The sequence below is a fragment of the Oncorhynchus masou genome, chromosome 9 (assembly GCF_036934945.1).
Source record: "Oncorhynchus masou masou isolate Uvic2021 chromosome 9, UVic_Omas_1.1, whole genome shotgun sequence".
NCBI classification, from domain to species: Eukaryota; Metazoa; Chordata; class Actinopteri; order Salmoniformes; family Salmonidae; genus Oncorhynchus; species Oncorhynchus masou.
In genome coordinates, this window is record NC_088220.1 from 18,080,705 (window position 1) to 18,224,446 (window position 143,742).

Sequence of the window (143,742 nt, forward strand, 5' to 3'; positions counted from 1 at the left end):
GTTAAGTTTCATGGATGAGAAATGGCACGGACGGACTGGAGTACTCAGAGCAAAACACTGCTGCTGGGTGAAAGACGAAGCATGAGAGTTGTGGTCTCCCTGTAATACATGTTGTATTGCTCTTAAAGAAGACATGACTCAACAAAGTTATCAACATTCATTGTATCTTGCTTCCCATGTGCCCCACAGCATTCTAGTCCTATACAAACAATATTATTCTTCCTCTAGCTCTTCTTCAAGGAGGCTGCCTTGTAATATTGTAGATTTCCCCCCAGTCTCTTCCTAATCATGGAATTTGATTTACTTTGTTGTAGCTGTAATCTTCTCTCAAGAAATTCCTTTTTTACTTCTCTAAAAAAAAGTGTATTGTTTGACAACTGTATCATAATCATGAATACTATTGAATATTTGTGGCTTTCTTTTATAGTCAATCAGGATTAAAGTTCATCTGCTAGCATGCAGCACTTTAGATTGTTTATTCATGTTCTGTATTTCTCCAACATGCCATGCAGACTTCTTTATAAGGAAAGAATATTGACTTAAGTTTTTGTGCTATTCTCATTTTTTCAGCATCCACAATTGTATTCGTGAAGGGTTACAATTACAGGCTACAATATACATTTTGTATTACACTTATACTGCTGAAATGTTTTTGTCCAACATAAGAAAGCAAGAAAAAAAAACATTTTGATGTTGTCCAGAAGGTGGCAGTATTCCTTTCTCCTTTTATGATTTGAATATTGTACCAGACATGTTATTTCGAAAGCTTCCAAATATGATTATTTTTTTTTTTTAACTTTTAAACTGCCAGATAAATATAAGATGCCTCGCAAATAGTGGTTGTTGATGGACGCATTGGGATTGGAGGAGTTTTGTTATGGTCAGTTAATAGGATGAAGAATGTCACAGATACCTGGATGTTGACCAGAGCAAGAAGGCCCTTCAGCACTACCCCGGTCAACCACGTCTTCTGGGTTCAACCGGCTAGATGTCTAAATGGTAGTCTGTGTTTAGTTCAACCTTGATCAGGCTATATATCGTTTGAAGTAAGTTTATTGTTGGCAATAAAAACGGAATACAGTCCGCTGCACAGAAAAGCAGGTTGAAAATGTATATATTTTTTGGAGCATTTCTATTTAAAACGGTACTGTTGATTTAGAATGGGCATGTTGATCAACATAGAATTGATCAATTGGGTAGCTGGAATGCTACGTTACAGGTGCATGGTTTGAAGAAACTGCTTGGTCATTTTTTTATATATATATTTTTTTATTTTACCTTTATTTAACCAGGCAAATCAGTTAAGAACAAATTCTTATTTTCATTGACGGCCTGGGAACAGTGGGTTAACTGCCTGTTCAGGGGTAAAACGACAGATTTGTACCTTGTCAGCTTGGGGGTTTGAGCTCGCAACCTTCCGGTTACTAGTCCAACGCTCTAACCACTAGGCTACCCTGCCGCCCCGACGTTGCCATTTTCCATATTCATAGTGATGGGAATATCATGCAGTGCCCCGCATTGCGTTTAGTCTAGTCTACATGATTTCATGGCGATGACAGATTCTATCCAAAATGGGCGGTGCATCAGGATTTCCCCTCATTTGATTCGTTATTCAGTCCTACAACCAGCTCCGCACGTCCTGCAGAGGTTTTGCGGAAGATCTACTGTACGTAGGTTGCTAGGTGGTCTGCTGTTAAAAAGGTGAAACTCATTTTAGGTGACAGAGACGAGCAAAAACAAAAATCTTGTCGGAGAAAAAGCGGCTCGTGATCTAAACGACGATACGGACATGGCGTCAAGCAGCCCCTGTGTTGTGGTAAGTCTTGCAACGCTGATTCAAATGGTTGTTCGTTCATATTGCGAACTCAGCATGACTGCTATTTAGTGTCAAAGAGGAATGGGTCGTAACTACTTTTTTTAGCGGAAATACGCGCCATTCGCCCCGTAAATGTACATTTTCCGAATTATTACGATGTCCTTTATGTGTTCCTTTTTAATGCTTCAAACTTGTCATCGCACGCTCACCTTAAATCACTCATGTTCATCTCAACAACAAAAATAGCTGTCTAGCTACATAACTAAACGCGGCCTGGGGCATCGCACGCGTGCTAACACACATGGCACATGTTATACTCACCATACTACTAATCTTGATTCATACAGTAGGACGAATATACGGATACATATTCAATTGACCAATAATAGCACTAGAGTAGTTTTCTGTAAAATACGAACAAAATGCAAGTTATATAATCTAACTTCGAAACGAATATATATGCATGCCATATATGTTATTGCTTGTCTCTCCAACCAATACATGTTTTTTGGTTCAGTCCTGTCACCCAGAATAGTTTATTTTTGGAAAACCACAGCCTACAGGCTTTTGGGGATTACTGCTGTACTGCAACCAGCATATGATGTCCTCATTTTACTGGTATGCATTTCACCATTATATTTCACAATATATTTCACCATATATTTACAGAAGTACAAGAAGATGTAAATTGCAGAAGAACACATTTAGCTTTTGTAGCCATTTCCAACAGAATAACACATTTGATTGCCTATGTCAGTATAGCATTTCATTTTACTATCAAACTTGTTATCGATTGATGACACAGACAACATGCTGAATGCAGCAGATTTTGCAGACATGGCTTGGAGAGTCAGTTAGTCTGTAGGAGAAATTGGAGAAACTGCAGTGTTACATTCACCCCTACTGCTGATAAGTTGGCCCTTGTTTAAAAGAGATAGGTAAGAGAGGGCCACTGCGGGGAGGAAAGCCTCACTCCATCTTTAGATAGGAATTATTGTATCATAACAACACACATTGCTTTCACAAGGTTACAAAGTACATTTCTCTACACTAGTACAAGCTTACATTCAGGTCAACTTATGATTCATAGCTTGGTTGTAATGTCGTCTTTTGAAGGGCTCTTTTTGATTTAGTAATGACTCGATTGCACATTTGTGACTATAGTGCTACATAGTACGATGTGATGTGCTGTTGGTGGAGCTATAAGACAGCTTGAGGGAACTGTTCTCCTGCTCTCCCACCAGCTGAGCCCAGTACAGCAGCACCTGTAGTAGACAGCAGGTGGGAGGAAGACTGCTGTAGGATCTGTAGTCCCCAGACAACTGCCTAGTACCTGCATGGCTCATTATCAGTCCTCATTTCTCTGCACGTGAACGTCATCTGTTCTGAGCCAAATCACATGAGTACATAGGAATATATTTCAGTTGGACTGGCATGGGAAGGAGAACACACAGTTGTCCCAGGTCAGAAAATGTGAGGACATGTCTCATAGGATTATCCACAGTCCATGTAGCTTCGGCCTACATGTAACTACATTGTTATAAGTAACCCTTTTATATGGTCATACAGAGTGTGTAAATGTCAGCCAGGGGCCAGGGCAGGCAAGAGACCCGTGATCACACCCCAATCCCAGGGCACCTCTGGGCCTGGTCTGGTGGCCACTCTGCTGTCACATGACTCTGATGAAGCTCTCTGTGCATCCCAAATGGCACCCTATTCCATATAAAAGTACTGCACTATATAGGGAATAGGGTGCCATTTGGGACACACATCCCACTCTCTGGATTCAAGTGCAGGGCTGTTGACCTCTCAGTAGGAAATTAGATTTGAAAACATATGGGGTATATCGCTTCCAGAATTAGTATGGCATCTCTGAAAAGAGGCAGTGTTTATATAAATTGAGATACTTCTTCGCAGAGTAATCTTGTATTAGTTCAAAGTCGATGCCAAGGACAAACAGTGGAGTCTTTAATAGAAGCTGGAGGGGTGTGTTAGATGACTGCATGATTGGAGTGGACTGATTCCTCCTTCCAAGAATTGGGGCTGGCAATGTGCGTTTTGCTCTCACCTGCCTCGGTCAATATTGAGTGGAGTCTGCAGCTGCAGCAGCAAGTGTGGCAGTGATTTGCTCTGCCAGAAGTCAGTTGCACCAGTGATACCAGACAGAGGGGAGGGTGCATTGTGATAGTTGTAAAGTGAACAACCTTTAGTGTCTTCACCTCTATTCCCACTGCCTCCCGTTTAGATAACACCCATGTGCTTTCTTTAACCCTTTCCCTGCTTCGTCATAGCAGTTCCACATCACAAGCATGGTATTGATCAGGTAGATTGTCAGCATGTGATCTGTGTTCCAGATCAGCGATGATGAGCAGGGATATGACCTGGACCTCTTCTGCATCCCAAAGCACTACGCTGATGACCTAGACCGGGTCTACATCCCACATGGACTCATCCTTGACAGGTAGGTTGTTACTAGCAGTGTGGTCTTAATAAATCCTCTACAGGATCGGTGGGTCCCCCGCGGGATGGTTGAGCTAATGTGATTAGCATGAGGTTGTAAGTAACAAGAACATTTCCCAGGATGTAGACATATCTGATATTGGCATATTGGCAGTCTTGACACCACAAAATTTTGAACATAAATGCAATGGTTCATTGGATCAATATAAAACTTTGCACATACACTGCTGCCACCTAGTGGCCAAAATCTAAATTGCGCCTTTGGCTGGAATAATACATTATGGCCTTAATCTTGCATTTCAAAGATGATGGTTGTTAGGTTCTTATTTTTCAGAGTAAATAACCCACGGACACTAGAGAAGCATTAACTAAGTTTAATTCTATCCCAAAGGTTCTGTACAGCTGTAATCAGACCGCAAAACGTTTCTCACATCACAGTTATATACATCCCACTTAAGACACTCCCCTTTCTGTCCAATCCTTACATTTTTTGGCTCTACAGGAAGCTAATAAAGAGGGTAACAGGATTCCGAACATTTATTACTCTCTTAAGAGAATCTGTCCTCACGTCCTGACCTCAACCCCTCTTTCATCTAATACACAGATGTCCATCTGTCTTTCCTCAGAGACATAAAACCCAGTCTCTTTCATTTCCTATCATTCATTTACTATCTCAATGATCAAAGTTTAGCCGATTCTAACAGTCCTTCCTCTTGAACAACAGCGTCCTAATGTTCACTTTACATAAACTTGGAAATTGCTTAAATGGACAAACAATAATAACATGAATAGAAAAAAACTAACATGATTATAAAACATGAATTAAACAAACATTCACCGCAAGGTGTACAAAATCAGAGACTTATGGCCTTCTGAACTATGGTCACACAACAAAATGCCATTCCAGCTGAATCTGCGGTCTCCTTCAATGGCAGATGGAGCAGGTTTTAGTTTCTCCACTTTCCCCTTCTGTTCCTAAGGGAGTGATAGCACAACTTGGAAAGCAAAAAAACCCAACGTAAAACATAACAGTATTAACAATGTGATAAGCTATGCATGTTTATATATGCATGAAAGCCAAAGTCTGAATTCCCACTCTCTCTTCACCTGACTCTATGCCTCCAGGATAATTTCCTGCTGGGTTCCACAAAAATGAAAGCTCTAAAAAGCTTCCTCATGCTTTCACCCAGTCTTCCCCTTCAGGCCCCAGGTTCTGAGAGGTGTTCCCAAGTCATGTCATTTTCACTTTGTTCCCCATCTTCTCCATTTCACCTGATAGGCACCAACACCTGATATGCAAGTGTCTATCCCTAATCCATGTTCCATCCTCTTGAGGTAACTCAGCACTGTATCTGCTTTCAAATCAATGCCTTCAACATTTTGTTCACAGTACCCCTCTATCCCCTCCTCTATCATATGATGCATTAACCCATAAAGCAGCTAAACCCCAATCCAACTTTGATGTTTATAGTAGTTCCCAGACCCAACCATCTGTATGTCTTACAGTGGAATCTAGTCTCTCTCTCGCTCCGCTTCCTGTGTCATGGTGTCTTCACTCACCCATTATGCAGTTGGATCTCAATTCACATGAAAACTATGCACCCCCCACGGAGAGACATGACGATCTTAACCACTGCAGGTACTGTACGGAGTAGAGGTCGACCGATTATGATTTTTTTCAATGCCGATACCGATTATTGGAGGACCAAAAAAGCCAATACCGATTTAAAAAAAAAATATAAAAAAATGTTAACAATGACAATTACAACAATACTGAATTAACACTTATTTTAACTTAATATAAAACCTCAAAAATCAATTTAGCCTCAAATAAATAATGAAACCTGTTCAATTTGGTTTAAATAATGCAAAAACAAAGTGTTGGAGAAGAAAGTAAAAGTGCAATATGTGCCATGTAAGAAAGCTAACATTTAATTTCCTTGCTCAGAACATGAGAACATATGAAAGTTGGTGGTTCCTTTTAACATGAGACTTCAATATTCCAAGGTAAGAGGTTTTAGGTTGTCATTAATATAGTATTTATAGGACTATTTCTCTCTATACCATTTGTATTTCATATACCTTTGACTATTGGATGTTCTTATAGGCACTATAGTATTGCCAGTGTAACAGTATAGCTTCCGTCCCCCTCCTCGACCCTACCTGGGCTCGAACCAGGAACACATTGACAACAGCCACACTCGAAGCATCGTTACCCATCGCTCCACAAAAGCCACTCCACAAAAGCTAAAAGCGAGTGACGTTTGAAACAGTATTAGCGCACACCCAGCTAACTAGCTAGCCATTTCACATTAGTTACACCAGCCATTAGGCTGATAGGCTTGAAGTCATAAACAGCGCTGCGCTTGCGAAGAGCTGCTGGCAGAACGCATGAAAGTGCTTTTTGAATGAATGATTACGGGCCTGCTGCTGCTCAGTCAGACTGCTCTATCAAATCAGACTTAATTATAACATAATAACACACAGAAATAAGAGCCGTTGGTCATTAATATGATCGAATCCGGAAACTATCATTTCGAAAACAAATAGTTTATTATTTCAGTGAAATACGGAACCGTTCTGTATTTTATCTAATGGGTGGCATCCCTAAGTCTAAATATTCTTGTTACATTGCACAACCTTCAATGTATGTCATAATTACGTAAAATTCTGGCAAATTAGTTTGCAATGAGCCAGGCAGCCCAAACTGTTGCATATACCCTGACTCTGCATGCAATGAACGCAAGAGAAATGACACAATTTCACCTGGTTAATATTGCCTGCTAAACTGGATTAGTAGTTATAACTAGTGATTGATTGTTTTTTATAAGATAAGTTTAATGCTAGCTAGCAATTTACCTTGGCTTCTACTGCATTCGCGTAATAGGCAGGCTACTCTTGGAGTGCAATGGTTAGAGCGTTGGACTAGTTTACTGTGCGGTTGCAAGATTGAAACCCCTGAGCTGACCAGGTGAAAATCTGTCGTTTTCCCCTGAACAAGGCAGTTAACCCACAGTTCCTAGACCGTCATTGAAAATAAGAATGTGTTCTTAACTGACTTGCCCATTTTAAATAAAAGGTATAAAAAAATAAAGTTTTTTTTTTTTTTTATTAATCGGAAATCGGCGCCCAAAAATACAGATTTCCGATTGTTATGAAAACTTGAAATCGGCCCTAATTAATCGGCCATTCCGATTAATCGGTCGACCTCTAGTATGGAGTAGTGTCTCTCAAACCAATGCTGTTTCAACACCCCGCCTGGTGTCTCTTAATGTACATTCAATCTCCAGAATTGAGCCCGTGCCCTTGGTTATATCGCTGCTTCCACCTGAGGATATGCACACTGCAACACATGGTTTATTTCCTGAGAACATACTTGATATTTGAATAACCGCATCCCCTGTCCTCCCATCGGACACCAGTTACCAGTAACCAATCCATGTGACATGAGTCATCATAAACTGATATCCCAACACTGCTACTAAAGTAACCATTGCTACTTCCAACATGGCCCATGACTATAGTCTCACAATACCCCTCATTTGCACAGTATTCCCATTCCATGCTATCAATATAGCATTCCACGCTTCTACTACTGCTCCTGTTACTGTCCCTATAGGGACTGCTGTGAGAATAGCTATTGCTTGGTATTTGTCTCCTGCTCTCCTATTGTCTTTGTGTTTTACTGATAAGTCTAGGACTGAACGTTTTAGATACCCCCGACCTGTTTCCCAGTTTATCCCTTGGTCTCTAGCCACCAACATCTCCACTGACCTCCTGTATTCTGCTACAGTTGGTACCTGCGGATAAAACATCCCTGTGCTCAAGTTAGGTACACATCTCTCATCCCAAGGCCGATCTACCCCCCACCCGTTTGTAAACACCTTTGTTAACGTGTAGACTCTGGGCCCCAACAGTTGATAAGTAGCCACCTTCTGACACTTACCATTTACTGTGGTTCGGTCCCAATCTACTGGGAGGTATGTCAAATGTTTACCATCTGTCAGAAATGGGGGCGTTCCAACCGTACAAAAACTCTTGAGTCACATGTCTCTTATCACAGCAAATGTTCCTTCTGGCGATGTGGCCTCTTGTATACAGGGATCTGTAGCTAGTCCTTCTGGCGGCGTGGCCTCCTGTATACAGGGATCAGTTGCTATTTTAAGTTGTATGCCTTCTCTGACAAACTCATTACTGAAAGTTGACAAAAGTGTCTGAAATGACCAACACTAGCTCTGCTACTTTCACCATGATCTGGGTATGTGTAACGTTCAATTAAATCCCCATATTGTGTACAGTTAGCTCTATCTCCTGTAACAATATTCAGTCTCTGGGAATGATACTTCTCTATCATTACATCTAACCCATAACACACGATACTTCTAATGCATTTTCTACAGTTATAAACCTACTAACACATTCTCACATCAGTTTGTCAATACACATCATTCCCTCCTCTGGAACAAAGAACACCCTCATGTTCCACCAAACCTAAAAACATATTGACTTGAAAAGAAAAGAGAAACGAAGTACATGTTTAATAACTTAGCACCACTCATTGATGCGATGTAACATTAAAAACTCTTTATACAGGGTAAAAAAAAAAGTAAAAAACCTTTAATGTTCGTCCCAAGCTATCATCCAGTCAGTCTCCCAAACAAACCACCTCCCCTCAAGATGACACTTAGAGATAAGTTTCTGGAGACTCTCGGCCACATAAATGTTAGCAGCGCATCCACCCCTCATCGTGCTTCAGCAATTCTCTCGCTGCATCCCAATCACAACTAAAACATTTTATAAATTATCCAACCCAAATGTAGAATGACTGACCTCAGTTCTTACTTGGAGTCCAGGGCTCAAATTCCAGTTTGCCAACTTAGCACAGATCATCCCATTTATAAACCACCTTTTATTGCCGGTCATAACTCTTCTCATTACAGCCCCCTCTTTTCCCTGTTTTCCTGTCATGGGTGGCCTGGTAAAGAAAGATCAGTATCTCAATGCATTTTCAGTTTAAATAGTTAGCAGGGCGTATACCCCCCTGTCCTTCACCCGGCACTTATCATTCTAACGTGTCTTCTTCAGATATCGTTTACAGTTCATTTCCCCAACAGCACATGTAACTTTTGCCTGTCACATTTCATGGCCCTTGATAATGTCCCGATGTTAATAACCAAGTAGATACTTCCGTTTCTCCCACCTGAGCTTGTGCTCACTCCACAAGCTCTCTCAGCACTCCAGCCCTGGTCTCACTCCACAAGCTCTCAGCACTCCAGCCCTGGTCTCACTCCACAAGCTCTCTCAGCACTCCAGCCCTGGTCTCACTCCACAAGCTCTCTCAGCACTCCAGCCCTGGTCTCACTCCACAAGCTCTCAGCACTCCAGCCCTGGTCTCACTCCACAAGCTCTCTCAGCACTCCAGCCCTGGTCTCACTCCACAAGCTCTCTCAGCACCCCAGCCCTGGTCTCACTCCACAAGCTCTCTCAGCACTCCAGCCCTGGTCTCACTCCACAAGCTCTCTCAGCACTCCAGCCCTGGTCTCACTCCACAAGCTCTCTCAGCACTCCAGCCCTGGTCTCACTCCACAAGCTCTCTCAGCACCCCGGCCCTGGTCTCACTCCACAAGCTCTCTCAGCACCCCAACCCTGGTCTCACTCCACAAGCTCTCTCAGCACCCCAACCCTGGTCTCACTCCACAAGCTCTCTCAGCACCCCGGCCCTGGCCTCACTCCAAAAGCTCAGCACCCCGGCCCTGGTCTCACTCCACAAGCTCTCTCAGCACTCCAGCCCTGGTCTCACTCCACAAGCTCTCTCAGCACTCCAGCCCTGGTCTCACTCCACAAGCTCTCTCAGCACCCCAGCCCTGGTCTCACTCCAAAGCTCTCTCAGCACTCCAGCCCTGGTCTCACTCCACAAGCTCTCTCAGCGCCCCTGGTCTCACTCCCAAGCTCTCTCAGCACCCCGGCCCTGGTCTCACTCCACAAGCTCTCTCAGCACCCCGGCCCTGGTCTCACTCCACAAGCTCTCTCAGCACCCCAACCCTGGTCTCACTCCACAAGCTCTCTCAGCACCCCAGCCCTGGTCTCACTCCACAAGCTCTCTCAGCACCCCGGCCCTGGTCTCACTCCACAAGCTCTCTCAGCACTCCAGCCCTGGTCTCACTCCACAAGCTCTCTCAGCACCCCGGCCCTGGTCTCACTCCACAAGCTCTCTCAGCACCCCAACCCTGGTCTCACTCCACAAGCTCTCTCAGCACCCCAACCCTGGTCTCACTCCACAAGCTCTCTCAGCACCCCGGCCCTGGCCTCACTCCAAAAGCTCTCAGCACCCCGGCCCTGGTCTCACTCCACAAGCTCTCTCAGCACTCCAGCCCTGGTCTCACTCCACAAGCTCTCTCAGCACTCCAGCCCTGGTCTCACTCCACAAGCTCTCTCAGCACCCCAGCCCTGGTCTCACTCCAAAAGCTCTCTCAGCACTCCAGCCCTGGTCTCACTCCACAAGCTCTCTCAGCGCCCTGGTCTCACTCCACAAGCTCTCTCAGCACCCCGGCCCTGGTCTCACTCCACAAGCTCTCTCAGCACCCCGGCCCTGGTCTCACTCCACAAGCTCTCTCAGCACCCCAACCCTGGTCTCATTTCTCAGCACCCCAGCCCTGGTCTCATCTCTCAGCACCCCGGCCCTGGTCTCAACAAGCTCTCTCAGCACTCCAGCCCTGGTCTCACTCCATCTTCCATGGTCTCATCCAAAGCTCTCAGCACCCCAACCCTGGTCTCACTCCACAAGCTCTCTCAGCACCCCAACCCTGGTCTCACTCCACAAGCTCTCTCAGCACCCCGGCCCTGGCCTCACTCCAAAAGCTTCAGCACCCCGGCCCTGGTCTCACTCCACAAGCTCTGTCAGCACTCCAGCCCTGGTCTCACTCCACAAGCTCTCTCAGCACTCCAGCCCTGGTCTCACTCCACAAGCTCTCTCAGCACCCCAGCCCTGGTCTCACTCCAAAAGCTCTCTCAGCACCCCAGCCCAGGTCTCACTCCACAAGCTCTCTCAGCGCCCTGGTCTCACTCCACAAGCTCTAGCACCCCGGCCCTGGTCTCACTCCACAAGCTCTCTCAGCACCCCGGCCCTGGTCTCAACAAGCTCTCTCAGCACCCCAACCCTGGTCTCACTCCACAAGCTCTCTCAGCACCCCAGCCCTGGTCTCACTCCACAAGCTCTCTCAGCACTCCGGCCCTGGCCTCACTCCAAAAGCTCTCTCAGCACCCCGGCCCTGGTCTCACTCCACAAGCTCTCTCAGCACCCCGGCCCTGGTCTCACTCCACAAGCTCTCTCAGCACCCCGGCCCTGGTCTCACTCCACAAGCTCTCTCAGCACCCCAACCCTGGTCTCACTCCACAAGCTCTCTCAGCACCCCAGCCCTGGTTTTGGCTCTGACTCAGATAGGAGTGGTAAAAGTCACTGTCTCTCATAGCACACCTTCGTCGCTCTTTCTTCAGCCGGTTAGGGAGGGTTTTGAGGTTCACACACACTGTCTACGGTCAAATTATTTCTACCATGCATTGAAACACGATCTGACCTCATCTTCCATGATAACCTCAAAAAAGCACAGATCATAACAACAGTTAAGTTCATTACATTTCTGTTTCAGGAAACTAGACAAACATTGACTCTCTGACGAATTATGACATTAAACTTTTCTTAATAACATCTCTACGACAAATGTCAAAAAGCATAACATAATGTTACTGCTGAAAAAAACATGTTCTAAGTTACCAGATCATGAAGATAGCAATACATATCACAGTCTATTTGAAGTTACTGTCATCCCTTATTAACATATATGTTCCTTTCTACATGCAGCCTGAACACAGTACCACTGTATAAGTACCCTAAAAACCAGGACCACTTTCTATATGCAGCCTGAACACAGTACCACTGTATAAGTACCCTAAAAACCAGGACCACTTTCTATATGCAGCCTGAACACAGTACCACTGTATAAGTACCCTAAAAACCAGGACCACTTTCTATATGCAGCCTGAACACAGTACCACTGTATAAGTACCCTAAAAACCAGGACCACTTTCTATATGCAGCCTGAACACAGTACCTCTGTATAAGTACCCTAAAAACCAGGACCTCAGGGAACTAGTCATTTACCCCTTTCAAATACGTGATCAAAAAAACACATGTTAAATCAAAAATAAACTATTTAGAATTACAACTCTTTATAACTCCCTACAAAAATAATAATAATCTCCTAAAGTAATGGTACAATTTGGATAGAGAATGGTGTTTCTCATGAATTTTATAATGAAACCCTCCTGTCTATTTAATTCCTAATGAAGTTGATCATTCTTCATTAGGAATTTTTTATATTCCGGGCTGTCGTCACCATTAAAATGTTTCCTCTCCCTTTCTTTCCCTGTCCTTCGGAAACCATTTAAATACCTATTCCAAACATTTCATCCTCCTGCAAACTCATTTTAACTGAATTGAAAAGACTCCTTCAAATAAATCCCACTCCACGGCGATAGTATCTCTCCGAGTCTAATGATTCATGGGTCTCCTTTTCCTCGTGATTCTCCATATCCATCATACCATATCAAAAAATGTAAAGTTCATTTTAGGTTTGGTACCCCTATGCTACCTACGCGTGACCCTTCCACCTTTTCGTCCATTCTAGAATCCCATTCCAGAATAAGACGACATCAAACGTAAATGTATTTAAAAATAAAACCACATAGAATGTCTAATGATTTAGACAAATCCTAAGGCCTTCTGCATTTGCAATGAGTGTTTGGTCATATAATTTAAGTGTTACCTTTAGAATCCATTCCCTTGGCATTTCGCCTAGAATCTTCAACCCAAAATACGTTTTCTTGTGGCAAATTTAGCCAATGTCTCGTCGTAAGGAATCCGCAAAATATATACATGTGGTTCCATAACACTTTCTCTCACCAAGGCAGCCGCCTCAGCCATTTTGTCTGCTTTACCATTACCTATGGCGATTTTATCTGTACGACTTGTATGAGCTTCACATTTCACCACTGCTAATTTACTGGTTAACTGACATTATTCTAATACATCTACCTCCAGACCATTTTTATTGGTGTTCCTGTCGCTGCTAACATGTCCCGTGGTGACCACAATGTACCCAAATCATGAATTTCTCCAAATGCTTACCACACACAGCGCACTCTACTCTATTCCCTTCTTTGTTCATGTAACTAGAGCCATCTGGATACTATACTTTTCCTGATTCCAATTCTGTCTCTTGCAAATCAGGCCTAGGTTTTGGAGTAATCTGAAGCGATTCACCCTCCCCAGGCAACGGCATTAACAACGCAGGATTCAAAGCACCAATCTTATGAAATTGTTAAATGGGGAAAATCTACGTTAACTACCATCTTGCACTAGTAACATGTTGTGCTTTGTCATACCAATGTGGTGCGGTCTCGCATGAGTTTCTTCGTCTTTTGACGCTAATAACAAATCCTTCACGTATTGTACCAACATAGAACATACAATTGACACCCTTTTAACGATTGTTTCAATGTAAAATGATACCACGTGGGACTCTTTGTAAATCCCATCGGTACTCTACTAAAAGTTAGGTAAAACGTGATCTAATACGTCTTCCATCACATAGAAACTGTAATCTCTATAAACCACTTGTCACGGTCGTCCTCCTCATCTGAAGAGGAGAGACGAGAAGGATCGGAGGACCAAAATGCGGCATGATATGTGTTCATGTTGAATGTTTTAATTAAAGAAAGAACTGAACACAGAAACACTATACAAAAAGCCAGTAAACAAAATAACAACCGTGAAGCTAATGCGAGCTGCACTGAAACAAGCCATCAACATAGACAATCACCCACAAACAAACAGTGCAACCCAGGCTACCTAAGTATGATTCTCAATCAGAGACAACTAATGGCACCTGCCTCTGATTGAGAACCATACTTGGCCGAAACACAGAAATCCCAAATCATAGAAAATCAAACATAGACTGCCCACCCAACTCACGCCCTGACCATACTAAATAAATACAAAACAAAGGAAATAAAGGTCAGAACGTGACACCACTTATTAATCGAACAGAAACTATAAGCCGCTAGGGGAAAGTTCCATTCTTATATACTTATAAGTATACTTATAAGGACTTATATAATTAAACTCAGGCTCTCCAGGTCCATATCCCATAATTAGTTCAGCCAACGATTCTCATCTCCCCAAAATGAGTGGAAACAGATCTAGGAACTAGCCTACCTTGTTTGTTGTGCCGGCTCCTGTTCCACTGATGTGGACTCTATGGTTTGATTACAAACCATGGTGAACCCTGCTCGCAACACCCTCTGTTAGGTTCTTATTTTTCAGAGTAAATAACCCACGGACACTAGAGAAGCTTTAACTGAGATGAATTCTATCCCAAAGGTTCTGTACAGCTGTAATCAGGCCGCAAAACGTTTCTCACATCACAGTTATATACATCCCACTTAAGACACTCCCCTTTCTCTCCAATCCTTACATTTTTTGGCTCTACAGGAAGCTAATAAAGAGGGTAACAGGATTCCGAACATTTATTACTCTCTTAAGAGAATCTGTCCTCACGTCCTGACCTCAACCCCTTTTTCATCTAATACACAGATGTCCATCTGTCTTTCCTCAGAGACATAAAACCCAGTCTCTTTCATTTCCTATCTCAATGATCAAAGTTTAGCCGATTCCAACATGGTACAAAAAAAAATCAAATACGCTTGTTTTTTTCTTTGTATTATCTTTTACCAGATCAAATGTGTTATATTCTCCTACATTAATTTCAAATTTCCACAAACTTCAAAGTGTTTATTTTCAAATGGTATCAAGAATATGCATATCCTTGCTTCAGGTCCAGATGTACAGCCCGTTAGATTTGGGTATGTCATTTTAGTCGAAATTGGGGGGGAAAAGGGGCAGATCCATAGATGTTGCAATGAAAGAACATGTCAACTAAGCTTCAATTGCAATACATATTCAAGCTGGTCATTTTTTAATGTTAATTATTTTACTACTATGTTAGTTGTTTTAATCATTCAGCCTATGTTACTTGTTTACACAAGGATTTAGATTTAGAGCCACAAACTTTTTTATAATCAAATGAATTAACTGATCACATCCACGTGAGGCTGGCAGTTCAGTTTAGTTGCGAAAGGGTTCTTCAGCTGTCCCCATAGGATAACTATTTTTGGTTCCAGGCAGAACTCTTCTAGGTTTCATGTAGAACCCTCTGTGTAAAGGGTTCTACCTGGAACCTAAAAGGGTTATTCCATTGAGACAGTTGAAGAACCCTTATAGTTTCTAGATAGCACCTTTTTTTCTAAGAGTGTAGCCCCTTATTCAAACAGACATAGGAAACAGGAACCAGTGCTGACTGACCACCCTCTCTCTCCGTGTCTACAGGACAGAGAGGCTAGCCAGGGAGATTATGAAGGACATGGGGGGGCACCATATCGTGGCCCTCTGCGTGCTCAAGGGGGGTTACAAGTTCTTTGCAGACCTGTTGGACTACATCAAGGCCCTAAACCGTAACAGCGACCGCTCCATTCCTATGACAGTGGACTTCATCCGCCTCAAGAGCTACTGCGTACGGCTCACTCTTCGCTCTATTCTTCAAATATGTGTCCCAAATGGCACCATATTCCCTTTTAAGTGCACACTCTGCAGGGGCCCTGGTCAAAAGTAGTCACAAGTAGTGCACTATAAAGGGAATAGGAGCCATTTGGAATGTAGTTCATGAGTTATTACTATTTTATTATAGATGTTAGAAGTATTTAGTTTTTATGTTATTGTTATTTAATTTATTTATTACAGGCATTGCCAAAAACGGCATAATGGAGAGAACATAATATTTTATTCAGTCCATTGGTTTCACAATTGCACCTAAGCTTTCATTTGACCTTTGAGCCAAATGTCAACATGCACTACCTTAATCTCTTGCACTACCTTAAACTTGTTTTGACTGACAATCAACTAGGCTTGTATCCACAATAAATGCTAACTTGGTAAATGCTTACTTGGTAAATACTAAGACTGGCTGCTATTAGTACTACATTTCCATTATTTCCATCTGGAAATGCTAGATACTAGAGATGTCAATAACAGCAGACCTGTCTGGACAAAGTCCCTATCCCTGTTCACCTGTTTATTACATGTCTACACAGAATGACCAATCTACAGGTGAAATCAAAGTCATTGGAGGGGATGACCTGTCTACACTGACAGGGAAGGTAAAGAAACCTTTTCAACTGACCTTTTCTATAGATCCGTCTGTCAAACATGGGATCATTCCTCAGTTATCTAGTTTAGCCTCCACTGTTTGCAGTCAGACAAATGTGTAACCTTCTTAAAGGGAAAATTCACCCATTTTTACATGTGGCCTTATTTTTACTCTTCCTGTGCTTGTAGTCACTCCCCCCAATTTTTTTTTTTTTTTTTTTTTTTGGGGGGGGGGGGTTTGTTTCTTTACAGAGAAAGTTGGTTGACACCTTTTGCTGAGTCATTAGTTGCCACAGACTACAATGCATTATGAAAATGGGTCTAAAGCATGTTAGAAATGCTCCAAAACAACTCATATTACATCAGAATCCCATGACTCAGCTAAATGTGTTTACCAATTTTCTCTTTAACGAAACAAAAATACAAACTTGAGGATCAACTATAAGCATAGAAAGTGAAAAATAAGTCCACGTGTAAAAAATATATATATATATATTTTTTTACTTTGACAAAAGTTTTGAAGGGGTTCTCATGCAGTCTAAAGTACAAGAAGGAATAACTATAATGGCTGCAGGGTTCAACAGGATACATCCCAGGTCACATTTCTAAATGGGTTCTGGAGTAGCTTTTATATTTGATATAGGCTAACAGTTACACTCTGTCGTCTCTGCCTCTTATTTTTAATTGTTGTGTTTTTACACAGAATGTCCTGATTGTGGAGGTATGTTATGACTACTTCTTCCTCATAGTTAAGTTTTAAACCTTTTGCTATGTCAGCATTATAGACATTTGGCAGTGACTCCCACTGTTTTGTCATATGTTTAGGACATTATTGACACAGGAAAGACCATGAAGACCTTGCTGCAACTTCTCAAACAGTACAACCCAAAAATGGTAAAAGTTGCAAGGTAAAGTAATCCCCAAGTCTCTATCTTACATAGCAGTGTTATAAAAAGTTAAATATTTGTCCATACATCTTTGATGTAAATGTAGAATCAAGCAAAGGTACCGTACAGTGCAACTTACTTCTGCTTACAGAGAAGTTATATGGAAACCTCCAACTGTCATGTTTTCCTTTGTATTTGAATTCTGTAACACCATCAGTCACATGACCAACTTCCTGGTTTGTGCTTTCAGTTTGTTGGTGAAGAGGACACCAAGGAGTGTTGGCTACACACCAGACTGTGAGTTCACTTCAACACTGCTAAATGGCTTCAGTGAATCATCTTAATCAATAGCCTGAGGCATTGTGCTGTCACACATACTATAATGAAGACCGATACAGGGCATCCAGAAAGTATTCAGACACCTTTTTTCACATTTTGTTACTTTACAGCCTTGTTTTAAAAGGGATTAAATACAAATGTAAAATGTTTCCTCAATCTACACACAATATCCCTTAATGACAAAGTCAAAACAGATTTTAGAAATGACCCTTTCCTATGAGACTAGAAATTGAGCTCTTGTGCACCCTGTTTCCATTGATCATCCTTGAGATGTTTCTACTACTTGATTGGAGTCCACCTGTGGTAAATTCTATTGATTGGATATGATTTGGAAAGGTACACAGCTGTCTATATAAGGTCCCACAGTTGACGGTGCATGTCAGCAAAAACCAAGCCATGAGGTCGAAGGAATTGTCTGAAGAGCTCTGAGACAGGATTGTGTCTGGGCACAGATCTGAGGAAGGGTACCAACATTTCTGTTGACCTTCTGCATTGAAGGTCCCCAAGAACACAGTGGCCTCCATCATTCTTAAATGGAAGAAGTTTGGAACCACCAAGACTCTTCCTAGAGCTGGCTGCCCGGCCAAACTGAACAATCGGGGAGAAGCGCCTTGGTCAGGGAGGTGACCAAGAACCCGATGGTCACTCTGACAGAGCTCCAGAGTTCCTCTGTAGACATCAGAGAACCTTCCAGAAGGACAATCATCTCTGCAGCACTTCACCAATCAGGCCTTTTTGGTCGAGGGGCCAGCCAAAGGAGTTTGCCAAAAGGCACCTCAAGGACTCTCAGACCATGAGAAACAAAATTCTCTGGTCTGATGAAACCAAGATTGAACTATTTGGCCTGATTGCCAAACGTCACATATGGAGGAAACCTGGCACCATCCCTACGGTGAAGCATTAGTGGTGACTGCATCATGCTGTGGGGATGTTTTTCAGTGGCAGGGACTGGGAGACTAGTCAGGCTCGAGGGAAATATGAACAGAGCAAAGTACAGCGAGATCCTTGATGAAAACCTGCTCAAGGTGGCTCAGGACCTCAGACTGGGGCCGAAGATTTACCATCCAGCAGGACAACGACCCTAGGCACACAGCCAACACAACGCAGGATGGGCTTCGGGACAAGTCTCTGAATGTCCTTGAGTGGCCAGCGAGAGCCCGGACTTGAACCCGATCAAACATCTCGAGTGACCTGAAAATAGCTGTGCAGCGACGCTCTCCATCCAACCTGACAGAGCTTTAGAGGGTCTGCAGAGAAGAATGGGAGAAACTCCCCAAATACAGGTGTGCCAAGCTTGTAGCGTCATACCCAAGAAGACTCAAGGCTATAATCACTGCCAAAGGTGCTTCAACAAAGTACTGAGTAAATGTGATATTTCTGTTTATTAAAAAAAAATTTTTTTTGCTAAAATGACCAAAAACCTGTTTTTGCTTTGTCATTATGGTATTGTGTGTAGATTTGAGGGTAAAAACAATTTAATCAATTTTAGAATAAGGCTGTAACATAACATGTAGAAAAAGTCAAGGAGTTTGAATACTTTCCGAATGCACTGTACCTAACCTTCTGATTAAATAGAGGTTCTAGGCCCATTTAAGGGAAATAGTCCAAGACATGTAAAAAAACAAAAAACAAGCCAAGTTTATTAAAGGAGTAGGTTTTAAGGTCAAACGACATACTAAGGGGGCAGAATGCACCCTTTCAGTTTGTTTTCCAACTCAGAGAAGTAGAACTACTTGGAAGCCTGTGCACTCAGACACCATAATGGGACAGAAACAACATTGTGATTACTATACAACTCTATGCTCTTTACTGAAAAAGACTAAAGGGTGCTTTTTATACCTTTCACATGTTCAACACCAAATTAGGGTCCCCCGAGAAACATGGACGAAAACTATAGTTCCACCTTGTCACACTTACTTCATTTGTTTATTTTCCAGTCATAGGATTTGAGGTTCCAGACAAATTTGTGGTGGGATATGCGCTAGACTACAACGAGTACTTCAGAGATTTAAATGTAAGTACTTTTTGAACAGATTTTCTCAGCTAGATAAACGATGTTGAGTAAAACGGTCTCATTGGTTCCTTTCTGTTTGTTTTCCAGCACATCTGTGTCATTAGTGAAACAGGGAAGGAAAAATACAAGGCCTGAAGAGGACAGCCCTTCCTCTAGTTGTCTATCATTCTTTTTTTTATGTTGCTTTAATTTGATATATCTGATTTATATATATTTTTGGTCAGGAAAATCAAATCAAGGGTGCAGCTCACTGGAAACTCTTGCTCACACACACACACACACACACACGTACGTACATGTTCTGCTCAGGGTCCCTGAGGTGTACACACACACTTACATTGCCCCTCAGATTTGCAAAGCCCCTCTCTCAACCTCCATGTGCTGTGCTGCACTCTAGAAACCACACACACTTTAAAGTGTCAAGATTGAACATTTCTGAGGTGTGACATTGCCTTGGACATATTGGTATGTGTGAGTCCATGTGCATGCTGTCATCGCTTTCAATAAATAGAACATTTGCTTGCCCTGTTAAAATGATCAATACCCAGAGTTTCTTTTTTTGTAGATTAGTAATTTATTGAGAAATATTCTGCTACGGTAGCAGGAATTAGAACAAACATTTAGTCATCATATTGTCAAAATTACTTCAGATTTAAATTATTTTCCATTTCACAAAACTTGATTTTAGCTTGACATTGATTTGAAAGTTTGTACGTCACTTGAAGACCAAATTCCTTTACTTATACATAATAGTTTCAGTGGTATGGACAAAGGAAGGAGCAGGTATCCTAATACATTACATATTTTTTTTCAACAAGTTTGCATAGTTTTCCCCCCAAAATGTAAGTGTTCTATCAGTAGTACAGTACTATAATATAAACTGCGAGTTTTGAACATGGTTCAATATTATGATCATTTATGCATATCTGCTTTTATAAATATGTATTTTAAGCTTCCATCTATTGTATGACAATGATTCATGCAATCACAATGTTTTTCTCTTTACCCTCCCAACCATTAAACTCTGCTCCATCCCCTCAGATGACTCCTGATTTCCCCCCAAAAGGTTTGCTTGTGGTACCAAATAATTAAGTTAAATATAAATGATTTTATTTAACTAGGCAAGTCAGTTAAGAACAAATTCTTATTTACAATGACCTACACTGGCCGAACCCGGACGACACTGGGCAATTGTGCGCTGCCCTGTAGGACTCCCAATCATAGCCGGTTGTGATACAGCCGTCACTGCTATCATAGAGGCGTTCTCCCCAATGTTGTCACTGGAAATCAACTGTCTTCTTCTGTGGAGTTGTGTCCGCAAAATCAAAACCTACAAGAGCAATATGTGCAGTGGTGGAAAAAGTCCCCAACTGTCATACGCGAGTCAAGATGCCTTCATAGAAATTTGAAAGTTACTCAGTAAAATACTACTTGAGTTAAAGTCTTAAAGTATTTGGTTTTAAATATACTTAAGTATCAAAAGTAAAAGTATGAAACATTTCTAATTCCTTTTATTAAGCAAATCCGAGAACAATCGTCTTGTTTTTTTAAATTTACGGATAGCCAGGGGCACACTCACTTACAAATACATTATTTTCTTAATGTAGTGAAGTAAAAGTTGTCAAAAATATAAATAGTTAAGTCGTTTCTTTGGGTATCTGTACTTAAGTAGTACTTTAAATAGTTTTTTTACTTAAGTACATTACACCACTGAAAGTCATCTAAACATGCTTTCACACTGGCAATGAAAATGTTCTTATAAATAGACAGTTCCACAGTTGAATTTTAAGAAAACATGTAATAATGGGTAATAAGTATCATGGGTTAGTTAAAAAGGGTAACTAATCATGGGTTAGTTAAAATGTTGATCCAGTATTAAATAATGCAGTTGTTCATTATAGTGTGAAACACAAAGCAGGCTGTTGTAGTAGGCAGGCCTGACTACAGCAGAACAGTAACACTGGATACCGGAATAAGGCCAACTCCAGTATTTACGTGCTGCTTCAGCCCAGCCAACAGTCTAGTCCTTTACTGCATTGGGGAGGTGTTGATCAAGTTTTCAATCATCAACATTGTGCTCTGTCCAGTACTGTAGTTCAAACAACTCAGCCAAGACACTATGCTCCAATACACTCAGAATAATACATTATTCAGACTCTTAATGTAATTAATGCCACTTAACTGATGCTTTTATCCAAAGCGACTTACAGTAGAGCGTGCATATATTTTCTTATGGGTGGCCCCAGTGGGAATCAATATGAGCCAACCCTGACTGGGGCCCACTGAACCACTGACTTCATTGTGAGATGAGAAGATAGACAGTGTCACGGTGCTGTAGCAGCAGCTCTTCATGGTCTGCATCTTTACTATCACTACAAACCATGACGTGCTGCTACGACAGCTGCCTGAAATATGGGCTCACTGGTTCAAAGGTAACTTTAACAAGATGAAGTGTACATAGTAAAATGTGTTGCATTAAATAGGAAGTTGGTTGGGATACCATCGAGGATCAACTGTTATGCAAAAGATATGGAAAGAGATTAATGTGATCTCCAGCCAGCTATTTTCACAGGAGATGACTTAACGTAGGCCCTGCTAGGTCAAGAGTACTCAAAGAAGCAAAATAATGTTTAGTAGTATGTATTGGAAGGCCTGTAAGTCTAGATATTTTTCATGAAAAATAAATGTATTCATCTCTGGTAAGAACAGTACATTTCCTGATATAAATGAATGGCGGTAAAAACATTGGGTAATAAAAAAGCATTGGGTATAGATAGCTCCTCCGGATGGACACGAGCAACAGCAGAGGCCCAGCCTCCTTTCCTTCTGCCTCCATAAGGTATGGTTAAAAAATTACATGTTTTCATCGATTGATCTAATAATGTGGCCATTTTGAGAAAATAAGGAAGGCAAGTATACATTATTAAAGTATTATTTGAAGTCCATTTGTCAAGGGCTCCTTACCTCCAGTAAATGCCTGTTGTTTACGTTTCCTAAACTCTAAACCTCCAGGGCACATAAAGGACTCCTTGACTTTGAATAGATTAAGTTGAGTTCGTGACAATTCCTGCCTTGTAAAAAAAAAAAGAGCAGTTAGACTACCCATATATGACAATGTTAAAATGCAGTACAAGAACAGCTGGCGAATATTGTGTCAAACTTTTAAATAATTGTTTAGAAAATGTGTATAATCTGAAAATAGCTTTTTAAAATTTGAATGAATAGTGAATTGAGCGTAAGCAACAACCGATGACGCATAACAGCAGCCTAGAACATGACGAAGCACACCCTTTGCAACATGTCCATTCTTATCACCCTTTTCTGTCAAAAGCAGTGGCCTGTGTCACAGTCATCCACTTGTACTAATACTGATTGATCATCACATACAATTGTAATAATAATATAGCTTTTTTAATCAATGTGGTTCTGCTTACTAGACTACATCTTTATGGCTTAAAGCAGTTCAACATGTGCACAAAATAGCCTATCCTTAAAAAGGCCCATCATTTCAACAAAATGTTATTGTTATGATAGGCTACTATTTATAATGTTAGGTAGGCTTATATGTGTTGTACTAATAGTCTATCAGCCTATTCAGATAATGTTTCCCCATCTTTTGAAAAAAAAAACGAACACATTTCGAAATGCAGTTATTTTCATGTTGTTGCAGGAATAGCATGCTCACTTTACGTGCATCGATGTAGCCAATTATCTTTTCAGCTAAAGTTTGTTATACGCAATAAAGTAGCCTAACCTTTTGCACGCTACGGGTAATTAAACAATGCCGTGTTCATCATAAACCAATCGATGCAGCGCCACTGACTTATGTCATGTGTGAAATAACGCATAATCAGCAAAAACCTCTACCTTATTATAAAGTCAGCGGCAATAATAAGACATTGCGCAAAATGGTGAAAGTCGTATATTACAAACTCAAAGTATATTTTAATCAATTAAGTTTATAGTAATTAAACCTCAGAATTTACTAAATTACTGAACGGGTTGAACAGATGTGAATATGAGAAAAATACACGAAAAATAATCCCCCAAAATATCCAAACTTACCTCCAACCCAATCGAAAATGGCGCCGAAACGTTAAAAAAAAAAGTCCTACATTTCATTGTATGCTCACCAGCAAGGCTGCAGTGACGGCTACATCATCCCCCATGGCGTAGTCGGGGGAGGAGAGCATTTCAGTCTGTCGTGGCACTTTTTTTAAATGTATTTTGTACGAAGAATAATGTTCAATAATAATGTTCATGATATCAAATAATTTTACTTTGCAGGAAAAATGTATAAGAGTCATGGAAGGCTATATCAATTCCCTGAAATAAAAAGCTATTATTTCTTTATGAATGAAGTACAGACAAATATAGCGCCACACCTACCTACAGAAACTATTTACTCCCCTACCACCACCACCAGCCTTGTGTAGGCCTAGTTTCAATCATTAGAATTAGTGGATCAACAAAACAGCACTTTTATTCACATACAAAATATGTGTTTGCGTTCAGCAATACATTTATTTTACTGGGCAAGTCAGTTAAGTTAATTCTTACTCTCAATGGCGACCTAGGAACAGCGGGTTAACTGCCTTGGTCAGGGGCAGAACGATCGATTTTTAGCTTGTCAGCTCAGGGATTCGATCTTGCAATTTTCCGGTTACTAGTCCAACGCTCTAAACGCTAGGCTACCTGCCGCTCCATTGACCCCGGTATATAGCGTCGTTATTTTGTGTTACTTTTCATTCTTTACTTTAGTATATTTGGTAAATAGTTTCTTAACTCTTGAACTGCATTGTTGATTAAGGGCATTTAAGTAAGCATTTCACGGTAAGGTCTACATACACTTGTTGTATATTTATCTGTGGTATACTTTTTTATATGGATATCACAAAGCAGTGTGTTTTATTATATATTTGGAATTATATTTTGAACCATGAAAAATGTTTCTAAAGGACTACCCAAGTCTCGCCTACCCTACCCTCAGATTTTAGCACTTTTTTGTTGTTGGTATCACCTGACCATAGTAATGGCCTTCTTGTCTCCTGGCCTAACAGCTAATGACCTAGTCTCTTGGTCCAACAGCTTGTGTCTGTTATTAAGAAGACAGGGCTGTAGTGGAGCAGGTTAAGAGCTTCAAGTTCCTTAGCGTCCACATCAAACGAATATGGTCCAAGCACACCAAGACAGTAGTGAAGAGTGCACGACAAAACCTATTCCACCTCAGGAGACTGAAAAGATTTGGCATGGGTCCTCAGATCCTCAAAAGGTTCTACAGCTGCATCATCGAGCGCATCACTGGTTGCATCACTGCCTGGTATGGCAACTGCTTGGCCTCCGACCGCAAGGCACTACAGAGGGTAGTGGGTACGGCCCAGTACATCACTGGGGCCAAGCTTTCTGCCATCCAGGACCTCTATGCCAGGCGGTGTCAGATTAAGGCCCTAAAAATTGTCATAGACTGTTCTCTGCTACCACATGGCAAGCGGTTACCAGAGTGCCAAGTCTAGGTCCAAGAGGCTTCTAAACAGCTTTTAACCCCAAGCCATAAGACTTCTGAACAGCTAATCAAATGACTACCCAGACTATTTGCATTGCCCCCCTCTTTTACGATGCTGCTACTCTGTTATTATCAATGCAAATTCACTTTAATAACTCTACCTACATTTGAAATCGGAAGTTTACATACACCTTAGCCAAATTGTAAAGAGGTACATGCTGGCGGCAGAGAAGTCAGGCGCAGGAGAGCGAAAACTGATTTACAACGGTGTCGTTTAATATCCATAACCCACCATCAACAGAACAATACAAATAAATCTGTCAAACAAAACCCAGTAATACCAGCATACCGTGCACAAGCACAACAAGAAAACAATTACGGTCAAGGACATAGGGGGAGAACAGAGGGTTAAATACACAGCATGTAATTGATGGAATTGGAACCAGGTGTGATGGAAGACAAGACAAAACCAATGAAATGTGGATCAGCGATGGCTAGAAGGTGAAAGCCGCCCGAACCAGGAGAGGGACCAACTTCGGCGGAAGTCGTGACAGTACTCCCCTTGATGCGCGGCTTCAGCAGCGCAGGGCGATCCGGACGAAGACGGTGGAACTCCTGCATCATTAAAAGGTCCAACACATCCTTGACTGGAACCCAGCACCTCTCCTCCGGTGTGAACACCGGGGCCTCACTGCGGTGGCAATCTGCATTCTCCTTTTGGCGCCTCACGGCCTGCTGAAGGTGAACACGGACAGCTTCCCATGTCGCATTTGCGTGCCTGAACCAGTCGTCCACCGCAGGAACCTCGGTCTGACTCTTATGCCAAGGCGCCAGAACCGGCTGGTACCCCAGTACGCAATGGAAGGGAGAGAGGTTAGTGGAGTGGCGATGCGAGTTCTGGGACATCTCGGCCCAGGGCACGAACTCCGCCCAGTCCCCCGGACAGTCCTGGCAATAAGACCGCAGAAACCTGCCCACATCCTGGTTCACTCTCCACCTGCCGATTACTCTCGGGGTGAAACCCTAAAGCAAGGCTGACCGAGACCCCTAAATGTTCCATGAACGCCTTCCAGACCCTAGATGTGAACTGGGGACACAGATCAGACACCATATCCTCAGGCACCCCGTAGTGCCGGAAGACGTGTGTAAACAAGGCCTCCGCAGTCTGTAGGGCTGTAGGGAGACCGGGCAGAGGTAGGAGACAACAGGACTTAGAGAAATGATCCACAACGACCAGGATCGCGGTGTTACCCTGTTACCCTACTTCCGGCGCCGACAGAGATGGCCACCTCGCTTCGCATTCCTAGGAAACTACGCAGTATTTTTTTTTTTTACGTGTTATTTCTTACATTGGTACCCCAGGTTAAGCTTAGGTTTTATTACATACAGTCAGGAGGAAATGCTGGATATAAGAGCAATGTCAACTCACCATCATTACGACCAGGAATACGACTTTCCCGAAGTGGATCCTCTGTTTTGCCCACCACCCAGGACAATGGATCGGACATGGCTCACTCGAGACACGCTATCGGAGTCGGTACAGCCAGCTGGTTTCTTTGCGCCGACAGAAACAAGCATCTTTCTGGTAAGAAGAGGGGTGGGGGAGGTATGCCTTATGTTTAACGAGACGTGGTGTGATCATAATAACATACAGGGACTCAAGTCCTTCTGTTCACCTGACTTAGAATTCCTCACAATCAAATGTCGACCGCATGATCTACCAAGAGAATTCTCTTCGATTATAATCATAGCCGCATATATTCCCCCCCAAGCAGACACATCGATGGCCCTGATCGAACTTTATTTGACTCTATGTAAACTGCTGCATTCATTGTAGCTGGGGATTTTAACAAGGCTAATCTGAAAACACAACTCCCTAAATTTTATCAATATATCGATTGTGCTACCAGGGCTGGTAAAACCCTAGATCATTGTTATTCTTACTCATATAAGGCCCTCCCCTGCCCTCCTTTTGGAAAAGCTGATCACGACTCCATTTTGTTGCCTATAGACCGAGACTAAAACAGGAAGCTTCCGCACTCAGGTCTGTCGCCACATCATAGTTTTGCTCCGCCGGGCTGAGCTTCTTTGAGAAGAAGGCACAGGGGCGGAGCTTCGGTGGCGTACCCGAGCGCTGAGAGAGCACCGCTCCTATCCTAGCCTCGGACACGTCCACCTCCACTATGAATGCCAAAGAGGGATCCGGATGGGCCAGCATGGGAGCTGAGGTAAACAGAGCCCTCAGGTGAAAAAAAGCCCTGTCCGCCTCAGCTGACCAATGCAAGCATACCGGGCCACCCTGCAGCAGTGATGTAATGGGAGCCGCTACCTGACCAAAACCCTGGATAAACCTCCTGTAGTAGTTGGCAAACCCTAAGAACCGCTGCACCTCCTTTACCGTGGTGGGAGTCGGCCAATCTCGCACGGCTGAAATGCGGTCACTCTCCATCTCTACCCCTGAAGTGGAAATGCGATGCCCTACGAAGGAGACTGACTGTTGGAAGAACAGGCATTTCTCAGCCTTGACGTACAGGTCATGCTCCAACAGGTGACCAAGCACCCTGCGCACCAGAGACACATGCTCGGCGCATGTAGCAGAGTATATCAAGATGTCATCAATACACAGCACTACATCCTGCCAGTGCAGGTCCCTGAAAATCTCCTCTACAAAGGCTTGGAAGACTGATGGCGCATTAATCAACCCGTACAGCATGACGAGGTACTCATAGTGCCCTGAGGTGGTACTGAAAGCCGTCTACCACTCGTCTCCCTCCTGGATACGCACCAGGTTCAAATCAAATTTATTTATATAGCCCTTCGTACATCAGCTGATATCTCAAAGTGCTGTACAGAAACCCAGCCTAAAACCCCAAACAGCAAGCAATGCAGGTGTAGAAGCACGGTGGTTAGGAAAAACTCCCTAGAAAGGCCAAAACCTAGGAAGAAACCTAGAGAGGAACCAGGCTATGTGGGGTGGCCAGTCCTCTTCTGGCTGTGCCGGGTAGAGATTATAACAGAACATGGACAAGATGTTCAAATGTTCATAAATGACCAGCATGGTCGAATAATAATAAGGCAGAACAGTTGAAACTGGAGCAGCAGCACGGCCAGGTGTACTGGGGACAGCAAGGAGTCTTGATGTCAGGTAGTCCTGGGGCATGGTCCTAGGGCTCAGGTCCTCCGAGAGAGAGAAAGAAAGAGAATTAGAGAGAGCATATGTGGGGTGGCCAGTCCTCTTCTGGCTGTGCCGGGTGGAGATTATAACAGAACATGGCCAAGATGTTCAAATGTTCATAAATGACCAGCATGGTCGAATAATAATAAGGCAGAACAGTGGAAACTGGAGCAGCAGCACGGCCAGGTGTACTGGGGACAGCAAGGAGTGTTGATGTCAGGTAGTCCTGGGGCATGGTCCTAGGGCTCAGGTCCTCTGAGAGAGAGAAAGAAAGAGAATTAGAGAGAGCATATGTGGGGTGGCCAGTCCTCTTCTGGCTGTGCCGGGTGGAGATTATAACAGAACATGGCCAAGATGTTCAAATGTTCATAAATGACCAGCATGGTCGAATAATAATAAGGCAGAACAGTGGAAACTGGAGCAGCAGCACGGCCAGGTGTACTGGGGACAGCAAGGAGTCTTGATGTCAGGTAGTCCTGGGGCATGGTCCTAGGGCTCAGGTCCTCCGAGAGAGAGAAAGAAAGAGAATTAGAGAGAGCATATGTGGGGTGGCCAGTCCTCTTCTGGCTGTGCCGGGTGGAGATTATAACAGAACATGGCCAAGATGTTCAAATGTTCATAAATGACCAGCATGGTCGAATAATAATAAGGCAGAACAGTGGAAACTGGAGGTTGTAAGCGCTCCTGAGATCTAGTTTGGTGAAGAAGTGCACCCCTTGCATTGACTCAATCGCTGTAGCTATGAGCGGTAGCGTGTAACTATACCTCACATTGATCTGATTCAGACCCCGATAGTCAATACACGGGCGCAGACCTCCCTCCTTCACAAAAAAGATTCGAGGAGGCAGGTGAAGTGGAGGACCGAATGTACCCCTGACGCAGGGATTCGGAGACATATGTTTCCATAACCTCCATCTCAGGCTGTGAGAGGGGATACACGTGACTCATGGGAAGTGCAGCGTCTACCTGGAGATCTATCGCACAATCGCCCCGTCGATGGGGTGGTAATTGAGTCGCCTTCTTTTTGGAGAAGGCGAGAGCCAAATCAGCATATTCAGGGGGAATGCGCACAGTGGAGACCTGGTCTGGACTCTCTACCATAGTAGCGCCAATGGAAACCCCTAAACACCTCCCCGAGCACTCTCGCAACCTCCACGTGAGAGCCCTCTGTGACCAAGTAACAGTGGGGTTATGACAAGCTAACCAGGGTAGGCCCAGCACCACGGGAAACGCAGGAGAGTCAATAAGGAAGAGACTACTTCTTTCCTTGTGACCCCCCTGCATCGACATTCCCAGAGGAGCAGTGACCTCCCTCATCTACCCTGACCCTAATGATCGACTATCTAAGGCGTGAAAGGGAAGGGCACAGCCACGGGATCAATGGGGATCCCTAAACTATGGGCTAACGCTCTATCAATGAAATTCCCAGCCGCGCCTGAATCGACGAGCGCCTTATGCTGGGAATGTGGGGAAAACTCAGGGAAAGTGATACACAAACATATGTACAACAGGGCTCTGGGTGACAATGGTGCCGGCTTACCTGGGGTAATGCCAGAGCACACTGCCTGCTGCCTCAATCCCCAGAGGAACCAACCTGGCACCGACCTCTGCGGCTACAGATGGTGCACGAGCTGGAACCACCAGACCCCGATCTGAACGTCCGCGGGTAGCCAGCAGGTTGTCCAGCCGAATGGACACGTCCACCAGCTGATCGAATGTGAGGGTGGTGTCTCTGCAGGCCAACTCCCGACGGACGTCCTCACACAGTCTGCAGCGGCAATGGTCGCTCAGCCAGGGTCCTAAACTCCAGGGTGAAGTCCTGGGCGCTCCACGTCTCCAGCCTCAGATGGAAGAGTTGTTTACCCGCCGCTCTACCCTCGGGCAGGTGGTCGAAGACTGCCCAGATACGGCGGATGAACTCCTCAAACTGGTCCAACGCTGCATCTCCCTGTCTCAACACGCCGTTGGCCCACTCCAGGGCTTTCCCGGTGAGGCACGAGACGAGGGCGTACACCCTCTCATGGCCCGACGGAGCCGGGTGGATGGTGGCCAGGTCCAATTGTAGAAGGAACCCCTGGCAGTTCGCAGCCTTCCTGTCAAATTCCTGGGGCAGGGAGCGACAAATCCCACTGGGACCAGGAGGAAGAGGGGCGCTCAGGTGAACCCCCGGTTGTGCTGGTGGAGGCGCTGGAAGAACTCCCTGTCTCTCCCAGCGGTCCATTGTCTGAACAATGCGGTCCATGGAGGTGCCAAGATGGTGGAGCATTGCTGCGTGCTCCCGGACGCGCTTCTCCATCCCTATACCCGGGGTACCTGCTCCTCCTGACTCCATAGTTTTGGTCTGCAATTCTGTAGTGAGGTGTGTACTGGTCGCAGAGAAGTCAGGCGCAGGAGAACGAAAACTGATTTACAATGATGTCGTTTAATATCTATAAACCACCGTCAACAGAACAATACAAATAAATAAATGGGTCAAACAAAACCCGGTAATACCAGCATACCGTGCACAAGAAAACAATTATGGACAAGAACATGGGTGGAGAACAGAGGGTTAAATACACAACATGTAATTGATGGAATTGGAACCAGGTGTGATGGAAGACAAGACAAAACCAAAGGAAAATGAAAAGTGGATCAGCAATGGCTTGGTGACTCCGACCAGCGAACGCTGACTGAACAAGGAGAGGGACCAACTTCGGCGGAAGTCTTGACACAAATACATTTAAACTCAGTTTTTCACAATTCCTGACATTTAATCCTAGTAAAAATTCCCTGTCTTAGGACAGTTAGGATCACCACGTTATTTTATGAATGTGAAATGTCAGAATAATAGTAGAGTTTTATTTATTTCATCACATTCCCAGTGGGTCAGAGGTTTGCATACACTAAATTAGTATTTGGTAGCATTGCCTTTAAATTGTTTAACTTGGTTCAAACGTTTTGGGTAGGCTTCCACAAGCTTCCCACAATAAGTTGGGTAAATTTTGGCCTAGTGGTTAGAGCATTGGACTAGTAACCGAAAGGTTGCAAGTTCAAATCCCCGAGCTGACAAGGTACAAAATCTGTCGTTCTGCCCCTGAACAGGCTGTTAACCCACTTCCTAGGCCGTCATTGAAAATAAGAATTTGTTCTTAACTGACTTGCCTAGTAAAAAAAGGTTAAAAATTTTTTTTAAAAACAACATTTACATTACATTACATTTAAGTCATTTAGCAGACGCTCTTATCCAGAGCGACTTACAAATTGGTGAATTCACCTTCTGACATCCAGTGGAACAGCCACTTTACAATAGTGCATCTAAATCATTAAGGGGGGGGTGAGAAGGATTACTTATCCTATCCTAGGTATTCCTTGAAGAGGTGGGGTTTCAGGTGTCTCCGGAAGGTGGTGATTGACTCCGCTGTCCTGGCGTCGTGAGGGAGTTTGTTCCACCATTGGGGGCCAGAGCAGCGAACAGTTTTGACTGGGCTGAGCGGGAACTGTACTTCCTCAATGGTAGGGAGGCGAGCAGGCCAGAGGTGGATGAACGCAGTGCCCTTGCTTGGGTGTAGGGCCTGATCAGAGCCTGGAGGTACTGCGGTGCCGTTCCCCTCACAGCTCCGTAGGCAAGCACCATGGTCTTGTAGCGGATGCGAGCTTCAACTGGAAGCCAGTGGAGAGAGCGGAGGAGCGGGGTGACGTGAGAGAACTTGGGAAGGTTGAACACCAGACGGGCTGCGGCGTTCTGGATGAGTTGTAGGGGTTTAATGGCACAGGCAGGGAGCCCAGCCAACAGCGAGTTGCAGTAATCCAGACGGGAGATGACAAGTGCCTGGATTAGGACCTGCGCCGCTTCCTGTGTGAGGCAGGGTCGTACTCTGCGGATGTTGTAGAGCATGAACCTACAGGAACGGGCCACCGCCATGATGTTGGTTGAGAACGACAGGGTGTTGTCCAGGATCACGCCAAGGTTCTTAGCGCTCTGGGAGGAGGACACAATGGAGTTGTCAACCGTGATGGCGAGATCATGGAACGGGCAGTCCTTCCCCGGGAGGAAGAGCAGCTCCGTCTTGCCGAGGTTCAGCTTGAGGTGGTGATCCGTCATCCACACTGATATGTCTGCCAGACATGCAGAGATGCGATTCGCCACCTGGTCATCAGAAGGGGGAAAGGAGAAGATTAATTGTGTGTCGTCTGCATAGCAATGATAGGAGAGACCATGTGAGGTTATGACAGAGCCAAGTGACTTGGTGTATAGCGAGAATAGGAGAGGGCCTAGAACAGAGCCCTGGGGGACACCAGTGGTGAGAGCGCGTGGCGAGGAGACAGATTCTCGCCACGCCACCTGGTAGGAGCGACCTGTCAGGTAGGACGCAATCCAAGCGTGGGCCGCGCCGGAGATGCCCAACTCGGAGAGGGTGGAGAGGAGGATCTGATGGTTCACAGTATCGAAGGCAGCCGATAGGTCTAGAAGGATGAGAGCAGAGGAGAGAGAGTTAGCTTTAGCAGTGCGGAGCGCCTCCGTGATACAGAGAAGAGCAGTCTCAGTTGAATGACTAGTCTTGAAACCTGACTGATTTGGATCAAGAAGGTCATTCTGAGAGAGATAGCGGGAGAGCTGGCCAAGGACGGCACGTTCAAGAGTTTTGGAGAGAAAAGAAAGAAGGGATACTGGTCTGTAGTTGTTGACATCGGAGGGATCGAGTGTAGGTTTTTTCAGAAGGGGTGCAACTCTCGCTCTCTTGAAGACGGAAGGGACGTAGCCAGCGGTCAGGGATGAGTTGATGAGCGAGGTGAGGTAAGGGAGAAGGTCTCCGGAAATGGTCTGGAGAAGAGAGGAGGGGATAGGGTCAAGCGGGCAGGTTGTTGGGCGGCCGGCCGTCACAAGAAGCGAGATTTCATCTGGAGAGAGAGGGGAGAAAGAGGTCAGAGCACAGGGTAGGGCAGTGTGAGCAGAACCAGCGGTGTCGTTTGACTTAGCAAACGACGTTTCTTCGAACGTGCTAAATGTGGCACACATTACATAGATCAAGTGTCTGGAGGGGTGACCCGTCATAACAATTGAGCAACACCGTAAATTCATATAAATAGAAAATTGGGCTGTTGGACTGTATGACGTCTGCAGGAAATAACTCACAATCGCTGCAACCATTGGCCAGTTGTCTGCTTTTCAAACGGGCACATTAAAGACTTTTTATTGGATCCTTCTGCAGTCGGTCAGACTGAAAGCACCAAAAGGGGCGGGAAATTTGGTACTAGTGGAGCGTTCTCGGCTGTTCCAGTAGCAGATTGATTAACAAAATTGGTCATCGACTACAGCAGCTAACGACACTTTTTCCAAAGTATTGTGAAGGGAAATGCTCGATATATGGCTGAGGGAGAACTATACAAGTTGTGTAGGTTGATAAACCTCTGAACATGGTAATGTAACTTTCAAACTAGCATAGCTTCATCATCACCATTTGACGTTACCGTTAACCAGTTGGTTTGATATCCCATTATCTTTCAGCTAACTCACGTTAAATAGCTTTTACCGTTCTATATACAAGCTGATAACGAGACGTCGTTATACAAACTACATAGTCCTTTTGGGTTGTATCGTTTCAATTGTCGATATGGATTCATTTGGCTGACGTTAACCTGTCCTTCTAAACAGTTGGCTACATTTCAGTTACTTACTCCTCGAGACTAGCTAATGTTAACTGGGAACCACTGTTTACACACACTTTGATATCGAAATCGTACCCACCCCCCGTAACAGGTTGATAATAATGTAACAGCTTGATAATAATGTAACAGCTTGAGACTGATATTACGGCTAGAGAAACGGTTATCTAGCGAAAATGCTCTCCTGACCTGCTACGAAAATCACTTTGTATCGAAGTGCGGTGAAGAGGGTTTCCCAAACTCTGTCGGTGTGGGGAAACGTTAGCTAAGGCATGGTTAACTCACTAGCTAGTCTAATTAGCAAGTGCCGTAGCTAGCAAGCAATTTGGCACTGTCTGTAGATAGCTAGGCTAACTAGCACAGGCCAGGGTTCTGTGTGAGCTCAGATTCGCTTGCTAGCTAGCAGCAACAAATACTAGAAGTTGCCTTAGCCAAAGATAACCGGAAGAATATTCACTTGCTGGAACTTAAACGAATAGAAAATTGCACGAGCCTAAACAAACATGAAACTTGTTGCTGTTTAACTCCACAGGTGGGCTATGTTTGCGCTATTCATGTCGGTGTTTTTCAGATCCATCAATCAGCATTGGAGTAGTTGCCTACATAGAACGTTGCTTTGCGTCACCATGTAGCTTCGCATTGGTAGCTTGGAACGTCGCAGGCGTTTCTGAAGACATCTTGAATCAGCTAAAAGAGGACACCAGGATGAGTAATCAAGAGAAGATGGAATTGGACCTCGAAATCCCATCTTCACTAGTTCAGAGTGATGGACAACTGAGACGTTCCAACAGTGCCCCAATGATAAATGGCCTAAGGTTTTTAGAAAATTTCTTCTCACTTGTATCAATCTGCACGTAACATACCTTCAGACTTACGATCTAGTCATCATTCAACTACCTCCTCTGCTGTGAGGCGTGTGGACAATTCAGTCATGCAACAGAAAACCAGCAGAGTTAACAAGGCCACCAGTCTCTCGAGATCAGGCTGAGTTGGTAGTATAATACTCTGGCACACAGCGCATTGTAGTCAATGTATATGTCCCAAATGGCATCCTATTTCCAATATAGTGCTCAACTTTTGACCAGAGCCCTATGGCACCCTATTCCTTACATTGCACTACTTTGGTCAAAAGTAGTGCACTATACAGGGTGCCATTTTGGACACCAACGTGGTGGTGTTAATGTGTCTGTCCTTTTCTAGTGAACATTCCCAGGTGTTCCAGAGTGAGATTCTATGCAGCAGGAGAAACAGCACCACTGTTGTCATCCGCCCTAATATAGTATGGAAATGAAGAGTATAATCAAAATAATATGCTTGTACTCTTACTTAGTAATATCTTATAGACTGGGTGATTCATTGAAGTCCATCTCGCAGGTCCCTTCATCGCCCATTCGCGTCCCCAGCACTAGGCTTCATCAGCTCAAACAGGCAAGTACGACTGCATTGCACGCTCATTAGCCCAAGCTATTATATTAGCTGCTCTGCATGTCAGCATGTCCCTTATCCATAGGGAGTGTATGTGACTGCAAAACATTCAGCCAGGGGCTACACTTAAAATGTATTATATTTCCTCGCTGTCAAAATGTGCAAAAAGGTCTTCTATCCATTGTTTTTGGAATTTGATGCTTTTAATGACTGATGACAAGCTGGACAGAGTGAAGAGACTAAATACATTTCTATTGTTTAGATTTGGTTTGTCATTTCAATGTCTAAATGGCACCCTATTCCCTACGTAGTGCACTATTTCAGAACTCATGGTCTCAGAGCAGTCTGATTTTGTAATATTCTCCAACAACTGTTGACTGGACTTTTCTGTCAGCCTGTTAGAACTGTAAGACACCATAATATCACTCACCAACCTCCTGTCTATGCTTCTTACAGGAGGAAGGTGTAGATTTGATGAACAGAGAGACTGCCCATGAACGGTAAGATGCATGCATTGAGGCTAGCTAGTTGGTGATCGAATTCAGTTTATTGGCCTTCAAGACATTAAGCTATTTATTTATGTACCACTCTGTCATATGATATTGTATACTTTGTCAAGAACTGGTTGATTGTCATTGGCTCAACCCTTTCAGGAAAAAAGGTTGTGGTTTGTTTAGATGCATTTCTTGTCTACCATAGGGAGGTTCAAGCAGCCATGCAGATGAGCCAGTCCTGGGAGGAGAGTCTGAGCCTGGTGAGAAATTATGATGCTCCCGTGGTAACAAGAAGATATCCTCATCCACAAACAGTAGGCATATGCACTCCACCATTTGAGGCTCTCACCACTTCAGCATTCATGTATTTAGGCAGAGCACTAGCATGTAAGATACGCTGTTCCAACCAATCTGATTCCACGCTCCAAGACTGCTTCCATCACGTGGACTGGGATATGTTTCGTATTGCGTTAAACAACATTGATGAATACGCTGATTCAGTGAGCGAGTTGAAGATACCGTTCCCATAGCAACGATTAAAACATTCCCAAACCAGAAACTGTGGATTGATGGCAGTATTTGTGTGAAACTGAAAGCGCGAACCACTGCTTTTAATCATGGCAAGGTGACTGGAAACATGACCGAATACAGTGTAGCTATTCCCTCCGCAAGGCAATCAAACAAGCTATGCGTCAGTATAGAGACAAAGTAGAGTCGCAATTTAACGGCTCAGACACGAGGTATGTGGCAGGGTCTACAGTCAATCACGGATTACAAAAAGAAAACCAGCCCAGTCACGGACCAGGGTGCCTTGCTCCCAGACAGACTAAATAACTTTTTTGCCCGCTTTGACATGGCCCGCAACCAAAACATGCAGACTCTCCTTCACTGCAGCCGAGGTGAGTAAAATATTTAAACGTGTTAACCCTGGCAAGGCTGCAGACCTGCATGTGCAGACCAGCTGGCTGGTGTGTTTACGGACATATTCAATCAATCCCTATCCCAGTCTGCTGTTCCCACATGCTTCAAGAGGGCCACCATTGTTCCTGTTCCCAAGAAAGCTAAGGTAACTGAGCGAAACGACTACCGCCCCGTAGCACTCACTTCCGTCATCATGAAGTGCTTTGAGACTAGTCAAGGACCATATCACCTCCACCCTACCTGACACTCTAGACTCACTCCAATTTGCTTACCGCCCAAATAGGTCCACAGACGATGCAATCTCAACCACACTGCACACTGCCCTAACCCATCTGGACAAGAGGAATACCTATGTGAGAATGCTGTTCATCGACTACAGCTCAGCATTCAACACCATAGTACCCTCCAAGCTCGTCATCAAGCTCGAGACCCTGGGTCTCGACCCCGCCCTGTGCAACTGGGTACTGGACTTCCTGACGGGCCGCCCCCAGGTGGTGAGGGTAGGTAACAACATCTCCACCCCGCTGATCCTCAACACTGGGGCCCCACAAGGGTGCGTTGGTCCACCCACACAGACAGCATCGTGAAGAAGACGCAGCAGCGCCTCTTCAACCTCAGGAGGCTGAAGAAATTCGGCTTGTCACCAAAAGCACTCACAAACTTCTACAGATGCACAATCGAGAGCATCCTGTCGGGCTTTATCACCGCCTGGTACGGCAACTGCTCCGCCCACAACCGTAAGGCTCTCCAGAGGGTAGTGAGGTCTGCACAACGCATCACCGGGGGCAAACTACCTGCCCTCCAGGACACCTACACCACCCGATGTCACAGGAAGGCCATAAAGATCATCAAGGACAACTGCCTGTTCACCCCGCTATCGTCCAGGAGGCGAGGTCAGTACAGGTGCATCAAAGCAGAGACTGAAAAACAGCTTCTATCTCAAGGCCATCAGACTGTTACAGCCACCACTAACATTGAGTGGCTGCTGCCAACACACTGACTCAACTCCAGCCACTTTAATAATGGGAATTGATGTAAAATATATCACTAGCCACTTTAAACAATGCTACTTAATATGTTTACATACCCTACATTATTTATCTCATATGTATACGTATATACTGTACTCGATACCATCTACTGCATCTTGCCTATGCCGCTTTGTACCATCACTCATTCATATATCTTTATGTACATATTCTTTATCCCTTTACACTTGTGTATAAGGTAGTGGTTTTGGGAATTGTTAGCAAGATTACTCGTTGGTTATTACTGCATTGTCGGAACTAGAAACACAAGCATTTCGCTACACTCGCATTAACATCTGCTAACCATGTATGTGACATAAAATTTGACTTGATACATTTGGCTTCATCCCAAATGGCATCCTATTGCCTACGTAGTTAACTACTTTTGACCAGAACCATATGGGCCCCGGTCAACTAAAGTAGTGCACTAAATTAAGAATAGTACTGTTTGTGATGCTGACTTTGAGTTTGTGCATTTTGTTTGATGGGCTACCTCCCCACTGTTGCCCTGGGCCAGTGAAAGCTCACCTCCTTGTAGGGGGTGTGACCAATAACATGCTACAGCCAATGTTCTCTGAAGAACAGAATCAGTTGGTAGTATAATACTCCTCCAACCACCATATAATCTGCATAAATGTAACAATTCGATCTTCCTTGTGCAATCCCCCCTCTCCCCACAGAGCGACAATGACTTAGAGAAATCTGCATTGTCGTCTCCAAAGCGGATCGACTTTATGCCCGTGTCCCCTGCCCCATCCCCTACTAGAGGGATAGGGAAAAAGGTATGTGCATCCACTGCAGCTCTAGTACTGATGCCTGGCAGATGGAACCAGAAATGGATCTCTGGCAGGGTCCTGGCTAATCATAATATTTTCCTCTCCAATGAGCAGCAGTGCTTCTCCCCTTCATTGCAAATCCTGGTGAGCAGCCATGGCCTATCCCCCAGCCCTATACCTAGCCCAACGCGACGCTTCAGGTGAGTGCTCTGACTAGGGCTAGCTCTTATCACTGACAACTGCATTTATAGTCATACACCACATTGTCATTACACTATTCATCAGTTTGATTAGTGAGTCACTGCTATAAATGTTGCCTGGTTGGCGGTCTTCTCCTTTCTCTAGCCGGCGGAGCCAAAGCCCCATTCACTGCATCAGGCCCAGCATCCTGGGTCCCATCAAACGTAAAGGTGGGTCAACCCTTATGTATTCTTTCACAGGTCAAAAGGCATTGTTAATGCCACATGCATATATGGAGTGTACAAAACATTAAGAACACCTGCTCCTTTTCTAGCTTTAATATTGTGGCTTTGATCAATGAAATTGCGCCCAACTCGGTATCAGGTAGGGATTCTTAATGTTTTGTATACTTGGTATGTCTCATGCAGGCATACAGTGCATTTGGAGAGTATTCCCTTTTTCCACCTATTGTGATGTTACAGCCTTCTAAAATTGATTTACAAATATTTTTTAAATCTACGCACAATACCCCATAAAGACTAACTGAAAACAAGTTTAGAATTGTTTTTTGCAAATGTAATAAAAAAATTGAATATTCAGACTAGAGGTCGACCAATTGTGATTTTTCAACGCCGATACCGATTTATTGGAGGACAAAAACAGCAGATTAATCAGCCTTTTTTTTTAAATAAAAATGTAATAATGACAATTTCAACAATACTGAATGAACACTTATTTTAACTTAATATAATACATCAATAAAATCAATTTAGCCTCAAATAAATAATGAAACATGTTCAATTTGGTTTAAATAATGCAAAAACAAAGTGTTGGAGAAGAAAGTAAAAGTGCAATGTAAGAAAGCTAACGTTTCAAGTTTCTTGCCCAGAACATGAGAACATATGAAAGTTGGTGGTTCCTTTTAACATGAGTCTTCAATATTCCCAGGTAAGAAGTTTTCGGGTTGTAGTTATTATAGGACTATTTCCCTCTACCATTTGTATTTCATTAACCTTTGACTATTGGATGTTCCTATAGGCACTTTAGTATTGCCAGTGTAACAGTATAGCTTCCGTCCCTCTCCTCGCTCCTCCCTGGGCTCGAACCAGCAACACAACCACAACAGCCACCATCGAAGCAGTGTTACCCATGCAGAGCAAGGGGAACAACTATTAGAAGGCTCAGAGCGAGTGACGTTTGAAATGCTATTAGCACGCGCTAACTAGCTAGCCATTTCACTTTGGTTACACCAGCCTCATCTTGGGAGTTGATAGGCTTGAAGTCATAAACGGCACAATGCTTGACTCACAACTAAGAGCTGCTGGCAAAACGCACGAAAGTGCTGTTTGAATGAATGTTTACGTGCCTGCTTCTGCCTACCACCGCTCAGTCAGATGCTTGTATGCTCAGTCAGATTATATGCAACTCAGGGCACGCAAGATAATATCTAGTAATATCATCAACCATGTGTAGTTAACTAGTGATTATGATTGTTTTTTTTAAAGATAAGTTTAATGCTAGCTAGCAATTTACCTTGGCTTACTGCATTCACGTAACAGGCAGTCTCCTTGTGGAGTGCAACGAGAGAGGCAGGTCGTTATTGCATTGGACTAGTTAACTGTAAGATTGCAAGATTGATCTCCCGAGCTGACATGGTGAAAATGTTGTTCTGCCCATGAACGAGGCTGCTAACCTATCATTCCTAGGCCGTCATTGAAAATAAGAATGTGTTCTTAACTGACTTGGTCGACCGATAATTCAGACCCTTTGCTATGAGACTGAAAATTGAGCTCCGGTGCATCCTGTTTCCATTGATCATCCTTGATGTTTCTACAACTTGATTGGAGTCCACCTGTGGTAAATTCTATTAATTGGACATGATTTGGAAAGGCACACACCTGTCCAAGGTCCCACAGTTGACGGTGCATGTCAACGCAAAAACCAAGCCATGAGGTCGAAGGAACTGTCCTTAGAGCTCCAAAACAGGATTGTCTCGTCACAGATCTGGGGAAGGGTACCAAAAACAACTCCGTAGCGTTGCAGTTCCCCAAGAACACAATGGCCTCCATCATTCTTAAATGGAAGAACTTTGGAACCACAGAGACTCTACCTAGAGCTGAGAACCTCCCCAAACACGGTTCTTTGGTCTGATCGAAACAAAGATTGAACTCTTTGGCCTGAATGCCAAGCGTCACGTCTGGAGGAAACCTTGCACCATCCCTATGGTGGTAGCAGCCTCGTGCTGTGGATGTTTTTCAGTGGCAGGGACTGGGAGACTAGTCAGGATCGAGGGAAAGATTAACGGAGCAAAGTACAGAGATCCTTGACGAAAACCAAGTCTTAGGTCTTGAGCATGTTAACGGTTCATCTTCCAACAGGACAACGATACCAAACACACAGCCAAGGTAACGCAGGAGTGGCTTTGGGACTGGTCTGACTGTCCTTGAGTGGTCCAGCCAGAGACCGGGATTGAACCTGATCGAACATCTCTGGAGAAACCTGAAGATAGCTGTGTAGCGACGTTCCCGAGCCAACCTGACAGAGCTTGAGAGGATCTGCAATGTTAGAAAGTCCAAAAATACAGGCTTGCCCAGCTTGAAGCTTCACACCGAAAAGATGAGGCTGTAATTGCTGCCGAAGGCGCTTCAAAAAAGTACTGAGCAAAGGGTCTCAATACTTATGTGAATGTGATGCCATTTCTAAACCTGTTTTTGCTTTATCATTATGGGGTATTGTATGTAGATTGGGGGGGGGGGGGACAATTGAATCAATTGTAGAATACGGCTGCAACTTAACAAAATGTGGAATAAGTCAAGGTCTGAATACCTTTCCGAATGCACTGTACATGCATACATCAACCCCTTTTAACTTTTGGAACTTAAGGTGAGTGGGCATTTCGTGAGTTGGTGTTATGTCCTATGGCTGTTAGGGCATCAACAGAGAACCGTCTTTGTCTTCTGTAGGTGAGATGATGGAGACTGAGAGCCAGCCAAAGAGGCTCTTCCAGGGGACCACCACAATTCTGTCCTCTGATGTACTTGTGCCCCAAGTCCAACTGCCAGACTTCACCTCTTGGTGAGTTACTCCTGCAAACTCATATTAGCTACCCCTGCAAACACATTTTACAACTGTTTAGCATTGGCTGCCAATGGTCTCTTGACAAGACTATTTGTTTCACAAGTTGAACAGTTTCAGTTCCCTCTCTGCCATTAGGCTAGACCTTGCACCTCCATATGATGAACATTATCACAATGTGCTTGCTCAAATGGGTATTTTCTTCTCGCCAGTCTCTCTCCGCCGGACGTGCTGGACGGCAGCCTTAGCAGTGTGGGTTCTTCCACTGGCTCGCCATCTAAGATGGAGGGCATCTCTGAGTCTCCTTCCTCCAGCAATTCTCCCTTCAACCCCCTCCAGGACCACTCTCCAAAATGAACAAGGGAACATGAGACTCTAAACAAGAGTGAAGGCATGAAAGCCACCTCAACTGTATGACCCCCCCCCCATCACTTTGCTTTAGCTAATGTGGGAATCCCTTCCCATGCTGTTTGCTTTTGCTAGGGGAGGAGAATCTTGGTGTTTGCATTGAAAGGAAACCAAAGCCCTGGCTGTGAGCTGTAGACACACCATGCTGTAGTAGACTAGTGCGACGCTATGAGAACAGTAGCTGGATATGGATCCTTTACATGGTGCTGCTTCGCCCACAGTAACCAGAACAGCCAAGTTGTCTACCCTGCATCACATCACTGTCAGCTTCCATCCCCTACTTCCTTTTCCAGCTTCACACTGGGGAGACTGAACACTGGATGGAGAAAGTTGCTCACTAAGTCAGTTTTCCTTATAGAAAACTAATTCTCCAGGCGTTTTTGGTGCACAAAACAGTCTGCAGGTCTTGTATGAATGAAAGGATATAACTTGTTGTTTTTGTAAGTGTGTATATAATTTTTCATGTCAAGTCATTAGTTGTATGTTTGATTGGCTGAGTGATGAATGCAGGCGCACAGGGCTTCAAAAGTGAACTGACAATTCTCTCGAGGGGATTGGAAATGTTCTTACTCCTTGTCATTATACGGAAATAACAGTTTTCAGTTTATATCCTCAAGTAGTCCCCAAGATGTGGGGTATCCTTCTGGTTAATTTTCTAAATTTGGCACTTAATCTGGCCCCCCTCCGGTATTAGTTAACTACAGTTGCCAGTGGTTTGGGTCATGTCTACCCATCCCTGCAGATTTTACTAGGAAGGGAAGTAAGCGGGGGGCACACACTGGGGTCTCTGAGTCCTACTTCCTGGATATATCTGTAGACCTGCAGGATGTGCAACAATTTAGTTTTTACTTCTGAAGCTTTTAGGAAAGTAATTGTGTTCTTGTTTGAAGCCACTTTGTAAATGTAACTGACTTTTTTTAGGCTACATTATTGCAGTTTATACTGAACATTAGAATAGCTCACCCTATTCTCAATACTCTGCAATTAAATCAATAGATTGGTTTAGGATGAGCACACTGGGGTAGAGGACAGAACATGGTGCCATTTCAAAAGGGATTCAGTGAGTGGGCTTATGTCGGTCTACTGTGGTCAACATTTGTCCGAAAAGCTTTGTGCAGAATGTCACTGGATTGGTATGTTATGAATAACATTTGCAATGAACATTCATAAGCAATACCAAAGAGTTATCAGAGGAACTGTGAAGGCACACTTCAGTTATACACTGATTCACAAATTTCATTTTAAGGCCGCTGTAAAACATTTGGGTTAAGTCATTTCAGTTCAACTCTTACATTTGATATTTTTCCCCTCGTTCAGGGTATGGTGTCTATACAAAGGGAGGGGGAGACTATGTACAAAAGTGATTATACATTTTCAATGATAAATGTAAATGAAACAGCGTTATGAATAGTGAATATCTTTTAAAGAAACTGCAAGCTGGTCGATCAGGTATGCTTGCACTGCTGTCAATGTAATTGGTTTAGGTTTAGCAATTGTGTTTTTTTTTGGGGGGGGGGGGTTATGTCCTGTTCATTTTTAAATTAGTCTGAATGTCTAGGGGCATGAGATCGGCAAAATAAATTAAGTGTATATGGGTGGGTCGTAGACTTAAGACTGCTTGCCAAAGTTTTGAACAAGGGTAAATAGTGTTATTTCCATTCAATGACTTCTGGTTGTTGGCAATGTTTAAATGTCTTGCAAATCTCTTTTTGGCCTTTTTGACACTTTTTCAGAACAGTGAAGTTTTTTTTCAATTGACCCTTTTTACCGGAGTCTGGCTGAGACCAAAGTCTCTTTTGCAGATGAGCCCTGTGTACACAAAGCAACGCAATCATAGAAAAACATTCAGTGAAAAGGCTTTATTTGGTATAAGTTGAGCAACAAAGAATCAGATAAATGTGATCTTATACAAATGTGTAAGCAAGGTTTGAAATTAAGTCAAACATCTGTTTGGGCTTCTTGGGGTCAATCTGCAATTTACGTTCTGGCCATCTGCTCAAGAAAAAATTGGCGCTCCCTGCCCTAGAGACACAGATTCATCAAATTTCAGAGTAAGGTGCGAGGGGGGAAAAAAAAAAAAAACTATCTGCAAGTTAACAATGACGTAAGGTACGGTGGAAGTCTATGCAAGGAGGGAGTTGTTGCTGCCCATTTCTTCATAATGTGTTTGGCCTTGTAGCCATGTCCCAAGCTTCCAGTCACTTGTGGACCCCTCATCACTGGCTCACTAGTGCTGAGTAGGTGAACTAATCAGACTAGTATAAAGAGATCGCCTTACTATCTTGTGCTGATTCAAGACTTTTTATTAGGCATTTGATGGAATAACATTGACATTGTACAGCAAGTAAACGGATGTCTTTCATAGGAAGAGGACATTTCCTTTGGTCACATTTTAAACCTTTTTGTTTTGTATATTGAGTCTGGAAAAGTAACACTTCCATTTAGATAAGTATCCACACATGCATGTAACTGCATTTAGTCAGATTCAGTCAATACTAGCTACAAACGAGTACATTGTTTTATTCTAAGCAGACAATATTAAGATGTGGTTACAGGTGAAGACCATAAGTTTAATGACAAAGCTGCAATATGTAACTTTTTAGATGACCTGACTAAATTCACATTGAAATGTGAGTTATAGCTCTCACTCACTGAAAGTCTGAAGTGGTAGATCTGTTCAATGTGCACTTTCTATGCTTCCCAGTAATTTTGTCTTAATTTAGGTTTTGTACACCAGCTTCAAACAACTGAAACAATATTTTGGGTTACTGAAAATATATTTCACAGCTGTTTTGATGGGAAAATGATTCTCTACACTAAACTTGGCTTGTTATGTCACAAACAAATTGGGCAAACTATTTGAATTTCAGCAACCAGGAAATGGCAGTGCGATTTCTACATATTGCACTTTTATGTACACGAAATCACAACTTTAAATTGCCCTAATGTGTAACAGCAAATCGCTAACTTAACAACTTCACCATTGTCTGTTACTTAATGGCCATGGAACTCCACACAGACACAGGATATGAAGTCAAACACTATTTAATGACCCACATGTTTTTATACAAATCCTTCCTACAACAGCCGCAGACCCACACAATGCCCTCCATCCAGAATGTTGTTTCTGTGCCCGCTGCATCAGAGGTCTCTTGCTTTGTTTCAGTCAGTATTATGTTTTTATTTCAAAACAATTAGATGTATGTTTTTGGGACAGAGGAAGGGGGAATTGACCGGATACCCCCTCCCCCTCAACACTACCCTTTCAAGCATGTAGTTGCCTTGGGTGAGTGAATGTTCTCTTCTCTTTTGTATCCTCTTCTCCTCGTTCTCTCTTTCCAGCCCCCATAGCACTTCATGTACGCAGGATAACCATTGTAAGAAGACCTGTAACATAGATAATCAATTCTCAGCAGGATTATGCTCCAGCAGTATCGCGCACACAGAATTAATAGAACAAGAGTAATCAATGCAAACCCCATAGTTTAGTTCAGTGTAGTGCTTTTGACCAGGGCTTAGGGGCCTCTAGTCAAAAGTAGTGCACTATATATGGAATGGGGTGTCATTTGGGACGTAGAAGACAAAGTGTGTGGGCTGAGTGACTCCCATGAAGTATTATCAATTCATATCCATTGAAATTGGTGATAGAATAAAACATAAAGAGCATGCAATTGTTCATCAATGGTTTGCTCTCTCCCCCTGGCTCACCTAGAACGTAAGCAGCTACAAGTTTCTTGGTAACACTTAAGTGGAGGTAGACAGGCACGGTGGATTCTTGCTCCCCCAGGGTGGGCAGCATGAGGGCAGCCATACACACCAACCCCAACAGCACCGTCAGCAGGCTTGGGCCCCCAGACTGAGAACGGCTCTCTGTACAACACACACACCATAACAATCCACTGCTCTCACTTGATCACTCCCATATTGTATTGGTGTCTGGCACCACCTAGTGTCAGGACAATATAATGACATGCAGTGCCTCCATTTCAGTTAGTTCACCTAAACAACAAATGTAGCCTGCATAATGTTGGCTAATATATTTGTGGTCTCAGGGTACATAACACACTTAATAGGTATTGATAGCTAAGTTTGGGCGAGATATCCCTGTTCAGCGGCGAGTCATAATCCTACCTGTCTGGAAGGTGGTCTGCTCAAAGAAGACGCTGTCTGCTAGCTGTTCCCTCATCTGTCGCTCCTCCTCCTGGGGCCGGGGGCTGGGGGGCTCCTGGGCAGCCGAGGGCCTCAGAGTGGCCGTCACTTCCTTCCGGCCCAGGGCCTTCCTCTGGCTCTGCTCAGACACCTGCAGCCGGAACTTATCAGACACCCCATAGTGACAGGCCCGCACATCTTTGTGTCGAATCACTCTGAGAACAGACAGACACACAGAGCAAAATACAAGGTGAACGATAAGAATATTTGACTGGAATGACTGCATTTTTTAAGCAGAAGCTTTGCTCCAATTAAATCATTCTCTATTATTGCTTGCTATTTCATAAGCTGCACTCAGGCTTGCAGGGGCACATCATGAATATCATGTCCTTCATTAATATGCCTTAAAGGTGGGTAACTGATGGTCCTAGTTACGACATGTAATAGTAAGCTTATTACTCACATGTCAACACAGCACTGTGGTTTGACGGCTCCGGTGGCATCCACCACGGTATACTTGTTGGGTGCTGTGCACAGCACTGCCCGAGAAAATAAACTGAATGAGTAGTGTATACTCTACAGTATCAATGTGGTTCTCTTGAATCCTTAATTCATGGCTAAAATGGTTCTTATATCAATACCTAGTTATCTTGAAACCCAATGTTTTATTTACCTTTGAACTTGAGGGCGAACTCATAGGGGTTGTAGAGGGTGAGAACCTGCTTGTGGGAGGTCTGCTCGTCCGCGTAGAAGACAAGCTCTGTGGGGAACACGAACACGGGAAGGCTTCCTTCCACTAGCTCAGGCTGTCCACTCTGCTGCTGCATTGGCTCCAGCTGAGCTCACTCCCCAGTCCCTTTCTCTCGTCCTATGTGTCTGGTAGGGCCCTCTCTCTGGAAGCTCTGCAGGTGTATCTGGCAGGGCCCTCTCTCTGGAAGCTCTGAAGAGGTGTCTGGCAGGGTCCTCTCTCTGGAAGCTCTGCAGGTGTGTCTGGCAGGGCCCTCGCTCTGGAAGCTCTGCAGGTGTATCTGGCAGGGCCCTCTCTCTGGAAGCTCTGCAGATGTGCCTGTCAGGGCCCTCTCTCTGGAAGCTCTGCAGGTTTGTAACCTCCCCTCACGTGCAGATGGCCCTTCCCACTCACCCTCAACTTCTTAGCAGGATAACGTAATGCTGCACCCTGGTAAACAACAACAGTCTCAGTGGTGAGACTTCATTCCAACCAAGTACACCACAGATTAATGACTAATTGTGTATAGTTATAAAGTAACATCAACACTATGAAATAACACATATGAAATCATGTAGTAACCAAAAAAACAAATCAAAATATGTTTTATATTTCAGACCCTTCAAAGTCGCCACCCTTTGCCTTGATGACAGCTATGCACACTCTTGGCATTCTATCAACCAGCTTCATGTGGAATGCTTTTCCAACAGTCTTTAAGGAGTTCCCACATATGCTCAGCACTTGTTGGCTGCTTTTCCTTCACTCTGTGGTCCAAGTCATCCCAAACCATCACAACTGGTTTGAGGTCGGGTGATTGTGGAGGCCAGGTCAACTGATGCAGCACTCCATCACTCTCCTTCTTGGTCAAATAACCCTTACACAGCCTGGAGGTGTGTTGGGTCATTGTCCTGTTGAAAAACAAAATGATAGTTCCACTAAGCGCAAACCAGATGGGATGGCATATAGCTGCAGAATGCTGTGGGAGCCATCCTGGTTAAGTGTGCCTTGAATTCTAAATAAATCACAGACAGTGTCACGAGCAAAGGACAGATTTCCACCGGTATAATGTCCATTTCTCGTGTTTCTTGGCCCAAGCAAGTCTCTTCTTCTTATTGGTGTCCTTTAGTAGTGGTTTCTTTGCAGCAATTCGACCATAAAGCCTTATTCACGCAGTTTCCTCTGAATAGTTGATGTTGAGATGTGCCTGTTACATGAACTCTGTAAAGTATTTATTTGGGCTGCAATCTAATGTGCAGTTAACTCTAATGAACTTATCCTCTGCAGCAGGAGGTAGCGCTGGGTCTTCCTTTTCTTTGGCGGACCTCATGAGAGCCAGTTTCATCACAGCGCTTGATGGTTTTTGCAACTGCACTTTAAACTTTCAAAGTTCTTGAAATGTTCTGCATTGACTGACCTTCATGTCTTAAAGTAATGATGGACTGTTGTTTCTCTTTGCTTATTTGAGATGTTCTTGCCATAATATGGACTTGGTCTTTTACCAAACAGGGCTATCTTCTGTATACCACCCCTAAAACCCCTATTATTTCGCCACTATGGCCTATTTATTGCCTTACCTCCCTAATCTTACTACATTTGCACACACTGTCTATAGACATTTCTATTGTGTTATTGACTGTACGTTTGTTTATCCCATGTGTAACTGTGTTGTTTGTGTCACATTGCTTTGCTTTATCTTGGCCAGATCGTAGGTTGTAAATGAGAAGGTGAAATACATTTTTTAATTAAAAATAATAATACCTTTATCACAACACAACTGATTGGCTCAAATGTATTAAGAAGGAAATAAATTCCACAAATGAACTTTTAACAGGGTACACTTGTTAATTGAAATATATTCCAGGTGACTACCTCATGAAGCTGGTTGAAGGAATGCCAAGAGTGTGCAAAGCTGTCATCAAGGCAAAGGGTGGCTACTTTGAAGAATCTCAAATATAAAATATTTTTTGATTTGTTTAACACTTTTTTTGGTTACTACAGGATTCCACATGTGTTATTTCATAGTTGTGATGTCTTCACTATTCAGCAATTTAGAAAATAGTAAAAATAAAGAAAAACCCTGGAATAAGTAGGTGTGTGCAAACTTTTGACTGGTACTGTATATGATGATGGTAAATATTTATAATCCATATTTCATCCCTTCATTAACTTTTCATGTGACATGATAAAGGAGACTGTATTAATTTAGAGTTGGAGCTTTTTCCATTGTACCAATGCCAGGACCTGTGTACAATACAATGGGATTGTCAAGATTAAAGCATTTGTGGTGTGGTCACAAATGTATTTTCATTTGATTTGAAATGGAAAGAACCTGTAAATATTGGTCAGTCTGTATGTAAATAGTATCTTAATAATAGCCTATCGATGGGGGTGGGTGATGGGGGTTGACACAGTAGCTTAAAATCTGCAGTAGGCCCATATAATTTATCTTTCAATAACATTGCTAGTTAAAGTCTGCCTCAACATGGCTAATCCGGTGAACATGTTTTGTTATCTTGGAGAATTTCAGAACTGGACGAAACCCATTCCTGTATGAAATTGTTTCGCAATAGTTTTGTGAACTTTGAATAACGCACCAGAGGACAAAATATAGACTAAGTGATTAATTAAATTGTTAACACTGAAAACTGTACTGTAGCTAGGCAGTTTTTGTTCCAAAATATGTTAGCTGAAAAGCAAAATTTTAAACGGTAATCTTAGCTAGTTCACTCGTTACTTTACAAATCCAAAGGTAACGTTACATACGACATTATACGATCTTGCTACATATCTGAGACTAAATATATTGCACCCCAGTCAATCCATGCAAGTGACGTGTTGCTGATTAATGCCAAATAATGTTTGGCTTGCTAACTAGTTACACGGATTTCATAACAATAACAAGCTAGTTAGCTATCAACATAACAAAGTGGTTAGGTAACTTAGCTAGCTGAGTGATTGGGGGGGGTGAACGCTTTCCAACTTGACTGTACACCAGATGTTTATATAGCTAACGTTACGTACACCATGATCTGCCAAATAACGTCGTTATCCATCAAAACAAAGACGCATTAACGTTAGCTAGCAAGCGAACCTCACTTGCAACCGTAGCTATTTTGGTGACAGGCTAGCTGACACAAGTAATGTCATTCCAAAAACGGCATCTGTATCTGAATAATTCATAGGAATTGTTCCAAATAGTAGTGTTTTACCTTATTGTCGTCAAATTGTGGGGGTATTGTTTTGCAGAGCCCACCCTGTTTTCTATCGTTCTTTTCTTTGTCAATACTGCAGGTCACGCTGTGAATTCTGGGATATCGGAGGGAGAAGGAATTCCGCCAGAGTATATTCATTACGTCATCAGTGTTCCTACGGTGACATTATAATATGGAGTATGGACACACTGTACTTACCTGCTGTTAAAGCCACTTTAAATAAAATGTGTCAACTGGGCAAGACTTGATTCCTTGTCAAGCACTATTTTTCATGATTGAGTTAGTTCATTGCATTCTTTTGTTGCATGCTGTCATGTGGCTGGACCACATGTTCTACTTAGAGCCTCAGAGCAGGCCTTGATTCAGTTAACTCTTGACAAAGTCTGAAAGCATACTCAGTACTGGTGCAATTATAATACGAATACTACAAATAATGGTATCTTAAAGTCATATATTATTTGCTTTAATAACAACCTTTATATATATATATATCTATATCTATATATATTGGTTATTACACTCTAGACCACTTGTGCAGTGCACAAATGATTCTGAACAGGTGACAGGCCCATGCACCTGTCAATGTGCCTGCATTGATATGTAAATGTTGATAAAATAATAGTTAGGCAAAATAATAAATAGTAGGCAAGTGGTAGCCTGGTAATACCACCTTTAACATGTTCTGCTCTACTGTATTATACACGTTTTATAGGCCAAGGTTGAAATCATTCAACATTTGTGTTCAACAATATAGAGTCAACAAATGTCAACAATTGAGACCTATTGAAACACCAGGCTTGCATAATGCATAAACTGTTCATAAACTCTGTAGCCCATAAAGCTATGTTTGTGTGTTGTGTCATCAGTGATTATTATGCAAGATTGCTCACTTCCTGTAACCGATAAAGGGATCTATCGTAAATCTGCATGTAAATGTACTGGCAGCTATCACAGCAGTTTATTTTACTGCCTGCTACGTTTAGGTTAAGGACAGCAAGTCGACAACCCTCCCTCTCCGTCATATTCTGCCAAGTACACTAGTCTCTAGTTAAGACAGTCACAAAGTCAAAATTGGCAACGACAAAATAAGCTTATTAGCAGTGTGGTAAGGTTAGGTAAATCGAATTGCAAGAAGATAAATGGTAAAAATGGGCGGGGTTTAGCCATAATTATGACTTTGTGGTTGTGTTAACTAGTGATGACCCAAACAGGCAGAGGGGCGGTCGTTGCATATGTCCCTGACCAAAAAAAACTAAAAGGTTTTGGTAAACAGTGTGGCTCCGACTGTCTTTAAAACGTGTTCTACAGAAATTACACAACGATTCCCAAGTAGCAGAAACATAAAATAAGGAGCCATGATGAGGCAGCAGCAGAACATTCACCTTTCGTGCAAGCACGCATTCGCACTGGAGCTTTTGCATTTTGCAATATGGCGCTTCGAGGTGCTGCTTGCACAGAGGAGATTTAACATGGAGGGGAAGGCACGATTATTATCAAAATCGTACGGTGATGCGACTCTCTCGCACCCTCCCCCACCAAGACAGCAAAACGGGAACGAGGGATGGGGGGTCGTCGTCCTTTATGTTCAACTATCCCATACCACTAATTAACACTCGCAAATTATGAGGTCATATTGCTTTTTTAGTATATGTTGTATGTATGTGGTCATTACAACGTTATACTATGCAGAATAGAGTGGCCATATCATCAATATTTGTATTAATGTATCTTCTTGCAACAGTACATGTATCCCCTCTCTGAATGATCCTCTGCTTAGCAGAACAAGAACCGAGAAACCATCTCGACCTCATTATTACATATTTATGCACGGCAGGGAGTGGCCACTGTGGTCAGGCTCAACCAATACAATCGCAGCGGTGAAAGGAAGGCGTTTCACTCTGTTCGGAAGATAACTTCTCTAACAGCGCTAACCCAGCAGTGCTTAGGAAAGACAGATAGAGTCAGGCAGCGGCAAGGGGTGGCTGTACGACCCTCTTTTGGGGGGGGTCTGATTATTACAAAAAAATATACACACATATATGCATGCCCCGGCCGCAAGATAGGTCATATGACGATAATAGGTATTTTAGAAAGCATATAACTATATATCTATACATTTAAGATGCCTATTTTACTTTTCCTGATAGACACGTCCGCTTCTATGAATCAGCGCACTTATTTGGGTACGACGTATCTGGACATTGCTAAAGGCGCGGTTGAGATCTTTATGAAGGTAAAGAATAATTTTACCCCAATTTTTTCAGCTTACTATTTGCCTTGATAGTGTTGAGGGTCCCTTTGACATATTCAGTCGAAATTAACATGTATTGTTTCGTTTTCTTTAACAGCTGCGTGCCCGAGACCCGGCTAGTAGAGGCGACAGGTACATGCTAGTTACATTCGATGATCCACCATACGGAGTTAAGGTAAATAAATACTGTTAAATTGTTTTATATGTGATTAAGGCGCGGATATTTTGCTGGCAGTGAGACTTTACTGTCCCTCTGGTTTGTAGCTGCGGGTTGGGCGGCCTCCCGGTGGCGAAAACGGCAAATTTTTGTAAAAAATATCCGCAGACCGGTGCAGCGCTGCCTCTGAACATGGCGGACATTTTGCTTTTGTGTTGGGAGAGCTCTCGGGCGCTGAGATGGAGGCGGAGAGATATATTATCTATCGTGACGTCTCTATTTCTGTGGGCTAACTCATCCTGGATTGGTCAACTGGCCTGCACCTCTTCACGAGTCCTCCTGTTGCCTTCGTTCTGTGGCTAAACTCTATGCACTCGCATTGGCCAATGTGGACTGGGCGACTCAAACTTATTTGATTTGACAAAACCTCCTTTATCATATAACATGATCATGTTCACACGACACTCAATATTTTCATTTAAATCTGGTAAGGTGCCCATTCTGTAGTTTACACTATCATAACTTCATAATGATCAAATGCCCTTATAAAGTGTCAACATCATAACCTCCCCCAGTCTGTATACACACCATCATCATTAAAATGGTTAATGTGAAGGTTAAAGGTTAGGATAGGGAGGTCTCAAGGATCAGGATAGAGATGACCATTTCCCAATGCCCCCACCCTCAGCCTTGCACTCGTAGTATAAACAGGTTCCCTTTTCTTATATAGAAATAAAACATCCTAACCCATGCCAATAATTAAGCAACAGGCAGAGGCAGCAGGTAGTAATGTTTACAAAATCAAATTTTATCAAATCAAATTTCATGTAATAATGTGGCATATGCACATAAGCACATATGACTCCTTATGGGTAGTTATAGAATGTTCTTTCTGCCACCACCGTGCAAGCAGTACCGGTGCACTAAGTCTGGGACCAACAGGACCCTGAACAGCTTCTACCCCCATAAGACTACTAAATAGTTAGTCAAAATAGTTGACCAATAGCTACCCGGACTATCTGCATTGACTCTTTTTGCACTAAATCTTTTTGACTCATCACATATGCTGCTGTTACTACTGTTTGTTATCTATCTTGTTGCCTAGTTACTTTATCCCTACCTATATGTACATATCTACCTAAATTACCTCGTACCCCTGCACATCGACTTGGCGCTGGTACCCCATGTATATAACCAAGTTATTGTTACTCATTGTGTATTTATTATTACTTTTTTTATTACATGTTTTACCCTTTCTATTATTTCTCAATTTTTTTCTCTCTGCAATTTGGGAACGGCCCGTAAATTAACATTTCACTGTTAGTTTACACATGTTGTTTATAAGGCATGTGACAAATACAATTGGATTTGTTTTGATATCCAATTCAAATCTGCCCCAAAGCAGGAAAAGATGGAGTAAAATATGTTCTCCATTTTAGTGTATGTGAGTGGCAGCTAACACCAACGCTCTCAAACATGGAAATAATATTTCAATGACAAGTTCTCTCAGTTTACAAAACAATTAGATGTGACTGTTCGAATTAACCCATATAAATCATGCAGTCACTGCAGCAGCTAGCTTTATCATTGGGATGTCAGTGTAACATTACACCAGACTTAGGAACATGAATAAGCAGTTGGGGCTAACTTTCTGTCAAGTATCTGACAGCATTTTTACATTTGAGTCTTTTAGCAGACACTCTTATCCAGAGTGACTTACAGTTAGTGCATTCATCTTATTAAGATAACCATGTATTAATCCTATATGAATTCACTGTCACATGTCTATTCATGCACTCTTGTTGGGGATGGGCACATATTTTGTATAATAGTCAAATGAGTAGTGCTGAAGTGCATTGCATGTAGCCTATGTTATAATGAATGTGTAAAGGCCAAGTGTATGAAACTGCATTGTTGCTTCTTTCATGTGCAACGTTGCCAATGTGCAGAAGGTGTGCCTGCATCAGTGTATGCTGCTGTAGTTTTATGGTTTGACAGTGACAGTACTGTAGAGTGGCTTATTCCCTGGCACTTCATTAGCTTTGTCTCTCTGGCAGGTGGCCAGACATCCTCCCAGGGCTTTTCTACACCCCCCTCCCTCCAATGCATACACATATCGCCTCCTCCTTCACCAGGTCTTCTTCCTCTCCATCCAAGGATAGGTGGTGGTTCATTAGCTATTCCATTTCACATTCCTTGGTGTCAGAGCTTGTTCAGTTTCTGTTTCTGTATTAAATGACCAGATAGGCCTATAAAGCTTCATTGTCTTCAGAATTTTCCTTGAGGGCATTTTTCCTGATTTGTTGCATATTAATGGATTATTATCAAGGGACTTTTGATGAAACTATTCAAAAGCAGAAGTGCTAAGCGTTCTGGGAAATAACTAGCTAACTGCATGTCTACTGACTTTTTTTCTAGGCACTTTGGAGAGAAAGCTCCTCCCTGTGTTAGGTTTTGACAACCAGACAAACAGATTTTGCCCAACAATAACCCAGCCTGTAATGTCTTGCCTACATTGCCTGGTGCGAGATGGAATCTGACTACTGAACTTCTGCACTTCAACTGAGCAGTGTGGCTGTTTAGCCCTGTTTTATTATTCATAAGCTATTCAGCCACCAATAAGAGAGGAGTTCCATGGAGACGCTGCTGGATAAAGACAATGCTGTCTTTTCCTCCTCCCCCTGAGTTCACTTGTTGTCCCGTTCCTGGACAGTCGAGAGGAGGTCATTCTTCTCTTCCTCTTCCTCCTCCTGCCCCAGCTCTGACATTACTTTTCTCACTTGGATTTTTTTTCTCTTTCACACTCCTTTCCTCTCTAGCATGACATGTTATTAGGCAGGAGATGTGTACTGTGTGTACGCTATGCATGCTGAAGCAGTTCATCCACGTTCTGTCATAAAGAGCACATGTTCAACTTCATAAAAAAACGTGACAGGGTTGACCGTAAAAGGGTTGACAATTTCATCTTAAATCAGCTATAAATCCCCTTGTTACAGGAGGAATGGAGTCTTGTTGTCTTGTTGTGTTCAACAAGTAGTGGCAATTGAGTTCATTGTTAAAACATTTCTAGCCTGTCTATCTATGGGTAACAGGGTTGACGTGTTATACTCGACTCATTCACTTTTCCATCACAAAATGGCCAAAAAAAGTACCTGCTTTTACACTATGATTTGACTATTAGATGTTCAATGTTTCTTTTGAAAAAACATTTTGCAAAAGGAATAGTTTCACCACATTAAAACGAGAGTTCACTTCATGTAATAGGACAGACGCAAATTAATCACTAATCACATGAAATAGATATAATGTTCAGGAAAGACTTTGTCAAAGCAACAAGATAACTAGGGCTTTATAATGATAGTGAAAACCTTTGGAAATGTTAGGGTTAAGTGGGTTACAATTTTCCTGGAAGTCACAGAAGGTGCATGGGGGGACATGTCAATATGCTGAATTTTGGCATTTTAGCAAGTCGTTATTCATATTTAAAAAATCTGATTAATTGAATTATCCATGTGGTCTATATTACAGGCCACTTCATTTAATATAACAGGCTTTTAAAATTAAATAACAAAGGGATGCAAAAGGCAGTCTTTTCGTGAAATGACTCCAAATGTTTAACATTGTGTTATAATAATTCAGGCTTGTGTTTACACAAACCTGACCGGTACATCCAGGGCTGTCATTCACATACCTGACCGGTACATCCAGGGCTGTCATTCACATGCCTGACCGGTACATCCAGGGCTGTCAGTCACATACCTGACCGGTACATCCAGGGCTGTCATTCACATGCCTGACCGGTACATCCAAGGCTGTCATTCACATACCTGACCGGTACATCCAAGGCTGTCATTCACATACCTGACCGGTACATCCAGGGCTGTCATTCACATACCTGACCGGTACATCCAAGGCTGTCATTCACATACCTGACCGGTACATCCAAGGCTGTCAGTCACATACCTGACCGGTACATCCTAGGCTGTCATTCACATACCTGACCGGTACATCCAAGGCTGTCATTCACATACCTGACCGGTACATCCAAGGCTGTCATTCACATACCTGACCGGTACATCCAAGGCTGTCATTCACATACCTGACCGGTACATCCAAGGCTGTCATTCACATGCCTGACCGGTACATCCAAGGCTGTCATTCACATACCTGACCGGTACATCCAAGGCTGTCATTCACATACCTGACCGGTACATCCAAGGCTGTCATTCACATACCTGACCGGTACATCCAAGGCTGTCATTCACATACCTGACCGGTACATCCAAGGCTGTCATTCACATACCTGACCGGTACATCCAAGGCTGTCATTCACATACCTGACCGGTACATCCAAGGCTGTCATTCACATACCTGACCGGTACATCCAAGGCTGTCATTCACATACCTGACCGGTACATCCAAGGCTGTCATTCACATACCTGACCGGTACATCCAAGGCTGTCATTCACATACCTGACCGGTACATCCAAGGCTGTCATTCACATACCTGACCGGTACATCCAAGGCTGTCATTCACATACCTGACCGGTACATCCAGGGCTGTCAGTCACATACCTGACCGGTACATCCAGGGCTGTCAGTCACATACCTGACCGGTACATCCAAGGCTGTCATTCACATACCTGACCGGTACATCCAGGGCTGTCATTCACATACCTGACCGGTACATCCAGGGCTGTCAGTCACATACCTGACCGGTACATCCAAGGCTGTCATTCACATGCCTGACCGGTATATCCAAGGCTGTCAGTCACATACCTGACCGGTACATCCAAGGCTGTCAGTCACATACCTGACCGGTACATCCAAGGCTGTCAGTCACATACCTGACCGGTACATCCAATCACATACCTGACCGGTACATCCAAGGCTGTCAGTCACATACCTGACCGGTACATCCAGGGCTGTCAGTCACATGCCTGACCAGTACATCCAGGGCTGTCAGTCACATACCTGACCGGTACATCCAGGGCTGTCATTCACATGCCTGACCGGTACATCCAGGGCTGTCATTCACATGCCTGACCAGTACATCCAGGGCTGTCAGTCACATAACTGACCGGTACATCCAAGGCTGTCAGTCACATACCTGACCGGTACATCCAAGGCTGTCAGTCACATACCTGACCGGTACATCCAGGGCTGTCAGTCACATACCTGACCGGTACATCCAAGGCTGTCAGTCACATACCTGACCGGTACATCCAGGGCTGTCATTCACATACCTGACCGGTACATCCAAGGCTGTCAGTCACATACCTGACCGGTACATCCAGGGCTGTCATTCACATACCTGACCGGTACATCCAGGGCTGTCATTCACATACCTGACCGGTACATCCAAGGCTGTCAGTCACATACCTGACCGGTACATCCAAGGCTGTCAGTCACATACCTGAGCGGTACATCCAGGGCTGTCATTCACATACCTGACCGGTACATCCAGGGCTGTCATTCACATACCTGACCGGTACATCCAAGGCTGTCAGTCACATACCTGACCGGTACATCCAAGGCTGTCAGTCACATACCTGACCGGTACATCCAGGGCTGTCATTCACATGCCTGACCGGTACATCCAGGGCTGTCAGTCACATACCTGACCGGTACATCCAAGGCTGTCAGTCACATACCTGACCGGTACATCCAGGGCTGTCATTCACATACCTGACCGGTACATCCAGGGCTGTCATTCACATACCTGACCAGTACATCCAGGGCTGTCATTCACATGCCTGACCAGTACATCCAGGGCTGTCAGTCACATACCTGACCGGTACATCCAGGTCTGAAATTCACATGCCTGACCGGTACATCCAGGGCTGTCATTCACATACCTGACCGGTACATCCAGGGCTGTCATTCACATACCTGACCATTACATCCAGAGCTGTCATTCATATACCTGACCGGTACATCCAGGGCTGTCATTCACATACCTGACCGGTACATCCAGGGCTGTCATTCACATACCTGACCAGTACATCCAGGGCTGTCAGTCACATACCTGACCAGTACATCCAGGGCTGTCATTCACATACCTGACCGGTACATCCAGGGCTGTCATTCACATACCTGACCAGTACATCCAGGGCTGTCAGTCACATACCTGACCAGTACATCCAGGGCTGTCATTCACATACCTGACCGGTACATCCAGGGCTGTCATTCACATACCTGACCATTACATCCAGGGCTGTCATTCACATACCTGACCGGTACATCCAGGGCTGTCAGTCACATGCCTGACCGGTACATCCAGGGCTGTCAGTCACATACCTGACCGGTACATCCAGGGCTGTCAGTCACATACCTGACCGGTACATCCAGGGCTGTCATTCACATACCTGACCGGTACATCCAGGGCTGTCAGTCACATACCTGACCGGTACATCCAGGGCTGTCAGTCACATACCTGACCGTACATCCAGGGCTGTCATTCACATACCTGACCGGTACATCCAGGGCTGTCAGTCACATACCTGACCGGCATCCAGGGCTGTCATTCACATACCTGACCGGTACATCCAGGACTGTCATTCACATACCTGACCGGTACATCCAAGGCTGTCAGTCACATACCTGACCGGTACATCCAAGGCTGTCAGTCACATACCTGACCGGTACATCCAGGGCTGTCATTCACATGCCTGACCGGTACATCCAGGGCTGTCAGTCACATACCTGACCGGTACATCCAAGGCTGTCAGTCACATACCTGACCGGTACATCCAGGGCTGTCATTCACATACCTGACCGGTACATCCAGGGCTGTCATTCACATACCTGACCAGTACATCCAGGGCTGTCATTCACATGCCTGACCAGTACATCCAGGGCTGTCAGTCACATACCTGACCGGTACATCCAGGTCTGAAATTCACATGCCTGACCGGTACATCCAGGGCTGTCAGTCACATACCTGACCGGTACATCCAAGGCTGTCAGTCACATACCTGACCGGTACATCCAGGGCTGTCATTCACATACCTGACCGGTACATCCAGGGCTGTCATTCACATACCTGACCAGTACATCCAGGGCTGTCATTCACATGCCTGACCAGTACATCCAGGGCTGTCAGTCACATACCTGACCGGTACATCCAGGTCTGAAATTCACATGCCTGACCGGTACATCCAGGGCTGTCATTCACATACCTGACCGGTACATCCAGGGCTGTCATTCACATGCCTGACCAGTACATCCAGGGCTGTCAGTCACATACCTGACCGGTACATCCAGGGCTGTCATTCACATGCCTGACCAGTACATCCAGGGCTGTCAGTCACATACCTGACCGGTACATCCAGGGCTGTCATTCACATACCTGACCGGTACATCCAGGGCTGTCATTCACATGCCTGACCAGTACATCCAGGGCTGTCAGTCACATACCTGACCGGTACATCCAGGGCTGTCATTCACATGCCTGACCGGTACATCCAGAGCTGTCATTCATATACCTGACCGGTACATCCAGGGCTGTCATTCACATACCTGACCGGTACATCCAGGGCTGTCATTCACATACCTGACCAGTACATCCAGGGCTGTCAGTCACATACCTGACCAGTACATCCAGGGCTGTCATTCACATGCCTGACCGGTACATCCAGGGCTGTCATTCACATACCTGACCGGTACATCCAGGGCTGTCATTCACATGCCTGACCAGTACATCCAGGGCTGTCAGTCACATACCTGACCGGTACATCCAGGGCTGTCATTCACATGCCTGACCAGTACATCCAGGGCTGTCAGTCACATACCTGACCGGTACATCCAGGGCTGTCATTCACATACCTGACCGGTACATCCAGGGCTGTCATTCACATGCCTGACCAGTACATCCAGGGCTGTCAGTCACATACCTGACCGGGGGCTGTCATTCACATGCCTGACCGGTACATCCAGAGCTGTCATTCATATACCTGACCGGTACATCCAGGGCTGTCATTCACATACCTGACCGGTACATCCAGGGCTGTCATTCACATACCTGACCAGTACATCCAGGGCTGTCAGTCACATACCTGACCAGTACATCCAGGGCTGTCATTCACATACCTGACCGGTACATCCAGGGCTGTCATTCACATACCTGACCAGTACATCCAGGGCTGTCAGTCACATACCTGACCAGTACATCCAGGGCTGTCATTCACATACCTGACTGGTACATCCAGGGCTGTCATTCACATACCTGACCATTACATCCAGGGCTGTCATTCACATACCTGACCGGTACATCCAGGGCTGTCAGTCACATGCCTGACCGGTACATCCAGGGCTGTCAGTCACATACCTGACCGGTACATCCAGGGCTGTCAGTCACATACCTGACCGGTACATCCAGGGCTGTCATTCACATACCTGACCGGTACATCCAGGGCTGTCAGTCACATACCTGACCGATACATCCAGGGCTGTCAGTCACATACCTGACCGGTACATCCAGGGCTGTCATTCACATACCTGACCGGTACATCCAGGGCTGTCAGTCACATACCTGACCGGTACATCCAGGGCTGTCATTCACATACCTGACCGGTACATCCAGGGCTGTCATTCACATACCTGACCGGTACATCCAGGGCTGTCAGTCACATACCTGACCGGTACATCCAGGGCTGTCATTCACATACCTGACCGGTACATCCAGGGCTGTCATTCACATACCTGACCATTACATCCAGGGCTGTCATTCACATACCTGACCGGTACATCCAGGGCTGTCAGTCACATACCTGACCGGTACATCCAGGGCTGTCATTCAGTAATACAATGTGCATATAAGGAAGACTTCTGCCCTCTTTTTATGGGATTCTGGTTTAGGGCCACACATCCTAATAGTCATTCCTTGATGCTGTCTACTAAGGACTTTACTCCCACTGGGGCCTGTAGCGGGGCCTGTAGCGGGGTCTGTAGCGAGGTCTGTAGCGGGGTCTGTAGCGGTCTCTGTAGCGGGGTCTGTAGCGCGGTCTCTGTAGCAGGGTCTGTAGCAGGGTCTGTAGCGGTCTCTGTAGCAGGGTCTGTAGCGAGGTCTGTAGCGGGGCCTGTAGCGGGGTCTGTAGCGGGGGTCTGTAGCGAGGTCTGTAGGGGGCCTGTAGCGGGGCCTGTAGCGAGGTCGGGGGGCCTGTAGCGGGGTCTGTAGCGGGGCCTGTAGCGGGGCCTGTAGCGGGGCCTGTAGCGAGGTCTGTAGCGGGGCCTGTAGCGGGGCCTGTAGCGAGGTCTGTAGCGGGGCCTGTAGCGGGGCCTGTAGCGAGGTCTGTAGCGGGGCCTGTAGCGGGGTCTGTAGCGGGGCCTGTAGCGGGGTCTGTAGCGGGGCCTGTAGCGGGGCCTGTAGCGGGGCCTGTAGCGGGGTCTCCTGTAGCGGGTCTGTAGCGGGGCCTGTAGCAGGGTCTGTAGCGAGGTCTGTAGCGGGGTCTGTAGCGGGTCTGTAGCGGGGCCTGTAGCGGGGCCTGTAGCGGGTCTGTAGCGTAGGGGGCTGTAGCGGGGTCTGTAGCGAGGGGGCCTGTAGCGGGGTCTGTAGCGGGTCTGTAGCGGGGTCTGTAGCAGGGTCTGTAGCGAGGTCTGTAGCGGGGCCTGTAGCGGGGCCTGTAGCGGGGGGTCTGTAGCGGTCTCTGTAGCGGGGCCTGTAGGGCCTGTAGCGAGGTCTGTAGGGGGCCTGTCTGTAGCGAGGTCTGTAGGTCTGTAGCGGGGTCTGTAGCGGTGCCTGTAGCGGTCTCTGTAGCGGGTCTGTAGCGGGGCCTGTAGCGAGGTCTGTAGCGGGGCCTGTAGCGGTCTCTGTAGCGAGGTCTGTAGCGGGGCCTGGGGTCTCGGTCTCTGTAGCGGGTCTGTAGCGAGGTCTGTAGCGGGGCCTGTAGCGTAGCGGGGCCTGTAGCGGTCTGTAGCGGGGCCTGTCTGTAGCGGTCTGTAGCGGGGCCTGTAGGTCTGTAGCGGTCTGTGAGCGGGTCTGTAGCGAGGTCTGGTCTCTGTAGCAGGGTCTGTAGCGGGGTCTGTAGCGGGGCCTGTAGCAAGGTCTGTAGCGAGGCCTGTAGCGGGGCCTGTAGCGGGGTCTGTAGCGAGGTCTGTAGCGAGGTCTGTAGCGAGGTCTGTAGCGGGGCCTGTAGCGGGGCCTGTAGCGAGGTCTGTAGCGGGGCCTGTAGCGGGGCCTGTAGCGGGGCCTGTAGCGGGGCCTGTAGCGAGGTCTGTAGCGGGGCCTGTAGCGGGGCCTGTAGCGGGGTCTGTAGCGGGGCCTGTAGCGGGGCCTGTAGCGGGGTCTGTAGCGGGTTCTGTAGCGAGGTCTGTAGCTGGGCCTGTAGCGGGGCCTGTAGCGGGGTCTGTTGCGGGGCCTGTAGCGGTCTCTGTAGCGAGGTCTGTAGCGGTCTCTGTAGCGAGGTCTGTAGCGGGGCCTGTAGCGGTCTCTGTAGCGAGGTCTGTAGCGGTCTCTGTAGCGAGGTCTGTAGCGGGGCCTGTAGCGAGGTCTGTAGCGGGGCCTGTAGCGGTCTCTGTAGCGAGGTCTGTAGCGGTCTCTGTAGCGAGGTCTGTAGCGCGGTCTCTGTAGCGGGGTCTGTAGCGAGGTCTGTAGCGGGGCCTGTAGCGGGGCCTGTAGCGGGGCCTGTAGCAGGATCTGTAGCGAGGTCTGTAGCGGGGTCTGTAGCGGGGTCTGTAGCAGGGTCTGTAGCGGGGCCTGTAGCGGGGCCTGTAGCAAGGTCTGTAGCGAGGCCTGTAGCGGGGCCTGTAGCGGGGTCTGTAGCGAGGTCTGTAGCGGGGTCTGTAGCAGGGTCTGTAGCGAGGCCTGTAGCGGTCTCTGTAGCGAGGTCTGTAGCGGTCTCTGTAGCGAGGTCTGTAGCGCGGTCTCTGTAGCAGGGTCTGTAGCGAGGTCTGTAGCGGGGCCTGTAGCAAGGTCTGTAGCGAGGCCTGTAGCGGGGCCTGTAGCGGGGTCTGTAGCGAGGTCTGTAGCGGGGTCTGTAGCAGGGTCTGTAGCGAGGTCTGTAGCGGGGCCTGTAGCGAGGTCTGTAGCGGGGCCTGTAGCGGGGCCTGTAGCAGGGTCTGCGAGGTCTGTAGGGGGTCTGTAGCGGGGTCTGTAGCGGGGTCTGTAGCGGGGCCTGTCTGTAGCGGGGCCTGTAGCAGGGTCTGTAGCGAGGTCTGTAGCGGTCTCTGTAGCGGGGCCTGTAGCGGTCTCGGTAGCGAGGTCTGTAGCGGTCTCTGTAGCGAGGTCTGTAGCGGGGCCTGTAGCGAGGTCTGTAGCGGGGCCTGTAGCGGTCTCTGTAGCGGGTCTGTAGCGGTCTCTGAGCGAGGTCTGTAGCGCGGGTCTCTGTAGCAGGGTCTGTAGCGGGGCCTGTAGGTCTGTAGCGGGGCCTGTAGCAAGGTCTGTAGCGAGGTCCTGTAGCGGGGCCTGTAGCGGGGTCTGTAGCGAGGTCTGTAGCGGGTCTGTAGCGGGTCTGTAGCGAGGTCTGTAGCGGGGCCTGTAGCGGGGCCTGTAGCGAGCGGGTCTGTAGCGGGGTCTGTAGCCTGTAGCGGGGCCTGTAGCGGGGCCTGTAGCGGGTCTGTAGCGAGGTCTGTAGCGGGGCCTGTAGCGGGGCCTGTAGCGGGGTCTGTAGCAGGGCCTGTAGCGGGGCCTGTAGCGGGGTCTGTAGCGGGTTCTGTAGCGAGGTCTGTAGCTGGGCCTGTAGCGGGGCCTGTAGCGGGGTCTGTTGCGGGGCCTGTAGCGGTCTCTGTAGCGGGTCTGTAGCGGTCTCTGTAGCGTGGTCTGTAGCGGGGCCTGTAGCGGTCTCTGTAGCGAGGTCTGTAGCGGTCTCTGTAGCGAGGTCTGTAGCGGGGCCTGTAGCGTAGGTCTGTAGCGGGGCCTGTAGCGGTCTCTGTAGCGGGTCTGTAGGTCTGTAGCGGTCTCTGTAGCGAGGTCTGTAGCGGGTCTCTGTAGCGGGGTCTGTAGCGAGGTCTGTAGCGGGGCCTGTAGCGGGGCCTGTAGGGCCTGGGGCCTGTAGCAGGATCTGTCTGTAGCGAGGTCTGTAGCGGGGTCTGTAGGTCTGGGGTCTGTAGCAGGGTCTGTAGCGGGGCCTGTAGCGGGGCCTGTAGCAAGGTCTGTAGCGAGGCCTGTAGCGGGTCTGTAGCGGGGTCTGTAGCGGGTCTGTAGCGGGGTCTGTAGCGGGTCTGTAGCGGGGTCTGTAGGGTCTGTAGCGGGTCTCTGTAGCGAGGTCTGTAGCGGTCTCTGTAGCGAGGTCTGTAGCGCGGTCTCTGTAGCAGGGTCTGTAGCGAGGTCTGTAGCGGGGCCTGTAGCAAGGTCTGTAGCGGGGCCTGTAGCGGGGCCTGTAGCGGGGTCTGTAGCGAGGTCTGTAGCGGGGTCTGTAGCAGGGTCTGTAGCGAGGTCTGTAGCGGGGCCTGTAGCGGGGCCTGTAGCGAGGTCTGTAGCGGGGCCTGTAGCGGGGCCTGTAGCAGGGTCTGTAGCGAGGTCTGTAGCGGGGTCTGTAGCGGGGCCTGTAGCGGGGCCTGTAGCAGGGTCTGTAGCGAGGTCTGTAGCGGGGTCTGTAGCAGGGTCTGTAGCGGGGCCTGTAGGTCTGTAGCGGGGCCTGTAGCGGGGGTCTGTAGCGGGGCCTGTAGCGGGGCCTGTAGCGAGGTCTGTAGCGGGGCCTGTAGCGGGTCTGTAGCGAGGTCTGTAGCGGGGCCTGTAGCGGGGCCTGTAGCAGGTCTGTAGCGGGTCTGTAGCGAGGTCTGTAGCGGGGTCTGTAGCGGTCTCTGTAGCGGGGTCTGTAGCGAGGTCTGTAGCGGGGCCTGTAGCGGGTCTGTAGGGTCTGTAGCGGGGCCTGTAGCGGTCTCTGTAGCGGGTCTGTAGCGGTCTCTGTAGCGGGTCTGTAGCGGGGCCTGTAGCGGTCTCTGTAGCGAGGTCTGTAGCGGTCTCTGTAGGTCTGTTGTCTGTAGCGGGGTAGCGAGGTCTGTAGCGAGGTCTGTAGCGGGGCCTGTAGCGGGTCTCTGTAGCGAGGTCTGTAGCGGTCTCTGTAGCGAGGTCTGTAGCGCGGTCTGTAGCTGTAGCAGCGGTCTGTAGCGAGGTCTGTAGCGAGGTCTGTAGCGGGGCCTGTAGCAAGGTCTGTAGCGAGGCCTGTAGCGGGGCCTGTAGCGGGGACTGTAGCGGGGCCTGTAGCTCTGTAGGTCTGTAGCGGGGTCTGTAGCAGGGTCTGTAGCGAGGTCTGTAGCGGGGCCTGTAGCGGGGCCTGTAGCGAGGTCTGTAGCGGGGCCTGTAGCAGGGTCTGTAGCGAGGTCTGTAGCGGGGTCTGTAGCGGGTCTGTAGCGGGGCCTGTAGCGGGGCCTGTAGCAGGGTCTGTAGCGAGGTCTGTAGCGGGGTCTGTAGCAGGGTCTGTAGCGAGGTCTGTAGCGGGGCCTGTAGCGGGGCCTGTAGCGGGGCCTGTAGCGAGGTCTGTAGCGGGGCCTGTAGCGGGGCCTGTAGCGAGGTCTGTAGCGAGGTCTGTAGCGGGGCCTGTAACGGGGCCTGTAGCGAGGTCTGTAGCGGGGTCTGTAGCGGTCTCTGTAGCGGGGTCTGTAGCGAGGTCTGTAGCGGGGCCTGTAGCGAGGTCTGTAGCGGGGCCTGTAGCGGTCTCTGTAGCGAGGTCTGTAGCGGTCTCTGTAGCGAGGTCTGTAGCGGGGCCTGTAGCGGTCTCTGTAGCGAGGTCTGTAGCGGTCTCTGTAGCGAGGTCTGTAGCGGGGCCTGTAGCGAGGTCTGTAGCGGGGCCTGTAGCGGTCTCTGTAGCGAGGTCTGTAGTGGTCTCTGTAGCGAGGTCTGTAGCGCGGTCTCTGTAGCGAGGTCTGTAGCGGTCTCTGTAGCGAGGTCTGTAGCGCGGTCTCTGTAGCAGGGTCTGTAGCGAGGTCTGTAGCGGGGCCTGTAGCGAGGTCTGTAGCGGGGCCTGTAGCGGGGCCTGTAGCGAGGTCTGTAGCGAGGCCTGTAGCGGGGCCTGTAGCGGGGCCTGTAGCGAGGTCTGTAGCGGGGCCTTTAGCGGGGCCTGTAGCGAGGTCTGTAGCGGGGCCTGTAGCGGTCTCTGTAGCGAGGTCTGTAGCGGTCTCTGTAGCAGGGTCTGTAGCGAGGTCTGTAGCGAGGTCTGTAGCGGGGCCTGTAGCGGGGCCTGTAGCGAGGTCTGTAGCCGGGCCTGTAGCGGTCTCTGTAGCGAGGTCTGTAGCGGTCTCTGTAGCGGGGTCTGTAGCGGTCTCTGTAGCAGGGTCTGTAGCGAGGTCTGTAGCGGGGCCTGTAGCGGGGCCTGTAGCGGTCTCTGTAGCAGGGTCTGTAGCGGGGTCTGTAGCGGTCTCTGTAGCGGGGCCTGTAGCGAGGTCTGTAGCCGGGCCTGTAGCGGTCTCTGTAGCGAGGTCTGTAGCGGTCTCTGTAGCGGGGTCTGTAGCGGTCTCTGTAGCAGGGTCTGTAGCGGGGCCTGTAGCGGGGCCTGTAGCGGGGCCTGTAGCGGTCTCTGTAGCGAGGTCTGTAGCGAGGTCTGTAGCGGGGCCTGTAGCGGGGCCTGTAGCGGTCTCTGTAGCAGGGTCTGTAGCGGGGCCTGTAGCGAGGTCTGTAGCGGGGCCTGTAGCGGTCTCTGTAGCGAGGTCTGTAGCGAGGTCTGTAGCGGGGCCTGTAGCGGTCTCTGTAGCGAGGTCTGTAGCGGTCTCTGTAGCGAGGTCTGTAGCGAGGTCTGTAGCAGGGCCTGTAGCGGTCTCTGTAGCGAGGTCTGTAGCGAGGTCTGTAGCGAGGTCTGTAGCGGGGCCTGTAGCGGGGCCTGTAGCGGGGCCTGTAGCAGGGTCTGTAGCGAGGTCTATAGCGGTCTCTGTAGCAGGTTCTGTAGCGGGGTCTGTACTCGTGTCTGAAACCAACTCCGCTTCACTGGCTGTGAGTCTGTGACCCCTTCCCTTTGCCTTCCATATGATCACAGCTCTTTGGGCTTGTTAAGCAGCCTAGCTTTCACTGCAGTGATAGCTCTGACTTTTACCGTGCTCACGCTGCTCTCATCTCCTGCTCTCATGACCAGTTAGTTCATCACCACCCTTCTGAGTCAGAAATGCACAATGACATGATGCTTTCTTTTTCCATTCTACTGAATGGGTTTTGGTGCTTTCTGGTGGTGCTGTCTTGCCTGCTCAAGTTCCATGAATCAAGACCTCATCACGTGCCTTCAACCTGGCACATTTTGGTTCTGCTCCTTAACTAAAGGATCATGGGAACTTAATGTTTTTTATTTATAGGAGTCTGCTTTCCCATAACTGGGGCTTTTGCGTGGAACAAGTTGTTATCTGTCTGTTTATGGAAAGCGGTCTCCTGTCCTGCAGTCAGTATGTGCAGGAACCCAGCATGACTTAGCCTAGGCCCCAGCTGCTGTATCCTGGCTCATAGACTGCCACTGTTCTATCGGGGGTGGGGGGACCTAGCTATATTCAGCTGCTATACCCTGGCTCATAGACTACCACTGTTAAATTGGGGGTGGGGGGAGGCTTAGCTATATACAGACACAAGTACATATAACAGTTTTTGAAAATAAATAATTCATGATGATGTAATCACTTTTTTCATTGTGAATTTGATGTTGTCTTTTTCTTGGCACTCTAACTCGGTGTCTGGGTTGCCGAGAGACATTTGAAGACGATGATGTCAGTGCTGTAGGCTATCTCTATGTCTTGTGTCATGTTGTATTCCTGTTTCACCACATGGCATGAGGCGCAGCCCACAAATAAATAGCCGAGCACAATATAATGTTGACAATCCAGTCTCAATATCCTGACCCTTCCCCAAACGTCACAACATAAGCATAGTGGAGCACATTTTTTCTAATGCATTGACCCTCTTTCACTCTTTTTCATGTCTCCCTCCACCTGTTTTCCCTCCCTTTCCCACCCCACCCACCAGACAAGGTTGTCTTAAAACAAGGGACTCTGGTTGCACACTTATGCAGCCTATAATGAATTGTTGATTTGGAGGGGGGGGGGGAAAGGTTGGGCAGGTAAAATTGAATTACTCTTTCATTTGAATTATTGAGTGTGAGTTAAGAGTTAAGAGTTCTACGGTCTGCCAGTAGGGCTTTGTCTTCAGTTCTACAGCTTACCAGTAGGGCTTTGTCTTCAGTTCTACAGCTTACCAGTAGGGCTTTGTCTTCAGTTCTACAGCTTACCAGTAGGGCTTTGTCTTCAGTTCTACAGCCTACCAGTAGGGCTTTGTCTTTAGTTCTACAGCCTGCCAGTAGGGCTTTGTCTTCAGTTCTACAGCATGCCAGTAGGGCTTTGTCTTCAGTTCTACAGCTTACCAGTAGGGCTTTGTCTTTAGTTCTACGGCCTGCCAGTAGGGCTTTGTCTTCAGTTCTACAGCTTACCAGTAGGGCTTTGTCTTCAGTTCTACAGCCTACCAGTAGGGCTTTGTCTTTAGTTCTACAGCCTGCCAGTAGGGCTTTGTCTTCAGTTCTACAGCATGCCAGTAGGGCTTTGTCTTCAGTTCTACAGCCTACCAGTAGGGCTTTGTCTTTAGTTCTACAGCCTGCCAGTAGGGCTTTGTCTTCAGTTCTACAGCCTACCAGTAGGGCTTTGTCTTCAGTTCTACAGCCTACCAGTAGGGCTTTGTCTTCAGTTCTACAGCCTACCAGTAGGGCTTTGTCTTCAGTTCTACAGCCTGCCAGTAGGGCTTTGTCTTCAGTTCTACAGCCTACCAGTAGGGCTTTGTCTTCAGTTCTACAGCCTACCAGTAGGGCTTTGTCTTCAGTTCTACAGCTTACCAGTAGGGCTTTGTCTTTAGTTCTACAGCCTGCCAGTAGGGCTTTGTCTTCAGTTCTACAGCCTACCAGTAGGGCTTTGTCTTCAGTTCTACAGCTTACCAGTAGGGCTTTGTCTTTAGTTCTACAGCCTACCAGTAGGGCTTTGTCTTCAGTTCTACAGCCTGCCAGTAGGGCTTTGTCTTCAGTTCTACAGCCTGCCAGTAGGGCTTTGTCTTCAGTTCTACAGCATGCCAGTAGGGCTTTGTCTTCAGTTCTACAGCTTACCAGTAGGGCTTTGTCTTTAGTTCTACGGCCTGCCAGTAGGGCTTTGTCTTCAGTTCTACAGCTTACCAGTAGGGCTTTGTCTTCAGTTCTACAGCCTACCAGTAGGGCTTTGTCTTTAGTTCTACAGCCTGCCAGTAGGGCTTTGTCTTCAGTTCTACAGCATGCCAGTAGGGCTTTGTCTTCAGTTCTACAGCCTACCAGTAGGGCTTTGTCTTTAGTTCTACAGCCTGCCAGTAGGGCTTTGTCTTCAGTTCTACAGCCTACCAGTAGGGCTTTGTCTTTAGTTCTACAGCCTACCAGTAGGGCTTTGTCTTCAGTTCTACAGCCTACCAGTAGGGCTTTGTCTTCAGTTCTACAGCCTGCCAGTAGGGCTTTGTCTTCAGTTCTACAGCTTACCAGTAGGGCTTTGTCTTTAGTTCTACAGCCTACCAGTAGGGCTTTGTCTTTAGTTCTACAGCCTGCCAGTAGGGCTTTGTCTTTAGTTCTACAGCCTTCTTTATTTATTTATTTTTGTTCAACATTATTTAACTAGGCAACAAATTCTTATTGACAATGATGGCCTACAGCGGCCCAACCCGGAGGATGCTGGGCCAATTGCATTTCTTCTACAGTGAAGGAATGCAACATGCTACTTCACATATACAACTGCTTTAGCATTGTTTTATGCTATTTTTCACTACTTCATACGTACATTGGAGTAAACACAATCTAGAGGTTAGATATAATAACTTATGCCTTGTATCCAAGGACTACAAACACTTCAAAGTTAAGCCAACTCTGTCCTGTTGTATTTCCTGCTCAGTGTCCATGTCACCTCCAAACTCCCACCCTCTATTTCTCTCTTCCTCTTTCTCCTCCTCTCTCTCTTTCGGAAGCATGGTACCGCTTACGGTGGGGCTGGTAAGCCTGCAGGTCATCCGTAGATTAAGCATAATGCTGTAACAGTAAGGTACTTGACCTCAGTGGAGGAAAGAGCGAAAGCAGCCACTCACTCACACTCCTCTACTAGGCTACTCTCCTACGGGAAAGCCCCGGTCTCGTGGGAAAGCCCTGGTCTCGTGGGAAAGCCCTGGTCTCATAGGAAAGGCCTGGTCTCATATGAAAGCCCTGGTCTCATGGGATGAGCAGCTTCAGGAAGTGCTTCAGCAAGAGCCAATAGTGGCCATTACTTTGTGTTTTCTGAGATATTTTCTACATTACAAATAGACCTACCATTTTCAAACCAAGCACTCTAAAGGCATAACCTAAGGAAGATGTAATCTCGTAGCTTCATAGTATCATAAACATATTATTTTAAGGGATAGTTTACCTAAATTACAAAATTACTCACTGGTTTCCTTACAGTGTAAGTATTCTATGGACAAGGTATGACAGCAATCCATGCTTTGGTTTAGTTTCCCTGGCACTGTTTCCACATGCTAACGTTTTAGCATTTTTGGCACAAATCCCATTTATGTCAAGGGACCGATATTAGCATTTTTTGCACATCATATCCAAATTAGCTAAAAGTATCTAACATTGATTGTGAAGCTCAGCAAAGTCACTTATAGATGATTTTAACATGATCCGTGAAAAATGCTAATTTTGGTCCCATGACTTGAATGGGATTTGTGCCACAAATGCTTAAACGTGAGCATGTGGAAACCGTGCCAGCTAAAACTAAACCAAAGCATGTATTGCTGTCATACATTGTCCATAGACTGCTTGCAGGGCAAGGAACCAATTAGTGTTTTGTCATTTGGATGATCTAACCCTTTAATATAGAGCCTAATGTATGATAAATATATTTCATCTGTTGTGATAATACATATTTTCTTTAGCCTATATGAGTATGGAGCTTTTACTGTATGTCTTTAACCCAGCACTAATATGTTTAATGTGAGTCAGTGTGTGGTTGTCTTTAACCCAGCACTAATATGTTTAATATGAGTCAGTGTGTGGTTGTCTTTAACCCAGCACTAATATGTTTAATGTGAGTCAGTGTGTGGTTGTCTTTAACCCAGCACTAATATGTTTAATGTGAGTCAGTGTGTGGTTGTCTTTAACCCAGCACTAATATGTTTAATATGAGTCAGTGTGTGGTTGTCTTTAACCCAGCACTAATATGTTTAATATGAGTCAGTGTGTGGTTGTCTTTAACCCAGCACTAATATGTTTAATATGAGTCAGTGTGTGGTTGTCTTTAACCCAGCACTAATATGTTTAATATGAGTCAGTGTGTGGTTGTCTTTAACCCAGCACTAATATGTTTAATATGAGTCAGTGTTTAATATGTCAGTGTGTTGTCTTTAACCCAGCACTAATATGTTTAATGTGAGTCAGTGTGTGGTTGTCTTTAACCCAGCACTAATATGTTTAATATGAGTCAGTGTGTGGTTGTCTTTAACCCATGTTTAATATGAGTCACTAACCCAGCACTAATATTTTAATATGAGTCAGTGTGTTGTTGTCTTTAACCCAGCACTAATATGTTTAATGTGAGTCAGTGTGTGGTTGTCTTTAACCCAGCACTAATATGTTTAATATGAGTCTGTGTGTTTGTTTTGCGTGCAAACATGCCTCTGTGCTCTGGGGTCAATGTAATGTAATACTGTCTGTGTATGTGTGTGTAAGAGTGAGCGTGTGTATGTTGTGTCCACTTTCATGACTGGTGTTTATGTGGGTTGATCATGCAGTGTATTGTGATGACGCAACACTCCCTCTGTCTGCCTGAGTATGCAATGTACTGCATTCCCTTCATGTGATATGTGTGTGTGTGTGTCCACTTTGACTGTGTTTATGTGGGTTGATGTGTATTGTGATGTGTGTGAGTATGCAATGTGTTCCCTTCATGTGATATGTGTGTGTGTGTGTGTGTGTGTTTGACACACTATCTCTGTGTGTATTTCAGGCGGGCTGGAAGGAGAACCATGCCACGTTTATGAGTGAACTGAAGAACCTGCAGGCGTCTGGACTGACAACTCTGGGTCACGCTCTCCGTGCGGCATTTGACCTACTCAACCTAAACCGCCTTGTCTCTGGCATCGACAACTATGGACAGGTATTCCTGACACTCAACCCTCTACACCTTTAAATATAACATACTTTAGTATAAAGTACATCACCCAGGTCATAGAAATAGTATGTATTTCCCCAAATATATCCTGTGGAATATCAGGCAATAGTTAACTTTTTAAACATATTATTATGCACAAGCATTGTGTACAATAGCATGCAATACAGTGCATATAGATTTGAGGAATATTCCGTTTGTGTATGTATTTGTCTATATCAGCCAATCAGCCAATATGAGCAGTATTAGACCATTAGGGCTAGGCTAGCGGTTAACATCGGGAGTATGTAAATCTTCTTAGTCTTTCTCAGGTAGCATAGTGGTTAGAGCAGTGGGCCAGTAACCGAAAGGTTGCTGGATCGAATCCCCGAGCTGACAAGGTAAAAACCTGCCGTTCTGACCATGAACAAGGCAGTTAACTTACTGTTCCTCGGTAGGCCGTCATTGTAAATAAGAATTTGTTCTTAACTGACTTGCCTAATTAAATAAAGGTTAAATAAATAAAACATATATATCTAAAAAATCTTGCTGGTAGTGTGTGTGTTTGTGTGTAAATAAGAGAATGCTGGCGGTAGGAAGCTCAGCAGCTAAGGAGTTGGACCTGTAGCCTCAAGGTGTCCGGTTCGATTCCCGGGCCGGGTGCTAGAAAAAGGGCAAAATTAAACTGGCAACTTGAGGGCTACTCTGGGTTCACACCCTCAAGACATTCCCCTACTGTTGGGCATTTGAGCAAGGCACTTAACCCCACAACCCTGTACTCTTCTCAACTGTCTGTTTGGTGTCTGGTGGGGGGGGGCTGAGAACACAAGACAATATTTAGTGGTTCTGTGGAACATCTGGACAATAAAGTTGTATTGTATATCACAGAAGGTTGATGGCACCTTAATTGGGGAGGACGGGTTTGTGGTAATGGCTGGAGCGGAATTTGTGGAATGGTATCAAATATATCAAACGCATAGTTTTCATGTGTTTGTTGCCATTCCATTGGCTCCATTCCGGCCATTAGTATGAGCTGTCCTCCCCTCAGCAGCCTCCACTGTTGTATGTAGTCCAGGGAAAGAGCCTCTGTCCTCACAGAGTACCAAAACGACAATCATCTCTCAGCCTGACCAACAGCAAACAGTTTTTTAACCCATGAACTTCCCTGTCTATCCTCAGGGCCGTAACCCATTCTTTCTGGAGCCTTCGGTGATCATCACCATCACGGATGGGAACAAACTGACTCACACCTCTGGGGTGCCGGATGAGGTGAGCGAGGACAATGGTCGTTCCTCTGACTGGTTAACTGTAAGTCAGAGGCCGTGCTCATAAAGCGTCTCAAAGAAAAAGTGCTGATCTAGGATCAGGTCCCCCTGTCCATGTGATCTTATTAAGGAAAAACTGATCCTAAGTTAGCACTTCTACTCTGAGAAGCTTGATACATATGGCCCCAGGTTTAAAAGCAGTGGACTGTGGTCCTGGCTCGGTCTAATGAAGAAGGAACAGTTTCACTCTCCAGCCAGGAGAGTTCTACTATGGTCCTGGCTAGTAAGTGAGGCTGTTAAAGAGAGCCCACATTTGAAGCAGGCAAAGAATTCCAGGACATATGATTCTTTATGAGCTGCATGTTATTCAGATGACTCACATTGTCTAAATCGTTATTACACTGTATAAGAAGAATATCACTCATCTGGGCCCAATTAAGATGTCCAGCCAGAATCTAATAACAAGACAAATTTCACATCTTCCCCACCTCTACATTTTACATTTTAGTAATTTAGCAGACGCTCTTATCCAGAGCGACTTACAGGAGCAATTAGGGTTACGTACCTTGCTCAAGGGCACATTGTCCATTTTTCTGTTGTTGCCTACTGTAGTCGGCTCAGGGATTTGAACCAGCAACCTTTCTGTTACTGGCCCAATGCTCATAACTGCTAGGCTAATTGCTGCCACCTCTACCACGCCCCTCTCCCTCCTTTGTGCTCCTCTCTCCCTGTCTCCAGCTTCACCTGCCCCTGACCTCTCCACTGCCAGGCAGTGAGCTGACCAAGGAGCCATTCCGGTGGGACCAGCGGCTCTTCGCCCTGGTGCTGCGTCTCCCTGGGGCAGCCACGCCCGACAGCGAGCAGCTGGGCAGCGTCCCCAACGACGAGTCTGCCATCACCCAGATGTGTGAGGTCACTGGAGGTATGATGCCCCCCATAGAAATAGTTAACATCCTGCTTTTACTTCTTGCCATATGGGTACACTGACAAATGTCTGCCAGTTCAACTATTATGGCATCATTGACTTCAATGGAGACGCCCATTGTACTCATTCTAACTGGCTCTGGGGTGGGACTGTGCCTGTTGTGATGTCAAAATGTGTAATGTATAAAAACACAGTCACAAGGTCACAGTCTATATATGCTCTCAACAATTTAATGGGTCAACCAACATTTGGGCACAGAGTACCTTCTTCAGGGTCCAGGCTATGTATCATTTAACATTTGTTTCTAGAGACTGGAAATTAAATCTGCAACTACTTTCTGGAAACAAACATGCTTATGTTGTCATCTAGAGTCACACAATAATTTACATACAGATGGTTTTTAGAGGACAAAATAACTGCTTCTTGTTTTAATTTTTGTCATGGAAAAGATATTGCAATACTGGTATCATTATAGCCCTTAATAACAGGTCTTCTCCATCCCTCTGTCTTTGTTCTTCATCCCTCCTACTCTTTCTTTCTCCAGGTCGGTCATACTGTGTACGGACTCAGAGGATGCTGAACCAGTGTCTGGACTCTCTGGTCCAGAAGGTTCTGAGTGGTGTCGTCATTAACTTTGAAAAGACAGGGCCAGATCCGCCTCTGGTAGGCGAAGGTATGTGTTAACAGGAATGCGCTCGAACTTCTTGTGTAAGACTATGTGTGTCACTGATGAAGTGTCCTCTGATGGTCTCAAGGGGACTCTCTCTGTCAGCGCTTGACTGATGTGTTCCGAACAGCTGCTTCGGACCTGTGGCTGTTCTTCTGTTTGTGTTCGGTTGAGAAATGGACACCGCATGTTGTTGTTGTTTGGCTCTACAGATGGTATGGTTGACCCGAGCCGGCCCGTGTTGTCCTTCAGCCCACAGCCCTGGCACAGCTGCCACAAGCTCATCTACGTGCGACCCAACCCCAAGACAGGGGTGCCTGTAGGCCACTGGCCCATCCCCGAGTCCTTCTGGCCGGACCAGAACTCCCCCGCTCTGGTGAGAAGATGCCATTAACCCCATGTGAACTGATGCAGTAACACTAACGCAAGCTCATTAGTCCCTCCATTTTGAAATACTAAGATATTGTTTGTGTGATTATTAAGCAGTCAGTTAATGGGTCATGTGAAAGAGGATGAGAGTTAAGCATTATGCTCCTCTTAAATCCAGTACTTGGTGTTAAATGTGGCTCTGCACTGTTGCCCCCTGGGACCTGTAGTTGTCCTGGCCTCTGGGACCTGTAGTTGTCCTGACCTCTGGGACCTGTAGTTGTCCTGGCCCTCTGGGACCTGTAGTTGTCCTGACCTCTGGGACCTGTAGTTGTCCTGGCCCTCTGGGACCTATAGTTGTCCTGCCTTCTGGGACCTGTAGTCATGGCCCTCTGGGACCTGTAGTCCTGGCCTCTGAGACCTGTAGTCATGGCCCTTGGCATTCTGTGAATGATTGCTCCTCACTGTGTCTTTATTGCCAAAAATTGGGGGTGAAGTTTGCCTAGGACTCTCTCTGTTTTTCTTTCCCTCTGTATATTGACTATCTGTAGTGTTACTGGGGCAGTGCCAAGGACAGAGGGTCAGGGTGGATGCTGACTGACTAGAGTCTGCCAGCTCCATCCTACTGTTTAATGTTCTGTCTCTACTCCCTTTTTCAACCCCCCCCCCCCCGCCCACACACACAGTAGTTCCTGTGGTGTCGGCATGGCATTGGTATAGTTTCAGGATGTTTATTTCTCCTCAACAAGGACAACATTGTATGAAATGCTCTAAATGTTCTCTGTAATTCTCTCCCTTTGCCCACCAATAGCCTCCTCGCTCTGCCCACCCCATGGTGCGTTTCACCTGTGTGGACTGTGAGCCCATGGTGATTGACAAGCTGCCCTTTGACAAGTACGAACTGGAGCCCTCGCCACTCACCCAGTATATCCTGGAGAGGAAGTCCCCACACATGTGCTGGCAGGTAGGAGAAATGCTCCCACACACAACCTCAAGCAGTTATGGTGTTTGAATTTCTAGTTATGCTGTGGGATGTTATTTGTGCTCAGCCCTCTCTCTTTCTCTCACTTGCTCTCTCTCTCTGCCTCTCTCTTTTTCCTTCTCTGTTCCTCTCTATCGCTCCCCCTTTCTCTCTCTCTCTCTCTCTCTCTCTCTCTCTCTCTCTCTCTCTCTCTCTCTCTGTTTCTCTCTGTCTCTCGCTCGCCACCCCTCTCTCTCATGCTCTCTCTTTCTCTCTCTGTCTCTCTCTCTTTCTCATTTTCTCTCTGTCTCTCGCTCCCCTCTCTCTCTCTGTCTCTATCTCTTTCTCTACCCTCTTCACTGCCCCCCCTGTCTCTCTGTCTCTCTTTCTTCCTGTTTCTCCACTCTCGCTGTCTCCCCTCCCCTCTCTCTGTCTCTCTCTGTCTGTCTCTCTCTCACTCTCTTGCTGTATCCCCCAATTTTCTCTCTCTCTGTCTCTTTCCCTGCAGGTCTTCGTGAACAGTAGTGGAAAGCACAGTGACCTAGCCCAGCCCTTTGGCTACCTGAAGGCCAGCACCACTCTCTCCTGTGTCAACCTCTTCGTCATGCCTTACAACTACCCAGTTGTTTTGCCACTCCTTGGTAAGTGAGATTGTGGATGCTGAAGCTGTAACAGTCATACATTAGCGACATTTGTGGGGTGTTTCTGTTACATGTATTTGAAATAGGTATTTAAATTACTTTAGAGTATTTTGTCATTTGTGTTTGGAGGCCTGAGTACCTGATTAAAATCACCATGTATTTGGAAGGCCTGAGTACCTAAATAAAATCACCATGTATTTGGAAGGCCTGAGTACCTAAATAAAATCCCCACGTATTTGGAAGGCCTGAGAACCTAACTAAAATTCCCATGTATTTGGAAGGCCTGAGTACCTGGCTAAAATCCCCATGTATTTGGAAGGCCTGAAAACCTGACCAAAATCTCCATGTATTTGGAAGGCCTGAGGTTCTGACTAAAATCACCATGTATTAGAAGGCCTGAGTACCTGACCAAAATCACCATGTATTTGGAAGGCCTGAGTACCTGACCAAAATCCCCATGTATTTGGAAGGCCTTAGTACCTGACTAAAATGCCCATGTATTTGGAAGGCCTGAGTACCTGACTAAAATCCCCATGTATTTGGAAGGCCTGAGTACCTGACCAAAATCCCCATCTATTTGGTAGGCCTGAGGTTCTGACTAAAATCACCATGTATTTGGAAGGCCTGTGTACCTGACCAAAATTACCATGTTTTTGGAAGGCCTGAGTACCTGAATAAAATTACCATGTTTTTGGAAGGCCTGAGTACCTGACCAAAATCAGCATGTATTTGGAAGGCCTGAGTACCTGACAAATATCCCCATGTATTTGGAAGGCCTGAGAACCGAACTAAAATCCCCATGTATTTAGAAGGCCTGAATACCTGACTAAAATCCCCATGTATTTGGAAGGCCTGAGTACCTGACAAATATCCCCATGTATTTGGAAGGCCTGAGGTTCTGACTAAAATCGCCATGTATTTGGAAGGCCTGAGTACCTGACTAAAATCACCAATGTATTTGGAAGTCCTGAGTACCTGACCAAAATCAGCATGTATTTGGAAGGCCTGAGTACCTGACTAAAATCCCCATGTATTTGGAAGGCCGGAGTACCTGACTAAAATCCCCATGTATTTGGAAGGCCTCAGTACCTAAATAAAATCCCCATGTATTTGGAAGGCCTGAGGTTCTGACTAAAATCGCCATGTATTTGGAAGGCCTGAGTACCTGACTAAAATCACCATGTATTTGGAAGTCCTGAGTACCTGACCAAAATCAGCATGTATTTGGAAGGCCTGAGTACCTGACTAAAATCACCATGTATTTGGAAGGCCTGAGTACCTGACTAAAATCCCCATGTATTTGGAAGGCCTGAGTACCTGACCCAACTCCCCATGGATTTGGAAGGCCTGAGTACCTGACTAAAATCCCCATGTATTTGGAAGGCCTGAGAACCTGACTAAAATCCCCAATGTATTTTGAAGGCCTGAGAACCTAACTAAAATCACCATGTATTTGGAAGGCCTGAGTACCTGACCAAAATCCCCATGTATTTGGAAGGCCTGAGTAGCTGTCCAAAATCCCCATATATTTGGAAGGCCTGAGTACCTGACCAAAATCACCATGTATTTGGAAGGCCTTAATACCTGACTAAAATCCCCATGTATTTCGAAGGCCCGAGAACCTGACCAAAATCCCTGTGTATTTGGAAGGCCTGAGAACCGAACTAAAATCCCCATGTATTTGGAAGGCCTGAGTACCTGAGCAAAATCCCCATGTATTTGGAAGGCCTGAGTACCTGAGCAAAATCCCCATGTATTTGGAAGGCCTAAATACCTTACCAAAATCCCCATGTATTTGGAAGGCCTTAGGTTCTGACTAAAATCACCATGTATTTGGAAGGCCTGAGAACCTGACCAATATCCCCATGTATTTGGAAGGCCTGAGTACCTGACCAAAATTACCATGTATTTGGAAGGCCATGTCCCCATTTGGAAGGCCTTACCAAAATCCCCATGTATTTGGAAGGCCTTAGGTTCTGACCACCATGACCAAAATCCCCATGTATTTGGAAGGCCTGAGTAGCTGTCCAAAATCCCCATGTATTTGGAAGGCCTGAGTACCTGACCAAAATCACCATGTATTTGGAAGGCCTTAATACCTGACTAAAATCCCCATGTATTTGGAAGGCCAGAGAACCTGACCAAAATCACCATGTATTTGGAAGGCCTGAGTACCTGACCAAAATCACAATGTATTTGTAAGAACATACTTCGGAGAATGGTATTTTGTATTTTCAAATATATATTATAATGCTTCAGAATTTTGATACCCCATATTACCCCAAATTTGCTGCATTTGTTTAAGAAATGTTAGGTCACTATCGTGTTGCTCTGAGAGGTGTTGGTAGAGGAGGAGTGAGGATAATGCCATGAATATGGTCCCAAAGGTGGAAGTGAACTCTTGTTTTTTGATATTTCCATACTATCACTACACTCTCTGTCATTTGGGAACTGAGTTCTGTATCTCAACTTTATATCAAACCCCTTTATGCCTCCATCTGCACCTCTGATTACGTGATACTCATGGTAAGGTATGGAATCTCATTTCTGACACCAATGCAGTGTATGTTGAGTAATAGGGTCCACAAAGCTCTGAAGACTAACAATATATGAACTCGGCTATTGGTACTGTTCGTGTAAGCCGAAGGTCACAGGTAGTTTTATGACTTATTTAAGGCTGCTATGTGCAAATGTATGTATTTCAATTAAATAAATAAAAAATACCCAGTTTTGTGTAGATTATTTTGATACATTGGTCTTAAGGGTATTTTGTAACAAGATACTTTCTGATTGCCCATCTCTGGGTGTTCTTGGATGATTATGCTTGTCTCATGTCTTTTTCCCCTTCACAACCCCCAACCCTGCTGTCTTCACAGATGACCTGTTTAAAGTGCACAAACTGAAGCCAAACCTAAAGTGGCGGCAGGCCTTTGAGATCTACCTGAAGACCATGCCTCCTTACTTTCTCTTGGTAATGTACTGTTCTTGGTCAATGTCATATATGTAAATATATATTTGTATCCATATGTGCTTTATGTATTTCATGTTTGTTTGATGGTGATGCACTTTCTCTATGGGCTCTCTCTGTGTTTCCATACAGCCATTGAAGAAGGCACTGCGAATGATGGGAGCGCCCAACCTCATCTCCGACAACATGGACTGTGGCCTCAGCTACAGTGTCATCTCCTACCTAAAGAAGCTTAGCCAGCAGGTGAGGCTTCCCTTCACCTGGGTAGCATCCCAAATGGCACCATATTCTCTATGTAGTGCACTACTTTGACCAGGGCCCAAAGTAGTACACTATATAGGGAATAGGGTGCCATTTGGGACGCACACCTAGACTTAGTATATATCTATAGATTTCAAAGTTTGTGCAACATGATACGTGTTTAACTTACAAGGGTCACTTATGTAGGTCTGAATACACTTTAGGAGCACACCCAGCTGGTGTGAATTAGTGAATAAAGAACCTGTCTTTGTCTCTTTCTCTGTCTGCAGGCAAAGATGGAGTCGGATCGCCTGATCGTGTCTGTAGGGAAGAAGGCTCCCCAAGAGACTGGGATAAAGGTGAAGAACCACTCCAACACCCTGTCCCTGGCCCACCGCAAAGACTTCAAGCAGCTGCTGCAGGGTATCACTGGAGAGATGTCCCTCCGCCTTGCAGACATCAACTTCAAGGAGTTTGCCGGCTTTCAGATTGCACTGCTCAACAAGGTACAGAACTGGCAGGGTGAAACGCTGAGATGCCTGAGAGGATAACTGTATCCCAAATGGCACCCTATGCCATATATAGTGCACAACTTTTGACCAGAGCCCAGTGAATAGGGTTCCATTTGGGACACAGACGATGTTCCTAGATTGAAGTGGCAGACAGGGTTTCTGTATCTCATTACTTCCGATCTCTTCAGGATCTAAAGCCTCAGGCGTATCGAAACGCCTATGACATCCCAAGGAGGAACCTTCTGGATCAGCTGACACGGATGCGCTCCAACCTTCTGAGGACTACTCAGAAACTTATCAGAGGACAAGATGAAGGTAGGCAGGCTTGAAAGCTGCTTAACCCCCTAGAGCCGGTTGATGCACTGGTGCGTCAATCTAAGTTACATAACAAAAAAATCCCCATCAAAATTCATCAGTTTAAGCGAGAGATATCAGTTTTTTTGCAATGGATGCTTCTCAATCCACAGCATCTGCCCGCCAGTGTCGCACTTCTGCATCTGTGGTGAAAGGTGACAGAGCTAGAGTGCTGTTTGTCAGACCATGAGACATCCTGAAAATCAGTTGTTTTTGTGTAATCGTCTGTAGTGTCCGAATGGTTAGACCTACAAACGTTTACTCTACGGTCCCCACCAAGTGTCAGGAGACTTGTCGGTACCGACCATGTGCCACCTTCTGTTAGGTAGCGTCCGAACCATTTGGACTACAAACCCCATTGTGGAAAGGGGAGATTCTCATGAACATGAGGGTGTTCTCCGTTTTTGCTCTACAACCCCCACACGTGTCATGGGACTTGCTCTACGACCCCCACACGTGTCATGGGACTTGCTCTACGACCCCCACACGTGTCATGGGACTTGCTCTACGTGTCATGGGACCCCCACACGTGTCATGGGACTTGCTCTACACGTGTCATGGGACCCCCATGGGACTTGCTCTACACGTGTCATGGGACTTGCTCTACGACCCCCACACGTGTCATGGGACTTGCTCTGTCATGGGACTTGCTCTACGACCCCCACACGTGTCATGGGACTTGCTCTACGACCCCCACACGTGTCATGGGACACGTGTCATGGGACTTGCTCTACGTCATGGGACCCCCCCCCACACGTGTCATGGGACTTGCTCTACGACCCCCACACGTGTCATGGGACTTGCTCTGTCATGGGACTTGCACTACGCCCCCACACGTGTCCCACACGTGTCATGGGACTTGCTCTACGACCCCCACACGTGTCATGTGTCATGGGACTTGCTCTACGTGTCATGGGACCCCCACACGTGTCATGGGACTTGCTCTACGACCCCCACACGTGTCATGGGACTTGCTCTACGGCCCCCACACGTGTCATGGGACTTGCTCTACCCCCCACACGTGTCATGGGACTTGCTCTACCCCCCACACGTGTCATGGGACCCCCACACGTGTCATGGGACTTGCTCTACGACCCCCACACGTGTCATGGGACTTGCTCTACGACCCCCACACGTGTCATGGGACTTGCTCTACGACCCCCACACGTGTCATGGGACTTGCTCTACGACCCCACACGTGTCATGGGACTTGCTCTACGACCCCCACACGTGTCATGGGACTTGCTCTACGACCCCCACACGTGTCATGGGACTTGCTCTACGACCACGTGTCATGGGACTTGCTCTACGACCCCCACACGTGTCATGGGACTTGCTCTACGCCCCCACACCCCCACACGTGTCATGGGACTTGCTCTACGACCCCCACACGTGTCATGGGACTTGTGTCCCACACGTGTCATGGGACTTGCTCTACGACCCCCACACGTGTCATGGGACTTGCCCACACCCACACGTGTCATGGGACTTGCTCTTGCTCTACCCCCACACGTGTCATGGGACTTGCCCCCCCACGTGTCATGGGACTTGCCCCCACCGTGTCATGGACTTGCTCTACGACCCCCACACGTGTCATGTGGACTTGCTCCCCCACACGTGTCGGGACCCCCACACGTGTCATGGGACTTGCTCTACGACCCCCACACGTGTCATGGGACTTGCACTACGACCCCCACACGTGTCATGGGACTTGCACTACGACCCCCACACGTGTCATGGGACTTGCTCTACGACCCCCACACGTGTCATGGGACTTGCTCTACGACCCCCACACGTGTCATGGGACTTGCTCTGTCATGGGACTTGCTCTCCCCCCCCACACGTGTCATGGGACTTGCTCGCCCACCCCCACACGTGTCATGGGACTTGCTCTACGACCCCCACACGTGTCATGGGACTTGCTCTACGACCCCCACACGTGTCATGGGACTTGCTCTACGACCCCCACACGTGTCATGGGACTTGCTCTGTCATGGGACTTGCTCCCCCCACACACGTGTCATGGGACTTGCACTGACGACCCCCACACGTGTCATGGGACTTGCACTCGACCCCCACACGTGTCATGGGACTTGCTCTACGACCCCCACACGTGTCATGGGACTTGCACTACGACCCCCACGTGTCATGGGACTTGCACGTGTGTCATGGGACTTGCACTACGACCCCCACACGTGTCATGGGGACTTGCACTACACGTGTCATGGGACTTGCACTACGACCCCCACATGTGTCATGGGACCCCCACACGTGTCATGGGACTTGCACCCCCACACGTGTCATGGGACTTGACCCCCCCACACGTGTCATGGGACTTGCACCCCCACACGTGTCATGGGACTTGCACTACGACCCCCACACGTGTCATGGGACTTGCTCTACGACCCCCACACGTGTCATGGGACCCCCCCCCACACGTGTCATGGGACGTGTCATGGGACTTGCACTACGACCCCCACACGTGTCATGGGACTTGCTCTACGACCCCCACACGTGTCATGGGACTTGACCCCCCCACACGTGTCATGGGACTTGCCCCCACACGTGTCATGGGACTTGCACTACGACCCCCACACGTGTCATGGGACTTGCACTACGACCCCCACACGTGTCATGGGACTTGCACTGTCATGGGACTTGACCCCCACACGTGTCATGGGACTTGCCCCCACACTGTCATGGGACCCCTACGACCCCACACGTGTCATGGGACTTGTCATGGGACTTGCACTACGACTGTCATGGGACTTGCACCCCCCCACACGTGTCATGGGACTTGCACTACGACCCCCACACGTGTCATGGGACTTGCACTACGACCCCCACACGTGTCATGGGACTTGCCCCCACACGTGTCATGGGACTTGCACTACGACCCCCACACGTGTCATGGGACTTGTCTGAAATTCAACTTGCACTACGGTACACACGTTCATCAAAAATGGGACTTGAAATTGAAGTATGAAGGTAGTTTTGTTCCAACCCAAAAAACACGTGTCATGCTTAAATATGTGTAAAAAAAAAAAAAATATGTCATGGGACTATACTCCCACACGTGTCACGGGACTTGCACTACCACACACGTGCCGGGATCATATACCCCACACGTGTCATGGGACTTGTCTGATATTAACCGGTACCGTTTCAAAAAAAGAAATTGAAGTATGAAGGTAGTTTTGTTCCAACCCAAAAAAAGGGCTTAAATATGTGTAAAAAAAAAATATATATATATATATATATATATATATCTCCTGATAAAATAATATATATATATCTCCTAGATTTAGGACAGACACTTCAAAACCTTGTTTCTTATGATTTATTTTGTGACTGTCTTTTTGAAATTAATGAATGTGTTATTCAATGTGTTTCTATGGGCTATAGTAGTAAAGGCGAACATCTATATTTTATCAAAACATTGTTTTATATTATTATTTATACCTAAAGAGGTCCTAAAATTCAAAATCAAACAGCTAAATGATTCATAGTAAAATTCCATATGTCAGCTTAGTGCCCCCTTCCCCAAAGGCTTTGAATCTAAAGAATGAATCATCAGTTAGATTATTCTTGTCAGTCTATTGACTACAGTATGAAAAGATTATGTAAGAAAATGTCACATGAACTGTTGATACTAGCCACCCTAAGAATGTTTTTAATGAGTACAACAGTGGGCTTTTATGCTGATTGAAATTAAATGAATTTGTTTTGACATTGACTATGTGCTGGTTGTTAGACTACCTTCACAGTATACCCATGGTTCAGATGGGCAACTATCAGGAGTATCTAAAGATGATGCCGTCTCCTCTGAGAGAGATCGACCCTGACCAACCCAAACGCCTGCACACCTTCGGCAACCCATTCAAACAGGACAAGAAGGTACAAACATACACACACACACACGGCAGAGATCAGCAAAAACAATAGTGATAATAGTATGACATCATAATGATTGTTTGCAAGTCTTTTGCCTACAACCCCTTGGTTTCTTTGTTCTTGATCCCAGGGGATGATGATTGATGAGGCAGATGAGTTTGTAACGGGTCCCCAAAGCAAGAAGAGAGGCGTTACTGGGGACCCCAACTCGGGGGCTGCTCTGAAGAGAAGGCGGAGCATGTCCCCTTTACTGCGTCGGCCCCAGACTCCACCAATCATCACCAACCATGTAGTGGGGAAGGGGTCCAATGGGAACGGGGTCCAGGGCCAGCCTGGCATCAAGCCCATCCCACTGCACAAAGGTAGGGGTGAGTTGCTGAGGCTTCGGGCCTGACTGTCTCTCTGACGCCGACTGACTGGATCCCTCCGAGACCATCAACACTTCCTTTCTCTCAACTCCCAGAGAAATTACCTTCCATCCTGACTGACACTTAAACATTTGTTTTTGTTTAAATAATGTTTTTAATGATATGTATTATGCTCATGGATTTCAGTTTGTATTGATTGCTATATGAGTGTAATAGAACTGGACACATACAGTATGGAAATGGCGGATATCATTCTACTGAAAGTGTTAGTTATTGGTCAGAAAATGACATGCAGACATAAAACTTTAACCTCAATATTGAATGGATCTTCATTTAAGACAGTTTCCCTGGTGTGGGTGTTCATCATCTTGATAATGTCATGAAATGTGCTCTTCTGCCCCCCACAGGAGCAGAGGGGAACAGCATGCTGGGCACAGAGAATAACGGGGAGGGGGGTGTGGGGCCTGAATCAGGGGACGGCTGGCCTGGAGTGGTGGTGGACGGTATGGGAGGGGGCACAAATGCACTCATCCTGGAGGAGAGAGAGAGTGAGAGGCCTGGGATGTGTGCGGGGGACAGTGGGGAGGACAGTGGCGTGGAGGAGGACAGGTTAGGGGAGGGTGGCCTGGATGAGCGGCCCCCCTCAGAGAGACAGCAGCAAAGCTGTGAGGGGGACCAGGAGGGGGAGCTGGAGGGAGATGAAAATGGAGCAGACCAAGCTGAGCCTGAGGCGGTCACCATAGCCCCACTAGATGGCAGCAATGCTGAGCTGCGCACACGGGTCATCAAGGAGGTCCGCAAACCTGGCCGCAGTGAGTAGTGATACACATACTACTGTCCCAACGCTGTCGTGTGCAGTGCATTTCTGTCCAGATCACACTTAGAAGAGTACTGAGTCGTGATACACACACTACTTAGAAGAGTACTGAGTCGTGATACACATACTACTTAGAAAAGTGCTAAATCTTGATACACATACTACTTAGAAGAGTACTGAGTCGTGATACACATACTACTTAGAAGAGTACTGAGTCGTGATACACATACTACTTAGAAGAGTGCTAAATCTTGATACACATACTACTTAGAAGAGTACTGAGTCGTGATACACATACTACTTAGAAGAGTACTGAGTCGTGATACACATACTACTTAGAAAAGTGCTAAGTCGTGATACACATACTACTTAGAAGAGTACTGAGTCGTGATACACATACTACTTAGAAGAGTACTGAGTCGTGATACACATACTACTTAGAAAAGTGCTAAGTCGTGATACACATACTACTTAGAAGAGTACTGAGTCGTGATACACATACTACTTGGAAGAGTACTGAGTCGTGATACACATACTACTTAGAAGAGTACTGAGTCGTGATACACATACTACTTAGAAGAGTACTGAGTCGTGATACACATACTACTTAGAAAAGTGCTGAGTCGTGTCCCAAACGGCACCCTATTCCCTTTATAGTGTAGGGCTCTGGACAAAACTAGAAAAGTCCCTTATCTTCCATCTGCTGGATCAGCTCCACTGATCCCTGACTGTGCCTGTCCTTGTTCCCAGACTATGAGACCATATTCAGGCTGCTGGAGGAGGTGAAGGGGTCTGTGACGGTCCAGAGGTACTTCATCCATCACGCGATCAAGGAGGCTGCCAGGTGAGACCCACTGTCTGTCTGTCTGTCTGTCTGTCTGTCTGTCTGTCTGTCTTGTCTGTCTGTCTGTCTGTCTGTCTGTCTGTCTGTCTGTCTGTCTGTCTGTCTGTCTGTCTGTCTGTCTGTCTGTCTGTCTGTCTGTCTGTCTGTCTGTCACACCAGTCTACCCACAGTACAGACTGACACACTGTCTGTCTGTTCACACCAGACTACCCACCCTACAGACTGACCCACCATCTGTCTGTTTACACCAGACTACCCACCGTACAGACTGACACACCATCTGTCTGTTTACACCAGACTACCCACAGTACAGACTGACCCACCATCTGTCACAGTACAGACTGACCCACCATCTGTCTGTTTACACCAGACTACCCACAGTACAGACTGACCCACCATCTGTCTGTTTACACCAGACTACCCACAGTACAGACTGACACACCATCTGTCTGTTTACACCAGACTACCCACAGTACAGACTGACACACCATCTGTCTGTTTACACCAGACTACCCACAGTACAGACTGACACACCATCTGTCTGTTTACACCAGACTACCCACCGTACAGACTGACCCACCATCTGTCTGTTTACACCAGACTACCCACAGTACAGACTGACACACCATCTGTCTGTTTACACCAGACTACCCACAGTACAGACTGACCCACCATCTGTCTGTTTACACCAGACTACCCACTGTCTGTTTACAGACTGACACACCATCTGACTGACTGTTTACACCAGACTACCCACAGTACAGACTGACCCACCATCTGTCTGTTTACACCAGACCCACAGTACAGACTGACACCCATCTGTCTGTTTACAGACTGACAGACTGACCACCATCTGTCTGTTTACACCAGACTACCCACAGTACAGACTGACCCACCATCTGTCTGTTTACACCAGACTACCCACCGTACAGACTGACCCACCATCTGTCTGTTTACACCAGACCCACCGTACCCACACCATCTGTACAGACTGACAGACACCATCTGTCTGTTTACACCAGACTACCCACAGTACAGACTGACACACCATCTGTCTGTTTACACCAGACTACCCACCGTACAGACTGACACACCATCTGTCTGTTTACACCAGACTACCCACCGTACAGACTGACCCACCATCTGTCTGTTTACACCAGACTACCCACACAGACTGACAGACTGACACCCACCATCTGTCTGTTTACACCAGACTACCCACCGTACAGACTGACCCACCATCTGTCTGTTTACCATCTGTCTGTTTAGACTACCCACCAGTACAGACTGACAGACTGACACCATCTGTCTGTTTACACCAGACTACCCACCAGACTGACCCACCATCTGTCTGTTTACACCAGACTGACAGACTGACCCACCATCTGTCTGTTTACACCAGACTACCCACCGTACTGACCCACCATCTGTCTGTTTACACCAGACTGACAGACTGACCATCTGTCTGTTTACACCAGACTACCCCATCTGTCTGTACAGACTGACACACCATCTGTCTGTTTACACCAGACTACCCACCGTACAGACTGACCCACCATCTGTCTGTTTACACCAGACTACCCACCGTACAGACTGACCCACCATCTGTCTGTTTACACCAGACTACCCACCGTACAGACTGACCCACCATCTGTCTGTTCACACCAGTACAGACTGACCCCATCTGTCTGTTTATACCCAGACTGACCCACCATCTGTCTGTTTACACCAGACTACCCACCGTACAGACTGACACACCATCTGTCTGTTTACACCAGACTACCCACAGTACAGACTGACACACCATCTGTCTGTTTACACCAGACTACCCACCGTACAGACTGACCCACCATCTGTCTGTTTACACCAGACTACCCACAGTACAGACTGACACACCATCTGTCTGTTTACACCAGACTACCCACCGTACAGACTGACCCACCATCTGTCTGTTTACACCAGACTACCCACCGTACAGACTGACCCACCATCTGTCTGTTTACAGCAGACTACCCACAGTACAGACTGAGAACAATGAAAACAACACAGTGTAACTAAGCTCCACTGTGTAGGAGAATATTGCTGCAATCTTGCTTTCATCATTCATTCGTTATATTAATTTTCAGCAAGGGTGGTTACATCGGTCTGTATGATATTTGGAAATACAAAATGCAAGTTAAGAAATGCAATAAAAAATGCAACTTAAGATAAGTACACTGTTCTTGATTAGAAAGCATAATAATTCTTCATTTGAAAGCATAGTAAGCTACTTACTTCACTGCTGTTACCCATTTAGAGCTCTAACTGCGATTCCTCCCCAGGTTTAGTGCTGTCAGTACACTGTACACTGCAGACATAAATTGTTGGCCATAAGTACATTGCAGTCATTATTCTGCTTCGTCAAAGCAGTCGTTGCATCGTGTCGTATAACACCTCCACTGCAATGCAGTTGCAAACCTCATGGCCTCTGTTTCCTTCCATTTTTCATCTGTTCTTTTTTCTTTCCATCCCTTTTCCCCCATATCTCTTTCTCTCTCTTTCTCTCTCTCTCTTTCCTCTCCTCCCAGGTTTAAGAAGCGGGTGCTGATCCAGCAGTTGGAGACAGCTCTGGAGTTGATTGAGGAGAAGGAGCTGCAGCTCCCTGCTGTCCGCCTCAACAACGACCATGGTAGATAGTGAAGAAGTGGCCTGCAGGGGTCCCTGCTCAGAATCACAAAGATATGTACAGGAACAGGGTACTCTCCTTCACAAGACATGGACAGGAACAGGGTACTCTCCTTCACAAGACATGGACAGGAACAGGGTACTCTCCTTCACAAGACATGGACAGGAACAGGGTACTCTCCTTAACAAGACAAGGACAGGAACAGGGTACTCTCCTTAACAAGACATGGACAGGAACAGGGTACTCTCCTTAACAAGACATGGACAGGAACAGGGTACTCTCCTTAACAAGACATGGACAGGAACAGGGTACTCTCCTTAATAAGACATGACTTGGTCCAACAACACCCCATAGGATGTAAAGTTGAAAGAAGGAGGCAATAGAGGAGACGACAGAGGGCTGAGATCCCTCCCTATCTATGTGTTGTGACATTGTGCCTCAACAGCACTCACACATGGAGATGGAAGGGTCAGGGGTTATAATTCGGGAGGGAGGAGGAGGGTAGGGCCAGAGCCAGACCAATGTGGAGATAAGTTAAGAGACTCTGGATGTAATCCACTCCAATAGTGACTGATGCCATTGCTGACCATATGGCTAATTCAGTTTGTCCACAGACATTGATTAATTCACACACACACACCATAGACTTAGATAGACATCGCATCATTGTATCTGTCTCTTTATGCTGTCTGTGAGAGCATGGGCAGTGCCATTGAGGCCATCTCCATTTTGAAGTAGCCCATTTTCTTTTTCTACTACTTCTATGAGTTGGTAAACAAACTGAAAGGGCGCATACTGTCCTCTAGAATGTGTTGTTTGAACAGGTATAAAGCCAAGGTTTTGCTCACAAGTGTAATTATTTGGCTTGTCCCTTCATGTGGTCCTTCCTGAACCCATAGGAAGTCCCACCCAGTTGACTACTTCAAAATGGTGAAAGTCCTTAATGGCGCTGCCCATGCTCAAACTGGCTTTTGGGCACTAGTTCTCTATATTTCTCTATGACACACACACACACACACACACACACACACACACCTTTTGAATCAGGTCTTAGTGCAATTCTGATTAGTCATTATAGGACAGGAAGGATTTTTCATGTGAGGCATGTAATAATGGAACTCTTATTACAGCAATTTTACATGTAGTGTAATTACTAGTAATACTGGTAATGACTATTGACAATACAGCTGTAGGACAACTGTGCTCCCATTACAGTTTAGAGCAATAAGGATATCTGCCGACTGATCAGAAGGTTTAACATTAGCCTATTTATGTTTGGCCTAAATATATACATTTGATGTAAGAAACACACTGTGTACTAACTACATAGGCGTTGTGGCTCACATGAGAAATCTGATCTACCTCAAGTCTTCTAGGTGTTGGAGTGCTGTGGGTATTTTGTGCTGCATGGGCCTGCAGGACAATAATACCATGTCAAATCACATACTGACCTAAGATGCCCTCCATGGATCAACCGTCCCAGCATGGGAGCTGTTCTCAAAGCAATAGCACACTTCATGTAGGTTATGTTCAGTAACGTGTGGACTTGGTTCAGTAAAACATTGGTCCAGTCACTGAGAGGACGCTAGCTGTTGGGGTCCATCTTGAGGGACTGGAGCCTGGCCTGCTGTCTCCACTCTCTCTCTCCCTGCCTTCTCCTCGGCACTCTAGTGCACTATATACGGAATAGGGTGCCATTTTGGAAGCGCCCCAAGTGTCACAGTCTCCCCATTGATTCTCCCCTGGAAGAACTGTGTGGTCAACCAAAATCTCTGCTCCCCGTTCGTCGGTCAACTTTTTCTGGACTAGCACAGCTTGGGAACAACCAACCTTCTGTATTTCAGAGAACAAACACAAGCTACCCATTTCTCTTTTGTCTTCCCCCCCCAAAGTTTCTTTTTAAAATGAAAGATTGTATTTTATTGTTCATAAATCTAAACTATTTTTGGATGGTGTTCAAACCAGAACATAAAAAAGAGAATATTTTGAGAGTAAAAGTTGTATAAAGGCCATTTTGTTAACTGTTATATATATAACATTGAAAATGTACAATTCTTTTTTAAATAAACAAAAAATAAAACAAACAAATGACTAAATGTACTATGAAGTGTATTATTAGATATGTTGTGCACTTAGTAAGTGAAATTGTGTCATGTACAATTGCTTGTTGGAAATGTCAAATGAGATAACAGTCTAAATGTAGCCCACTTTTAGCTTTTAGTGGAATATACTAGAAGTATATACAAGCTCGGTCGTCTGGGTTATCGTTGAACTTTCAGTCGGGAAATTTTCTGATTTTAAACCTATACATCTAATCGTGTCTACGTCCAAAATGTCACCCTTTTTGTCAAGGGACCATACAGCTCTGGTCTAAAGTATTGCACTATATAGGGAATTCTGACTCACAGATATACACTACATGACCAAATGTATGTGGACACCTGCTCCTCAAACATCTCATTTCATAATCATATGGAGTTGGTCCCCTTTTCCTGCTAGAACAGCCTCCACTCTTCTGGGAAGGCTTTCCACTAGATGTTGGAACATTACTGTGGGGACTTGCTTCCATTCAGCCACAAGAGCATTAATGAGGTCAGGCACTGATGTTGGCCGATTAAGCCTGGCTCGCTGTCGACGTTCCCATTCATCCCAAAAGTGTTCAATGTAGTTCAGGTCAGTCAGTCAGGCTCTATGCAGGCCAGTCAAGTTCTTCCACACATCGATCACGACAAACCATTTCTGTATGGACCTCGCTTTGTGCACGGTGGCATTGTCATACTGAAACAGGAAAGGGCCTTCCCCAAACTGTTGCCACAAAGTTGGAAGCACAGAATCATCTGGAATGTCATTGTATGCTGTAGCGTTAGGAATTCTCAACACTGGAACTAAGGAGCTCAGCCCGAACCATGAAAAACAGCCCCAGACCATTATTCCTCCTCCACCAAACATTACAGTTGCTACTATGCATTTGGTAAGGTAGCGTTCTTCAAGCATCCGCCAAACCGAGATTTGTCCGTTGGGACTTCCAGATGGTGAAGTGTGATTCAACACTCCAGTGATCGTGTTTCCACGGCTCCAGAGTCCAATGGCAGCGAGTTTTACACAGCTCCAACCGACGCTTGGCTTTGAGCTTAGGCTTGTGTGCGGCTGCTCAGCAATGGAAACCTATTTTGTGAAGCTCCCGATGAAGTTATTGTGCTGATGCTGCTTCCAGAGGCAGTTTGGAACTCGGTAGCGCAACAAATCCAAATCAAATGTATTTATATAGCCCTTCGTACATCAGCTGATATCTCAAAGTGCTGTACAGAAACCCAGCCTAAAACCCCAAACAGCAAGCAATGCAGGTGTTGAAGCACGTTGGCTAGGAAAAACTCCCTAGAAAGGCCAAAACCTAGGAAGAAACCTGGAGAGGAACCAGGCTATGAGGGGTGGCCAGTCCTCTTCTGGCTGTGCCGGGTGGAGATTATAACAGAACATGGCCAAGATGTTCAAATGTTCATTAATGACCAGCATGGTCAAATAATAGGTCTGGGACAGGTAGCACGTCCGGTGAACTGGTCAGGATTACATAACTGCAGGCAGAACAGTTGAAACTTGAGCAGCAGCATGGCCAGGTGGACTGGGGATAGCAAGGAGTCATCATGCCAGGGAGTACTGAGGCATGGTCCTAGGGCACAGGTCCTCCGAGAGAGAGAAAGAAAGAGAGAATTAGAGAGAGCATACTTAAATTCACACAGGACACCGGATAAGACAGGAGAAGTACTCCAGATATAACAAACTGACCCTAGCCCCCCGACACATAAACTACTGCAGCATAAATACTGGAGGCTGAGACAGGAGGGGTCAGGAGACACTGTGGCCCCATCCGATGATACCCCCGGACAGGGCCAAACAGGAAGGATATAACCCCACCCACTTTGCCAAAGCACAGCCCCCACACCACTGGAAGGGAAATCCTTCAACCCCCAACTTACCATCCTGAGACAAGGCCGAGTATAGCCCACAAAGATCTCCGCCACGGCACAACCCAGGGGGCAGGGGGGGGGGGCGCCAACCCAGACAGGAAGATCACATCAGTGACTCAACCCACTCAAATGAGGCACCCCTCCTAGGGACGGCAAGAAAGAGCACCAGTAAGCCAGTGACTCAGCCCCTGTAATAGGGTTAGAGGCAGAGAATCCCAGTGGAAAGAGGGGAACCGGCCAGGCAGAGACAGCAAGGGCGATTTGTTGCTCCAGTGCCTTTCCGTTCACCTTCACACTCCTGGACCAGACAACACTCAATCATATGACCCACTGAAGAGATGAGTCTTCGGTAAAGACTTAAAGGTTGAGACCGAGTTTGCGTCTCTCACATGGGTAGGCAGACCATTCCATAAAAATGGAGCTCTATAGGAAAAAGCACTGCCTCCAGCTGTTTGCTTAGAAATTCTAGGGACAATTAGGAGGCCTGCGTCTTGTGACTGTAGCGTACGTGTATGAATGTATGGCAGGACCAAGTCAGAGAGATAGGTAGGAGCAAGCCCATGTAATGCTTTGTAGGTTAGCAGTAAAACCTTGAAATCAGCCCTTGCCTTGAGAGGAAGCCAGTGTAGAGAGGCTAGCACTTGAGTAATATGATACATTTTTGGGGTTCTAGTCAGGATTCTAGCAGCCGTATTTAGCACTAACTGAAGTTTATTTAGTGCTTTATCCGGGTAGCTGGAAAGTAGAGCATTGTAGCAGTCTAACCTAGAAGTAACAAAAGCATGGATAAATTTTTCTGCATCATTTTTGGACAGAAAGTTTCTGATTTTTGCAATGTTACGTAGATGGAAAAAAGCTGTCCTTGAAACAGTCTTGATATGTTCGTTAAAAGAGAGATCAGGGTCCAGAGTAATGCCGAGGTCCATCACAGGTTTATTTGAGACGACTGTACAACCATTAAGATTAATTGTCAGATTCAACAGAAGATCTATTTCTTTCTTGGGACCTAGAACAAGCATCTGTGTTTTGTCCGAGTTTAAAAGTAGAAAGTTTGCAGCCATCCACTTCCTTATGTCTGAAACACAGGCTTCTAGCGAGGGCAATTTTGGGGCTTCACCATGTTTCATTGAAATGTACAGCTGTGTGTCATCCGCATAGCAGTGAAAGTTAACATTATGTTTTCGAATGACATCCCCAAGAGGCAAAATATATAGTGAAAACAATAGTGGTCCTAAAACGGAACCTTGAGGAACACCGACATTTACAGTTGATTTGTCAGAGGACAAACCATTCACAGAGACAAACTGATATCTTTCCGACAGATAAGATCTAAACCAGGCCAGAACTTGTCCGTGTAGACCAATTTGGGTTTCCAATCTCTCCAAAAGAATGTGGTGATCAATGGTATCAAAAGCAGCACTAAGGTCTAGGAGCACGAGGACAGATGCAGAGCCTTTGTCTGATGCCATTAAAGGTAATTTACCACCTTCACAAGTGCAGTCTCAGTGCTATGATAGGGTCTAAAACCAGACTGAAGCATTTCGTATACATTTTTTGTCTTCAGGAAGGCAGTGAGTTGCTGCGCAACAGCCTTTTCTAAAATCTTTGAGAGGAATGGAAGATTCGATATAGTTTTTAAATATTTTCTGGGTCAAGGTTTGGCTTTTTCAAGAAAGGCTTTATTACTGCCACTTTTAGTGAGTTTGGTACACATCCGGTAGATAGAGAGCCGTTTATTATGTTCAACATAGGAGGGCCAAGCACAGGAAGCAGCTCTTTAAGTAGTTTAGTTGGAATAGAGTCCAGTATGCAGCTTGAGGCCATGATTATTTTCATAATTGAGTCAAGAGATACAGTACTAAAACACTTGAGTGTCTCTCTTGATCCTAGGTCCTGGCAGAGTTGTGCAGACTCAGGACAACTGAGCTTTGAAGGAATACGCAGATTTAAAGAGGAGTCTGTAATTTGCTTTCTAATAATCATGATCTTTTCCTCAAAGAAGTTCATGAATTTATTACTGCTGAAGTGAAAGCCATCCTCACTTGGGGAATGCTGCTTTTTAGTTAGCTTTGCGACAGTATCAAAAAGAAATGTGGGGTTGTTCTTATTTTCCTCAATTAAGTTGGAAAAATATGATGATCGAGCAGCAGTAAGGGCTCTTCGAAACTGCACGGTACTGTCTTTCCAAGCTAGTTGGAAGACTTCAAGTTTGGTGTGGCGCCATTTCCGTTCCAATTTCCTGGAAGCTTGCTTCAGAGCTTGGGTATTTTCTGTATACAGGGAGCTAGTTTCTTATGAGAAATGTTTTTAGTTTTTAGGGGTGCAACCGCATCTAGTGTATTGCGCAAGGTTTAATTGAGTTCCTCAGTTAGGTGGTTAACTGATTTTTGTCCTCTGACAGAGGATAGGGTAGGCAGAGGGAGTCTGGAAGGGCATCAAGGAATCTTTGTGTTGTCTGTGAATTTATAGCACGACTTTTGATGTTCCTGAGCTGAGCTGACGACACTGGCTGTGCTAGTGGCAGACTCCACTAAGCTGGCAGGCTGGCTAACAGCCTGCTGCCTGGCCTGCACCCTACATCATTGTGGAGCTAGAGGAGTTAGAGCCCTGTCTATGTTTGTTAAAAAGATGAGAGCACCCCTCCAGCTAGGATGTAGTCTGTCACTCCTCAGCAGGCCAGGCTTGGTCCTATTTGTTTTGTGGGTGAGTCCCAGAAAGAGGGCCAATTATCTACAAATTCTATATTTTGGGAGTGGCAGAAAACAGTTTTCAACCAGAGATTGAGTTGTGAGACTCTGCTGTAGAGCTCATCACTCCCCCTAACTGGGAGGGGGCCAGAGACAATCACGCCATGCCTACACATCTTTCTAGCTGATTTATACGCTGAAGCTATGTTGCACTTGGTGACCTCTGACTGTTTCATCCTAACATCGTTGGTGCCAACGTGGATAACAATATCTCTATACTCTCTACACTCGCCAGTTTTAGCTTTAGCCAGCACCATCTTCAGATTAGCATTAACGTCGGTAGCCCTGACCCCTGGTAAACAGTGTATGATCGCTGGATGATTAGTTTTAAGTCTAATACTGCGGGTAATGGAGTCGCCAATGACTAGGGTTTTCAATTTGTCAGAGCTAATGGTGGGAAGCTTCGGCGTCTCAGACCCCGTAACGGGAGGGGTAGAGACAAGAGAAGGCTCGGCCTCAGACTCCGACTCGCTGCTTAATGGGAAAAACCGGTTGAAAGTTTCTGTCGGCTGAATGAGCGACACCGGTTGAGCATTCCTACAGCATTTCCCTCCAGAAACCATGAGAAAGTTGTCCGGCTGCGGGGACCGTGCGAGAACAGAAGATTTTGAGGCGCTACGTGGTTGGTCATGGCTGGTCATGGCTTACATCAACACAATTATCCCAGAAACCGTAGACTCACTCCAATTTGCATACCGTACCAACAAATCCACAGATGATGCAATCTCTATTGCACTCCACACTGCCCTTTCACACCTGGACAAAAGGAAGACCTATGTGAGAATGCTATTCATTGACTACAGCTCAGTGTTCAACACCATAGTGCCCTCAAAGCTCATCACTAAGCTGAGGACCCTGGGACTAAACACATCCCTCTGTAACTGGATCCTGGACTTCCTGACAGGCCGCCCCCAGGTGGTGAGGGTAGGTAACAACACATCTTCCACGCCCTTCAGGGGTGCGTGCTCAGTCCCCTCCTGTACTCCCTGTTCACTCATAACTGCACGGCCAGGCACGACTCCAACACCATCATTAAGTTTTCTGATGACAAAAAGTGGTAGGCCTGATTACCGTCAGTGATGAGACAGCCTACAGGGAGGAGGTCAGAAACCTGACCGTGTGGTGCAAGCACAACAACCTCTCCCTCAACGTGATCAAGACAAAGGAGATGATTGTGGACTACCGGAAAAGGAGGACCAATACAGTCCCATTCTCGTCGACGGGACTGTATTGGAGCAGGTTGAGAGCTTCAAGTTCCTTGTTGTCCACATCCACCAACAAACTAACATGGTCCAAGCACACCAGACAGTTGTGAAGAGGGCACGACAAAACCTATTCCCCCTCAGGTGACTGAAAAGATTTGGCATGGGTCCTCAGATCCTCAAAAGGTTTTACAGCTGCACCATTGAAAACATCCTGACGGGTTGCATCACTGCCTGGTATGGCAACTGCACGGCCTCTGACAGCGAGGCACTACAGAGGGTAGTGTGTACGTTCCAGTACATCACTGGGCCAAGCTTCCTGCCATCCAGGACCTCTAATACAGGCGGTGTCAGAGGAAGGCCCTAGAAATGGTCAAAGACTCCAGCCACCCTAGTCATAGACTGTTCTCTCTGCTTCCGCACAGCAAGCGGTACCGGAGCAAAAAGTCTAGGTCCAATAGGCTTCTAAACAGCATCTTCCCCCAAGCCATAAGACTCCTGAACAGCTAATCAAATGGTTACCTGGACTATTTGCACCCCCCCCACACCCTCTTCTACGCTGCTGCTACTCTGTTATTATCTATGCATAGTCAGTTTAATACCTCTACCGACATGTGTATATTACCTCAATTACCCCAACACCGGTGCCCCCGCACATTGACTCTGTACCAGTGCCCCCTGTATATAGCCTCCACATTGACTCTGTACCAGTGCCCCCTGTATATAGCCTCCACATTGACTCTGTACCAGTACCCCCTGTATATAACCTCCACATTGACTCTGTACCAATGCCCCCTGTATATAGCCTCCACATTGACTCTGTACCAGTACCCCCTGTATATAGCCTCCACATTGACTCTGTACCAGTGCCCCCTGTATATAACCTCCACATTGACTCTGTACCAGTGCCCCCTGTATATAGCCTCCACATTGACCCTGTACCAGTGCCCCCTGTATATAGCCTCCACATTGACTCTGTACCAGTGCCCCCTGTATATAGCCACGCTAGTGTAATTTACTGCTGCTCTTTAATTATTATTTTTTATTAAAACTGCAATGTTGGTGAAGGGCTTGTAAAGTAAGCATTTCACTGTATGGTCGGGCGGCAGGTATCCTAGTGGTTCGAGCATTGGACCAGTAACAGAAATGCTGCTGGATCAAATCCCCGAGCTGACAAGGTAAAAAATCAATGTCGTTCTGCCCCTGAACAATGCAGTTAACCCACTGTTCCTCGGTAGGCCGTCATTGTCAATAAGAATTTGTTCTTAACTGACTTGCCAAGTTAAATTTAAAATACGTTTACACTTGTTGTATTCGGCACATATGACAAATAAAATTTAGTTGACCAGAGCAACACTACCAGGGCAGAAATATGACGAACTGACTTGTTGAAAAGGTGGCATCCTATGACGGTGTCACATTGAAAGTCACTGAGCTCTTCAGCAAGGCCGTTCTGCCAATGTTAGTCTTTGGAGGTTGTATGGCTGTGTGCTCGATTTTATGCAATGGGTGAGGCTGAAATAGCCAAATCCACTAATTTGAAGGGGTGTCCACATACTTTCGTATATATAAACTGTGGTGGATGTGCAAGATATTACATGCATTTAGTTACCTTTGACCAATAAATTCAGAAATAAAATGCATCAAAAGAACATGCAGCCTGACATTGATAAAATCTCAGTATGATTTTATTAAGTTAAAAACAGGGAGTTAATCTTAACCAAAATGTAAAATGAAGAAAAAACCACATTGCCTCAAATAAATGTACCATTAGTCTCTACTTAGTGTTCATAGTATCATTAGCATTTCTGGAACACTGCCTTACTCTGCTTTCCATGCTGCACCCTTCAGGCTTGACGTTTGTGACTCCGACTGTAATAACTCTTTATTGCATACAGAATAAACTCAAAAGCCTAATTTCAAACTCCAGGAGATCAGGGGTGTAATCATTTAAACAAGAGTGTTTCAAGTGGACAATTTCAGATTAGTCCCTCCTCGCTTCATTTGCTCCCATTTGAGAAACGTTTTGCAACAGATCGGCATAATGAATGGTCATGAATTCTTTAACTGAAGGGAAGGCTTTTTACTCCATAAACAAATCTCATATCTGCAGATAAAATATGAAATAAATAGTTCCAGACAGCTGCTCATGATAGACATGTGTGGCAAACAAAACATAAAACATTCTATTATGCCCCTTGTCCAACAAAGGGGAAAATTTCCCCCATGCTGTTAGGAAGAGGTAGGGGATGAGGTGTCAAATCCTTACAACTCCTAAGCAATAACAATTATATACAAACAAATATGCCTGAAAACTGAGGGGTTGGTTGGCACAGTCAGGAGTTAAATATGGTAACCACATTTATGGAAAGATGCAAATTTGTACAGCATATTAATATATGTACAAAGACAAATTAAAAGTGGGAGAAATGACTTTTCCCTCCATCTAACCAATAAGCTCATCTGCACAGAAATAAAGACATGTGGGCAGAGAAGGCCAGTCTCAGTGCAAATGCTCCAGCTTGCGAAGCCGCAGGGGGTTGGGCAGGGCCTGTGGGTTCGGGACAGCGGAAGCCTCTTGGTCAGGGGAGCGGAAGAGCACCCGACCCCGATGATTGAACATGTAGAATGATGGGTGGTTCCTCAACGTGTCAAATGTCCTGAAAAATGGGAAGAGGGCATTGAGTCAAGTTTAAACTATACTCATGTTTTCAGTGAGATGGGTCAATAACATAGGGCTATCCATATAGGAAAGTCCATGACTAATATGAAATGGTGGCTTACTTGTTTTTCAGCTCTGAGGAGGCATCCATTTCTTTGAACTCTCCCGCAATGTGGACTATACCATAAATGGTCAGAACAAACGCTAACAAAGTCTGTAAGACAATCTGCAAAACAAAATGGCAAACAGAGCAATTAATACAATATATAAACATCAAAGAATATAATAATTAATATGTAACTAGCTACAACAGTATTAAATAACTTACATCTACTGGTAGGGTTTCATTTTCTTTTTCTGTCAGACGCATGTAGGATCGATCTGGTGGTAGAAGAGAATAACATTTATCACACTGGAAGCAATGTGGCTACAGTTAAGACTAAAAGAAGTTGGTAGCCTAGTTCCATCCATAACGGAGGTATATTCACTCCGACGTTTGTGGCTAAACGTTTTTTAAACGGAAGCAAACGAAACGGGGAAACCACTATCTGAATTTGTCCAATTTTTATTTGCAAAACGGAACTGTGGACTAATGATTACGCCCCAGATTTTGCAATCTAATTTGCATAACTGTTAGTACTTGGACTTGGGGAGCATAGCTTCCTTGTTTTCATTTTAACGAAGGCTTAGTTAGTAAATTAAAAAATATATATATATTATGCTAACATTGTACTAACATATCGCGTTGGCAAGCAGACATTGACTGATCTACAAACAATTACTATTTATTTATGATACAAGGTGATTTGTAGATCAGTCAGCAGTCGCCTGCACTATCGGCTGCAATGTCGAAAAAGCCCATTGTTAGCTACTGTAGCTGCTTGCAGTGACAATAAGATGATATACTAAGTAGTTAAGTAACTAAATAGCTAGTTAGTAGTTAGATATGTCTGGCATATTAACTAATTTCCATTGCTTGCTAAACTGTTTTGGTTGATGTGGAATGGAAATTAGCTAGCTAGCTCACGCTAGTTAACAGGCCGCAGTTCACTGCATAGCTGATATCTATGTGGATTTTGATCTAAAGAGCAAAATAAAAACCCAGATATGATAATCTTCTTTTTTGATATCGCACTTACGTTGAGCGGCTGAGAAAGCTGCATGAGCCAAGGCAAATAGACCAACACATACAACACCTTTCCAAAAAGACGAAGCCATCTTCATGAGGAAAGAAAGGAAATGAACAGTGTCGCTACAAAATGTCGTAAGCGATGAAGATGAACCCGGAAGTGTGATATTGATCCCTTCTTCTTCTTCTGGGGATTTTTTTAAATGTCGGATGGCAACCAACTTTAAGGTGCTTTACCGCAGCCAACTGGACTGGAGTGTAGACCAGAAACGGAAGGTCTAAACCTACCCAATGTTCTCAATATTCTAATCTCACGAAGGAAATGAAATCCATAATTAAATACTACATCCCCTGATAATTTCCCCAAAGTAGTCAAATGCCTTCTTCTTCATTGGCTAATTTCTCCCAAATCATAGGAAGCCCCACCCAGTTGACTACTTTAAAATGGTGGAAGCCTTCAATGGCAATGTCCATGCTAAAACGAGTCCTCTATCTTTCTCTAACAACAGGCACAACTCAGATATAAAGTTGTTTTTATTTGCCCGAAATGCCACCTGCGTTTACTTATATCAGTGCATTCCTAACAACCTTATTATTTGACAAAATAAGCCTCACATAGAAAATAAGCAATTCCATTTTTTGTTGACCAAATTCGACAATTTCTCAATGACCTCCATTCAAAAATCCTTCACATCGTGGGTTTATTTTCGTGGAAGGATTTTGGGCGGAGTAACCTCTTCCTCTCTGATCTCGTGGATTAAGAGATTAACAGCCTTTTTAGTCCATTACAGAGCACACATTGAATATATGTTTGATTTAGGATCGAATTATGCTACCCTTCATATCAGCTTTGCTTCCTTTACAGTTTTCAAGCAAGGACTTCTATTCTAAAGTTTCTTTAAACATTTTTACCTGGAAGTAGTTACATCAATCTTTTTTTCTCCAAAAATGGGTTGTTCCACCGCTAAACCCAATTACAAAGAAGAATAAGAAGAAGGGATGCTTGCCCAAAAAAGTGATGTTAGGAAATACAAATTATCCTGTACAAACTTTTTTGCCTAATACATTACATTGTTACAGGTGTCAAGCTTATGTGCTTGTGGCAGCAGTGTGTAGGAGGGAGGTTCCTATGTGTGAGAAGTGTGCAGAAGACAAAGGAATGTGTAGCATGGGGAAAGTAGTGGCATATGTTAGTTGTAGGGGTGGGGTGCCCATGGAGCTGGGGATCAACCTGCGAGAGAGGCAGGTTGAGGTTTCCAGGGTTAGATTAGTGCAGAAGTTGTCTTATGCTGAGGCAGTGAAGAAAGTAGAGGAAGATGGTTCAAGGGGAGGGATCCTGAGAAGAGTGGTGTGAGCAGTAGACCTGTACCAGTACAGAAGGATAGTGATATATGCTTCAGAAAGATTGGATTTTTAGCATTTATAGAAATGGTTACTGTACTGCAGGGATGGTACGTAAGTCGCAGAAAATTGAGGTTGTGGTGGCAGCTGCAGAGAGGTATGTGGGTGTATGAGACTTGACTTCAGAAGAGTGTTGGTGTCCCGTCCTTTCCGGCTTTTGGCCTGAGGCAGGACTATATATATGTAAATAGTGGAGTATGGTGGTGAGTTTCTAGTGCGTGTACTGTTAGATGGTAAGGTATTTGTTTATTAATTTTAATTTTAAGCAAGTATAAAGGAGTTATACTCCTGTCTAGTAGGTGGCGGTAATGCAAAATGTATTGGATGCCAATCGCCGCTAAATCTCATCGAAGAAGAAGGGTTGTTCCTGAGCTAGCCACGCACGATATTCTGTTTCTGCTAGATATAGGAAACTGCTTTTGTTTCAGTTTAAAATAAACAAAGGCTTGTTAAGAAACACCGTAAACATGGCAGAGGCGATTCAGAAGAAATTACAATCGGAGCTAGAAAAATACCAGCAGATGCAAAAAGGTATGTAGCTAGCGTTAGCTCGCTAACTAGCTAACGTTAACTATAGCTGTAATGTCACATGCATGGTACATCTCTGCTGGCATGGTCATTTATTTTTACCTCAGCAGCTAGCTAGAAATTGACATCTGTCTGGTTATACTGTAACAGCTAGCAATTAGGTCAAGTAATTTGCAAAATGTGCATTATTCTTGAAATCTAACGTTAGACAACTGCCCTTTTGCTACCTGATCTTCTATACCCATTTAAAGCGTATCTTTATTTAAAAAAAAGTTATTTCAGTTTCAGAATATTCAGGCAAGTTAACACATTGAACCTGCTTTGTAGTATACCCCTCTGATCTTCCATCCCATAGGATCGGTCTTAGGATCTTACGATAGGTCGTCGTAAGATCAATAGTTTGTACAGTTGGCTACACCCTATACAGCATAGTATTACCATAGACATGACCATAGAAATGGATATTAGCTATGTTCTATTTACGTCACTCAGTATCACTGGTCCTCTTGTACCCCAAGTTGTTATTGATTACATGTGCATGTCAAGACCCACACTGATTTGCTAACGTTGCTTTTATTTCCTTTAGATGTTAGTAAGAGCATGTCAGCCAGGCAGAAACTGGAGGCTCAGGTGACAGAGAATAATATAGTCAAAGAGGTGAGTACACGTCTCTATCCTTTCACAATGGATGTTCAGTAAGTATGAATGAATCCCAGTGCATATTCCGTTGCTGATACACTTCCTTTCCGTCTTTCAGGAGTTGGACTTGTTGGACACCCAGAACACAGTTTACAAGCTTATAGGTCCAGTTCTGGTGAAACAAGACTTGGAGGAAGCCAAAGCCACAGTGGCAAAGAGGCTAGAATACATAAATGGGGAGATGTGAGTCTGAAAGATAATGTTTATTCATTTTAATAACTCCACAAGGTGTCCGAAATAACAACTGCTTATTGCCTAAAGTATTTAATCCAGAAGTGTAAGTCATTTTGTGTCTGTTTTGGGCTGTAGTCAAAGATATGAGACTCTACTAAAGGACATGGAGAAGAAGTCTGATCAGCATCGTGAGGTCCTGTCTAGTCTGCAGCAAGAGTACCAGAGGGCTCAGGGCCTGGCTGTGGGCAAGGTCTGACCAACAGAAGGCATGGATACACACACATACAGGGAGAAAGAAAAGCACTGAATCCAGCCGCAGAGCTTTACTACTCACCCAACAATGTCACCATAAATCCAATGACATATTGTCCTTTGTACTTATTGTATGCAGCTGCTTGTTAGTGTGACTTCTGTTGCTGTTATTATAATAAATACATTGTTTTTCTTTTTGTGATTAAATGCTTTGTTGTCGATCTTCCTGGTCACTAGTGAAATACAATGCAGTGTCTAGACATTATTTGGAACATATATATGTATTGGAGCTGTGGCACGGTGGGGAAGATGGCCACAGACTGACAGAAGTGATTACTTTGTTGGTGCCCCATGAGCCAGCCAGTGTGACTGGGATGAGTGAGTGAAATATGTATTGCTATCAGGGCCATGGGGGATGTGTTATTTTTGTTGAATTTTATGCACAAGCCGATAATGTCACTTTCCTGGCTAAATTGACAAACTGGATCATTCCAGACAACAGTGATTATACAATTTGAGTTCTGCCACGTGGTCTGGTGTCAATTAGGCTAAAATCTTACCACAGGCCACAGCAACTATTAAAATTCCATGAATTACTTAATATGGCTAGTCTAGAAGTTGGGGACAAAAGAAATCAAACTAATGGTGAATGATGCAAATTCACTGAATAATTAGTATACAACATATATTTACAAATTGTTTTCCCAGCCTGTTGAGGCACTAAATAAATGTATGCCCACGAAACAGTCTTTTTTAGTGTTCTACACTACTACTTTGTGCCACACGATGGCGCTACTGATCCCATTGACTCCCTAACGTCCTCAGCTTCAAAGTTGCTACAATGATAAATCCAATGTTGGCTTAATAGCTATTGAGCACATTTTTTTTTTGACAAAAGGCTACAGATTTCGGCCAATTTCAAAAGTGACACTGTACTGTTGTACATGTACTGACTGCCATGGTAGCTAAAATTATCATGATGCTGCTGGACTCCATCTCCAGGTCCCTGATAGTTGTTTGTGTTGCAAAATATTCGTACATGTTATTTAATCAGATCATAAAGTCAATTATATATGAATTTTAAGCCAGGTAACGCGTCATTCAAACATGGGCCATGCACAACACAAGCCAGTTTACTTTCAGAGGATTCCGGGCTTGGCAAATCACATTCTGATAATATAATCCCAACATAATTTTTGAAGTCATTTCTCCCATAACATACTTTTCCAAGTTTTTACCCCACATTGGTTTAAAGATACACATATAGCCTTGCTCCCGTTAAAAGTTGTTTAGAAACCCCGTGGTGCTCTTGCCACGACTTGAATTAACGAGGTGGGGAGTCGTTTGCTGGAGCGAGACATTTGCTCTAATTACAGAGGCAGGCAAGCGGGACCATGCGACCAGATGTTAACCGGAAGAATCTCATTCAAACCGCACTGGTAGCATTGCGCTTGAGCAAAGGGGTGTGTCCCCGCCCACATAAAGCGTGCACCCCCGCAGCTCCGGTCCCCATTTCTATTTCAATGAAAAGTGGATAGAGCACAGCGGAGACCGCATTGTGCAGCGTCCCCCGCAATTAATATCCAGCGGAGAAAGACCATTCCCCCTTCATTGCCCCCCTGAAGAGGATTTAACCAGCATGAATAATGGGCCTGAAAACGGCGCGTTGGTCTGCAAACCAATATTCCTCCACCAAACCTCACCCTCTGAAATGCCTCAATTTAAGACTGGCACAGCAAATGAATAAAGTAACTATTCATAGAAAGGAATAAAGTGAAGGCGTACGCTACATTAAACGTTAGGCTAAAACATGAATGTAAATCATGTCAATTAATGTACACTTTAAGGACCCGTTCAGCCAAGTCATTATTGTAGAAAATTGTGAAACATTATTCTATGATAGCCCACATGATAGCCTATAAGGATCTCGTTCACCAGACACTTTCTCCAAATCCAGCCTGCGGACGAGGTCTACCAATCCTCACTGAATAATCATATCTCTGCATCCGTGGCACCGCAGCAGCATAGAATATCATTGATGTCATGGCTAAGGCTCTCAGACTAACCCATGGCCACAAGTAGGCCTAGTAACAACATGTGAAAATCCTTATCATGCAAGATCCCTCGGTTTGGTTCACTTTGACTGATTGAATTTATTGGACCATTTGTGAAAACCATACATAAGGTTACTGCAGCTGGTGACGCCTCCACATTCAATTTAAGAAAATCAGCAACGATAACACAATAAAGCTTAACAGCTTATTTCCATTGTGGTCCTTATTTTCACATGACGGTAAATCTGGCAAACCTGCACCATACGCGTCTTTGATAACATTCGCACTTACTTGCAGCAGACTGTCAAACTGCCAGTCGAGAAAATAAGAACGATGTGCCTTTTACAAGTGCAAATGTAACTACTTCTTTAGAGATTTCCATGGGTTAAGGAAAATAAAGGTGAAACTATACCACACCAAGCATCGAATTACACATAGTTCAGGCTACTCATTTCAAGAGATTCAAATGTGAATGAACCCACTGGGCACAAATGTCAGTTCAACGTCTAGTTTTGAATAACATTTGGTTGAGTTGTCAACAAAATTGAAGACAACAAAACATGTCACCATGTCATTGGATTTAGGGAGAAAGTTGGCTGAAAAAAATAATAAATTCCCTTACATTGATTTCCTTTTTCAAATCCAATCAGTTTTCCGCGTTGTTTCAACCTCAGCACATTGATCTTTTTTTGCTTGAAATGACGTGGAAGCAACGTTGATTCAACCAATTTTTACCCGGTGGGAAGTGACTCCATGGTGAATCAAAGTTCTCAATCTTAGTCCAGTTCATGGTTATGAACACTTCCACTTCTACAGCAAGACATATATTACTTAACTTTATTATGCAGATTAAAATGTTTCTGTGTGCTTACCGTCCTTTTTTGCAGTTAAAACTTGTTTTCAAATCAAGAAAGTAAAACAAATGATGAATCAAAACACAGATGCAAATAAACAAGACTGAGGTGATTTTACATTTTTATTTTATTTGTAAGAATATAAAAATACATTGGATCTCTGTTGTCAAAAATATACATATTTTCAAAATAAATTAGGCCCAAACATTTCACTCGAGGATATCCATGAATCTTGATCATTTTCGTGGATACTGATGATGGCTCTTAAATTGTGTGGATACTGACAAGGGTTCTTGAATTGTATGAGTAATTTCAACAATTTAATCAACAAAACAAGTTGTCTTGACAGTCATCTAAATATATATGTTATTTTTCAGTCATCTGAATATATGTTATTGTTACGGCCGTTAGATAAATTAGACCAAGGTGCAGCGTGGTAGACGAACATCTTACTTTTATTTAAAATGAACACCCCCAAAAAAATACAAAATACAAAACGACAGTAAAGTTCTGCAGGCTATAGAGCAACTAACAAAATAAAGATCCCACAAACTCAGGTGGAAAACAGGCTGCCTAAGTATGATCCCCAATCATACAAACCATACCTGGCCAAAAAAGAAATAGAACACATAGATTTGCCCACCCATGTCACACCCTGACCTAACCAAATAGAGAATAAAACGGTTCTCTAAGGTCAGAACGTGACAGTTATCTTTCATTCATCTAAATATATGTTTTTTTTTATTTTAAATTTTATTTAACCTTTATTTAACCAGGTAGGCTAGTTGAGAACAAGTTCTCATTTGCAACTGCGACCTGGCCAAGATAAAGCGTAGCAATTCGACACATACAACAACACAGAGTTACACATGGAATAAACAAAACATACAGTCAATAATACAGTAGAACAAAAGAAAACAAAAAGTCTATATACAGTGAATGCAAATGGAGGTAAGTTAAGGAAATAAATAGGCCATGGTGGCGGAGTAATTATAATATAGCAATTAAACACTGGAATGGTAGATCGGCAGAAGATGAATGTGCAGGTAGAGATACTGGGGTGCAAAGGAGCAAAATAAATAAATAAATACCAGTATGGGGATGAGGTAGGTAGATAGATGGGCTGTTTACAGATGGGCTATGTACAGGTGCAGTGATCTGTAAGCTGCTCTGACAGCTGGTGCTTAAAGCTAGTGAGGGGGATGTGAGTCTCCAGCTTCAGAGATTTTTGCAATTAATTCCAGACATGGGCAGCAGAGAACTGGAAGGAAAGACGACCAAAGGAGGAATTGGCTTTGGGGGTGACCAATGAGATATATCTGCTGGAGCGTGTGCTACGAGTGGGTGCTGCTATGGTGACCAGTGAGCTGAGATAAGGCGGAGCTTTTACCTAGCAGAGACTTGTAGATAACCTGTAGCCAGTGGATTTGGCGACGAGTATGAAGCGAGGGCCAACCAACGAGAGCATACAGGTCGCAATGGTGGGTAGTGTATGGGACTTTGGTGACAAAACGGATGGCACTGTGATAGACTGCATCCAGTTTGTTGAGTAGAGTGTTGGAGGCTATTTTATAGATGACATAGCCAAAGTCGAGGATCGGTAGGATGGTCAGTTTTACGAGGGTATATTTGGCAGCATGAGTGAAGGATGCTTTGTTGCGACATAGGAAGCCGATTCTAGATTTAATTTAGGATTGGAGGTGCTTAATGTGAGTCTGGAAGGAGAGTTTACAGTCTAACCAGACACCCAGGTATTTGTAGTTGTCCACATATTCTAAGTCAGAGCCGTCCAGAGTAGTGATGCTGGACGGGCGGGCAGATGCGGGCAGTGATCGATTGAATAGCACGCATTTAGTTTTATTTGCATTTAAGAGCAGTTGGAGGCCACGGAAGGAGAGTTGTATGGCATTGAAGCTCGTCTGGAGGTTAGTTAACACAGTGTCCAAGGAGGGGCCAGAAGTATACAGAATGGTGGCGTCTGCGTAGAGGGGGATCAGATAATCACCAGCAGCAAGAGCAACATCATTGATGTATACAGAAAAGAGAGTCGGCCCGAGAATTGAACCCTGTGGCACACCCATAGAGACTGTCAGAGGACCGGACAACAGTCCCTCCGATTTGACACACTGAACTCTATCAGAGAAGTAGTTGGTAAACCAGGCGAGGCAATCATTTGAGAAACCAAGGCTGTTGAGTCTGTCTATAAGAATGTTGTGATTGACAGAGTCAAAAGCCTTGGCCAGGTCGTTGAATACAGCTGCACAGTAATGTCTCTTATCGATGGCGGTTATGATGTCGTTTAGAACCTTGAGCGTGGCTGAGGTGCACCCATGACCAGCTCTGAAACCAGATTGAATAGCGGAGAAGGTATGGTTGGATTCGAAATGGCCAGGAATCTGTTTGTTAACTTGGCTTTCGAAGAACTTAGAAAGACAGGGTAGGATAGATATAGGTCTGTAGCAGTTTGGGTCTAGAGTGTCACCCCCTTTGAAGAGGGGGATGACCGTGGCAGCTTTCCAATCTTTGGGAATCTCAGACGATACGAAAGAGAGGTTGAACAGGCTAGTAATAGGGGTTGCAACAATTTCAGCAGATATTTTTAGAAAGAGAGGGTCCAGACTGTCGAGCCCGGTTGATTTGTAGGGGTCCAGATTTTGCAGCTCTTTCAGAACATCAGCTATCTGGATTTGGGTAAAGGAGAAATGGTGGGGGCTTTGGTGGGTTGCTGTGGAGGGTGCCGGGCAGTTGACCGGAGTAGGGGTAGCCAAGTGGAAAGCATGGCCAGCCGTAGAGAAATGCTTATTGAAATTCTCAATTATAGTGGATTTATCGGTGGTGACAGTGTTTCCTAGCCTCAGAGCAGTGGGCAGCTGGGATGAGGTGCTCTTATTCTCCATGGACTTTACAGTGTCCCAGATCTTTTTTGAGTTAGTACTACAGGATGCAAATTTCTGTTTGAAAAAGCTTGCCTTAGCTTTTCTAACTGCCTGTGTATATTTGTTCCTAAGTTCCCTGAAAAGTTGCATATCACGGTGGCTATTCGATACTAATACAGAACGCTACAGGAGGTTTTTGTGCTGGTCAAGGGCAGACAGGTCTGGAGTGAACCAAGGACTATATCTATTCCTAGTTCTACATTTTTTGAGAGGGGCATGCTTATTTAAGATGGTGAGGAAGGCACTTTTAAAGTATAGTCAGGCATCATCTACTGACGGGATGAGGTCAATGTCCTTCCAGGATACCCCAGCCAGGTCGATTAGAAAGGCCTGCTCGCAGAAATGTTTCAGGGAGCGTTTGACAGTGATGAGGGATGGTCGGTTGGTTGAGGGGTGGTCGTTTGATCGCTGAGATCTTGATTGAAGACAGCAGAGGTGTATTTGCAGGGCGAGTTAGTTAGGATGACATCTATGAGGGTGCTCGTGTTTACTGATTTGGGGTTGAACCTGGTAGGTTCATTGATAATTTGTGTGAGATTGAGGGCATCAAGCTTAGTTTGTAGGATGGCCGGGGTGTTAAGCATGTCCCAGTTTAGGTCACCTAGTAGCACGAGCTTAGAAGATAGATGGGGGGCAATCAATTCACATATGGTATCGAGGGCACAGCTGGGGGCAGAGGGTGGTCTATAGCAAGCGGCAACAGTGAGAGACTTGTTTCTGGAAAGGTTGAATTTTTAGAAGTAGAAGCTCAAATTGTTTGGGTACAGACTTAGATAGTAATACAGAACTCTGCAGTAGACTGCAACACCGCCCCCTTTGGTAGTTCTATCTTGGCGGAAAACGTCATAGTTAGGAATGGAATTTTCAAGGTTTTTGGTGGTTTTCCTAAGCCAGGATTCAGACACGGCTAAGCCATCTGGGTTGGCAGAATGTGCGAAAGCAGTGAGTTAAATAAACTTAGGGGTCAGGCTTCTAATGTTAACATGCATGAAACCAAGGCTTTTACGTTTACAGAAGTCAACAAATGAGAGCACCTGTGGGGTGGGAGTGGAGCTAGGCACTGCAGGACCTGGATTAACCTCCACATCACCAGAGGAACAGAGGAGAAGTAGGATAAGGGTACGGCTAAAGACTATACGAACTGGCCGTCTAGCACGTTCAGAACAGAGAGTAAAAGGAGCAGGTTTCTGGGCACGATAGCATAGATTCAAGGCATAGTGTACAGACAAAGGCAAGGTAGGATGTGAGTACATTGGAGGTAAACCTAGGCATTGAGTAATGAAGAGAGAGATGTAGTCTCTAGAGATGTTTAAACCAGGTGATGTCATCGCATATGTATGAGGTGGAACAACATGGTTGATTAAGGCATATTGAGCAGGGCTAGAGGCTCTACAGTGAAATAAGACAGTAATCACTAACCAGGACAGTAATGGACAAGGCATATTGATGTTAGAGAGAGGCAATGCTTAGCCAAGTGAATATATGGGTCCAGTGAGTGGTTGGGCTGACTGGGAACACGGCGCCTCAGACAGTTAGCAGGCCGATGCCAACAAGCTAACAGTTAGTAGGCCGGGGCTAAACAAGCTAGCAGCTAGTAAACCGGGGCAAGCTAGCAGTTAGCAGGCCGGGTTAGCAAGCAAGCAGTTAGCATGGGCTAGCAGTTACAGACCGGGAAGGTAAGCTAGCAGTTAGCAGGCCGGGGCCGGAAACTAGCAGTTAGTAGACCGGGGCAAGCTAGCAGTTAGCAGGCCGGGTTAGCAAGCAGTTAGCAGGGGCTAGCAGTTAGTAGACCGGGTTAGCAAGCAAGCAGTTAGCAAGAGCTAGCAGTTAGCAGACCGGGCAGGCAAGCTAGCAGTTAGCAGACCGGGTTAGCCAGCAAGCAGATAGCAGGGGCTAGAAAGGTAGCCTTTGGGGGACGTCGCGATGGGGGTAAGTCTGGTTTTGCCTCTTCGTGTGGTGACGTCGATAGACCAGTCGTGGAATTAGTAGGGTTCCAAGAAGCTCTAGGTAGCTAGCAGGTCTAGCTGGTTAGCATAATGGGCCTTCAGCGGGCGACGCGCCTGAGGGGCCTGTTGGGAGTCCTCGGGCAGATTATGTCGGTATTCCAGTCGTAGAGGATCTGCGGGGTTCCATGCCCGTACCAGCTGTAGAAGGGGTCCGGATATTGTAGCCCAGGAGTATACTTCGGTGGTAGCGCAGGAGCTCTGGCCGGGCTAGCTTCAAGCTAATTTGTGTTTGCTCTGGGATGGAAACGCTAGCCAGGAGTAGTCATCCGGGATTGTGGTTAGCTTGTTGTGAAGATCAAGATGAAAATGTTCAGTTTGCAGTGGGAATCCGGGGATAAAAATAATTGGTCCGTTATGCCCTGGTTAGAGTCACGTTGTTCGAACTAGCGAGAGCTTTCCGAGCTGAAGTTTCGCTGATGACTACTGGCAATGGTTTGCTGACTGATAGCTGGTAGGTAGTTAGCTGGCTAGCTTCAGTTGAGGGATTCCAGATCCGAAGTAAATATAAATACTTTAGGGAAAAAAAAGAAAAATGCACGCCACATTGGGTGATGCGGGTTGCAGGAGAGCATTTAGATGATATCTTTCAGTCATCTGAATATATGTTATCTTTCATTCACCTGAATAATATATTTCAGTCATCTAAATATATTGTTTCATTAATCTGAAAATATGTTATCTTTCATTCATCTGAATAATATATTTCAATCATCTAAGTATATTTTATATTTCATTCATCTGAATATGTTACATTTCAGTCATCTGAAAATATGTTAGATAACCATGAATATGAATATGCAAGATATCCATGATTCTTATCATTTTCGTGGATACTGATGATGGCTTTTAGATTGTGTAGATACTGACAAGGGTTCTTGCATTGTATGAGTAATTTCAACAATTAAATCAACAAAACAAGTTGTCTTGACAGTCATTTAGAAATATCTGAATATATGTTATCTTTCAGTCATTTGAATATATGGTATCTTTCATTCAACTGAATAATAACTTTCAGTCATCTATGTAACGCTCTTCGGAAGAAGTGGACCAAGGTGCAGCGTGGAAGTGTTCATGATTCTTTAATTAATCCGAACACCAAACAAAACAACGTCACGTTCTGAAGGCTACACAGAGCTAAAAAAACAACATCCCACAACCTGGCAAAACATGCTGCCTAAGTATGATTCCCAATCAGAGACAACGATAAACAGCTGTCCTTGATTGAGAACCATACCCGGCCAAAACATAGAAACACAAAACATAGAAATAAAGAACATATAGAATGCCCACCCAGATCACACCCTGACCAAACCAAATAGAGACATAAAAAGGCTCTCTAAGGTCAGGGCGTGACAGTCCCCCCCATCCCCAAAGGTGCGGACTCCGGCCACAAACCCTGACTCTATGGGGGAGGCTCCGGGTGGGCATCTAGCCTCGGTGGCGGCTCCGGTGCGGGACATAGACCCCGCTCCGCTCATGGATCCGTCAGCGTCGGTGGTGGCTCTGGTGCGGGGATCGTTGCCGGAAGCTCCGGACCGTGGATTCTATATGTTCTTAGGTAGGGGTGTGACTAGGGTGGGTACTCTTGTTTTTGTATTTCTATGTTGGCCTGGTATGGTTCCCAATCAGAGGCAGCTGTCTATCGTTGTCTCTGATTGGGGATCATATTTAGGCAGCCTTTGCCCACTGGGTTTTTGTGGGATCTTGTTTTTGTGTTGAGGCCTGTGAGCTCTACAGAACGTCACGTTTCGTTGGTCTTCATTGTTTTTGTGAGTTTCATTTAATAAACATGTGGAACTCTACGTACGCTGAGCCTTGGTCCGTTAATTCATTAGACGATCGTGACATCCTTCGACCTCACGTCTTTTTGCTCTGTGGCACTGTAGCTAAATCCCTGTCCACCCCTTTAATCTTTAGGAACTGACTATAACTCTGCATGCAGGCTGAGAAGCCCTCCTGGAACTGACTAGACCTCTGCATACAGTATCTCTGCTCTTCAGGAAAAGGACTGTGTTCCAGTATCTCTGCTCTTCAGGAAAAGGACTGTGTTCCAGTATCTCTGCTCTTCAGGAAAAGGACTGTGTTCCAGTATCTCTGCTCTTCAGGAAAAGGACTGTGTTCCAGTATCTCTGCTCTTCAGGAAAAGCACGGTGTGTTCCAGTATCTCTGCCTGGCTTCTCCATGTGACAGCTGGCCAAACTCTGGAGATCAGAAAAAACTATGTTTCGTCAGCATTGCTAAGACTAAAAGCTTAACAGCTGGTGGAGAGGATAAGGAGATACACTGTAAAGAAAGGGAGATACTGTCCATACCTGATCCTGTTGCCCCTACAGAAGAAGGGTTCTCAGGGTCTCCAAGCTTCTGATCATTCTCCCTCTGCAATGCTTCTCCACTTATGGTTTGAGAAGCTGTCAAGAATAATACAATATGACTAATTAGAGAGAGGGTCGGTTCAACAACAATATCAAAGACACATTTAAGATATAGAATCAAATTTGGGGCAAATTAAAAGTTTAAAATCACATATTGTACCTTTCTAGGAGAAATTGTGGCGTCAAATTGAGTTACTGATGAAGGTTTCATCTTCCAAATTCACTCGTTTTGTCTTTGATTTACAATATTCTGTGTCTGACGCTCTCTCCTCTCTAGTCTCTTCCAGACTACGAATCAAAAGTGTTATATGGGTTCGTCAGGGCAGTAGACTTGCTCAGACCATGACCTCTTCTCTGAAGGCTAATTTGTCGCTTGATCGAGAGAAGAAGAAAAAAACACAATATTTATTAAAAGACTGAAGGGGAAATCTGCCCCTGTTCCGTTAAAAAGCTTAGGGATGGGTGTAGAGAAATGCAACCTCTCAAATTCATAGACAGACGTATGGATGCAAGAACTGACCACCCATGATATCAAAATGATAGTTTGAACCATGTTTTGAGGCTGTATAGTGTTTGTTTAAATGTACTTTGTTAACAAACATTGGAGTTAAACAAGCTTACATTTTGGTTTCAACGGTTGAACTAAGCTCACGAGGCATTTATAAATTATGTTCTTCAAGAATCAAGTAAAATAAATGGATGTAGCACCTGCAGATTGCCCCTCTAAAGACGGATTAAAACTCATTACATTTGGGCAACATTCTAACCTATTCCAAATGGTTGGATAAAGTCGGGTAGCCAAGAACTGTCTGTGCACAATGTTAAAAGATAAGGCTACAACATATTTACATATACAAATAAACGTTTTCATTTGTTTTGTTTAAAATAAATTGCTCTGCTACATTTTATATAAGTCCATTGAATAACCTTGAATAGCCTATGTATAACAAACAATGCGAAATATTACCATATTCAATGTTTAACAGTGAAAGTAGCCGATAGAGGTGAGTTTGCGTTTTTTATTCATGTTCCATGATTAACCACAGGGGTACGTGGAACGTCAAATCCGTTTTCTGCGCACGAGCCTACTTTTTATGTAGGCTATTCCAAGAGCACTTTTTTGGCTCGTGGGTGCATGCAAACGTTTTAACACCCCATGTGCTATAACACGTGGCAGAAATGATGGTGGCAAATCCTTTGTGCCAAGGTGTTAAATGCTAACTTTTCCTTTCCCTTCTGTCGAAGTGTTACTATTTTCTCAGGCATTTAGCATAGTCAATTAAAATATATGTCTACTGGAATTCTCTATTCGTCTACCTTGGCAGCTCATATCAAAGTTCTCCTCTTCATTATGATTGTGATCAATTATCATGATAACTAAATCAGCAATCAGTCAATTAATCATCGTTTATATTGCATTGATTGTGGACCATGCGTAATTCGAAATGAATGAAGCGCAAATTTCCAATTGTAGAATTTACAGTAATATCGAATTAGCCTACTCAAGTTTTTTTCCAGGCCTCGTGCACCACACTACATTTGGTAATTAAATAGGCTACTGTATGAAAATGTCAAGAATGCTAAAAAGAAGGATCTCTATTTTCAGTCAACAATTTGGACAACGGGTCATATTTGGGATGAATTAATCGACAAATGTGAATTCGTTTGATAATTATTTTTTTTAAATAGAGGTAGGCCTAAAATGGACCAGATTACTCTCATTTGCGTTGTTTGGGTGTGGGATTGGGTTCATGCATTGCACGAGACAACAGACAAATGGTTTGTTACCTGATTAAATTTACTCCCGTTGGCAAAAACAAAAAGGTGGCATTTACTTTGCTATTTTCTCTCCTTGTATACTTCACACGTGTATGCCTGTGGTCGTGGGAATGGCCTGTAAACGTCGCTCACATCACGTATATTTTCTAAACTCTACAAGGTGAATGGGTCAGCAAAGAGTGAACGCTGGTTCTCATATGGCAATTCATTTGATACACTGGCATATTCAATAACAAATCTTACTAAAAGCCTGTTAAGAGTAATTAAGAACTTTCCTCCATATGTAGCCTACCCACGCGTGAAATTAATAATTGTCTTTATGAAGCTGGAGTTGTTGCTAATTTAAAAAATACTTTCCATAATGTTGACCTTCGTAGAAAAGCAACTATTTACTACACCATCTGTGTAGCTTGAGTTAAAGACTAACTCAATTTGACAGCTGGATGGTGTGAAACATCTCAGGTAGGCTCCTGAACGCGTGGCTCTCGTGCCAACACGAGACGTGAACATGGGCGCTGAACAGATGACAATCTACTAATTTCTGTGGCAGAAAATAAACATTATACAACGATTTGATGATTTGACAATCTGGCTAAAAGTATCGGTCTCTAAACACTAATTAACTGACTCATATTCAAATCATACTTAGCCTACAAATAAAACCATGTAAATGTAACGTGAAGCTATGAAATCAAACTACAATATAAATAAAATGTTTCGCTTTTTATTTGTGTGTGGATAGACTAAATGCTATCTGTTCTTTAGTGCACTTTGACCAACACATCCTCAGTGGGCAGTTCTAGGCTAGAAAAAAGGTCATCTGCCTCATTTAATCCATTTACCACCGAGCTGGTAAATGCATTTTAGTGAAGGATTCCGACAATAATAACAATTTAACACGGTATTCTAGTCAGCTTGGAGAAAGATTCCCTTCGAATGAATCCTTAATCAGATTTTCGCTTTTAACCCGTTTATTTATGGGCTTATCCAGGGGTGTTAAAGCAGTCCAAAGCTCCATTCAATAGCGCGTCCTGTTCAGGGCGCGACCTAGCGGGACTAACTCCTCCTTTGATATAAGGTGTTACTATAGGCACAAGTGAGGCCTTGAAGAATGTGGGAGTTGTAATATGCAATTGTGGACACACTAATAATCCAATGAGGGGAATTTTTTTAACGTTACAAATAGCAAGTTTATGTTTAGCTATGACAATATTTTAATATTGTACTCTATTGAGCACTATATACAACATAGCTCGTGTTGGATTTGACATATGCGAACATATATTCACTGATGACAACTTTCTATTAGGCCTTTGTGCTTTTACCACAAAGCTCCTTCAAATCAAATTGGAGAGTAATAAATCAGTCTACATACAGTGAGGTCCAAAAGTATTTGGACAGTGACACATTTGGGATTGTTTTGGCTCTTAACTCCAGCACTTTGGATTTGAAGTGATATAATGGTTAAAGTGCAGACGTCAGCTTTAATTTGAGGGCATTTTCATCCATATTTGGTGAACCGTTTAGAAATTACAGCTCTTTTTGTACATTTTAGGGAACTAAAAGTATTTAGACAAATTCCATTATATGTGTATTAAAGTAGTCACAAGTTTAGTATTTGGTCCCATATTCCTAGAACGCAATGACTACATCAAGTTCGGGAGCCTACAAACTTGTTGGATGCATTTGCAGTTTGTTTTGGTTGTGTTTAAAATTATTTTGTGCCAAATAGAAATGAATGTAAAATAATATATTGTGCCGTTTTGGAGTCACTTTTATTTTAAATAAGAATATAATATGTTTCTAAACACTTCTAAATTAATGTGGATGCTACAATGATTAAGGATAATCATTAATGAATCGTGAGTAATGATGAGTGAGATAGTTACAGAGGCATAAATACACTATGTATACAAAAGTATGTGGACACCACGTCAAATTATTGGATTCAGCTACTTCAGCCACACCTGTTGCTGAAAGGTGTATAAAATCGAGCACACAGCCATACAATCTCCATACACAAACACTGGCAGTAGAATGGCCTTACTGAAGACCACAGTGACTTTTAACATGTCACTATCATAGGAGCCACCTTTCCAACAAGTCAGTGTGTCAATTTCTGCCCTGCTCGAGCTGCCACGGTCAACTGTAAGTGCTGTTGTTGTGAAGTGGAAACGTCTAGGAGCAACAAAGACTCAGCCCGGAAGTGGTAGTTCACACAAGCTCACAGAACAGGACCACCTAGTGCTGAAGTGCTTAGAGCCTTTTTTTTAATTGAACCTATATGTAACTAGACAAGTCAGTTAAGAACAAATTCTTAATCACAATGACGGCCTAGCCCGGCCAAACCCTAACCCGGACGACACCGGGCCAATTGTGTACCGCCCTATGGGACTCACAATCACAGCCAGTTGTGATACAGACTGTAATCAAACCAGAGTCTGTAGTGACAGCTCTAGCACTGAGATGCAGTGCCTTAGATCGCTGCGCCACTCGGGAGTCGAAATCATCTGTCCTCGGTTGCAACACTCACTACTTAGTTCCAAACTACCTCTAGAAGCAACATCAGCATAAGAACTGTTCGTCGGGAGCTTCATTAAAAGCAGCCGCACATAAACATAAGATTACCATTGCCAATGCCAAGCGTTGGATGGAGTGGTGTAAAGCTTGCTGCCATTGGACTCTACCTGCCCCAAAGCATAGTGCCAACTGTAAAGTTTGGTGGAGAAGGAATAATTTCCTGGGGCTGTTTTTCGTGGTTCGGGCCAGGCCCCTTAGTTCCAGTGAAGGGAAATCTTAACGCTACAGCATACAATGACATTCTAGACATTTCTATGCTTCCAAGGTTGTGGCAACAGTTGGGGGAAAGCCCTTTCCTGTTTCCGCATGACAATGCCCCCGTGCACAAAGCGAGGTCCATACAGAAATGGATGGTCGAGATCGGTGTGGAAGAACTTACTGGTCTGCACAGAGCCCTGACCTCAACCCCATCGAAGACATTTGGAATGAATTGGAACGCCGACTGCGAGCCAGGCCTAATCGCCCAATATCAGTGCCTGACCTCACTAACGCTCTTGTGGCTGAAGGGAAGCAAGTCCCCACAGTAATGTTCCAACATCTAGTGGAAAGCCTTCACATAAGAGTGGAGGCTGTGATAGCAGCAAAGGGGGGACCAACTCCGTATTAATGCCCATGATTTTGGAATGAGATTTTTGATGAGCATGTAGTGTATCCCCCCCACCCCGGTTATTGGAAATGGTGCGAGGTTAGGATGTTTTATTTTATTTAACCTTTATTTATCAGGGTGAGTCAATTAAGAACTAATTCTCATTTGCAATGAGGACCTGATTCATAATCATGGTAACATCATATTAATGTGGAAGTGGTCAGAAACATATTCTATTCTTATTTACAATAAAAGTGACACAATACATGATTTAACATTCATTTTTATTGGGCACAAAATAATATGAAACAACCAAAACTAACTGCAAATGTAGTCATAGCGTGCTAGGAATATGGGACCAAACACCTTTGACTACTTTAATACACGTGTAAGTGCATTTGTCCAAATACTTTGGATTCCCTAAAATGGGAGGACTATTTACAAAAAGTGGTTTAATTTCTAAACGGTACACTCAATATGGATTAAAATACCCTCAAATTAAAGCTGACAGTCCACACTTGAAACTCATAGTGATTGTATAATTTCAAATGGATGCAGTACAGAGCCAGAACATAGCAAGTTTCACTGTCTACTGTGAAAATACTTTTGGACCTCACTGTATTTTAAATTAAGTTGTTAAGTCAATCTTCATCAGTTTCTACACAAAAATATGATGCAAATATTTTATAATATAACTTCATGGTACCTAGAACCTCTATAGGACATGTCTAAATAAATCTTAATGATTGATTTTTCAATTATTGGACTGTGTAGCTCATTTGGTGCTTGCAACACCAGGGTTCTGGGTGTGATACCCACACGGGACCAGTACGAAAAATGTATGCACTCACTACTGTAAGTTGCTCTGGATAAGTGTCTGCTAAATGACTAAAATGTCAATTCTAGTATTTGAGTCGGGCCTACTACCTGCCTTGAATATTTCCTATTCAATGAATATGGTCAAGCTGCGAATGACCCCTGATCTACCTATCCACGCCTGAGACTTGAGAACAGAGCCGGTTGGATGCTCCAGACTGTATTACGGTGCTCAACTCTCTGCATCTCAATGTCTGCTGATGGTTGCTCATGCCAGTGTAAAGTGCACCGTTTGTTTTAATGGTGATAGTTGGTCTTGTCCATTGACATATATGGTCTTGTCACCTAAAAATGTGAAAATGTCAGGGCTGTTCTCAACCCAGGTCCAGGCCATTCATACGAACAATGTGGGACAATGTGCTCTGATGGCTCAGGAAGTAGAACATTTAGAGCAAACAGACTTAGCAGCCAACAAAGTTTGAGACAAGAGTCCACTTTCACTCAATTTTAATATAAAAAAATACAGGACAACATTTTTTTTGCCATGTTTAACATAAACAGGATGTCAGTGTTTCTCACTTGGACAAAACACTTTTTTTAGTTTACAATGTAAACCAGCAAGACTAGCACAATGGGGCAGTAGGTAGCCTAGTGTTTAGAGCATTGGGCCAGTAACTGAAAGGTTGCGAGATCGAATCCTCAAGCTTACAAGGGAAAAATCTGTCGTTCTACCCCTGAACAAGGCAGTTAACCCACTGTTCCGAGGCCATCATTGTAAATAAGAATGTTCTTAACTGGCTTGCCTGGTTCAAAAAAAGAGTGAAACCACTCATCAAAAAAATAAAGTTGAATGCAGTTTGTTATCTTATATGCCCTTAAAAACTATAAGAACACATGTATTTTAATCAAGGCTATATTGTCTAATAATATATCACCACACAAAGTCTCGTGCCATAGCAAGGCCACAGAGGTAAGGTTTATATTGAAAAAATATACAATTGAGAGTCAAACATCTTGTTTACCTTCAGTGTCTCAAAAAAATATAAATACTTGTGGTTTTTGAGCGTGATTTAAAAGAAAAATCAACATTAAACTTACAAATATAATCAGCAGACATGCCTGAGAAAAGGGCAGAACCCTGAACCCCAAAGAAGCAAACAACAAAAATACATAATGGGTTACATGACTGGTTATCTGATTCCCTTTTGTATTTTTAAATACACACAAAAAAATGTTCCAAAGGAAATTCAGTTTGCCATATTTCCCTTGTAGATATATAGTAGACATATGGAAACAATTGTCATGTATTGGCATTTCCACGACAGTATCTGTTCATATCGTAAACAAATAAAGTAATCCATATATACATTTAATCAAATGACAGTCAGTCTACCGAGAGTCACACAGCTAACCCATTCAGCCCCCACCGTTTTCACCTTGAACTGTCTACTCCACTTCCCATCACTGTCCACTCTACTCCCAATCACTACCTATTGCCAATCCACCTTCTCCATCCCATCCCTGCTGGGCAGTTGATGAGCGGGCAGCTGTTAGAAGTTCTACAACCTTATCTCTGGTGCTGAACTGGGACCCCCAACTGTGCAGATCATTGGAGGCTGTCAATCACTGCTGTGGCCATGGCCTCCATACAGAGTCACTGTGTTCCATGTACGGCTTGGAGGGGGAAAGACGCTCTATGTTACCGAGGCCAGTTCTCAGACCTGGGCCTGGGTGAGGCTGTGGCAGCTGCTGTCTAGCCAGGGGAGTCTGGTCGGGGGTGGAAGGTGATGTACCATGGAGCTGGGCAGATGATGGAGGATGGGTGAGCCCCATGCGGGACCTCTGAGGTGGGGCATCAGCATCGTGGCTGGGCTCATCCAACTCCTGGCTCTTGGTTGCTATAAAGTGGCTGACTCTTAGTAGGCAGGACCTCATGCCCTCACGGTAGTTATGCTGCTTCCTCTTGCAGGGGGACCTCTGCTCTACACCACCCTCTTTGGAGTGGCCTCTTTTCGTTTGCTGATGCTGTTGTTCTCCTTCCTGCTCTGTCCTCAGGAAGTTGACCACACTCTCCAAAATCTCTGCCTTTTCCACCTTGGGATTCTTCAGTTTCTAAATAAACAAATGTACAAAATAAATACATCTGAAAATATTCAGAAAAAAGACACAGATGTGACATAAAATGCTAAATGACCATAGATAACACATTCATGGTTACAACTAAATTAATCATCTATAATAGAGAAAATAGACCATCTTTATGTAACTCACCTCATTACTTGTGTTCTCCAACAACAAAAGCCGTAAGGTTTCCAGACTGTGGTTGATACGATCTCTCCTCCGTTTCTCCATGAGGGGTTTGGGGACCTGAACGTATAAATCCCTGAGTTAGGCCTATTCGTTTACTGATGTATAAAATTGAATGACAAAAACAAGATATCCCCGGAGATGATGTGCGTGAAGTGAAAAGAAAAAGACCAACATAAAGTAGCCTAAAACCATCGGATTCAATTATATCATAATTTCCCAACCCAAGCAGCTAAAAGAATAAGCAAAATCACTAAGCTTTACTTTAAAATTACAACAACACGTTTAGGCTTGATGAAAATCAGACGGAGTTGTGTGGCAATAAACAGCCTATCATCCATGCACCTAATTTGTACGAAACAGAAATGACAAATAATGAACTCTAATGAAAATGAAAAAGTTTTACTTACCCGTCTTACGTCCTTTTGATCTGGGAGCACAGTCTCCATCGTTTTCCTGACAAAATGATGTCGAGATGTTGTCTAAAATCAGAGAGGTAAATGGCGCCTCACATCTATAAATGCCGTAGAATACAACCACGCCCATTCGCGCCCTCCGTTCCAATTCATTTGGATTAGTTATTGGATTACAGTTACCATGACATATACAGTCAATACATCCAGGCATAGCTATTGGTTTATTCAAGAAAGGGCACCACCCCTGATCCCAGATGCGCACGCCCTTGGCATCGAATAACACTATTGTTAGTGTTATTAGGCCTAGGCCTAATCCTGTACCCTAATTTCGTTTGAGAAATATCCCACTGGGCACCAACCATGTTGGTTCAACGTCATTTCGTTTAAATGACGTGGAAACAACTTTGATTCAAACAAGTGTGTGCCCAGTGGGAAGGTTTATTATGTAATTCGAGAAATTAATACTTCATCATGATATCTTTATCGTCAGAGTAGGCTAATAGGTGGAAAGGTGAAAACTGCAAGTCCATGAGGTTCAACGTTTTCATAAAACAAGACATTCCGACCAAAGTGAATGTCTGAATCCATAACATATGGCCTTTGTTTTAAAAACATGTTTATGTCTGTGTCAGCAAAAGAGGACAGTTAAACATTGTTAGGGGGCTGTGACATTGGATCATATAGCATAAGCTATAATCATATAAATGTTCGATTTGTAATGTATGCCTGTTGCTGGCCTTATACACCCACATGCCATCAATTGGGCCGGCAGTGTAGCCTAGTGGTTAGAGCGTTGGACTAGTAACCGCAAGGTTGAGAGTTCAAACCCCCGAGCTGACAAGGTACAAAATCTGTCGTTCTGCCCCTGAACAGGCAGTTAACCTACTGTTCTTAGGCAGTCTTGTGAAAATAAGAATTTGTTCTTAACTGACTTGCTAGTTAAATGAAGGTAAAAATAAATAAATTACACAGCCACCTCCCAACATTATAACCAGTGGCTACAAGTCATTGGTTGTCTTAAAATGTCTGATGTGTTTTAAATGGCTTCATCCCCCACAATCTAGCAACATCCAAGCTGATGTTGGTGTGATGGTCTGGAGTCTGGGATGGTGATAGGCCACTTCTTTGATTTGCATTTGGATGGAACTCAAATGTCCCATTCAGGTGTCCCACAGAGGCTAAAACGTCGTCTTAAAACAATAGGGTCGACAATTCAGTTTAAGGACATGTTCAATTTATAAACATGAATACATTGATAGTCGGATAAGGACCATTAGAAGGTGATGGACGACATTAACCACAAAGATGTGTTCACCTATCTCAATTCAAGACACGACTGGATTACACGTATTGGACCATTCAAAATCTTCTAATTTGAATAGTTTAAACATTTGGAATTACAGTAACGTTATAAACTACTATGATATTAAATTCGGTTCTGTCATGTATAATATCATTAGCTTATGTGATCTTGCAGAAATTAATTGAGCTTTGATCTAACTTTATTAAATGAGCACCATTCTCCATCCGTCAGTGAAATTTTCCAGAGTAGACTATTCTCTGGGCAGCCGAATGAGTAGAGCAGAGAATATTCCACACATGCACACACGTTTCGGATTTCGGAGCCGCAGCCACGCCGCAATACACACATCTAACTCCTCATTTTTGGACCCATGTTTAGTCAGACATTTTACTTAATAAACGCATTGAAAGTATGGGAAAATTAGAAACACTGGCTCACCTTGGAGACCACTAGCCTAACTGCCTATCAAGGTCTAGGCTTTCTTGTTGATGTTTTATACTGACATTTAAAGCTATCATTGAAACACTGCCCACGGCATTAACCCGTGGTGATATAAACTCTGCAAAACTCTGGTAGCACAACAAATCTCAACCTCTGCACAAGTCAGCCGTTGCGCACGGCACCTGGCCGCCTTGAGCCTTCGTACCTTTGGTGATTTCACTTAAGAGGTAATACCTATATGGGAGGACACCTCCATTAAACGATATCTGGCGTTGTGGTGAATCCGCAGAGAAAAGTTGATTATTTTAAACCCAATTAAGTTGATCATATAAGGTATACGCCGTTAGTATTTGTCCTACAGACAATAATGAAAAATAGTAGTACTTAGTCAGACCGTGTTTCACAGAGAGTTCTCTAAACATTTGCGGCCCTGGCCGTGATCCCACCATTATAATGGGGATATGTGGAGATAACAACGGAATGATCGGATCAGGGACATCCCGTAGAGATTAGCTGGATTTGAAGAGGCACTGATAGTTCCGTTTAACAAAAAAGAGAGAGCTTCTTTTTTACGGCTTAGTCACTGGTGAGTGCTCTGAAGAATCATGACTTCTGTTTAACTGTTTAATCCTGTGTGTGTGAGCGCGCGTGCGCGAGATAGGTCTAGGCTGTAGCTACGCATTTAGAAAGGAATAGCCTAATTGTGTGCAATCAAATGTCTTCCAAAATGTCAACAATATAGACAATCTATGAAATATAAATTAATTTAAAATGTCAGGTGATTTGAACAAATGCTTTGTCATTATCAAACACCATCAGCTTGTTTGGCTATAGTCTGCCATCATGTCCTTGAAGATAATCCTTTTCTTATAATCGGCTAAAAGAGCATCTTTCTGTTCAGTGTGCACCTGCACTACAAAGGACAAGAAAACAAAAGTGCTATCAATAATTTCAAGGCACGTGGACCCGCCCCGTAAATGAGCCGGAGTGATGGACACAGCGCGCTTGCTTGCCCCACTGAAGGAATGCAATTAGCGACATCTGGCCTTTATTAATAAGGTCTCGAGACCCCTGGCCGCTTTGAGAAAGTCCCAACCAATATAGAAACTCGTCATGCGCGTCAGCTCTGCAGACAAAGGGGTCAAAACGGCTCGGACTTAAAGATAATTCTAATATATCAACACAATTTCACACTAAATTCGTGGAAATATATACAAAAAGAATTTCAGCAGATTTCGTGATTTTTTGTTCAGCATAATATACCATTTTTTGTACAACTTAATTAATAAGGAAATACACACATTTTTGTTTGACTTAATTCATGGGAAAATACATTTTGGGGGGCAAACTTTGGAACAATCTGATTAGAGCAATGCATGATGGGTAATGATGTTCTACACTGCTGCGTCCCATATTTATTTATATAAAAATACAAACGTATACTTTCACCGGAGTAATTAAAATATAATAGTAGCCTTATATTGTTTTTATTTATTAATGTCAACACTGTTTTCTATATTTGTTTTTGCTTAATGATTTTGATGCACTTGTAGTCAGAAACACACTTTTTTTCCTGTAAGCAACTATAGGCCTACACGGGTTTCTTCATAGTGCATTTCATATTTCATGGAGCATACATTACTCAATGTTCTTCATAGTGCATTTTATACAAGACTAATTGTACGAGGGTTGCCAGACTGGAGAAAAAAATACAGATTTTTCTGTTTTGTTTTTTTTGTGGTATAATGAAGGTATTTGATTCGGGAATGGGGATATATATTCTATTTTGGGAAATTATAATACACATCAGAATACACACACACACACTGATTTTGTACTCATGTTATAGCCATCTCTTGACTTTTGTATGAATTCTTTTTCATAAAATATTTCTATCATGTTGTCGTGTATTCATTATCTTTAATTTGTTAAATGTTTGTAGTTTGCATGTTTCAGTAATGATTAACATGTTTAAATAGTCGTAAATCTCTGCTTGATTTAGCTTTTGGTATATTTGGCATTTTTATACATATTCTGTATTTCCATTGAAGAAAGCAATAATTAATCAACACTCTACTGTAAATAAATGGACACTACCGGTTACAAAATGGAAATTAATCTCTGTAAATAAATGGTGAGAAATGCTCAGTTTGGCTATGGGTTTCACAGCCCTATAATAATGACACAAGCTATATCAGCTTAAAAAGTGTTTATTTACAACCTATGGGGTATGAGATATTGTGAATAGTGGCATAGGATAGTCTGAAATGAATTAATATACCCTAACCCTAAGCTATGTTCAATGTCAGCAGCAATTTTCAGTGAGAAATGTTCAGTCTGAAGCCATTCGGCAATGAGTTTCACAGCCCATAATGATACAAGTTATACCACCTTAAAAAGGGTTTATTTACAAACTCTGGGGTATAACATATTGGGCAAAATGGTGTAGGAGAGTCAGTCTTTGCCAATGAGAACCAAGAGGGGCCTAACTTTGTCCTTCATGACTGGGAAAGGCCTCAATTCAATGCTGTAGGAAATCCTACATCCATCTCATTAGATCAGAACAGGATGGATCAACAGTGATTCATATTACTGATTGGTATCCTAAAAAAAGGACAGTTGTGTTTTGCAGCATAACACACTTATATTATTTGTCTACCCATATGATGTGGATCATTGTCAGGTTATTAGACGTATAAGCTTAAGTAACAAAAGACCACCATGATTGTAATAATACTTTGAACAGGTGGGCCAATTGTGCGCCACCTCATGGGTCTCCCAGTCGAGGCCGGCTGCGACACAGCCCTGATCGAACCTGGATCTGTCGTGACATCTCTCGTGACATCTCTAGCACTGCAATGCAGTGCCTTAGACCGAGCTTCAGGCAACTTTGATGTAAGGCTTGATCACACCTGTAGTGACTACTTCTATCTGTCACACCCGTTGTTGAATATCCATTGTTCACTAGATATATCAATGTAATTACACACAACACAATGTTGAAAAACAGAATGCTTCCCACCACTAGATCACATAACCAGGCGTGAGCTGGACGGGATCCCAACGCTGCCACCAATGTAGCAAGAAAGTGAGAGCTACAACAGGGACTCTAACCAGGGCTCATACATTGCAATGTGAGCTCTAATAGCTGTTGTCATGAAAGCCTAGTAGGCCTCTGGGCAAAGGCAGTAGGCCTACAATGCTGGAATATGCCTTGTTACAATATTATATAACATGATTGACAGGACCATAATAATCATCATGAAATGGCCTTGGAAGTGCCATAAGTGTAAGCCAACATAATTCATTATTTTACCTGAACCTGTTTAACTGCATTGATATGGCCTAATTGATCATAGCCCAGACTCTTATAATTGCAAATACCACGCAGTTGCACCAGGGGAATTTAAATCAAACCGATTTTTTTTTCAGGTCTTCTGTTTCCCCCACATTTATTGATTAACTAATTTCCCATCATGAAAATGTATCCCCATTCCCCAATTGAAAACCATCAATTCCACAAAAAAAGACAAATAAAGCTTTTTACGCCAATCTGGCAACCCTCATAAAATCTGACATAGCAAATCAAATCAAATGTATTTATATAGCCATTCGTACATCAGCTGATATCTCAAAGTGCTGAACAGAAAACTAGCGTAAAACCCCAAACAGCAAGCAATGCAGGTGTAGAAGCACGGTGGCAAGGAAAAACTCCCTATAAAGGCTAAAACCTAGGAAGAAACCTAGAGAGGAACCAGGCTATGTGGGGTGGCTAGTCCTCTTCTGGCTGTGCCAGGTGGAGATTATAACAGAACATGGCCAAGATGAACAAATGTTCATAAATGACCAGCATGGTCAAATAATAATAATCACATGCAGAACAGTTGAAACTAGAGCAGCAGCATGGCCAGGTGGACTGGGGACAACAAGGAGTCATCATATCAGGTAGTCCTGAGGCATGGTCCTAGGGCTCAGGTCCTCCGAGAGAGAGAATTAGAGAGAGCATACTTAAATTCACACAGGACACCGGATAGGACAGGAGAAGTACTCCAGATATAACAAACTGACCCTAGCCCCCAGACACATAAACTACTGCAGTATAAATACTGGAGGCTGAGACAGGAGGGTCAGGAGACACTGTGGCCCCATCCGATGATACCCCCGGACAGGGCCAAACAGGAAGGATATAACCCCACCCACTTTGCCAAAGCACAGCCCCCACACCACTAGAGGGATAACTTCAACCACCAACTTACCATCCTGAGACAAGGCCGAGTACAGCCCACAAAGATCTCCGCCACGGCACAACCCAAGGGGGGGCGCCAACCCAGACAGGAAGATGACATCAATGACTCAACCCACTCAAGTGACGTACCCCTCCTAGGGACAGTATGAAAGAGCCCTAGTAAGCCAGTGACTCAGCCCCTGTAATAGGGTTAGAGGCAGAGAATCACAGGCAGAGACAGCAAGGGTGGTTCATTGCTCCAGAGCCTTTCCGTTCACCTTCACACTCCTGGGCCAGACTACACTAAATCATATGAACCACTGAAGAGATGAGTCTTCAGTAAAGACTTAAAGGTTGAGACCAAGTTTGCGTCTCTCACATGGGTAGGCAGACCATTCCATAAAAATGGAGCTCTATAGGAGAAAGCCCTGCCTCCAGCTGTTTGCTTAGAAATTCTAGGGACAATTAGGGGGCCTGCGTCTTGTGACCGTAGCATACGTGTAGGTATGTACGGCAGGACCCAGTCAGAGAGATAGGTAGGAGCAAGCCCATGTAAAACCTTGAAATCAGCCCTTGCCTTGACAGGAAGCCAGTGTAGGGAGGCTAGCACTGGAGTAATATGATCATTTTTTGGGGGTTCTAGTCAGGATTCTAGCAGCTGTATTTAGCACTTATTGAAGTTTATTTAATGCTTTATCTGGGTAGCCGGAAAGTAGAGCATTGCAGTAGTCTAACCTAGAAGTGACAAAAGCATGGATTAATTTTTCTGCATAATTTTTGGACAGAAAGTTTCTGATTCGCACCAGTATCTCAAAGTATTAAGCGAAAAGAAGCATTAAAAAACGTATTGGCATTAATTAAAAATAAACGCAAGGCTACTAATATAAAATAATTATTTTGGTGACAACCTGGTTGATTAACAATATTGGGTTGTTAACACGTTTTTTTATATATATATATAAATAAATGTGGGACACAAAAAAAGGCAGTGGAAACGCTGTTGCCCCCCCCCTCCAAAAAAATTGTATTTTCCTATGAATGAAGTCACACCATTTTCCCTTATTTTCCTACGAATTAAGTTTTCTCACCAATTAAGCCACACAAAAATGCACGAAATCTGCTGAAATCCATTTAAAAAAAACATTTTCACGAATTGAGTGTGAAATTGTGTTTTGTAACTAAGGAAGATGGAGATTCTCCAGGTCTTCAATGTTCACATACTCACATATTCAACTTATTATAGCCTACAATTGATCGACATCATTGTAGTCCGACCTCTATGCACACCTTAAACCAAAAGGACTCTTAACCGCTTCTACCTGCAAGCCATGCGACTGCTAAATAGTTACATAGTTAACCAAATAACTACCCGGACTATCAGCATTTACCCTTTTTACACGGACTTTTTTGACACATCACATACGCTGCTGCTACTGTTTACTAGCCTATCAGTCATTTTATTGCTAGTTAGGTCTATGTGTACTTATATAACTCAATTACCTCGTACCGCTGGACATCGACTCAGTACTGGTACCCGTGTATATAACCAAGTTATCGTTACTCATTGGGTATCTATTATTACTTTTATTATTACGTGTTTAACTTTTCTATTATTTCTCTCTTCCTTGTTGGGAAGGGCCCCAAGTTAGCATTTCACTGTTAGTCCACATGTGACGAAAACAATTGGATTTGACCTTCTCATTGTTTGGACTGTGCATAAAAGCGGCACACTTGGCTCAAAAGATGGCTCATGGCACTCACACACCCGCCCACTCCTGCAAATACACACGTGCACGCTTAACACCTAGGTGCAACCTTACCTTGACACCCCATTAGCTATTAATCAAACCCGACCCCCGCCCACCCTACCAGACATACACAATCACACCTGATCCTTTTTACGTACATCCTATCGCTTTTGTTAAAACTACACTTTAAATCATGTTGTTAGCCTACACTTGAAATAGTATAAATATCACATTACCTACTGGACTCAGACGTCAGTTCAACGTCCAGTTTTGATTTACATTTGAATTTAGTAAACTGACATGAATTCAACGAGAAATCAACACAAATGGGAAACATGTCATTGGATAGGCTAAAAGTTGGGTGGAAATAGACAAAAATGAAATCCCGAAATTGCAAATAAAATTGCTATCAATCTTCCACGTTGATTCAACATTGCATGTTTTGTTTGTTTAAATGACACAGGAAACAACGTTTATTCAACCAGTTTGTGCCCAGTGGGTATTGTAGTGACATGAATAAATATGTTTGTGATAGTATTCCTATGGTTAATTGGGGTATGCTGGGGTGTGTATTGAATTCGCCACCCTCTCTCCTGGAACAGTCCTGTTCTCACGTGACCTGTAAGTATATCGCCACTTTACGGAGTGTGCGGATTTATCACACATCGTAAAAAAAATAACTATTCACCTGTTTGTCACGTCTTCACTGTTCCCATGAGTAAATTATCTTTCCCATAGGCACACTTCCATGGTGCCAAATGCACACATAACGAAATGGTACTTGTAGACAGAAGAAAATACAATTTACAATTGTGACCCTTTAAACAAAAAAACTGGGTCGCCATAATAGACTAGTGTCTATTAACATAATAGCATTTTATTTTCTTCATTGCTGCATCTGCTGCTTAGCATTATTATAACCCCCTAGCTTATAGGCTAATAATAATTCCTTATTCGACAACGTGATCAGTAGAAAACAGAGCCAAATGTGATTTCATAGGTGTTAAACATTTGCTATGGTCTTCGCGAGTCACCAAATTGTGAAGCACATACAGTATGTATCCAAGAGGTGTCAACTCATCGCCATGCTGTCTCCATCGCTCTCGGATTTCTGACTATTTTAGATTTTAAAAAATTGCTTTCGATAAAATCTAACTCTAAAAACTAATCCTACTGTTGACAAGTATTTTGTATGATGACGGTTGTTCATCATATTAGCCTACTTTTAAGAAGAATTTGAATTAGAAATACACAATTAAAATCGAAATTGAACTGGAAATTAATGACAAATATGGCCTCATATATTTTTTTAGCAAGAGAGCGTTGAAATAGAGGATTTGCCCATTAGTTTACCATTTCGTATTTTACTAGGATCTCCATTAGCTGTTGCCAAGGCAGCAGCTACTCTTCCTGGGATACTGACAGAGATAAAAACATTACATCAAACAAAATATTGTGCATTATACAAATGTGCATTGCTCCATTATCAAATTACATTATTACAATACTACATGACATTAAAACTTCCCACCCATAAACCCTATCTTAATTTATCTCATTTTATTTCAATTACAATGAAGTTGCAGGAGTTAATTTACAGAGTTTTCAGTTACGTCACTGTCACCTCCACACCAATCTGTGTGGCCTCTGTGATATAAACTGGTGTGGCACTGCGCACCCCATTCATTCAACACCCGTGATCCGAACTGCAAGGATATCACCAGTACGTTCCATTTTTCATCTGGACATTTCTTCAAAAATAATGGGCACAATGATGAAGAAGAAAATTGGTATTTCAAGCCCGAAAAATACCAAAAGTATGAAAAGGGTGAGTAGGAACTTGTATTTTTTTACTCTGATTTTGGTATGTTTTCAGATGTGCCATGTGTAGACTATGGAAAATGCATGGTAAAATGTAATAATAATAGCCTCATGCTTTGCAGTGATAGCTAACATGTACAGTAGCTAACATACTGTGTACATCAGTATGATATTATACTTAAATTAAGGTAAATTAGGCCTATACAAAAATAAATCCGTTTGATTACAATTGGCACCTCTCTCCCCCCTCTTGTTTCGATGCAGATGTTAAAGCCAGTTATAGAGAAGAAAAGACGAGACCGAATAAATCAGAGTCTTAGCGAGCTAAGGATTTTGTTACTGAACTACAAATTAGATTCGGTGAGTTTTTCAATCCATCCAATCCTATCTAGCCTTACTTGTTGTAGTCTGTGAGTCTATAGCGCCATCCAAAGGCTTTTACGTGGCTGTTTATTTTTTACCTGTTTCCTTATTAGTCTATTCACTCTATTCATCTTGACCACTCACAGCGTTTACAGAACCCCAAACTGGAGAAAGCAGAGATTCTAGACCTGGCTGTGGAATATCTCCAAAAAAGGACAGACAAACGAAGCATAAGCAATGGTAAGTCTATCTAATTAGCTCTGGGCCTGCAAGTGTGTTTGCGAAGGATTATCTACAATGCATGAAATTGTCCGTACAAATTAAAAATGTTTCCCTCTCCCACCCTTTAACTTTTTTTTAGATTGTTCCAGCCAGGCTGTGTGTGGGCCGAAGGAGGTGCAGCAGGTTATTCACAGTGAGGCCTCCATGGCAGGCGTCCCTAGTCCCCCAACAGCAGCATTCCCCAGGTCTGCTCTCCCTGCCATCTACACGGCAGGTTTCCAGCAGTGTGTCTCTCACCTGGCTGGCTTCATGGGCAGCAGCAGCCCCTTGGAGAAAAAGGGCTTCATCCTCCTCCAAGGGCTGAAGAGCTACATAGACAGTCAGTACCCAACCACAAACACCAGTACAGAGCAGCTGCAGTGCCCATCCTCCTCGTCATTAACAGACATCCATCTGAGGTCAGGTGGTAAGGAGATGACTCATTGGGCGGACATGGTGCCTGTGAAAGAGGAATGCTGTCCCTCTAAACAGGGGGCAGGTATCTGTCTCTGCAAATCCACTTTGTCGACCACCCACCATTCTTTCTGCCAACCTAATGGCCACTCGTACCCCTTGACACCTGACTATCACTCCCCGCTGTCTCCTTGCCTTTCTTGTTCTTCTTCGGTTTTCACCACCCCTCCTCCATACTCCTCGTTTCCCTGTCACTTTAGTTTCCCTCCCAGCCTGTCACCTATTTCCTCCAACCCCTCATCCTGCTCCGGATCCCCGTCGCTACATAACGTCCCTTCTCCTCCACTTGGTTTTTCACCCACCCTCCCTCTCTCAAGTCCTCCCACCCTCCCTCTCTCAAGTCCTCCCGGCCTCCCTCTCCCGAGCCCCCCTCTCGTCCCCTTTCCCTCCCATACGTCTCTGTGGTCCCCTGTGCCTGCACGAAGGCAAGAATTATTTATTAGCTCCACACACTGGAGACCCTGGTAAAAAGCCAGGTGTGTGCCAACTGATAGAGGGACTATGAAACAGTTCAACTGGACCAACGTTAGAGAAACTGACAAGAGGAGAGAGCCACCTGGTGGAGATCATGGGGGTAACCTGAACATGACCCTGCTGCTGCTGACATCAATATGGTGCTCTTCTCGTTTGATCAACTTTCCTCATCATTTCTGAAATGTTCCCCATATTTGTAACATGTCAGTATTCATAATCTTTCTCTTTCATTTTTTAGATAGTCCTTGTAAATATGAATTGCATAAAATGTGTATATATATATATAATAAACAAGATTTTTTTAAAAAGAAAGACAAAAGTTAAGACTAGATTCTCTCACTGGCTTCTCCAGTCTTCAAGCCAAATGTGTCACCAGTCACTGATGCCATGGGGTTTGGGTGTGCCTTTTGCGCCACCAAGGAGTTGGTTTCTCGGGGTGGGAATCGGCTATATATATACATATATATTGTCCTGTAAATATATTGTTAGAGAATAAACTGAACTGTACAACGGAACCATAACTCAATCGTTATTTTTCTGACGGTTTGGATGATTCTCGGCCTGTGCCTGAATGCTCTGTAAATTGAAATTCCCATGTAGGCCTGGGTATGCACAGGTGAGGTGACTTGTTGTACACTCCCACCTAGCGTTTTGATTGGGTACTGCAGCCATTCCATGTGGTTTGAGCGTCTATTCAATACCTTGCCAGCAGAATGCGCCATCAGCTCAAAGAACCAGAGTAGTGTGGTGGAAGTCTCTCCATCTCTTTGACCCTGTCACAATGAAAGCAATAAGATACGCTGTCAGTTCAATAGAGCACTTCATTGTTTCTGGCTCTTTTATCAGTCCCGTGATAAGCCTAAGATGCTTCATACAAGCATCATTATTTTCTCTCTGTCTCTCCCAGGCTCAGATAAATGCTCACCCTTCTCCTAATCTGCTGTTCTAATCTCTATTACAAGACCTGAATATTTTCTGTACAAGGTACTGAGGGATTTGGCTAGAGAAAATAGACTTTCTGACATGATAGAACATGTCTTTGGATAATGGTTATTTATCCCTCCCTATTCCCTCCCTCATTCCCTCCCTCCCTATTCCCCCCCTCCCTCTGTCCCTCCTTCCCTAAATTTCTCCCTCCCTCTGTCCCTCCTTCCCTCCTTTCCTCCTTCTCTTTTCATTGAAGAGGCTTTCTCTGTACCAGTGCCATTAGTTATGAGGTGGCCATTGTTCATTGTCAGAGATATAAGAAGGCAGACAGGCACATCAGGTTGATTATCCACACTGTCTTTCTGCAGGTTTTGATCATTCCTGAATCAAAGAACCATGTGACAGTTTAGTAGAAAGGGCCGGCCACCAAGCTAAAGAGGATATTCTACCTCTGCATTACTCATAATTAAAAGGGAAAGTGATGACCTGACAATGGTTGAAATCCCTCTGGCATTTTCTCAGGATACGCTGATTAGTACTGATCCTGTTACCCTCTGTAATCATCGTTTTGTTAGCCATGAATGCACCCCATGCATTCCTGATTAGTCCCAAACAGCCAGGGAGGGAAAACTTATAGGAAACCCACAGGAGGAGGGTGTGTGGAGATGTCATGGTTTGGTCATGGTTTATTGGGTGCATAGGTAAATACATTGGTGTTGGCACATTTCTAAAGCAAAATGTTGGAAGCAGCGTTGGTGTCGAAGGCTTTCATCATTCATGTGCACACACACACACACACACACACACACACACACACACACACACACACACACACACACACACACACACACACACACACACACACACACACACACACACACACACACACACACACACACACACACACACACACACACACACACACACACACACACACACACCACCCCTGGGTTTTATTTATCTGAAAAGCCCTGTGGTAACTCTATGGAAGCCCTGTGGTAAATCTGTGGTAATTTGTCTCACATTGTAAAATAGATGCATTTGATTTATTGCCTTTCAGGTGGTGTGTGGTCCAGCAAAAGTGTTCCATTTCCGGTGGTGTATGGTCCAGCAACAGTGTTCCATTTCCGGTGGTGTGTGGTCCAGCAACAGTGTTCCATCTCTGGTGGTTTGTGGTCCAGCAACAGTGTTCCATTTTTGGTGGTTTGTGGTCCAGCAGCAATGTTCCATTTCAGGTGGTGTGTCGTCCAGCAACAGTGTTCCATCTCAGGTGGTGTGTTGTCCAGCAACAGTGTTCCATTTCAGGTGGTGTGTCGTCCAGCAACAGCTTTCCCTTTCAGGTGGTGTGTCGTCCAGCAACAGCTTTCCCTTTCAGGTGGTGTGTCGTCCAGCAACAGCTTTCCCTTTCAGGTGGTGTGTCGTCCAGCAACAGCTTTCCCTTTCAGGTGGTGTGTCGTCCAGCAACAGCTTTCCCTTTCAGGTGGTGTGTTGTCCAGCAACAGCTTTCCCTTTCAGGTGGTGTGTCGTCCAGCAACAGCTTTCCCTTTCAGGTGGTGTGTGGTCCAGCAACAGCTTTCCCTTTCAGGTGGTGTGTGGTCCAGCAACAGTGTTCCAATTGTGCGAAGGTTTTGAGGGCTGGGTATGAGATATACGTCATGTCCAGGAGGATTCACGTAACTGAATAACACTGGTTTAGTCACATTCAATGGAACTTATGATGTAAACCAGGTGTGCATCCCAAATGGCAACATACTCCCTATATATAGTACACTATGTTTAAACAGAGCCATATGTGGCGATATAGGGAAAAGGGTGCCATTTGGGACGCAGGCCATTTCTTTATAGATCTACATTACTCATTGAAGGTTCCTCATTAGGCTGCCAAGAATGGAATTAATTGAACTGACATTTCTGTTTTCGTTTCCTCATTCCAGAGGTACGAATCAGTTTAAGTGCAACACCAATGGATTATCTACCTGACATAAAATAACTAACATCCTGTTCCAGCATTACAATAAAGGGGCTGACTGGATAGAGAGAAATAGAGAGAGAGAGATAGAAAGAAAAAAAAAAAAAAATATATATATATATATATATATATATATATATATAGAGAGAGAGAGAGAGAGAGAGAGAGACGTTGTTTAACTAGCTTCAGATAAAGGGTGACGGTAACAAATTAGACCGAAGAAAATAATAGATTCTTCTTCTTACAGATAAAAAGTAAAAACACAACACTTGGCTCCTGTCACTGACTCTGTCCCTGTCTGGGCTGTGTCCCTTCTCCTGTCTGGGCTGTGTCCCTGCTCCTGTCTGGGCTGTGTCCCTTCTCCTGTCTGGGCTGTGTTCCTGCTCCTGTCTGGGCTGTGTCCCTTCTCCTGTCTGGGCTATGTCCCTTCTCCTGTCTGGGCTGTGTTCCTGCTCCTGTCTGGGCTGTGTTCCTGCTCCTCTCTGGGCTGTGTTCCTGCTCCTTTCTGGGCTGTGTGGTCCTGCTCCTGTCTGGGCTGTGTGGTCCTGCTCCTGTCTGGGCTGTGTGGTCCTGCTCCTCTCTAGGCTGTGTGGTCCTCCTCCTGTCTGGGCTGTGTGGTCCTGCTCCTGTCTGGGCTGTGTGGTCCTGCTCCTGTCTGGGCTGTGTGGTCCTGCTCCTGTCTGGGCTGTGTGGTCCTGCTCCTGTCTGTGCTGTGTGGTCCTGCTCCTGTCTGGGCTGTGTGGTCCTGCTCCTGTCTGGGCTGTGTGGTCCTGCTCCTGTCTGGGCTGTGTGGTCCTCCTCCTGTCTGGGCTGTGTGGTCCTGCTCTCCTGTCTAGGCTGTGTGGTCCTGCTCCTGTCTGGGCTGTGTGGTCCTGCTCCTGTCTGGGCTGTGTGGTCCTGCTCCTGTCTGGGCTGTGTGGTCCTGCTCCTGTCTGGGCTGTGTGGTCCTGCTCCTGTCTGGGCTGTGTGGTCCTGCTCCTGTCTGGGCTGTGTGGTCCTGCTCCTGTCTGGGCTGTGTGGTCCTCCTCCTGTCTGAGCTGTGTGGTCCTGCTCCTGTCTGAGCTGTGTGGTCCTGCTCCTCTCTAGGCTGTGTGGTCCTGCTCCTGTCTGGGCTGTGTGGTCCTGCTCCTCTCTAGGCTGTGTGGCCCTGCTCCTGTCTGGGCTGTGTCTGCAGTTGCCGTGGTCCGGTCTCTGACTGTGTCCGTCACTGCTGCCCTGGAAGCGTGTCCAGCTGTCCCGTCACTCTGTCAGCGCCGCTGTCTTCCACAGCCCCAGATTAAATGCGCCCAAAGGGACCGCCAGGAAAAGTGGCTCGCCCCATCTCTCAGGACTTATGTCAAAAATGTTTCAGTCCTCAGGTAATTTGCTACAGTCCGGGTTCCTTTCACTATTTACTTCAAAGATCCTTGCGATGAGAGAGAGAGAGAGAGAGAGAGAGAGAGAGAGAGAGTGAGAGAGAGAGAGGGGGGGAAGCAGTGACAGAGAGGAAAAATGGTATTTAGTTGTGGGTAGCGAAAGATCTACATTCTTGAGGATTGACATGTTCTCTGAGAGAGAGGTCTTCCTCCCAGACCAGAGAGGCTGACTATCTGTTCTCTGAGAGAGATGTCTTCCTCCCAGACCAGAGAGGCTGACTATCTGTTCTCTGAGAGATGTCTTTCTCACAGACCAGCGAGGCTGGTTATCTGTTCTCTGAGAGAAATGTCTTCCTCCCAGACCAGCGATGCTGACTATCTGTTCTCTGAGAGAGATGTCGTCCTCCCAGACCAGCGAGGCTGACTATCTGTTCTCTGAGAGAGATGTCTTCCTCCTAGACCAGCAAGGCTGACTACGTGTTTCTGAGAGAGATGTCTTCCTCCCAGACTAGCAAGGCTGACTATCTGTCTCTGATAGAGATGTCTTCCTCCTAGACCAGCAAGGCTGACTATCTGAAAAACATGTCTGGAGGTGATTGGTCAGATAGCACACTCAGTCAGAAGAAACTGTGAATGCTTCCCAAATGGCACCCTATTCCCTATGTCGTGCTCTACTTTTGACCAAGGCCCATTGGGCCATTTGGGAAGCATCCACATACAAGGTCGGGCTGTGTGACAGGTGTCCACTTTAGACATCCTTTGGACTGTGACATACATGCCTCTTTGTAATCCTGAATCGCAAACAGGTCACTAATGTCAGTGGTTTGATATGGTTGTACCATATTATGGTGGATTGTGAATCCTTTGCTTTTGTAGTGCTTTTTGTTGCAGCATTTTGTTGTAAAGTATTTTTTTGCATTGTTTGTTGGCTGTGAAACGAAGCAGAGAAAACAAAAGACAGGAAAAGGATGGGTCATTAAATCCTAGTCTTGGGTGGACTGGGTGGGGGCTTTAAAGCATCCGAAGACCTACCCAGAAGATCATTGTCAAGGCAACATCTCAGAAGCTAGACAGGAAGTAATTTGAGCCAAACAGGAGGGAATCAAATCAGACATCGCTGGCTTGTTTTTCAGGCCAGGACAATTACGTTTGACATAAGGCGCTTTTCACTCATGCATCAGTGGTCTCCTCTTTCAGGGCCCTGCTATCACATGGGTCCAGTGGTTATCCTTTCTTCTTCTTAATAGTACAAAGTCATTTGCAGCCAGGAGATGATGAACAATGACTGTCTTTTCAGAGATCCCATAACCTTCATTCACGGGAACATCAGTCAGTACAAATTAAGTATACTCGATCATCCTGCAGCTAGAAATTGCGACCCTGTCTAGGCCGTGACCAGGCTAGCATGTCAGTTGTGTCTCCTGCTCTGGAACACTTGTAATCCTGGTGATGTACTTTGCTCTCTGTACTCATTTTTTTAAATAACAGGAAAAACTTAGCAGGTTAGAGGTCATTCAAAAAATTGTGAATGAATCATAGGGCTTCTAAAAATACTGGTTGTTGTCCATTCTAATTCAATGAACGCTGCCCTTTTTGGTGGACTTTTGACATCAGTGCTGATTGGGGCCAGACACCAGAGTAAAGACGCTTGTTTGTCCTCAAAGCAACAAAAAGCAGTTAGGCGATGCAGACGTCTCTTTTTCAGTATGTAACCTCATACTGCTGAGAAAATGTCAGTGCGGGTGTAAGTATGTGTGGACACAGATGCATGGGACCTTAAAGGGCCCCTTTCTCTGACTAACAGAATAGTTTGTCCTTATCGCTTTCTCCAGTAAGAATTCCACAAATGCGGTGGACTTCAGTATCTGATGCCAAGATTTGAAATAAGAGCATAGAACAGACCTTTTGGTATTGTGTCATATTTTGGTCCAAATAGGCAGCCTTCACACAGGCAGCCCAATTCTGATATTTTTTCAGTTAATTGGTCTCTTGACAAATCAGATCAGCCCTGAAATAGATCTGATGTGATTGGTCAAAAGACCAATTAGTGGAAAAAATATCCGAATTTGGCTGCTTGTGATGATGCAGCCATAACAGCATTTGATCATATTTCTCTAATATAGAGAGACCATTGTTAAATCATGTATTGATTTTATTTCAACTACACTCAATATGATGATTAATTCACCTTGTGGGGAATACATAGCAGAGATGAACCATGAGTAGATAGATGACAAACCTAATCAAGCCTTCATTCATGTTACATTTTTATAGAGCTTACTGACATTGCCATTACCAGCATGGAAAAAATGCATTATTTTACTGTGGAGTCACAAGCTGACACCTGGCAGGTAGGGAAGTTTGGATCTGAGCAGTATTATACACTTTGTCTGCATACCAAATTGACACCCATTCCCCTGGTGCACTACCCTATGGGCCCTGGTTAAAAGTAGTCTACTATTATTGGAAATAGGGTGTCATTTGGGATACAACCATACACTTTGATACAGCAGCAGTGAGTCTGTCTCTGGCTGGGATCTGGGGTTTCCCAGCACTGCACAAGCACCTCCACGTAGGAACAGGAACAGACACTGAACTAGAATCAAGAGGATATTACAGGCTGGCACAAGGCCAAATATCTGCACCTTACTTTCTTTCATCATGTTGTTTTAGTCAGCACAGATTATTAGGAGCAGTATTGTACTGTGTATGAGGGGCTTTATGGGTCCTGTGTTGGTGAATGACTAGCCATCCAGGGCCAGCAGTCATTTTGGCACAAATGCTTTGTAAAGACAGTTTTGCTGACATCACATATTTTCTCCAATTGTACAGCCGATTTCATGGCGTCTCACACAAAATGACTGTAATTTCTCAATTTATTCTTATTGATTTAAGGGTAATCATCTTAGAAGTTACAGAACTTCTTATAGTAATATAATTTTAATGTTATTGGCATACGGTCTGTTGCTCTACAGGGCATTCGGAAAGTATTCAGAACCTTTTCCCCTTTCGTTATTTTGTTACATTACAGCCTTATTCTTAATTGGTTTAAATACATTTGTTTCCTCACCAATCTACACACAATACACCATAATGACAAAGCGAAAACAGACTTTTAGAAAATGTTGATAATTTATAAAACAAAAAAAAACAGAAATACCTTGTTTACATAAGCATTCAGACCCTTTGCTATGAGACTTGAAATTGAGCTCAGGTGCATCCTGTTTCCATTGATCATCCTTGAGATGGTTCAACAACTTGATTGGAGTCCACCTGTCGAAAATGCAATTGATTGGACATGATTTGGAAAGCCACACACCTGTCTTTATAAGGTCCCACAGTTGAAAGTGCATGTCAGAGCAAAAACCTAGCTATGAGGTCGGAAGAATTGTTTGTAGAGCTCTGAGACAGGATTGTGTCAAGGCACACATTTGGGGAAGAGTACCAAAACATTTATGCAGCATTGAAGGTCCCCAAGAACACAGTGACCTCCATTATTCTTAAATGGAAGAAGTATGGAGCCCCCAATACTCTTCCTAGAGCTGGCTGCCTGGCCAAACTGAGCAATTGGGGAGAAGGACCTTGGTCAGGGAGGTGACCAAGAACCCATTGGTCCCTCTGACAGAGCTCCAGAGTTCCTCTGTGGAAATGGGAGATCCTTGATGAAAACCTGCTCCAGAGTGCTCAGGACCTCAGACTGGGGTGAAGGTTCACCTTCCAACAGGACAACGACCCGAAGCACACAGCCAGGACAACACAGGAGTAGATCTGGGATAAGTCTCTGAATGTCCTTGAGTGGCCCAGCCAGAGCCCGGACTTGAACCCGATCAAATATCTCTGGAGAGACCTGAAAATAGCTGTGCAGCGATGCTCCCCATCCAACCTGACAGAGCTTGAGAGGATCTGCAGAGAATAATTGGGGGAAACTCCCCAAATACAGGTGTGCCAAGCTTGCAGCGTCATACCCAAGACGACTCAAGGCTGTAATCGCTGCCAAAGGTGCTTCAACAAAGTGCTGAATAAAGGGTCTGAATACTTATGTAAATGTGATATTTTAGTTTGGTTTTTCAGAATACTTTCTGAATGCACTGTATGTCAACTAAGTATTGACTGTTGGCATAGAAAGAATAGTCCTAAGAGGTCTCAGCAGCACTAAAAGTCATAGAGGACATCACCCTAACCCATGTCTCCCTAACCCATAATTCCATAATTATCTAGTAACAGATTACATTCATATTCTCAGAAACTCACATATATAATATCTTTGATGATATACATGTTTATCACATCTACAGAAAATACATAAATGCCAAAGGTGGAGGTGTTTCCATTTATATTCAGAACCTGTCACATCCTGATCTGTTTCACCTGTCCTCGTTATTGTCTCCACCCCCTCCAGGTGTCGCTTGTTTTCCCCAGTGTATTTAGCCTTATGTTTCCTGTCTCTCTGTGCCAGTTTGTCTTGCATGTTCCAAGTCAACCAACGTTTTTCCTGTTCTCCT

The 143,742-nt window shown here is 44.7% G+C and overlaps 8 protein-coding genes across 10 annotated transcripts in view; 5 read left to right on the forward strand and 3 right to left on the reverse strand.

Annotated features, from left to right (window-relative positions):
• The window catches only part of phf6 (PHD finger protein 6), a 6,690-nt gene extending 6,229 nt beyond the window's left edge, over positions 1-461 (forward strand). Inside the window, exon 11 of the mRNA XM_064973354.1 lies at positions 1-461. This exon is cut by the window's left edge and continues 204 nt beyond it. The gene's annotated coding sequence lies outside the window, so the exon portion shown is untranslated.
• Positions 462-1,614: 1,153 nt separating this feature from the next.
• On the forward strand, positions 1,615-20,812 carry hprt1 (hypoxanthine phosphoribosyltransferase 1). The gene is made up of 9 exons (XM_064973358.1): positions 1,615-1,816; positions 4,171-4,277; positions 15,720-15,903; positions 16,481-16,546; positions 17,239-17,256; positions 17,361-17,443; positions 17,673-17,719; positions 19,699-19,775; positions 19,863-20,812. The coding sequence occupies exons 1-9, from the start codon at positions 1,790-1,792 to the stop codon at positions 19,908-19,910; spliced, it is 657 nt and encodes a 218-aa protein (XP_064829430.1). The 5' UTR covers positions 1,615-1,789; the 3' UTR covers positions 19,911-20,812.
• A 12,540-nt stretch (positions 20,813-33,352) lies between these two features.
• pabir2 (PABIR family member 2) lies at positions 33,353-44,112 on the forward strand. 2 transcript variants are annotated; one of them, XM_064973356.1, is made up of 11 exons: positions 33,353-33,853; positions 34,671-34,914; positions 35,300-35,378; positions 35,474-35,527; positions 35,981-36,024; positions 36,224-36,332; positions 38,648-38,749; positions 38,858-38,943; positions 39,089-39,153; positions 41,887-41,998; positions 42,211-44,112. In XM_064973356.1, exons 2-11 carry the CDS (start codon positions 34,805-34,807, stop codon positions 42,353-42,355), a joined length of 906 nt encoding a protein of 301 aa, XP_064829428.1. In that variant the 5' UTR covers positions 33,353-33,853; positions 34,671-34,804; the 3' UTR covers positions 42,356-44,112. The 2 variants fall into 2 exon arrangements, with proteins under 2 accessions (XP_064829428.1, XP_064829429.1); XM_064973357.1 differs by having other exon boundaries at positions 33,625-34,914; positions 36,224-36,278.
• A 138-nt stretch (positions 44,113-44,250) lies between these two features.
• On the reverse strand, positions 44,251-50,600 carry mospd1 (motile sperm domain containing 1). Of its 2 annotated transcripts, none has more exons than XM_064973359.1 (6): positions 50,492-50,600; positions 47,229-47,732; positions 47,019-47,094; positions 46,538-46,770; positions 46,115-46,276; positions 44,251-45,793 (listed from the first exon to the last, which is right to left on the reverse strand). In XM_064973359.1, exons 2-6 carry the CDS (start codon positions 47,380-47,382, stop codon positions 45,762-45,764), a joined length of 657 nt encoding a protein of 218 aa, XP_064829431.1. In that variant the 5' UTR covers positions 47,383-47,732; positions 50,492-50,600; the 3' UTR covers positions 44,251-45,761. The 2 variants fall into 2 exon arrangements, with proteins under 2 accessions (XP_064829431.1, XP_064829433.1); XM_064973361.1 differs by having other exon boundaries at positions 47,229-47,763; positions 50,492-50,599.
• A 1,816-nt stretch (positions 50,601-52,416) lies between these two features.
• ints6l (integrator complex subunit 6 like) lies at positions 52,417-92,504 on the forward strand. Its single transcript, XM_064973355.1, has 18 exons — positions 52,417-52,727; positions 52,843-52,920; positions 72,787-72,936; positions 74,107-74,196; positions 74,931-75,114; positions 75,662-75,790; positions 75,997-76,160; positions 76,962-77,114; positions 77,620-77,752; positions 80,629-80,723; positions 80,853-80,963; positions 81,251-81,466; positions 81,661-81,787; positions 85,581-85,723; positions 85,851-86,082; positions 86,496-86,900; positions 87,656-87,749; positions 90,317-92,504. The coding sequence occupies exons 1-18, from the start codon at positions 52,617-52,619 to the stop codon at positions 90,423-90,425; spliced, it is 2,724 nt and encodes a 907-aa protein (XP_064829427.1). The 5' UTR covers positions 52,417-52,616; the 3' UTR covers positions 90,426-92,504.
• A 7,494-nt stretch (positions 92,505-99,998) lies between these two features.
• Positions 99,999-102,266, reverse strand: mmgt1 (membrane magnesium transporter 1). The gene is made up of 4 exons (XM_064973362.1): positions 102,130-102,266; positions 101,319-101,371; positions 101,113-101,216; positions 99,999-100,988 (listed from the first exon to the last, which is right to left on the reverse strand). Exons 1-4 carry the CDS (start codon positions 102,212-102,214, stop codon positions 100,832-100,834), a joined length of 399 nt encoding a protein of 132 aa, XP_064829434.1. The 5' UTR covers positions 102,215-102,266; the 3' UTR covers positions 99,999-100,831.
• A 1,569-nt stretch (positions 102,267-103,835) lies between these two features.
• Positions 103,836-105,394, forward strand: pfdn6 (prefoldin subunit 6). The gene is made up of 4 exons (XM_064972803.1): positions 103,836-104,051; positions 104,635-104,705; positions 104,806-104,930; positions 105,057-105,394. Exons 1-4 carry the CDS (start codon positions 103,988-103,990, stop codon positions 105,175-105,177), a joined length of 381 nt encoding a protein of 126 aa, XP_064828875.1. The 5' UTR covers positions 103,836-103,987; the 3' UTR covers positions 105,178-105,394.
• Positions 105,395-122,779: 17,385 nt separating this feature from the next.
• On the reverse strand, positions 122,780-123,912 carry her5 (hairy-related 5). The gene is made up of 3 exons (XM_064972650.1): positions 123,874-123,912; positions 123,428-123,523; positions 122,780-123,268 (listed from the first exon to the last, which is right to left on the reverse strand). Exons 1-3 carry the CDS (start codon positions 123,910-123,912, stop codon positions 122,780-122,782), a joined length of 624 nt encoding a protein of 207 aa, XP_064828722.1.
• Positions 123,913-143,742: the final 19,830 nt, after the last annotated feature.

Bases quoted from the DNA above. Each gene is read 5' to 3' on its own strand.
- hprt1 (XM_064973358.1), top strand. From the start codon at position 1,790: ATGGCGTCAAGCAGCCCCTGTGTTGTG. The intron at 1,817-4,170 runs GTAAGTCTTGCA...TCTGTGTTCCAG, and splicing joins CAAGCAGCCCCTGTGTTGTG to ATCAGCGATGATGAGCAGGG. The intron at 4,278-15,719 runs GTAGGTTGTTAC...CCGTGTCTACAG, and splicing joins CATGGACTCATCCTTGACAG to GACAGAGAGGCTAGCCAGGG.
- pabir2 (XM_064973356.1), top strand. From the start codon at position 34,805: ATGAGTAATCAAGAGAAGATGGAATTGGACCTCGAAATCCCATCTTCA. The intron at 36,333-38,647 runs GTAGGCATATGC...CTCTCCCCACAG, and splicing joins GATATCCTCATCCACAAACA to AGCGACAATGACTTAGAGAA. The intron at 38,750-38,857 runs GTATGTGCATCC...TCCAATGAGCAG, and splicing joins CTAGAGGGATAGGGAAAAAG to CAGTGCTTCTCCCCTTCATT.
- mospd1 (XM_064973359.1), bottom strand. From the start codon at position 47,382: ATGCAGCAGCAGAGTGGACAGCCTGAGCTAGTGGAAGGAAGCCTTCCC. The intron at 47,095-47,228 runs GTAAATAAAACA...TTTCTCGGGCAG, and splicing joins GTTCGCCCTCAAGTTCAAAG to TGCTGTGCACAGCACCCAAC. The intron at 46,771-47,018 runs GTGAGTAATAAG...GTCTGTTCTCAG, and splicing joins CCACAGTGCTGTGTTGACAT to AGTGATTCGACACAAAGATG.
- ints6l (XM_064973355.1), top strand. From the start codon at position 52,617: ATGCCTATTTTACTTTTCCTGATAGACACGTCCGCTTCTATGAATCAG. The intron at 80,724-80,852 runs GTAATGTACTGT...GTTTCCATACAG, and splicing joins TGCCTCCTTACTTTCTCTTG to CCATTGAAGAAGGCACTGCG. The intron at 86,901-87,655 runs GTGAGTAGTGAT...CCTTGTTCCCAG, and splicing joins GGTCCGCAAACCTGGCCGCA to ACTATGAGACCATATTCAGG.
- mmgt1 (XM_064973362.1), bottom strand. From the start codon at position 102,214: ATGAAGATGGCTTCGTCTTTTTGGAAAGGTGTTGTATGTGTTGGTCTA. The intron at 101,217-101,318 runs GTAAGTTATTTA...TTTGTTTTGCAG, and splicing joins ATGAAACCCTACCAGTAGAT to ATTGTCTTACAGACTTTGTT. The intron at 100,989-101,112 runs GTAAGCCACCAT...CCCATTTTTCAG, and splicing joins TCCTCAGAGCTGAAAAACAA to GACATTTGACACGTTGAGGA.
- pfdn6 (XM_064972803.1), top strand. From the start codon at position 103,988: ATGGCAGAGGCGATTCAGAAGAAATTACAATCGGAGCTAGAAAAATAC. The intron at 104,052-104,634 runs GTATGTAGCTAG...TATTTCCTTTAG, and splicing joins ATACCAGCAGATGCAAAAAG to ATGTTAGTAAGAGCATGTCA. The intron at 104,706-104,805 runs GTGAGTACACGT...TCCGTCTTTCAG, and splicing joins AGAATAATATAGTCAAAGAG to GAGTTGGACTTGTTGGACAC.
- her5 (XM_064972650.1), bottom strand. From the start codon at position 123,912: ATGGAGACTGTGCTCCCAGATCAAAAGGACGTAAGACGG. The intron at 123,524-123,873 runs GTAAGTAAAACT...TTATACGTTCAG, and splicing joins ATCAAAAGGACGTAAGACGG to GTCCCCAAACCCCTCATGGA. The intron at 123,269-123,427 runs GTGAGTTACATA...TTGTTTATTTAG, and splicing joins TGGAGAACACAAGTAATGAG to AAACTGAAGAATCCCAAGGT.